Source organism: Prionailurus viverrinus, chromosome C2, assembly GCF_022837055.1.
Source record: "Prionailurus viverrinus isolate Anna chromosome C2, UM_Priviv_1.0, whole genome shotgun sequence".
Classification (NCBI taxonomy): Eukaryota; Metazoa; Chordata; class Mammalia; order Carnivora; family Felidae; genus Prionailurus; species Prionailurus viverrinus.
This window is the reverse complement of record NC_062569.1, coordinates 48,785,732-48,929,910: the sequence shown is the minus strand read 5'-3', so window position 1 is coordinate 48,929,910 and position 144,179 is coordinate 48,785,732. Positions and strand designations below refer to the sequence as shown.

The following is a 144,179-nucleotide window of genomic DNA, read 5'->3' as shown; positions in this document are numbered from 1 at the left end:
CGGCTGTCCTGATGTGTGTGCAGTGTTCCTCTAACTGGTGATCTGGAGGCCCTGGCTTTTTCTTCTGTGTGATTTTTCTATCTTCTGCATGCAGTGTTCAGTGTCACAGCACTTGGTTGTATCAAATCAGTCAAAGGAAAAAGATCATGAAGAATGTCATGAGAAAGTTTCTAAGGGCAAGGTCCAGAAGTGGCATGTATCACTTCTACTCACACGTCATCGGCAAGAACCCAGTCATATGCTCACACCCAATTGCTAAGATAGACTAGGAAATGTAGTCAAGCTGGTGCCCAGGAGGGAGAAATGGTTTTGGTGACTAGTTAGTCTCTGTCACAGATAATTTCTCTTAACTTATTGTTTTATTATTCCTGGAAGCAATGCATTTTAACTACTAGTCACCACAGTTACCCCTGGCCTGGATGATAGTAATATATGTGTGTAATATCCCCAGATGTCAGCTGGGGCCCCTCCAGCACATTAAAACCTGATGATAATGGTAATACATGTACATATATATTGAGATGTCAGCTAAGAATCCTCTGCCCACTGAGTTCCAGATAAAATTTGCCCAGATCCCTAGTTTCATGTCCCAGAGAGGTCTGCAAATTCCCAGAGTTCTCATATTCTCATAGCCTTCTCCATGTCTAACTTCTGCTTTCACTCATACTGTTGCGATTCCTCACTGCTCTGATCCAGATATGAAATCCAAATCTTTCATCGATTTCCACCCAAAAATAATCATTTAAACACACACGCACAGGTATGGAAGACTTTCCTGAAGATTTGAGAATGCCAGAGGAGGTTTAAATTATAGCAGGAGGAATAGTTTCAAACCATACACTAAGCAACCTCCTGTCCTTTAGTACCAACTAAAATTTCTGAGGCTCTTCTCATCATTTGGTTTCCTTCTTCACATCATGTCGCCATCCCTTTCTCCCCAGAGTCTCTTTACCTCCCAAGAGGAAAATCAATCCCCTTTACTTATCATGCCAGAACAACTTAACCATTTTTATTAGTTGTTTCTTAAGTTCCTACTGACATCAGTGTTCTGGGAGTCTTATTTGCCATCCCAAGGGACTCTAAATGTACTCTAAGAGAAATCCATGTGCTGGTTGTTAAAGCTAAAATGTTTACATTATTTCATATAAAGTCAAAATTGACTTGATTACTGACTCTACTAAGAGTTCTACCAGATCAGCTTTCCCAGCGTGTGTTCTATAGTGCACCTGTCCTATGAGATAATCTGCAGACTAAATGCATACATAAATAAGCGAGATCTACAATCAAGTAATTTTAAGAAACTCTGCATACTATACTCCCCTTCTTGGAAATTCATAATGCACATTCAACATATTGACAGCTGGGAAAAGTCATGTACCTGTTTAGCTGTGATAGTAGCTAACTTACTTGATGACATAACCTTTTTTTGCACAAAATGCCTTCTACTGTACAGAATATACAGAATGTAGAAAGTCCTTTCTAGCTACAATGTTCTGAAACACTATAATTCTTACACACCTATATGACTAATGACAAAACAACCATAAAAAAAAAATGAGCCCAATAGCCTGGCCAGATGGGAACTGTCACACACTTTTTTTTACTGCAGGAGCCCTCTCCCTCTCTGGTGACCACTATGTCCACCCAGAGTTTAAGTCATCTGGTTATTCTAAGAGAGTGAGGCAGAGACTTTCAGACACTAATCAGAAATCACCAGGAAAAAAGAAAGCAAATTTCCCAGCTGGTGCTAAAAGTTCCCATCTCTCCACTTTGATCTTCACCAAGGCTACTTGAGGCAGGGCTTTGACTGACTAACAAATGTCCCCTCCCTCTTTCCTATTTGTATTTCCTGTGTTGTCTTGAGACAAGCTGCTTCTGCTCCCTGACTCCTCCCCAATATTTAACTTTTCACCAATCCTGGACTTTTGATCCTTTGGTTAAAAATATGATTGTTTGTAATGTAATCAAATTTTATAGCAAGTCAGCAGTCTAGACAGTAGGTGACTTTTATTGGCCTTTCTAACCTTGACACTATGAAGTAGTTTGACTTTTCCTCTAGTAGAACATATTGACTAGCAAACTTATAAATTCATCTTAAGTGAGAAATACTATTGGGTAGCACAATTCACTGCAATGCTGTCACCAAGTCACAGGCCCATGTTTTTATCACTTTGAAAGTGTATTGAAAAACACAAAGTGTGATATAAATACAGTAAATCATTAGTATTTCCTGTCACTTTCTTTGGGAAAATATTTATTTCTCCTTTGGGTACTTTAGACTCTGAAATAAATGTATTGAAGTCTTCTTTCAGATAAATTAATTAACTTTTTTTAAACAAGGTAGAAGTCTTTATATTAACCGACTGTAAGTTCTTTGCCTGATACATGTGTTGCAATTGTTATTACCCAGTCTAATGGCTTGCCTCTCATTTTCTTAAGGGTGTCTTTTAAATAGCAGAATTAAAAATTTTTTAAGTTTGATTTATCCATTTTCCTCCAGAATATTTATAGTTTTAGTTTTTATGTTTAAGTCTGTAATCCACAAATGTTTGTGAATGATATGAGCTAGAGATCAAGATTAATTATTTTTCATGTAGTTACCTGGATGTTACAGCACCATTTGTTTAAAAAATTTCCTTTCTCCATTGAAACTCTTAGTGCCTTCATTAAGATCTATTGACCATGAATGGTGGATCTGTTTCTGAGCTCTATTCTGTCCCATTGGTTTATTTTTCTACCCTTATTCTAATATCAGAGACTTAATTACTGTAAGTGTAGAGTAAGTCTTGAAATCAAGTAGTGTAAGTCCTCCAATCTTGTTCTTTTTCAAGATTGTTTTGTTTATTCTAGGGTTTTTTATACCAAAATTAATTTTAGAATCACTTGATTTATATTTAAAAATACATACATAAATACAGGCCTATTGCTGTTTTAAGTGGGATTGCATTAAATTTCTGTCAATTTGAGAAATTCATATCTTAAAAATATTAGATAATGTCATCCATAAAAATGGTATAATCCTCCATTTGTTTAGGTTTTTAAAATTTCTCTTTGAAACATTTTTCATTTACTGTATAGAAATTATGCACACTTTAAATTTATTCATAAATATAAAATGTGTTTTTTTGAGAGACAGAATGAGTAGGGGAGGGGCAGAGAGAAAGAGAGAGAAAATCTCAAGCAGGCCCCAATGTGGAGCCTGACGTGCGCTCCATCTCACAACCTTGAGATCATGACCCTGAGATCACAACCTGAGCAGAAACCAAGAGTCCGATGCTTCACCGACTGCACCACCCAGGAGTCTCTCTAAAATGTTTTTAATGCTGTTATAAAGCATGCTATTTTAAAGTTCCCTTTTCCAAATGTTTGTTCCTAATATATGGAAACACTAATATCTCCACTGTCCCAGATTTACCACATGAAAACAATTCTTTAATTAAAAAGTAAATCAGTAAGTTAAACTATGAGAAATATAAACCAAGTGCAGTTTACTTGCTGATAAGACTGACTGTTCAGAATTTATTTCCCAATAATATCTTCATAAATTGATTGGCTCTTTATCCATGATAAAACTGTTAAGGAGAATGTGAGAGATGGCATCAGAAATAAAAACTTTTAAAGAATTTAATTAAATGCCTCAGTTTCTATGTTCTCTGCCCTTGGCCCATGAACAAAGTTTTAATGTAGTAAGCTTTAATTTAAACTAATCTTTTTTTTTTAATTTTTTTTAACGTTTATTTATTTTTGAGACAGAGAGAGACAGAGCATGAACAGGGGAGGGTCAGAGAGAGAGGGAGACACAGAATCTGAAACAGGCTCCAGGCTCTGAGCAGTCAGCACAGAGCCCGACGCGGGGCTCGAACCCACAAGCTGTGAGATCATGACCTGAGCCGAAGTCAGACGCTTAACCGACTGAGCCACCCAGGCGCCCCCTTAAACTAATCTTTTAATCAGGCTCTGTGCTGACACTCAGAGCCTGGAGCCTGCTTCAGATTCTGTGTCTCCCTCTCTCTGCCCCTCCCCTGCTCATGCTCTTTCTCTCTCTGTCTCAAAAATAAATATAAAACATTAAAAAAAACTAGTAGTTAATCCATGCTCAAATTCAATTAGAATTTTATAAAAGTCGTTTTAAGCCAGTCTAGAAAATATATTTGTAAGGCGCAAAACCTGATTAATAAATCCAGTATCTATGTTATAAAATGTATACATTGCCACCTCCAAATCTTTTAAATCCTGTAACTATCTTCTCTTCCTTCCCAAACCCCTAAAGTCCTTATTCTCATACCTTTTCTTTTTTCTCCCTAATCTTTATTATTCTTAATGTCTTACCTTACAGTGATTATCTTACTTCTATTTTCTTTCTCCAAAATTTTGTTAAATTCAAGTTAGTTAACATAGTGTTGTATTGGTTTCAGGACTAGAATTTAGTGATTCACCACTTACATATAACACCTAGTACTCATCCCAAAAAGTGCCCTCCTTAATGCCCATCACCCATTTAGCCCATCCCCTCACCCACCTCCCCTCCAGCAACCCTCAGTTTACTCTCTATTGTTAAGACTCTCTTATGGTTTGCCTCTCTGTTATATCTTATTTAATTTTTCCTTCCCTTTACCTATGTTCATGTTTTGTTTCTTAAATTCCACATATGAGTGAAATCATATGGTATTTGTCTTTCTCTGACTGACTTATTTCACTTAGCATAACACACTCCAGCTACATCCACATCATTGCAGATGGCGAGATTTCAATTCTTCTTGACGGCTGAGAAATATTCCATTATATATATCTCACATCTTCTTTATCCATTCATCAGTCGATGGACGTTTGGGCTCTTTCCATTGTGCTGCTATAAACATTCAGGTGCATGTGCCCCTTCAAAACAGCATTCCTGTATCCTTTGGATAAATACCTAGTAGTGCAATTGCTGGGTCAGAGGGTAGTTCTATCTTTAATTTTATGAGGAACCTCCACACTATTTTCCAGAGTGGCTGCACCAGTTTGCATTCCCACCAGCAGTGTATGAAGGTTCCCCTTTCTCTACATCCTCATCAATATCTTTTGTTTCCTAAGTTGTTAATTTTAGTCATTCTGAGAGGTATGAGGTGATATCTCATTGTGGTTTTGATTTGTATTTCCCTGGTGATGAATGAAGTTGAACATTTTTTCATGTGTCTGTTAGCCATCTGGATGTCTTCTTTGGAGAAGTGTCTCTTCATGTCTTCTGACCATTTCTTAACTGGATTATTTATTGTTTGGGTCTTGAGTTTGATAAATTCTTTATAGATTTTTTGGATACTAGCCCTTTACTCAATATGTCATTTGCAAATATCTTTTCCCATTCCATAAGTTGCCTTTTACTTTTGTTGATTGCTTCCTTTGCTGTGCAGAAAGAAGCTTTTTATATTAATAAAGTCCCAATAGTTAATTCTTATTTTTATTTACCTTGCTTCCAGTGACATGTCTAGTAAGAAGTTGTTGTGGCCTAGGTCAGGTAGGTTGCTGCCTGTTTTCTCCTTTAGGATTTTGATGGTTTCCAGTCTCACGTTTACATCTTTCATGCATTTTTTATTTATTTTTGTGTATTTTCATTCTTCTGCATATTGCTGTCCAGTTTTCCCAACACCATTTGCTGAAGAGACTGTCTTCTTTCCATTGGCTACTCTTTCCTGTTTTGTCGATTAATTGACCATACAATTGTGGGTCCATTTCTGGGTCCTCTATTCTGTTCCATTGATCTATGTGTTTGTTTTTGTGCCAGCAGAATACTGTCTTGATAATTACAGCTTTGTAATACAACTTGAAATCTAGAATTATGATGCCTCCTGCTTTATTTTTCTCTTTCAACATTACCTTGGCTATTTGGGGTCTTTTAGGGTTCCATACAAATTTTAGAATTGTTTATTCTGTTAAAAATGCTGGCGTTATTTTGATTGGGATTGCATTGACTATATAGATTCCTTTGGGTAGTATGGACATTTTAACAATGTTTGTTATTCCAGTCCATGAGATGGAATACTTTTCCATTTCTTTATGTCTTCTTCAATTTCCTTCATAAGTGTTCTATAGTTTTCAGAATACAGATCTTTTACCTCTTTGGATAGGTTTATTCCTATGGGTCTTACGGGTTTTGGTGCAATTATAAATGAGATTAATTCCTTGATTTCTCTCTCTGATGCTTCTTTATTGGTGTACAGAAATGAAATAGATTTCAGTACATTGATTTTATATCCTGCAACTTTGCTGAATTCACATATCAGTTCTAATAATTTTTTGGTGGAGTCTTTTGGGGTTTCCACATAGAATATCATATCATTTGCAAAGAGTGGAAGTTTGACTTCCTCCTTGCTGATTTGGATGCCTTTTATATCTTTTTGTTCTCTTATTGTTGAAGCTAGGACTTCCAATATTATGTTGAACAACAGTAGTAAGAGTGGACATCACTGTCATGTTCTTGACGTTATGGGAAAATCTCTCAGTTTTTCCCCATTGAGGATGATATTAGCTGTGGGTCTTTCACATACAGCCTTTATGATATTGAGGTATGTTCCTTCTATCCATACTTTCTTGAGGGTTTTTATCAAGAAAGGATGTTATATTTTTTGTCAAATGCTTTTCTGTGTCTATTGAGAGAATCATAAGGTTTTTATCCTTTCTTTTATTAATGCAGCATATCGCGTTGATTGATTTGTGGATACTGAACCACCTCTGCAGCTCAGGAATCAATCCCACTTGATTGTGGTGAATAATTCTTTTAATGTACTGCAGGATTAGATTTGCTAGTATCTTGTTGAGTTTTGTGCATCCATGTCCATCAGGAATATTGGTCTTTAATTCTCCTTTTTAGTGGGGTCTTTCTCTGGTTTTGGAAGCAAAGTAATGCTGGCTTCAAAAAATAAGTTTGGAAGGATTCCTTCCACTTCTATTTTTTGGAACAGTTTCAGAAGAATAGGTATTAATTCATCTCTGAGTGTTTGGTATAATTTACCTGGGAAGCCATCTGACCCTGAACTCTTGTTTGTTGGGAGATTTTTGATTACTGATTCAATTTCTTTACTGGTTATATGTCTGTTCAAAATTTCTATTTCTTCCTTTTCAGTTTTGGTAGTCTATATGCTTCTAGGAATTTATCCTTTTCTTCCATGTTGCCCAATGTGTTGGCATATTATTGCTCATAATTTCTCTTATAATTGTTTGTTATTTCTGCAGTGTTGGTTGTGATCTCTCCTCTTTCATTTGTGATTTTATTTATTTATTTATTTATTTATTTATTTATTTATTTATTTTGATAAGTCTGGCTAGTGGTTTATCAATTTTGCTAATTCTTTCAAAAAACCAGTTCCTAGTTTCATTTATCTGTTCTACTGTTTTTCTTATTTCTATATAATTTATTTCTGTGCTAACCTTTATTATTTCCCTTTTTCTGCTGGTTTAGGGCTTTATCTGCTGTTCTTTTTCCAGCTCTTCTATGTGTAAGGTTAGGTTGTGTATTTAAGACTTTTTTTCCTTCTGGAGAAAGGCCTGAATTGCTATATACTTCCCTCTTATGACTGTCTTTGTTGCATCCCAAAGGTTTTGGACTTTTATGTTTTCATTTTCATTGGCTTCCCTGTAGGTTTTTAGTTTTTCTTTAAATTCCTTGTTAACCCATTCATTCTTTAACAAGAATGTATTGGTGATCTTTCAAATTTTTTTCTTGTGGTTGACTTCAAGTTTCAGAGCGTTGTGGTTGGAAAATATGCATGGTATGATCTCAATCTTTTTGTACTGGTAGAAGCCTGAATTGTGACCCAGTATGTGATATTTCCTAGAGAATGTTCCATGTGCACTCAAAAGAATGTATATTCTGCTGCTTTAGGATGAAATGCTCTGAATATATATATATATATATATATATATATATATATATATATATATATCTGTTAAGTCTATCTGGTCTAAGTGTCATTCAAAGCCATTGTGTCCTTGTTTATCTTATGCTTAGATGATCTGTCCATTGCTATAAGTGGGGTGTTAAAGTCTCCTCCTATTATTGTATTATTATCAATGAGTTTCTTTATATCTGAACTTCTATTTTAAAGGTAACTAGATTTTTCTTTTCTTGAATAAATCTTCATAAAAGAGGCCTGTCTGGCTCCCATCATGTTTTTCTCTTGAATATCCCCCTGTCTTCATCAGGTACCCACTAAACAAACTTCCCATGTCAGCACATGCCCAGAACATAAAAGGGATTTGGATAAATATTTTAAATATGTAAATGAGTAAACTAATAGATGTATAAATTAAATGAATCTGGATTATATTATCAACTTTCCCTAAATTCTCTAACATTAGTAATTCAATAATGATTTTCCAATCCTAACCCCTGCTGAACATTTTTGTTGCACTTGGTACCACTGACACCTTCCTCCTTCATAACTTTGTCTTGTGTTTGCTTTAATTTCTTCTTTCTTATAACATTATGTTTCTATCACATTATTTTGTTCCTTATCTTCCTCCCACTCACTTCTATTGGCCTTCTAGTTCTTTTCCTCTACATGTGTTTCTTAAGAGTTCATCCAATTTCCAGTTTAAATTGATTTTATGGATCAGATATGCTACCACCTCATAGAGTGCCCCTATGAATGCAAAAAAGGCAGACTTTCTGGGCAGACACAGCTCTGTAGATGCACAGATTGTGAATATAAGCCACTTTTGTACAAATCTGAAAAATACGCATCTTCCTTGGACTCAGCCAGATACACCATAAAAGAAGTCCTGTGAATGGTTCCCAAATCTAAATTTCTAGACAAACTGTCAAACCTGCATTACCTGTAAAGGGTTCATAGGAATACTCTTAGGTAATATGGGATTAGGTAAAAAAATCAAAATTAGTTCCTTTCATCTAAATGTACTATATTTCTAAATCCAAGATTGCATTACTTTATCAATGATCAAGCCATTCTGATGTGTACTTAACGTTTTTCCCCCAGTTTTGCTAAGAAATAGTTGACATTGGGGCACCTGGGTGGCTCAGTCGGTTAAGCATCTGACTTCTGACTGCAGCTCAGGTCATGATCTCGCAGCCAGTGAGTTCAGGTCCCACATTAGGCTCTGTGCTGACAGCTCAGAGCCTGGAGCCTGCTTCAGATTCTGTGTCTCCCTCTCTCTCTGCTCCTCCCCCACTCATGCTCTCTCTCTCTCTCTCTGTCTCTCAAAGATGAATAAATGTTTAAAAAATTTTAAAAAAAAGAAATAGTTGACACAGATTACTCTACAAATTTAAGGTGTTACTGCATAATGGTTCAATTTACATATATTGTCAAATGATTACTACAATAGGTTCAGCTAACATCCATCTTGTCATATAGATAAAATAAAAAGCAAGAGAAAAAAAGAAAAAAAATTCTCCTTGTGATGAGAACTCAGAGGATTTACTTGTTTTAACAACTTTCCTATATATCATACAGCATCATTAGCTTTAGACATCATATTGTACATTACATACCTAGTACTTATTTATCTTATATCTGGAAGTTTGCACCTTTTGACCACAATTTTCCCTCCCCCTACCTTCCACGTAACCACAAGTGTGATCTCTTTTTCTAGGAGGTTTTGTTGTTGTTGTTGTTGTTGTTGTTGTTGTTGCTGCTGTTGTTTTCTGTGTGTATTTTTTTTAATCATACAGTACTTGTCTTTCTCCATTAGACTTATTTCACTTAGCATAGTGCCTTCAAGGTCTATCCACGTTGTGACAAATGGTAAGAGATACTCATTTTTTACAGCTGAATAACATTCCATTGTGTGTGTGTGTGTGTGTGTGTGTGTGTGTGTGTGTGTGTATCACAACTTCTTTAACCATTCATCCATCAACAAACACTTAGGTCGTTTCCATGTCTCGGTTACTATAAATAATGCTGTTACAAAGTGGGGTGCAGATATCTTCTTGGGGTAGTGTTTTCACTTCCTTTGAAACATACAGTGGAATATTATTAAGCCATAAAAAAGAATGAGATCTTGCCATTTGTGACAACACTGATGGACCTAGAGGAGTTTATGCTAAGTGAAATAGGTCAGTCATAGAAAGATAAATACCACATGATTTCACTTATGCAAGGAATCTAAAAAAGCAAAGAAAAACAAACAAAAAACAAAAGAGACTCATAAATACAGAGAACAAACTGGTGGTTGTCAGAAGGAGAGGGTGGGACCATGGGCAAAATAGGTGAGGGAATTAAGAGGTACAAATTTTCCAGTTATAAAATAAATAAGTGATGGAGATGAAAAGTGCAGCATAAGGAACATAGTCAATAATATTACAATAACATTGTATGGTGACAGATGGTAAGTACAGTTGTGGTGAGCATTATGTAGAATTGTCCAATCACTATGTTGTGTATCTGAAACTAATATAACATTGTATATCAACTATACCTAAATAATAAAAAAAATTAAAGAATAAAACCAAAACAATAAAGAGAACAAAATATACATGTTCTTACTTTCTTACCTTAATCTTTGAAAGAGACTTATGGCAATTATTAAGTTATCACTCATCAACCAATTCTCTTCAAATTAAATACAGCTAAATTCTTACATAATTTTAATTTAAAAGAACACAAATATATACTCTAAAAATGTTTTCTTCTGGACTTCCAAATCTCTTCATAGCCCGCTTCTTAATTTCCATAAAGTAAGACATATATATAATTTAGAGTCAAATAGTTTTATAAGGCCTGTGGGTGGGGGAGTGGGATTATCTTTCTTCTACCCCATTTCTTGCCTCACATAAGTAGGTATTTTTAACTCTCCATGATGATTCTACTGCCATATATCAAGCATATTTTTGTCTTTCTATTTTAGGTATTTTTCTGTTGATTTATAAATAATTGATTGACAATTGTACAACTCTGAAGAAAGGTTTTACCTAACATAGTAACTAGAATGTAAGTTTTCTATTAGAAATTTTCACAAATGTTCCCATTGTACAATTGAGTGATATGGTGTAATTTAATAATTTTATATCCATTGGATATTTATTTCCAGCTCAGAGTAGAGATGGAACTATATAAAGTAGGAATTAAAATATAATCAATATAATCCAAATTTAGGAAGCCAGGCAGAAAGAGGGCATTAACTCTCTCACAGAAGGATTTTCAACCCTGGAGTGATAATTCCTTTTGGGGTCTTGCAACATGGACATTTGCTTCAACAACAGGGTTCCATAGAGCTGGAATATTTACTAATGTGTCCTTAAGAACTAATACCCAGAGTGCCAGCTGACTGGGAAATGTGACTCCTGGTGTCTTGCTGGGAAAAAAAGCAAAAATAACTAAAAATATAATCCACTGTTTTTAATATATCCGATTCAAAATGCTTATGAAATTTAAGGTTTGGGGGTGCCCGGGTGGATTAGTTGGTTAAGTGTCCAACTTCTCAGGTCATGATCTCATGGTTCATGGGTTTGAGCCCCACATTGGGTTCTATGCTGACAGATCAGAGCCTGCTTCAGATTCTCTCTCTCTCTCTCTCTCTCTCTCTCTCTCTCTGCCTCTCTCTGTCCCTACCCCATTCATGCCCTGTCTCTCTCTCTCTCAACAACAAATAAATAGGCATTTAAAAAAAAGAAATTTAAGGTTTGTGTCAGAAGGAAGACTGTAGAAGGTGATGAGTCATTTCAAAGATGACAATTCCTCTTCATTGAGAACAGAATGAAAGCCATCCTAACATAGCCAGGCAGCTACCCTGCCTTGACATCCAAAACATGAATGGCTTGCAGGAGAAAGAGATGTTATGATGAAGATAACAAACACTGACATCACAAGGCTTGTTAAAGGTCAGAAAAGTCAGCCATTAGGTGGCAGATTCTGAATTCAATCATTTTTAAAATTTAAAAAAATTTTTTAGTGATGAGGATGTTTTGTTTCTCAAATTTTTAAGAAATAGAAATTTTTAAGAAATATAACTCCTATCACTATTGCTATCTAAAACCATTTTTCACCTTATTAATTAGAAGTTAAAATACATGGGGCACGTGGGTGGCTCAGTTGGTTAAGCATCCGACATCAGTTCAAGTCATGATCTCAAGGTACATGAGTTCAAGAAGCCTCCTTCAGACCCTTCACCCCTGCTCTCTCTGCCCCTGTCCCACTCATTCTCATTCTCTTTCTCTCTCAAAAATAAAAATAAATAACTTTTTAACAAAAGTTAAAATACACAAATGTCATAAGTGATAACAGTAGTGGCATTAAACAAGGACCATGAAAACACTTTTCCCAGAGTAAATACGTGAGTCATCGTAAGCCTCTGTGCTTTGCATATTCAGTTTTGTCTACCTAGATCCCTCTTCCTACCCCCACATCTCCCTACTTTGTCAGTGGCCAGTGAAGTGCTTACCATTTAAGAACTAGGCCCCAATAGTCTCCTCCCTCATGGGTTTGCTAGCAGCTAATTCTCTGCTCAGCTGGCACAATCTGTTCTACACCTCCTTCGGGCCAGGTAGTGTGCATGCTGCCCATGCACTTGCCTGTGCGTCCTTTCCCCAGCTGTTCTTGCTCACCCTTGTCCCAAGATCATTGTCCTAATCTTAACAAGTTCTTCCTACATCTCTGTGAATTTCTCTGAGAACCTCTTGACTTGTAGCCAGAGAGGATGTAACCCAGAGACCTGATACAGCAGACTCAGTGGGATATTCCTGTTATACTCTGAGCTCAGAGAACTACCAAAGGTGATGTCATCCACTTCACCGCAAGAACTACTTAGAAGTGTCTAGTTCAAAGGCTATGTCCTAACACTGACCAGGACTCTACCCTCAGCACAAGACTTTTTTTTTTTTTAATTTTTTTTTTCAACGTTTATTTATTTTTGGGACAGAGAGAGGCAGAGCATGAGCGGGGGAGGGGCAGAGAGAGAGGGAGACACAGAATCGGAAACAGGCTCCAGACCCTGAGCCATCAGCCCAGAGCCCGACGCGGGGCTCGAACTCACGGACTGCGAGATCGTGACCTGGCTGAAGTCGGACGCTTAACCGACTGCGCCACCCAGGCGCCCCAACACAAGACTTTTTAAGGAGAAAAAGATTATTCCCATTACCTAACCTCCACCACCCCCACATTAGTAGAAATGGAGCGGGGCTCCTTCCCCATTCTCTTCCTAAAGCAAAGGAAGAGGAGTCCAAGAGCATCACTAATAATATTAACTAGAAATAGAGGGTAAATTTTTATTTTCTTAATTTGAATTCTCCTAGAAAGAAAACCTTGAGATAAGAACACATATGCAGAAGTCATTTATTTGAGAAGTGCAAGAAGTATTGGTAAGGGAGAAGGGAAGAAAGAAAAGGAAGGAACGGTAACAGGAGGTTAATCCTTCTAGGGAAATTTGGAGTCAGAGTCAAACACATGCCTGAGAATTTTCCCTGAGGGGGAAGGGAGCTGGGGTATGTATACACCAACTCCAGTCAGGAATTTGTTGAAGGCTACTTTGGGAAGGGGTGGTGGTGTTATTATACTGACATTGTAATCCTTCCTCGGGAGACACAGAAATGGCAAAGTGGACTCCATAGCAAGAGAGAAGGCCTTTGGGTGGTTGACTAGAGGCTTACTAAGGGTGTTACCCAGTAACTTAACAGGAGTCCAAGTCTCCTATATTCTAGCAGTGCTTCAACTGCACCAACTAAGCACTTTAACTTTTCAATATCCATAGATTTATTTGACTTCACCTCCTTCTACATATGGAGTAACATTTTAGTCAGACAGGAAACTGAACCATATACTCATGAGTTTTTGAAGGAGTCAGAGGTAGTGGCAGCTTAACTCAATATCCAAGACTCCTAAATCCCAAATCAGTTCTCTTTACAACTGTAAACCTCCTGGACCCTTCCTTGACTTTTAAACTTTAAAACTGTTCAGAGCCCCTGTTCGGACAGCTCAGAGCCTGGAGCCTGCTTTGGATTCTGTGTCTCCCTCTCTCTCTGTCCCTCCCCCCACATTATTCCCATTACCTAACCTCCACCATCCCATATTAGTAGAAATGGAGCGGGGGCTCCTTCCCCATTCTCTTCCTATCTCTCTCCCTCTCTCAAAAATAAACATTAAAAAAATTTTTTTAAACTGTTCACAGCCCATGGGCATTCCAACAACATTAGTATCAATATATTGCTATTGCCTTGAATATGATGATATTGATTCTTTTGTCAAACTGATGTCCACTTGATAGCTCTACTGAAACAATATACCTGTATAATCTCAGACGTGTTAGGATGAACTGGAGGGTCCACTTACTTAGATGAGTTGTGTATTAAGTTTCTTCAAAGAATGCAGTACTGACAAGTTACATTACACTTTCAGAGTGGTTTTTAGAGCCCTCTTTGGAAATATAAAAGGTAATAAACTTTTTATTTTCTATGTTCTCAGATATTCCAATAGTGGGAAGAAATACCATCGTGAAATAGGTGGAAAAACACTTAAGCACACCAGATGAGCTTCCTCCTGATCAGACATTTTCCTATCATCCTGAAAGGGGGAATTCAGGGATGTGGAAAATGGAGGGAGAGGCCCAGAACAACATAACCCTGCTATAGTCAGTAAAAATTTCCTTATGAGTAAGTTGTTGTTGTTGGTGGTGGTGGTGGTGTTTTCAAAAGAGCCAGCATAGAAGCTTTGAATGAATGGTTTCTCATTTCTTCCCCCTCTAGCGTCTTGAGTTTTATTTTTTTTACTTTTGGCTTTTTGGAGTTTTTTCACCTGTAAACATCTGATTTTTTTTTTTTGGTATCTTTTTTCCAGTTTTTGCCAGTAAACATCTGATTTATTTTTGGTATTCCACTTAAACCAATATAATTATGATTGACAGTTTTTAGTAAGAATAGGACTTAAGAGAATGACTGATGGACAGCTATGTATTTTCAAGAGCTTCAGTCATTATGCATCTGAAGGAAAGACAACAATACCACAGAGAGCTATCAGGCATACATATTAATGCATAAAGATTCTGCTTAATATCTAGAAAGGTAATAAAACAAATTTGGGAGGAGATGGTTATTACAACTATCAAATATTTTCTTAAAACATTAAAACAGAATTTGAACCTCTACATAACAATGGGAAGAATGTGAGTGTTCCTATCCTTCAAAGTTGAAGCTGTTTTTTGTGGTTTGACTCAGAATAGTCTCCTAACCAAAACTGCCTGGATAGCTCACCATTATGGCTATAGAGCATGAGTTTTTTGGGAACAGCATGTTAAACCATTCATCCAACAAATATTGTTGAGAGGCACAAGAGATATAAAAGTAAAAATTTCATAGTCTTTGTTCTCCTGGAGCTGAGTTCACATGTGGAAATCAGTTAACTGAATAGGCAAAAATAATGAAAAGTAAGTACAAATTAGGGTACTGTAGGAATATAGGAGGCACGGTCAACCCAGTCTTTGGGATTCAGGGAAGCTAGCAGTTGGTGTTGGGAGACACGGAGAAGCTAAAAGTATACTCCAGGCAAAAACACTGCTGTGGAGGCGAAGGAAAGTAGAGCACCCTTGGGAGACCCTGGCTAGTTCTGGTGAACTGCACAGTAATAAGCAAGGACTATAAACTGGTGACAAATGGGGCTGGAAAGGCAAAGGCCTTAGAAGTCATGTGAAAGAGTTGGAAATTTATCTAAATATAGTAATAATTAATTAAGAAGGCTCAAAGAAGAAAGTATCATAGTTTTGTATACTTTGGAACAATTGCTCTGGCTGTACCATGGAGACTCTTCTTAGAAAATGTAAGACCTGTAAGACAGGAAAAGTCCTAAGGATTCTCTAACAATAATTCAGACAAAGGCAGTGGTAGCCTGAATTATAATAGTGATGATAAGTATAGTGAGAAATAAATAGATTTGAGAGATATTTAAGAAGAAGACCGTGTAGGCCCTGGTGATTGTTTAGATGCCAGTAAGAAAGGACAAGAAACAATCACAACTTCCGGGCTGGACAACTGAACAGGTGCTGTGCCACTTCCCAAAGACTAAAAACTGAGGAAGAGATGCAGTTTTTATGTGCATAAGGCACTCCCTGGAAATTGGGATTTTCCTAATAACATTTATAATTGTTTCAAATTACCTCAAGGTCTTTTACTGTGCCACAGATCACAATACAATACACATTTTACAGGGGAAAAATTCCAGGTTTAAAGAAATTACATGGCTTGCCCATGATCACACAGATGATAAATGGCAACACCAGGATTGGAGCACGATCTTAAGGTTTCTAACACCATTGCTTGTTGCACTCTGCCTCTATTCCCTGGAAGCTGCATTAGCTCTTAAGAACCACAGGGATAATATCTTTTGCAGTATTATCAGTGATTACTTAATGATGTTCTGATGACCTGAAAGAGATGATATTGCCTTCCAAGCTATTCAATCCACTCATCCAGCAAGGCTATTTCAGTCCCCCAGAGCTTGGTGTCTTTACAGGGATCTTATTTTTAAAAAGAACCTTGAAATAGTTTTTCTACCTTTCCCTTAAAAGTGTACCACAACGACATTAAAAATAGCTAGTTGTTTCAAAATGAGTAAACATTCAGAAGTAGGTCTTCATCAGATAATAAAATCATCATATTCTTACGATTTTTGCATGACAAAAATGTCATGGAGTCTATTTTCTGACTATTGGTCGATTATTTACCATGTCAGTTTTAATGTGTTATTTTATTTTCTACCACTATTTTCCCTGTATTACTATCTTAGCTTTCTAGAGGTTTCTGAGACCAGTATCCACTATCAACAGCTGCTCTGCTGATACAAATAAAGTATAATCCAATTTTCTGAAGTTTTAAAAGTACTACTCCTATTAAGTAATGGAGACAATCTTCTCAATCTTCTTCCATACATGTTTGTTAAAATTTGGTACCTACTACAAATTATCAATACCAAAATCTAGTGTAAGAGGAGTCTGGAAGGATAGAGACAGCAACAAGCCTTGAATCCCAACATAAAAACAGACAGAAAAACCACAGTAACTAAGCCATGGAAAACATGAGGTGACAGATTACCCTCATGAACCTCAAAATACAAAGCAGATGAAGACAAACTATAGCCCCAAGACTTGATGGCATTAGCACTTGAGCAAGAGAAAGCAGAGGAAAGAAGTAGGGAATCTGATGGATCTAAGAATAAATAAAAACCCAAAAGAGCCAACAGCTAATCACTGGAAAGTACATCAAGCTGATTAGGAAACAGGAGTTAAAATCAGAAGTTCTGCCCAATTCAGTATTGGATGAATAAGAGGATTGCATGAGGGGAACTAAAAGGATTGAGAAGTTTAGCCCTTAGAGCCTGTGTACTCTTGAAACCAACTTGCCATGGCCTTTTTTTTTTTTTTTTTTTTTTTTTTTTTTTTTTGGCTAGAGCCCACACTGAGGAGAAATTGCTGGAAGTAGAATCAAAATCAAGCAGGGTATGTAACAGAGATGAAGGAAATAGAAGGTCTAGATAAAAGTAGGGAAGGGGAAGAGAGCCAGGGAATCTCAGAAAGTAAGTTGCTATCTTCTCAGAAAGTAAGTTGCCATGTTTTGGAACACAATGCTAAAACAAGAGATAAGAGAGTACTGTGAAAGGAAAAAAGCTATTTGAGCAAAGCCCCTTTCAAAAACAAATTTCACACAAAAATGTGAATGTTGAACCTAGAAAGCTTATCCAATCACACAGTGAAGAAGCTATCAAAAACTTCAAAGCTCATGACAAAAGGATTCAGGACCCCACTTGATCACTGAGCATCTTCTAACATCACAAAAAAGATACAAGCAGACATTACATGCCTTCTGATGAAGGAATACACCAGGCCCTAGAGTGTTGCCAAAGGGATACAATCTGAGTTCAATCAATGGATTAAACTCCAGGTACACAGTGGCGCCTGGGTGGCTCAGTCAGTTAAGTGGCGAACTTCAGCTCAGGTCATGATCTCATGGTTCGTGGGTTCCAGCCCCGCATCGGGCTCTGTGCTGACAGCTCAGAGCCTGGAGCCTGCTTCGGATTCTATGTCTTCCTTCCTCTCTGCCCCTACCCCCCAATAAAAAATAAATAAATATAAAAAGTTTTAAAAATAAAAAATAAAAAAAATAAAATAAACTCCAGGTACCAGTTACCGATTTACAAGGACAGAGGTACATGATGACGTTGACCATGAAAATGCATTTAACCAAATCTAGACAGTGGGAAATTTACTAGTCAAGTGTCCTGAGTCTTTCACCACAAACAATGTAAGTGGGAGCTGGGGGGGTACATAAAATAAAAAAAAAAAACTACCAATTAAAAGAGACTTTAAAAATATTTCAAACAAAATTTTTAAAGAGGCAAGACTAAACTATACTTTGTAGGAATTCACACTTGGGTAAGAATACTTTAAAGAAAAGAAGAGAGTGATTACTTTAGGAATTGGCATAAATTTTTTTTTAACATTTATTTATTTTTGAGAGAGCACAAGCTGGGGAGGGACAGAGAAAGGGAGACACAGAATCCGAAGCAGGTTCCAGGCTCTCAGCTGTCAGCACAGAGACTGACTTGAACTCACGAACTGCAAAAACATGACCTGAGTCAAAGTCAGACTCTTAACAAACTGAGCCACCCCGGCATCCCTGGAATAAATGTTTTTAAAGTATTTTTTTAATTTGCAGTTTTTTCACTACATGTTCCACTCTCCGACCCACCCACACACACACACACACACACACCAACTCCCACTTATGTTGTAATATACTGAAAGAAAGACTCAGGACTTTTAACAGGAAAGTTATGTTAACTTTCAGGGAGGGATTCTGGGGAAGCTGACAAAGTTCTATTTCTTGATTACATGGTGCTCGCCTCAAATACATCAATAAACTATCCATCTGTTTGTGAAGAGTTTCTGTATCTGTGTTTTACTTTGAAATAAAATGGTTTTGTAAAAATCCAGTATAATGGGTTACTGATATAGGAGAAAATACCATATTTTGTTATTTTAAATACTTAAATAACTTTTATAACAAAACCATGATTCATATGACTCACAGAGACCTCTGTGATTCTATTTTTGAGATAATTCATTATCTGACATTTGAGAATCACTTTAATGAGCAAGAACTTTCCCCATTGGTAATATCCTGCTTCATGTTGATGTTCCTACAGTCTGGTGTATAGTAAATAGTCAATAATATTCACTGAAATAATAATGGCTGCTTTTCAAATAGCATATTTGGTCTTGAATTTTAAATCATCTTGAAATACACACTTGTTCATTTGCCAGCCTCCATAAGAAAACACAACTATGACTTCAGAAACCCACCTCATTCTTTATAATCTCACATTAATCTGGGGAGAATTCTATCATTTGAAAAATAAATATTAATATTATTTTTACATGAAAATTTTCACAGAAAAACAACATTAATTTATTTTAAGATTTTAATCTCTTTAAAAATATAAATAAGTAACTAAAGGAATAGTAGGTAACATTGTATAAATACAATGCCCATGATACGAGACATTTTTTTAATGTTTTTTTAATTGGAGAATAGGGAGTAAAATAGGAGCAATCTTCCATTTATCACCAGAAAACATGCACATCAAGATTTTACAAAGTAGAAAAATGATAACCAATATGGAGCTTGCAGGAAAAATGATGTGTACTTATGATTATTTAGTTTGATATTAAAACCTTAAAATCTATTTCAGGTATAGATTCATTTTTAGTTATGACCTGAGATCATCCTAGGAACTTTCATCATGGTTATTAAAGTATTTTCTACACTTTTCTTCTCTACTTTGTTCTTTCTCTTAAGAACTCTGATTTCATTTTTAAAAGTGCAAAATCCATCTCTACTTCCTGAAGATGACAATTACATTTAAATCTTTTTTAAAGGAGAGCTATTTTGAGCTGTTGCATTTACTTTTCAAAATCATTACTTTTGTCATGGACAGGGTAACTTCAGAATAGCCAAAGTCTCTAAAAAGTAATTATCCTTGATTTTTTTTTTCCTTGAGAATTCAAAGCCATTTTTATCCTATGCCCTAGATAGTGTCTCCTGATCAATTCTATTTTGCTCTTTATGGCATTATTTGTTTCCTAGATTTGACAAATTTATACCATCCCTCCTAGAAATAACTTGGCAAATTCCAAAACTAAAAAGATATTTTAAAGTTTAAGTTTGTAATCACAAGATTTTCTCGTCCTGAGTGCTAATTTTGCCAGGCAAGACCATTTTTTTGTATCTCTATATTTGTGACCACAGAATATCATCCCAGGAGAACTCAGTAAATAGTGGTCAATTCTGAATAGGCAATAAATTTACTAAATTATTAGCATTATAATTAAAGTTATTAATTGTACTCAACCATGAAAACTTTAGGTAATTCTGGAACTTAGAAACACACAAATGGCATACATAGATAATATATTTACTTTGTTTTAATACTTGGTATCATATAAACACAGGTGATGGAAGAGAGTCAATTCTGTACAGCATTAGAACATATCCAATGTAAAAAATAACTCAGAAGTCCTACTTTCCCAATACAAATGTATACAGTGGTCAGAGGGTCAGAAGCTTGTAGTAGCCAATATTCACTTAGGAGAGCATTTAGTACAATGGTGCTGCTAACAATGACAGAGAGAGAGCATTTTAAAGATCCCAAGACCCAGTGCTGCTTTTTGGGGTGCTGCACAAACGTTTGATCAAAGAGGTAAAGCTAAAATCCATCCCATGCTCTACTTGCCAAGCCCCACACCCTAGGGGGAGGGGTGCCAAGTGGCAGCATTCACAGAGGGGTGTCTTTTCCTATCATCACAAAGGTAATGTACTTCCGCCCTAGAACTGCTGAATTAAAATATATAGGGGTGGGTCCCCAACAATTTTTATTTTTAAAATCTCTTTACGATTCCTAAGGACTTCCCATAGCTAAGAGTAACTTTAGAAACAGCACTACTTCTCATACCATATCCTTTCAATACACTGGAATTAGTGGAGGGGGGTTACATGAATGAATGAATGAATGAATGAATGAATATGTTCAGCTGCACCAGAAGTCTTACATTAAACTGTTTTATCATCATAACACATGAGTTAAATCTAGGCAGCACAAAATCATCCCAATGACAGTTTAAAAATCTGGTCACTCTACAACATGCTAGATATACGTAGTATTAAACAAATAATTTGATTTTCCCTCCATGGATTACATAACAAATTGGCCATTCTGACATTGTGTAGGAACAATCTGAATCACAATTTACCGAAATTATAACACTGAGAATAATGTAATGTAAAAGGGAAAAGGGAAGACACATAAATTTTGAATACTTTTAAGTAGAGGGACTTAGGGGAACATTCTATTTACATAGTCTCAAAACAGATCGCTGGCTCAAGGAAGATAGACAAGAAAGAAAAGGAAAGGAAAGGAAAATTAAGGGTCACTAATTTAAAAAACTGTGGCAAAATTAAGATTCATGTTTCGGTATTATTTAAGAACATGAATAAACTTCTCCAGGGAACCATCAGCAGTGACCATAGTTAGGCTTGGGTATAAGTCTATCCTACAAATGGTGGTGAAATAAGAGTCCTGAACAAGGTAACAGCATTAGAAAATCAAGGGTTTACAGTCAGATACTTTTTTAAATTCCAGTTCCATCAGGTATACCTGTGTTACATTAATCTTGTTAATTTCCTTCTTCAAGCTTCAGCTTATTCAACTATATTGTTATAGGATTATGTGTAAGAGACACACAAAAAGTACCTAATGGTACAGAGTACACAGTAAATGCAAAGGATATATTCTCAGCCACTCTTTTACTAATTTGCAAGATTGCTACTCCATAACAGCATGAGTCTAAGGAATACTGAGAGGGAAGCCAACTTCCTCTCTTCAGGAAAAAAAAAAAATCAGAGGCAGAGAAGATAATGCCAGTGTGCCTTGAGGGTTAGGCATGGAAACTTCAGAAAGGGAGAGTCAAGAAAAGAGCGATTGATTTCAATGTCAAAATTACAGTTGTAAGCTTATAAACCTCCCTAAAATATTCACTTGCTTCTCACTCCCTTAAACCATAATTTCTATTAGTGTATTTAAGAACATTCTTTTCATTCTCTCTCTCTAATCTATCTCTTCTCTCTCCAGTTTATTTACTGCAGTGTTCCTTACTCTACAGATTCATCCACCTCATGGAAACCTCGTATCTACTGATCTTACCACTGACCATAACTCCTTTGTGTTCTCACTTCCCTCTTTACCCAGCTGGGTATTGGGAATTCATCTCTGGTATCACTTTTATGTAGATCATTAATTTCCTTGTTCATCTCTCCCTTAACCTTTCTCTTTTGAAAAAATCCTAATTCTGTTTAGTTCGACTCTTTACTCAGTTTGCAGTGCTGGGAGAGAGTCTTTCTCCTGCTCCATGCAGTTGAACAGAGCAGGAGAAAGACACGTGATTCTCTCCCTTTAAATTCGAAAATACGAGTGGGCATTCAGCACTGCCCTGCATTCTCCTAAGAAATTAACTTTCTTCTTCTTGTGGAAAACTAATTCACACCTTCTTTCCTATACTCAAATTTCCATTATCTCCTCCCTCCTTTCCCACTCTCCTGATGACCTTGACATCTGTAGCACTCAGAAAATTAGAAGCAACAGCAAAAAAAACTCCAGTACCAACTCTGCTCAACTCCCTGCTTCTGTATCCATATACTCTGCCTTCCCTTCTGTTGCAATAGCATTCTTAACTTTGTGTGTGTGTGTGTGTGTGTGTGTGTGTGTGTGTGTACCATGAGATCCTTTAGAAGTCTGGTGAAACCTATGGATTCTTTTCAGAGTAATGTTCTCAAATGCATAAAACAATGCTTAGGAATACAAAGGAAACCAATTATATTAAAAATCAGCTATCAAAATGTTTAAAAACTTATAGTACAGTAATACATGTGTTTCCTTTTTTAATGTGTATTTATTTTTGAAAGAGAGAGAGAGAGAGCACAGGAGAGGGGCAGAGAGAGAGAGGGAGACAGAGGATCTGAAGCAGGCACCACATTATCAGTGCAGAGTCAGAAGCAGGGCTCGAACTCATCAACCATGAGACTATGACTGAGCTATAGTCCGACGCTAAACTGACTGAGCCACCCAGCTGCCTCCATGTGTTTCTTTATCAATGCATTATACAATGATCTAGCAGGTATTCTAGTAACTAACACATTTTAATATAGTAAGGAGAAACAATATTTACGATATTTCCAATAGTTGCTATGTGATTTGAAAATATCTATGTTGGTAGCCAATTCTGATTTATTGATTCACTATTGAAGAAAACATTAAATTTCACTTAGAGATCGATAAAAATAAAGATGTAGTTTTTTGCCCATTCAAGTTCACAAACTTCCTGAATTCTTATCTGTGGGCTTCTTGGAAGTCAATGGATATCAGATTTTAAATCCCAGATAAAGCCAACTACTGCACTCAACAAAAGTTGACCATATACTGGGTGTAAAAGCAAATTTCAAGGGATTAAAATCTGATCTTATTGAAGCTAAACCATAGAAATCAATAATAGAAAGACAACTAGCAAATATCTCTATATTTGGAAATTAAGAAATATAAATAACCTATGTGTCAAATAATGAATTAAAGTAAAAGTTAGGAAAGTTTTTAATCTAAATTATAATAAAATAACAAATGATTAAGTATCCAAATTTTTGTGATATATATGAAGAAGTGTTAAAGGATATTTATAGCCTTTAAAATTAAATACATAAATCAGAAAGCAAGGGTTGAAAATTGAGCCAAGCATGTATCTCAGGAAGAAAAAGAAAAGCAAAATAAACTCAAAGAAAATGATAAGAGCATTCATGGAAGAATGATAAGAGCAGAAACTAATGAAATAAACAAACACATTAGTGGGAATCAACAAAGCCACAGGCTGATTCTTTGAAAAGACTAGTATGTTGATAAAATTCTTGGAAGAATAATCAAAAAAAACAAGAGACAACACATATCAACCAAAGAACATCACTATAGATCCTACAGACATTGAAAATATATATGAGCATGTAATCAGCAACTTCATACCAATAAAATATTGAAAATTTAAGTGGTATGGACACAATTCTAATAAAGAACATATACCAATATGAACTAAGAAGATAGAAAAATGTGAATAGTCCTGTGATTATTAAAGAAATTAAAACCATAATGAAAAACTTCTTAAAGAAAACTACAGGCCAAGATGGCTTCCCTAGTGAACTTTTCCAAGCATTTAAGAAACAGTTGTCCTCAAACTTACAAAAACCCCTAGAATATAAAGGGGGAAGTGAAAATTATTTAACTTGTTCTGTGAAGCTACCATAATTTTCATATCAAAATCTGGCATGGAAACCACAAGGAAAGAAAATTAAGCTCAATACCACCCATGTACATAGACCCCAAAACCCTAAACAAGATGTTAGTTAATCATATTCAAAAAATATAAAATAAATAAAATATAATAAAGATGATAATAATGAAAGTTGTTTTAACACTTAAAAATTAGCATAATTCACATTAACAAAATGAAGATTAAAAAAAGTGATTTCAGCAGATGCAGAAATAAAGTTGCATAAGATTTAACATTTTCATAATTTAAAATAGCAAACTAGAAGCTTCCTTAATATGATTTTTAAATGATAACAAAAATATTTACAAAATATAAAATTTATCTACGTTAATGAACAGAAGATACACATACAATAACTTTTTTCAGAACACCAGCAGCAACAATTTGGAAAATAACCCTTATAAAATTGTATCACTCAAAATAACATAAAAAAATATCAAATAGGTATTTTGTTCCCATTTCCTGGGTGAGGGGAAGCCTAAGCACACAAGGAGAAATGAGTAGGAGCAGATAGAGGTGGAGGAGAGATGGCATTTAAGGCAGTGGTGCAAGGAAGGTTAGAGCTGTTTGATAAGAACGTGCCACAGACTCTCTAACCCAACATGCAAATAGCAGGTGCTACAAAGATGGTGGCAGCTATGGCAGTGCTTCTACTGATATTTTATGTTATATTTCCAGCACTTGAAATAAAAATGAATCCAAGTTTAGGAAGTCACTTTTCAGGATCAGAATTATACACAGCTGCATGTTCTACAGAACCTCCCAGATCAAAAGAAGCAGTTTTCAAAATAAGTGTCAGGTTTATTGAGCTACAACATAGATACAATAGAATTAATTCCTTCTTTTGTATATGAGTTTTGACAAACATATTCAGCCACGTGTCCAGGATAGAGACTATGGCCGTCACTCCCAAAAGTACTCTTGTGCCACTTTGTGGTCAATATTCTCCCCTCCTCCCTAGCCTTTGCCAAGGATTATTGATATGTTTCATGTTCTTGTAGTTTTGTCTTTTACAGAGTGTCACATGCCTCCTTGCTTCCAGAAATATCTTTTTTTTTTTTTTTTTTTTTTCAACATTTATTTATTTTTTGGGACAGAGAGAGACAGAGCATGAACGGGGGAGGGGCAGAGAGAGAGGGAGACACAGAATCAGAAGCAGGTTCCAGGCTCTGAGCCATCAGCCCAGAGCCCGACGCGGGGCTCGAACTCACAGACCGCGAGATCGTGACCTGGCTGAAGTCGGACGCTTAACCGACTGCGCCACCCAGGCGCCCCTCCAGAAATATCTTTTAAAAGGATATAGGTATTTCTAAAACACTTTGAAATTTCCTCACTACAATAGAATTTTACTATAGGACTTTCTGATAACTTCATATTTTAAGTGAAATTCTAAGTAAAAATCCAATGCACAGTATAATCATGTGTATTGAAAAGGACAAAATATTAAATACAGATGAAAATACAGTAGTCCCCCCTTATTTGTAGAGAATATGTTCCAAGAACCCCAGTGGATACCTGAAATTGCAGATAGTACCGACCCTATATACTATGTTTTTTTCCTATGCACACATGCCTATGATAAGGTTTAACTTATGAATTAGGCATAGTGGGAGATGAATAATAACTAATGATAAAGTAGAACAGAAATAACATGGTATAATAAACATTATGTGAATATGCTCGCTCTCTCTCTCTCTCTCTCTTTCTCTCTCTCTCTCTCAGAATATCTCATTGTATTGTACTCACCCATCTTGTGATGATGTGAGATGACAAAATGCCCATGAAACGAGATGAAGTGGGGTGAATGATGCAGGCAGCGTGACGTAGCGTTAGGCTGCTACTGACCTGCTGACCATTTGTCAGAAGGAGGATCATCTGTTTCCAGACTGTGGTTGATCACAGATAACTGAAACTGTGGAAAGCAAAACCGCAGATAAGTGGGACTACTTTATATGAAAATAAGTTTAAGAGCATTTACATAGTCTTTTCTACGTGCCAGCTACATTTCATCCCCAACTATTATGAGTAATTTTGCACATAATAACTCATTTAATCTTACAACACTGTAAGGAAGCTATTATAGTCCAAGTTTTATGGATGAGGAAATTGAAGCTCAGACAAAGACGTCTGCCCAAGGTCACATGGATGGTAGGTGGCAGAACCACTTGGCAAACAAGCTGGTTCTGTATCTATTCTTTAAAGAAGAAGAAGGAAAAGGAAGGGAAGGGGAAGAAGAAGAGGAAGAAGGAGAAAGAGGAGAGGGAGGGGGAGGGAGGGGGGAGGAGAAGAAGGCAAGAGAATATAAAGTTCAGCCAAAATAGATTGGATCATAGCACCCTGGAGATTAAGGATGACCTAGCCATGCATCTATGTATATACACTAGCAAATTAGATTAATCAAATCAGCACACTGTATATGGAAAGGAACTTGCTTTCCTTCCCTTTATCACGGAGGAAACTAAGGTCCAGAAAAACAAAAATTTGTGCAGTATTACTAGGCTAATTTATGGATTACTTGGCAGTGAAATAAAGGCATTCTCTTCAATACTGTTTCAAAATATCTTTAATCACTTTGAAGTAGATACTGCAGGCAAGTTGCCTGTCATATACAGAGCCCTATTCTGAAAACCCTCAAATGTCTTGATTCTCACAGACCCTTTCCGAACAGATAGATGAGATGTGTTACATATAGGTGATTATGCCTTATTTCATATGACTTTGCTAGTCCAGGATCATTGTGTGACCAAAGGGTATGTATTTCAAGAGCTGTGCCCTACAGGGTTACTCTCTACTGAGGAGTGACTGAAATATCTCAGGGGGACTTTAAAGGAAAGAGACATAGTTGACAGGTACAAATGCGGAGGGAAACAAAAAGCAAAAGCAGAAGTCTTGAGGCACTAGATTCTCTTGAGTAAGCCAAGGACTTGAGATAAAAATAAGGATTGGTGTCAGAATAAAATGAAACAGGAATACGGAGGCAAAGTTGAAGGAACAAGTCACTAGTCCTAGACTGCCCTAAGGTCAACATAGTGGCTTTAATATTACTAGGTTAGGGTACTTAAAGTGCAGACCTGCTCTAGCAACATCAGAAACACTTGGGAAATGGTTAGGAGTGCAAATTCTCAGGGCCCGTGCAGATTTACTCAATCTAAAATGAGGTGGGGGTGGGGGCCAGCAGACTGTGTTTTCAATAAGCACCCCAGATGATTCTGATGTGTTATAAAGTTCAAGAACCACAGCACTAGGTCAGTGCTGTATCCTGAATCACAGTCTGAATGACATTCCATTTCCTTACTTTCTTACTCACTCTCCCTAAGTCCTTTAAAATAAAATCCTGCGTCCTGGAGTAACCCGACAGTTTCTGTTCCTTGCAGCAGTCTAATTAACACTCAGCTTCAAGTGTTGGAGAACTGTACATAATCAATTTTAATGAATTGTTTGAGCTTTAATTATTCAACTGATACTACTCTTTTGCATATTAAATTCTTCATTCATTAATTCAGTAAATATTTATTAATTGCTTGCCATGTGCTGGACAGTACATAGCAGTGAACTTGCAAAAAGTTCTGCTTTCATAGGACTAGATTATGGTAAGAAGAAACAGAAAATAAACAAATAAATAAAGCAGATATATCGGATAAGGGCTATGGGAAAAAATGAAGCAGCAGGGAAGGTGATAGGGTGTGTAGAGCAGTTTTTGTGATTTTAAAAAGGGTAGACAGGAAGGCATCTCTAAGGTGACATTTAAGCAAATACCTGAAGGCTATTTGAGGCAAGGCTTGGTGATACTTGGGGGAAGGGAGCTTGTAGAGGCTTGTAGGAACAGCAAGGAGGTCAGCCTGGCTGGAGCTAAAGGAGTGAGGAGAGGCGCGGTAGGCAAAAATCCAGAGACACTAACAAGAGGCTAGATGGTTTAAGAGTTTACAAGGAATTGTAAAGACTTTGGGGTTCGTTTGTTATTTTTGTAAGGTGTGGGCATTTCATTTCCCCAGTAACATAAACCTCTGGGTTCTTTATTTAATAGGAATAAACTGCCTAGCTTGTTAACCAACATGCACAGTGTATTTGTGCCATTTGGGAATGCCAGATTGACCTAGCAGCTTTTCAATCATAATTCCTGGCTGGCCCTGAAGAGAGAGATACCAGAAGAGGGGTCTAAGCTGTTCTAAAAGGGAGAATCAAAAAATAGATCTCTTCTGTCTGGAGATAGATGAATTCTGTTCAGCATTTTAAATCAAGTGACCTTTTCTGAGGTGAAAGTGACTCCACAGAGAAAACAATTCTCTTTGGGATAGTTTCTCTTTAGGTTGGGAGGATGCATGTGTTGCTTTCTGAAACCATTTATTGCCAACTACACAGAAAGTTATATGAAAATGTTCGTTTGACTCAGCTCTAAGACCTAAATCCATTTGAACAGATGTATCTAGACAGGAGTGACTGTAAATAGCACATTCCCTCATTGTACACTGTTCCACACATTTGCGGGTCAGCAACGAACATAGAACACAGCAGTCCCAGCCACGTGGAACTCACACTACAGAACAGGGAGGCAAACACACACACACACACACACACACACACACACACACACACACACACAACAAGTAGGCAAAGAGACAAGAGTGGTATGAAAAGGGAAGTAGACAAAGAGCGACTTGTAGAAGTTGTGAATTTCTACTTTAGATTAACTGGTCATCTCTCTGAAGAGATGACATTTAAGTTAAAACCTAAAGGATGAGAAGCCAGCCTTGCAAAGATCTGGGGGCCAACAACAGTTTGAATAGTTCATGATCCACAATAATCCTTAACACTGATATTGTAATCTGTGGCTTTCACTTCTGTTTCACCTACATTGATTTGATTTTTGTTATCCTCACAATAATACTGTAGAGGATGTACAGTTGGTGTTATTTGGCCTATTTTGCAGGTGAGAAACTAGGCTTAAGAGAGGTCTAAGAGCTTGCCAAAGACAGGTTTCAGTAGATGGGCCTTGGCAATCATTTCTTCCTGACCCAGTTTGTTGCTACTGTGATTCCAAAGAAAATGAATATTCTCAAGTCAAGTAACACCAATGTCATAGAGAGGACAGAAAGAGGAACAAAATTACCTTTAGGTTTCAGTTATTTGTAAAAGATAAAGACAAATAATTCACCTGTAAATTTTTGACTATAGTTTTTAATTTAAAAGTTTTATTTTTGGTCATCTAGATTTGAGGGGTGATAATGCTCTTTTAAACTGCCTTTAAAATTTGCATTTTCCTTCTAATTTAAACAATAGACACTTAAATATTATTTACTGGATGCTGAAAGATTTAATAAGACTTTTTTAAAAGAGACGAAACCTACACAAATTTCTGCTACATTTTGACCTTACATATTCCTTATATGCATTGATTTTCAAAATAAATCCATGCATAATTTCTAAATCTAGGGCTACCAGGACAAGAATATATTTGATCAGAGAGATCATTAAAGTTAAAAAAAATTTACAACTACAAATACAAATACAAACTATTATACTCTATTGATATTAGTAGTAAGATTTGTGCAATGGCAAGTTTCTCTTCAATTCCTAGAGGCCTGTATTATAGGAAAGACTATAGTTTTCCAAGGATTCTTTTGTTCCCTGGCCTTCTAATATCAACAGTATAAATAATAAGAAAATTTTTTTCCTAGCTTTTCTAGAAATGTGCAGCTCTCTTTTTCATTTAACAATGATATATTTCAGGGAACAAATTTAAGAAATATTCCTGTTATCTTTTAATGGGATGAGAAACTCTTTCTTTGTCTCATGGATTTTAGAGGACCACAATTGTAAGTTCAGCTGCCACACATGATGAGAAATATTTCTAAAACTTACAGAAACATAATCTTTTGAAATTATAGGATACAATGTTATCTTGTTTAACGTTAAAGCTGATTTTACCACAGTGATCTATATTTAGTACATAATCTAGTACACAATAATAGACTGTTTGAAAGTCATCACACATGGCAGGAAAACAGAGGGATAATGACAAACATTGGTAGTGCTAAAATCAACAGTAGATGCAAGTTGTGATAATAACAGTATTACAGTAAAAGACAGTCTGTGCCTTCAGTTACAGCATACCAGGTACCAGGCTAAGCACTCTGCTTACATTATCTTATTTAATCCTAAAATCAATTCTATAACATGGGGACTTACAGTATTATTGTATCAATTTTACATGTGCAGAAACTGACTTGCAAAAGATTAAGCAACTTGCCCAAGGTCATATTTTTACGGAGTAGTAGAGCCAGCATATCATTCTGGCTCTGAAGCTGCCCTCTGTTGCAATTGTATAGTAATTCTGTTAAGGATATATGGCATCTTTATATACTAGTGCAGCAGTGTTCAAATGGTATCCCACAAAATACTAGTGAAGGTATATGGTATTTCATATCAAAAAGATTCCATGATCAAATAATCTTAAGAAACCCGGCATGTTAAAAATCTCTTCTTGCAGATTCACAATGCACATTATATATGGAGGCCCAAAGAATTCCTGCAGTAAAGAATTCTGTCTAACCAGCATGTCCCAAATGTGTGTGTGAGTGTGTGTGTGTGTGTGTGTGTGTGTGTGTGTGTGTGTGTGTGTATGTGTATTATAACACTTCATGAATTACTAATGCAACATAGTCTGGGAAACACAACACTCTTAGATTTTTTGCCAATATCCCAGTATCTCTGATAGATGCAGAATAAATATTAAAATCCAATTAAAAACTTGCCACTAAAAAAAAAAAAAACAACTATAGGGGCACCTGGGTGGTTCAGGTGATTAAGCATCCAACTTTGGCTCAGGTTGTGATCTCATGGTTCATGGGTTTGAGCCCCACATCAGGCTCTGTGCTGACAGCTCAGAGCCTGGAGCCTGCTTCGGATTCTGTGTCTCCTTCCCTCTGCCCCTCCTCCACTCACGTTCTGTTTCTTTCTCTGTGTCTCTCAAAAATGAATAAATGTTTAAAAATTTTTTAAAAACACAGAAAATTTCCAACTGTTTTTCACCTATAGCTATTGTCCCTACATCACCCATTTCCCACTTAGCAGCACGCCAGACAATGAATGCGTAATATTCTATAGGACGTCTGCAAAATTAGGAAACATAGGACAAACTTAGTGTTAAACAATGTTAGTTTGATTTTCAAATGTCATGCTTATTATATTTTCAGATGGCATACTTCTGAAATTAAAGATATGAGAATAACTGTTCTTCTAATATTTCTAGACTTTTGGATGCCCTGTTACTATTGTGTATCAGATTACTCTAACCTGAGAATTACTGCTAATTAAGAAAACACGGAAAAACAAATAGCTTTACCAAAGCAAACCTCCCTCCAGTATGTAAAATGAATTGCTGTTTATATTAGAGAGCTACCCACTGGAGGAAGTAGTCAAAAAAATGTTGACCCTCCTTATTAGGCATGATATACATATATATGTTCTTCATCTCCCCATACCTAACCTCAGAGCACACCTTTGTGCCTCATTCCCTTTCTCTCCAAAGCATGCACTCTACATCTGCCAGAAGGGTCTTCATAGAATATCATTTCAATTATAGACTTTCAGGCTATGTGTTACCAAATCAACATCTCCCAAAGTGAACTCCATAGAGTATAAGCTCCTCAAAATGCACTTCCTAATTCAACAAAGAAAAATATTCCTGTCAAGAAAGTTAGAATTATCCTGGATTAAACAAAGTGAAACTGGTTTCTTTACTGTAAAATCTGTGTATTAAGAATCTATAAAAGGAGGACATATTGTACTGAGGTTCTGAAAATATTCTGACCATGAAGACCTGTTTTCAAAGAGCATTTCATAGTCTCAGAATTTCTTAGAAGTCATTTGGAGAATTGCTGACCTTAAATAAGAAAAGCAAGTTCTTGTGTCTGGTTTCAAGGTCATCCTTGTTGTGCTGCATCCTATTATGTTCAACCTTATTTCCCACCACTCTTGTTTCACAACCTTATTTCCCAATAACCACTCAGATGTTATTGAACATCTATTATATACTGTGCACTATGAAACACAACCCCTGCCTTCCAATGAGATAGACCAAGAGGCAGGAATTGTACATAAAGATGAGTGCTCTGACAGAGAGGAATATTGGGTCCAATGGTAAGCATAGGCAAAAATCTAGCCCAGCCTTGAGAAAGCTTCTCAGAAGACGTATCATAAGGAATGAAGAAAGATGAGTGAGTCAGCAATGCAAGGATAACTAATGTTATCCTGAAATGTTATCCTGAAATTTCAGGCAAAATGTATATGCAGAGAAATGAAATAGACCATGTAGGTTCGGGTACCATCAAATTGATCATATGGCAGTAATCTACTCTAAAGGGGCAGATTGCAGAGAAATAGGTTGGACAGTTATACCGAAGGCAAATTTTGTTGGTCCTAGCATACATTCCTAAAGAATTTAGGGGTGCCTGGGTGGCTCAGGTGGTTGAGTGTCCGACTTCAGCTCCGGTTATGATCTCATGGTTGATGATTTCCAGCCCCACATCGGGCTCTGTGCTGACACTCAGAGCCTGGAGCCTGCTTCAGATTCTGTATCTCCCTCTCTCTCTCTGCCCCTCCCCTGTTCATGTTCTGTCTCTCTCTGACTCAAAAATAAATATAAACATTATATTTAAATGTTTAATTTTTAAAAAATGTTTATTTTTTATTTAAAAATATTATTAAATGTTTATTAAATATTTAAATATTTAAAAAAATAATTTAGATTTTATCCTATTGTATACTCAAGAGATTGGCAAAACCTTTTCTGTAAAGTATAAGAGTAAAAATTTTAGGCTTCGTGGGCCATATGGTCTCTGCCACAACTATTTAATGCCACCACTGTTGTGTAAAAACAGTCATAGACAATAGGCAAACGAATCAATGTACCTGTGTTCCAATAAAACTTTATTAAAAAACAGGTGGTAGGCTAGACTTGGTCTGTGAGCTGTAGTTTGCCCTACCCCCACTCCCAGTATAGAATTTTGTTTCTCAAAGTTCCATTTGGAGTCCAGCAGCAGCAGCAGAAAACTTGTTAGAAATGCAGAATCGGGGCACCTGGGTGGCTCAGTCGGTTAAGCGGCCGACTTCAGCTCAGGTCATGATCTGGTGGTCCGTGAGTTCAAGCCCCGCGTCGGGCTCTGTGCTGACAGCTCAGAGCCTGGAGCCTGTTTCAGATTCTGTGTCTCCCTCTCTCTGACCCTCCCCCGTTCATGCTCTGTCTCTCTCTGTCTCAAAAAATAAATAAATGTTAAAAAAATTTAAAAAAAAAAGAAATGCAGAATCTCAGGCTGCCTTGCAGACCCACTGAATCTGAATTGTTTAATTGTATGTGCACATTCAAGTTCAAGAAGCACAACTGGTAAACACTGGATGGTTTTAAGCATAAAAATTATATAATCAGCTTTCTTGCAGCTGCAATGTGAATCTTTCTGAATATTCCCCATCCAATATTTACCATATCTGCAAACCCTCAATACTGTTCAAGCCCCAGCTTTATCTAGCCATATCCCATCCATAAAACCATTTGCCCCCAACCTGAAATGATCACTTCCTTCTCTGATATCTTAGAGCACAAAAACATGATTCTTCACTTTTCTGTGAATTTTCATGGGTCATGATATGCTCAAGAGTAAGAGCTATATCCATACATTTGTAATTCCCACAAAGCCTAACAATGAAATACATGGAAGAAAAAATGTATTCCAAAAAAATGTGCCAGTTTAGTAACTGGTGTTGATAATTTAGACTGGAGCTACAGAGCTATTAACTATGGTACTGGTACTGCCTTAGGGGACATGGTTTCATATTCCACAGAAGACAGCTATCGTTGGGCTGGGAAGTTCTCTAAAAAGTGTACCTCTAAGCTAGATGCAAGAGGGCTGGGTCGGAGGAAATGTATGATACAGAACAAACTCATTAAAAAATTTTTTTTGGGTCGGGGGGGCATCATCTCTAGATATTTCCTTAACTCTTAAAAGTCTGATCTTCAGAAATACCCACCAAACTTTGTTTCACCATATCAGGAGGTCTGTGTAGTTCCAAATCAAAGCCCTAAAGTATGGTTGGGTTCACTTGAGGCATTTATGGAATTTGTTATAATCTTGCTACCATCAATCAAAGGTATCTAGTATTCCAGGGTCATCTCATTTTCCCCTGGTTGGTAAAGGAGGTTCGTCGCTAAAGTTGACCCTGAAGGCCTCATTCACACAACCTTGGGCCACTCTACATAAGTTATTCAAGACAATATGTATGCTGGAATACTCAAGACTTAGGATGCTTGCTAACTCTGTCTCTGGGCAGGCAAGAATACCCTCTGGGATAATTTACCAAAACCAAGTTTCTGGGGACCAGGGCTAGGAATGGAGAAGAATGGTGGTCCATGGGCTGTAGAACGTAGCACCTAAGAGGAAGAACTGAAAGAGAGACTATCTAAGGGTAAATCAGAATCAGAATGCCTCTTTTGTCCAGTACAAAAAATCTGCATAGTTATAGAAGAACCTGGAACAATATAGCAGAGCAATCACATGACTAAGGGAAAGTGGAAGGCAGAGCCAGGAGTATTTCCCAGAGGTATGGGAATATAACTACAGGACTTTACGGGGTGCCAGAAACCTTTCCTATGGAAGAGAAACTGCTACAAATATGCATAATTTTGGAACAACAGGAGTTGGTCTAAGTTGAATATAATTCACTTAGTTCCATAGAGCAGAAGATGAAGAGGATAAATGTCAGTCTTTACCCCACAGTTTCCTCTATATAATGAATATCACAATATTTTAAAAAACTTTTGCATGAATGGTTTTGGGGAGATTTATATCCATTAATTTTTAAAAGGAAACAGTTTTAAAGTCCCTTCTCTGGCCAACTAAACCCTTCCTCATGCTCATCTAGAATGAGGATTGGCACTAAAGCATAGAGAAATCCCAACAGAATTGTGATCTGGCAGCCACAGTTCAATTTAATGACTAAATATTATCAGGTTTTCTTCAAAGAAATGCCATTAGGGAGGCATTAGAAAAGCAATGGTTTAGCATTTCAGAAACTGTCTATGAAGATGGTACCATAAATCACAGTAATGGAATAAAAGTTAACTTTGAGCACTTACAATATACTAACCCTCAGCATTCTATAAAGATGATCTCATTGTTTTCTCACAAAACCCTTTTAAGTGACAATGTACTCCCCATTTTGTAACTGAGGAAACTTAAATACCAAGCAGCAGGTTCACACAGAGCCATTCTGACCCTCTGCTTTTAGCCAACACAGAATGGAGCCCCACCATGCTGTGTGCCCAACAGCCAACAGAATCCTGTCTTTTTTTTTTTTTTTTAATTTTTTTTTCAACACTTATTTTTTTGGGGACAGAGAGAGACAGAGCATGAACGGGGGAGGGGCAGAGAGAGAGGGAGACACAGAATCGGAAGCAGGCTCCAGGCTCCGAGCCATCAGCCCAGAGCCTGACGCGGGGCTCGAACTCACGGACTGCGAGATCGTGACCTGGCTGAAGTCGGACACTTAACCGACTGCGCCACCCAGGCGCCCCCAGAATCCTGTCTTCTTAAGTGATCACTTGTCTAATGTAACACAACATCATCAACAGTACAAAAGATTGTTTGAGAAATTCCCATTTTATGAACAGTTTCACTGAAATAAAATACTTTTAACTAAATTTACAAACTTCCAAATTATCAATGAGATTTTTTCTCACAAAATCAGCCTTAGTGCTCTGACTTATAAGCTGGTTTGTTTTGGTGTTTATAATGGAGATAGGCCTAAATGCTTCTCTAAATATAACATATTTCCATCAATTATCTTTAGATTTCTTCCTGTAAAAAAGGAACTAAAAGATTCCAATAATACTGAATTTAATTAGCATGCCAATGATTTATTGAACATTTCAGCATTTTAGCCCACAGTTTCGATGTGAATGTTTAAGACTGGACTATAACAAACCTCAATGAAAAATAAAGATAAATTTACTGAAAATATAGCAACTAATTGATGTAAACATGGTAAATATTAACTATTAACTAAAGAAGCTCATTTTTAACAGAATTTATCTATCTATCTATCTATCTATCTATCTATTTATTTATTTATTTTGAGAGAGAGAGAGAGAGAGAGAGTGCACATGAGTGCCACTGAGGGAGAGAATCTTAAGCAGGCCCCACACTGAGCACAGAGCCCAATGTGGGGCTCGATCTCACAACCGTGAAATCATGACCACTGAATGAGCCGCCCACACACCCCAGAATGAAAATTTTTTATTCCCTATAAAAATCCACAGGGAAAATTGTCAAGAAATGTTATTTATTAACAAAAGTGACTATTTTTAACAATAGATGTATATTTACTTAAATTATCCTTAAGAAACATAGAAACTACAAAATTCTGTGTACCTATACTGATTTACAAATCTTGCTTGCTTTTAAAAAAAAACTACTTTGGGGCGCCTGGGTGGCGCAGTCGGTTAAGCATCCAACTTCAGCCAGGTCACGATCTCGCGGTCCGTGAGTTCGAGCCCCGCGTCAGGCTCTGGGCTGATGGCTCAGAGCCTGGAGCCTGTTTCCGATTCTGTGTCTCCCTCTCTCTCTGCCCCTCCCCCGTTCATGCTCTGTCTCTCTCTGTCCCAAAGATAAATAAACGTTGAAAAAAATTTTTTAATAAAAAAATAAAAAAAAACTACTTTAAAACAGCTGTCTTATTGCTTTCAAATCAAACTCTCCTTAATTGTATAATCCATCTTTTATAAGTTATTTTATTTCTATAAGCTCTGAATGTAAGAGAAATATGGATCATATAATAAAGATGTTTACTGTTAAGTATGTGTACAAAGTCCCTGGGATATTTTAATGAGCTTTCAAGATGAATAAACTAAGTTACTGAGTATAAATTATGTCACTTGTATTTGTTCTTTTACATACATTATCAAAGAAACTGTATGATACATATTGTTACGTCCATTGTATAGAGAGAAAGCTAACTGACCTACTTACCTAAAGTCACACAGCTAGTAAATAAAACTCAAATTACCATTTGGTTATTTTGCTTCATATTGCAAATATTTCTGCATTCTTACTGACCTCAAGAAGAAATTTCTATATCAAATAGGTCTACAAGAATCTAGAGTAAAATGACAATGAAGTCAGAAGAAATGATAATGATGTTGATGCTATTTAAAAGCTTATTATGTGGCAGTCATTATGTTAAGCATTTTATATGCATCATTTCATTTAATCTTAAGACTATCATATGAAATAAGTAGTTTGACTATCTCCATCTTATAAATAACAGACAAAAAAGTTAAAAAACTGTCTCACTTCAAAATTAAATATCTTAATCTCCCCAGAATGAGACATGAAAGTGTACCAGGGAGATTTGTCAAATTAATTTTATATTGTACATTATAAACCCATTAAATTTATGGTTATGAAGCCTACATAATAATGGGAAATACTTGTGATAAGGTAAAGTTCAAAGTAGGGTATACATATCTAAATGTGCTACATTATTACAACTATATAAAAACAGGCTTAATGAAAACCTAGAAGAAACATATATGGTTGGAAGAACTCCAGAATGATCTTTAATGACCTATGCCCTTGATGAAACTATGAATAGGATAGAATTCCACTCCTATGATTATATGACAAAAGGGTTTTTATAAATGTAATTAAGGCTTCTAATCAGTTGAGTTCATCAAAAGGAAGACTATTGAAATTCATTATAATCAGATAAGCTGAGTCTAGAGACAGAAGATATTCTCCTGATGGCCCAGTAGAAAGCAAACATCTGTGTTGTGAACTATCTGTGGAAACCATGTGGCAGGGAACTGTGGGCACCCTCCAGTAGCTGAGAATGGTTGCTGGATGACAGCTAGTAAGAAAATGGGACTCTTCATCATATAGCCACAGAGAACTGAATTCTGACAACAACCTTAAAGAGTTTGGAAGAGGACCTTGAACTCAAGATTAGAACTGTAGCCTGGGACAAAACCTTGATTATAGCCTTCTGAGACATGAACAGAGGGGCAGTTAAGCTGTGTCCAGGCCCAAAACTAACTTCAGTTTTTTTCATCTGTAAATGGGGTTTAAAAGAGTGTCTACCTCATAAGGTTGTAAGGATTAATTAATTGATTCATGTGAATTGCCTGAAACAATGGGTTTGAATTATATATTGTTAAGTAGGAAAACACTCCAAAATTTAGTAGCTTAAAGCAACAACTATTGGTCATCTCATACTTTCTGGGTGAGGAATCCATATGTAGTTATCTAGGTCCTTTAGTTTAGGGTCACTTCTAAGGCTGCAATCAGGATGTTGGCCAGAACTTCAGTAAAGGCTTGACTGGGGAAGAATCAGCTGCCAAATTCACTCATGTGGTTGTTGGCAAGATTCAGTTCCTCTCAGATTGTTGAACTGAGAAATTTACTGGCTATTGGCTACAGGTCACCCTTAGCTCCCTGTCACGTGAGACTTTCCACAGAGCAGCTAACAAATGACATCTTGCTTCATCAAGGAGATCAAACAACAGAATGTGAACACAATGGAACTCATGTTCTCTTTGTAACCTAATCTCAGAAGTGAGAGCTAGATACATTTGCTATATTCTATTCATTAGAAGCACAGTACAAAGTCCAACCCATAGTTAAAGCGGGGCATTATACATGGACATGAATACCAGCAGGCAGGAATCGTTAAAAGGCATCTTAAAAGCCTGATGCCTGAAACAGTAGTTCTCAGTAAGTGTTAGTTATTATTGATATTATAAAGTGCTTGTAAGAATAAGCTAAGCACAGGGGTGCCTGGGTGGCTCAGTTGGTTAAGCATTCAACTTTAGCTCAGGTCCTGATATCACAATTAATGAGTTCAAGCCCCACATCAGGCTCTCTGCTGTCAGCACACAGCCTAATTTGGATCCTCTATCTTCTTCTCTCTGCCCCTTGCACTCACTCTCTCTTTCTCAAAAATAAATAAATGTTGAAAAAAAAGAATAAGCTAAGCACAACAAAAGAATTGCAAGATGGCCTTAATGAATGTTTATTGAATACTGTGTGCTAGATACTATTTTAAAAAGTAAGATCCAAAGATGAATGAGGCATGGATACTTATCTTTCAGGGAGTTCATAGTCTTAATGAAGCAGAAAAACTCCTATTTGATGTGATGGAATAGGTATAAGATTCAGTGGGGTTACAAAGAAAAGAGTAAATGGTCACCTTAAGGAATGAGGTGATGCTTGACCTAATTCATGAGCAATAAGCAGTGTTAACAAAATTTGGAAAGAGCAATCCAGGCAAGAGAAAGGTATGGATAAAGATAAGAAGGGGCAAAAAAAAAAAAAACATGCTACATTTGGGGAACTAATGCTTGGCCAATATGACTGGAGAGTAACAATAAGTAAGTCTATAAGGAAAGCATAGATTTCCAGATGACAATTCTTTCCGGATCAAATAATTATAGTTTAGCTTTGAATGTGAAATATGAAGATTTAGAGGTGATAAGTCTAGATGTAGTAGCTGAGGGGGCAGTCACAGGTATCTAGCTGAGGGGGAATACATCTGAGCTGGAGAGGTAGATTTCAGCATCATCAGAAATCAGATGTTAATTGGAATCCTGGGAATAGATTAAGTCATCTGGAGAAAGTATAGAGAATAATTAAAGAGTAAGCCTGTCCTAGGAAACTTAGGAAAACAAAATTTAAAATGCAGGATAAAAGCACAAAAAAAGACAAAAGAATAATCAGAGGGATAGAGAACAATCAGGAAAGCGTGATGTCTTAGACGTTAAGAAAGTCAGGATGCTCAAGAAACGGAAAGTGGTCAATGATGTCAAATGACACAGAGAGATCAAGAGTGAAATGTGGATGGTCAAAAGAAATCCACTTACCACACAAGAAAAAGGTCAATTATCAATTCATACCAAAATTCTTATATCCATGAACTCTCTGTAATCACTATTAATCATTCTTCATTTCCAAATGCACACACTGAACTAGGTAACACAGCTAGTGGGTGGTGGAGCCAATACTTGATTCCACAGTTTTCAGATCCCAACGCCCAGTTTTGAACTCTAAACATAAAGTTTGGGTAAAGTTATTACAGTAGGTTAAATGGTTCCTCCCCAAATATGTCTACATCCTCACCTCTGGGACCTATAATTATTACCTTACTTAGAAAAAAGCATCTTTGCGGATGTAATTAAAAATCTCAAAATGAGAACATCCTGAATTATCCAGGTTGGCATCAAATCCAATGGCAACTGTCCTTAAAAGAAACACAAAGAGGAGAGACACACAGAGAGAAGAGGCGACCATGTGAAGACAAAGACAGAAGTTGGAGTGATGCAGTGACAAGCCAAGGAATGCTTGGGGACACCAGCATCTGGAAGAGGCAAGGAAAAATTCTCTCCCAGAAATTTTAGCAGGGAGCACGGCCCAGCCCACATTTTGATTTCCTATTTCTAGCCTCCAGAATTATGAGAATAAATTTCTGTTGTTTTAAACCACCAAGCTTATGGAAATTTGCTATGGCAGCCTTGGGAAATTAATGTACTTGGTATCTTAGCTTGGGGTGCTATTAAAAACATCATAGCTAGGGGCGCCCGGGTGGCTCAGTTGGTTAAGCGTCCAACTTTGGCTCAGGTCATGATCTTGTGGTTTGTGAGTTTGAGCCCGGCGTCAGGCTCTGTGCTGACAGCTCAGAGCCTGGAGCCTGCTTCTGATTTTGTGTCTCCCTCTCTGCCTGCCCCTCCCCTGTTCACGCTCTGTCTCTTAATAATAAATAAACGTTAAAAAAAATTTTTTAAATACCATAAACTGGATGGCTTATCAACAACAGAAACTGATTTTCTCACAGTTCTGAAGGATAGAAGTCTAAGAACCTGGTATCATCATGATCAGGTTCTGGTGAGAGCCCTTTTTGAGTCTGTAGACAGCTAAGGTCACCTTCTATCCTCACATAGAAACAGTGAAGAGCTCTTTGAGGACTGTTTTTTACAGGGGCACAAGGGGCCCCTGGGGGGCGCAGTCAGTTAAGCCTCCGACTCTTGATCTCAGCTCAGGTCATGATCTCGCAGTTCCTGAGTTTGAGCCCCCCATTGTGCTCTATGCCACCTTGGGTTTCTGTCTCTCCTTCTCTCTGACCCATCCCAGCTTGTGTGCATGTGTTCTCTCTCTCTAAGTAAATAAATAAACTTAAAAAAAATTTTTTTAACAAAAAAAAAAAAAAAAAAAAAAAACAAGGGCACTAATCCCATTCATCCACTCTCTAACCTCATGACCTTATCACTTCCCAAAGACCCTACCTCCTAATACTATCACACTTGGCGGTAAGTGTTCAACATACGTATTTTGTGAAGACACGTTCAGTTCAAAACAATTGGTAATGGTGTTTTTTGTTTGTTTTTTGTATTTGTTTTATTTGGGGGGGCATATTTTAGAAGAATCATTCTAAGGAAAAAGGAATTTGATTAATCAAGTGAACCATTTTAAAATAAAAATTTCTTGATTATTGCTATTTAAAGGGCCATTGCCATGCACATTTGTTAGAGAAGCAAGGTGCTCTTACCATTAGAACTTAATGTCTATCACTGGTGTAGCAAAACCTCATAATAAGCCACCAAAACAATGGCTTTCAATTAAAGCTTTTGATTATAATAAATAACAAATGCTTCCAGAAAAGCAGAATATTTTTTAAAAATATTTCAGTACTTTACAGGAATAATCAGCTGCATCCTTTTAAATCAGATTTAACCAAAATGTTTCCAAAAAAAGTATTTTATTCAACAATATTGAGATGTTCTAGCATTATGCAAAACTGACTTAGTTTGACTATTAGAAAGTATGTTGGTGATCCAAACTAAGAAGTAGTTAAGTGGTGATCACCAACCAAAATTTTCCCAATGTCTCAAACTCAAGAGTTCTAGCATTTAATTTTTCAAGTTTATCATAACTTCTTTTTCCTGTGTCAATGTGTTTTCAGAGATGGGACACCAAAGATAATATATTATCTTCTCCAAAGGTATTTTAGAGACCTCATTAGTACTCTTTTCACCAGATTCATAAAAGATAAATGATTCTGCATTGTATATGTGGCTTCATTCCCTTTTACTATTTGACATTATGACAGATCTGGATTTTAAGCATCATAACTCACTCAACCTAATTATGCCCTATTTTATAGTTTGCTACATTATATTTGAAAAGCACATTATTCATTGTAGTCTGAAAACTTTCATGGGATAAATGTGAATGTATTAATTTAGTTAACAATGCTTCAAGCAAAGTAAAGATTAAAATTGACATTTTCTCTGACTGCTAGAACACACATTATGGCAAACAAATGAAATTACTTATTTTGAAGTCATGTTATACTAATTTTATTAGTATACTATACTAATTAATATACTATACTATATTAATATACTATAGTATACTATATATATACTATATAATATAGTATAGTATACTATTAATATACTATATAGTTTATTAATTACTATACTATATTAATATACTATAATATACTATATACTATACTATAGTATAGTATATACAATAATATACTATATACTATAGTATAGTATAGTATATACTATACTATATAATATACTATATACTATATACTATAGTATATTAGTATAATACTATATACTAATATACTATAGTATATTAGTATGCATTAATATACTATAGTATATTAGTATACATTAATATACTATAGTATATTAGTATACATTTTTATTCTTATATATACTAATTTTATTTAGTAATTTCCGAATATCCAACAAGTAGTTAGATAAATATCAGAAATTATATTTTGTTTTAATGCAACATAAAGTAAAAAGGAATACGAGATGGGATTAATCATGAAAAATAAATACATTTTTACCCTCTTAAGGCAATTTCAAGACAGTGTAGTGTTAATAGACTATGAACCTTTTATTCAGGCAAATATGATTTTCAATCTCCGCTCCACCACTAACTAGCTGAGTGATACATCATATAGCAATTAACCGCTCTCGGACTTTATTCTCATCTGCATAATGAAAGAGTACCTACTACCTTCTGGGCCACTCTGAAAATTAAATGCAGTAAGTGAGTAAGGTATTAATAGCGACTGACAGATAGTAAACAATCACTACCTGATTGATATTGTTATTGTTGTTGTTGAATCTACCTTTATCATGTGAAGTGTTAAAAGGGCAACCACATGATTTGTGAATCTTCCTAGATAGGATATCATTCCTTTTCTTATCTCTTCTCAGATTCTGCTACCATTTCTTTCTATATTCATTTCATTGCTTATATGTTCTATTACAAAGAAATAATCACAACTTTGAGATGTCTGGTAAAACTGACTGTGTCATTATCATGTGGCTTCTTAATGTTTTTAGGCAATCAAGCTCACTTGGGAAATATGGAGTCCATAATGAATGAAGAATGACAAACTTAGGAAATGCTTCCTCAGACATTTTCCTTTTGTCTGATGTGAGGCAATGATCAGTTTTTTGTCTCTCTTCATGTACAATAAAGTATGCAAATACAATTCGAAGTCTCAACTGCAGATTTATTCAGATTATGTTTTTAAAAGCAGTCTTTATTTTTGAGAGTTACATACTGAAATATTTATAGTGTCTTGCAAATCAGAGTTGCCCAATAAATAGTGGTTATTATAATTATATGTTTGACCAGGGAAACATCCCAAATTAGTACTGCTGAAAAAACAAAGTAGAATCTTCTTGGAAATGTGGTAAATTAAGATTATACCAGAAGCATCATTGCTGCACACAACAGAGAAATAATTCCCCAAAGGGAAAATTGGGGTGTTTCACCACAGGTAAGAGAATGAATGCTGGGTAGCAAAAAAACAAGTATCTACCATATTAAGAAAATAGGAAACTTTTTTTTTAGTTTATTGAGAGAGAGAGAGAGAGCGTGTGCATGCACATGAATGTAAGAAGGGCAGAGAGAGAGAGGGAGAGACAGAATCCCAAGTAGGCTCCATGCTGTCAGCACAGAACCCAACACAGGGCTTGATCCCACAAACCATGAGATCATGGCCTGAGCTGAAATCAAGAGTTGGACACTCAACCAACTGAGCCACCCAGGCACCCCAGAAACTTTTGTTTTAAACCTTGTGTGTAGTTTTATATAAACTAAGGATACATATAAAAAGATAGAGTAATGTTGGCTTTTAAAACTTTCAGTTACACCCTAAATCAAAACTAAATTTCTACCCATGACTTACTCTTCTGCACAGCAGAGCAAAGCATTAAACAGACACTGTGAGTGTTCATACTTTGCCTGTCCATCCATCCCCTGTATGCACATGGGTGTGATTGGGTTAAGAGTGTAAAGTTTACCCCAAAAAGAACATTGAATCAAGTAGTATCTTTGGGATTTTACACTAAGCTTGGGCATAAGAATTAGTTATGTACTGACAGAAAGGAACATATTGAGACAACAATTTGATCAAAATATGATCCATGTATTTAAGAAGACAGAAATGTATCATTGCATCACAAATTAACTTAAATATTAGTTTATTTAATGATCCTGAAGTATAGGAACTGAGATTTAGACTGACTCTGTGGCAGCTTAACAGCAAAAAAAAAAAAAAAAAAAAAATGGATAATGGCCACCATTTTGTTCTTGGCTTATTTTCTTGAGATTATTATAGTCAAAAGTGTCACTTGGATTCAGATCTTGACAAAGGGCCTTCTTCACTCTCATTCTCCTTGAAATACAATTCAGAAGACCAATAACCTATCTTTCTGGATGGTTATTATTATTATTCAACAGTACAGAGGATGCAACAAAGATCTAGTAAATAGTCACCTCTCACTTTTTTTTTAATGTTTATTTATTTTTGAGAGAGAGAGAGAGCGCGAGAGACAGAGAGAGAGGGGGGGGGGGAGGAGCAGAGAGAGAGGGAGACAGAATTCGAAGCAGACTTCAGGACCTGAGCTGTCAGCACAGAGCCCGACACGGGGCTTGAACTCATGAACCTTAAGATCATGACCTGAGCTGAAGTTGGACACTCAACCGACTGAGCCACCCAGGCGCCCCGTTACCGCTCTCTTAAGTGTTGAATAAGTCCCTTTTAGGGGTAGTTGAAAAGTTTATAATGAGAAAACAAAACAGCTTTATTATTTTTTTTTTTATGTGTCAGAATCACTTTGAGAACTTGTTATAAATATAGATGCCTGTGCTCCTTCTCCAAGAGATTCTGATATGTTGTGTTTGGTGTGGGACAGCTTATGAATTATTATAAAGGTCTCTAGTTGATTTTGATACACATAAAGTTGGAAAATCACTTGAATAAAATATAAATCAACATGCAAAAAAACCCTTAAATTTCTACTCAAAGATTTAGATTATATGTAATTGTGGTTAACTCTAGTCAGAGCTCACAACAATTTAGAGTTTTAAGTTGAGATTTAAAAAATACACATCATTGGGGCCCCTGGGTGGCTCAGTTGGTTAAGCATCCAACTCTTGATCTTGGCTCAGGTCATGATCTCATGAGTTTGTGAGTTTGAGCCCTGCTATGCACTGTCAGTGCAGAGCCTTCTTGGGATTTTCTCTCTCCCTCTCTTTCTGTCCCTTCCCTGATTGTGCTCTCTGTCTCTCTCTCTCTCAGAATAAATAAATTAACTTTAAAAATTTTTTAATAAAAATATACACATCATTAGCTTCTTCCTCATGTCAATTTGAGAATGTGTCAATTTCTCACAATTTATATACAATTTATGTAAAATTTCACTGCCAAAGTTAGAGGATGTTTTAAATGGTATGCTTTTTTTTTTAAGTTTGTTTATCTGATAGAGACAGAGTGAAAAGAGGAGGGGCAGAGATGGAGGGAAATTGAATCCCAAACAGGCTCCTTCTGCACTGATAGCACAGAGCACAACATGGGGTTTGAACTCACAAAACTGTGAGATCATGACCTGAACTAAAATGGAGAGTTGGACGCTTAACCGACTGAGCCACCCAGGCACCCCTGAATGGTATGCTTAGTATCATAAATACATCCCATTACTGAAAGACCACAATTCACTCCACTATGCACACACAAAGTGTATCTGACTATAATGAAGAGAATCAAAACCTAAATATTTTAAATTATGTTCATATAGTGACTTACAACATCCAGTTCTGGAAAACATGTCAACTTTTTTAGATGTTAAGATTTAAAAAGCTCTTAATTTCTTTAAGAAAGCAGTCTGTATCCAAAAATCATTACAGGGGCACCTGGCTGGCTGAGTAGGAGGAGCATGCAGCTCTTGATCTTGAGGTGGTGAGTTGGAGCCCCATATTGGGTGTAGAGATTACTAAAAATAAATAAACTTAAAAAAAAAACATCACTACAGTGATAATTACATTAGCAATGATCATGTCTAAGTTTCTGTTTGCTGAAATCCTCACTAAAGAATTGTTCAATGGGGCACCTGGGTGGCTCAGTTGGTTAAGTGTCCTACTTCGGCTCAGGTCATGATCTCACGGTTTGTGGGTTCGAGCCCTGCGTCGGCTATGTGCTAACAGCTCAGAGCCCGGAGCCTGCTTCAGATTCTGTCTCCCTCTCTCTCTGCCCCTCCCCTGCTCACACTCTGTCTCTCTCAAAAATAAATAAACATTAAATGCCTGCTTGGCATTCTCTCATTCTCTCTCTCTCTCTCTCTCTCTCTGACCACCTCCCAAAATAAGTAAATAAGCTTTAAGAAAAGGGGGGAGGTGATAGAGTATGGAAAAGTGGTTAAGCCAGTGGTTCCTTTTTTAAAAATTTTTTTGGATGTTTATTTATTTTTGAGATGGGGGAGGGGCAGAGAGAGGGAGACAGAATCCAAAGCAGGCTCTAGGCTCTGAGCTGTCAGCACAGAGCCGGACATGGGACTCGAACACACGTACCACAAGATCATGTCCTGAGCCAAAGTCGGACACACAACGGATTGAGCCACCCAGGTGCTCCAAGCCAGGGGTTCTTAAAGCAGAGTACCCAGGAAGAAAGCATAAGCATCTCCTGGGAACTTTGTAGAAATATAAATTCTCTGACCTCACTCCAGACCTTCTAAATCAGAAACTCTGGATATAGGGCCCAACAATCTATGTTTAATAGGCCCTCTAGGGGATTCTGATGCATGCTAAAATTTGAAATGCACTTAAAGCTATTGGTTCCCAAACACAGCTGCACACTGAAATTGCCCGGGAAGCTTAGAAAAAGAAAATTCCCACCCCAGAGATTCTGGTTTAATTGGGCCAGACTCTGACCCAAATACCAGGATTTTTAAAAGTTCCCCTCAGGTGATATCAATGAGTGTCCAATTATGATAGACTGTTGGTTCTGGTTGGGGAGACTCAGTGGATAGTGATGATACTTATCAAAGAAAAGGGGAAGCTTTAAAAGAAAATCTGTTGCCATTTTCCTGGCCTGTTTTCTGTTGAATCCCAAAATAAGCACACCAGATTTTATCTAAAAATCTTTCTGTAGTTTACTATAGGCAAACAGACAAAAAAAAAATAACATAAATATCAAAATATGGACACATTACAATTGCATCAAATCTTTAAAAGTTCTCATAGCACCCTTTTCATTCTCTGAATTATTTCTTAAACTAATTTCCAGAAGCTCTAATGTCCTTCTGTTCTCCTCCCCTTTTTATTACTAAACACGGAATTCATCAGTGCTCCCTCTTCATTTAGTCCACATCCTTAACATAGTGGCTAGGCACAAAGGTTAGCTGGGTGCAAATCCTAAATTTCACTACTTAGTAGCTCTGTGGGTTTAGGCAATTTTCTTAACTTCTCTGTGCCTGTTTCTTCATCTTTAAGTGGGAATAACAATAGAACCTACCTCTTAGGGTTGACTGAAGATGGAATGAATTACCAATTGTAAAGTTCTTAGAATAGTGCCCGGCACATGGTTAAGTGTTGTGTATTTGTTAAATAAAAATTTTAAAGCTTGGTTTGGAACATTTGATGTGAATCATAAGGCATTCAAGGGCTTCCTGGTATGAGGGAGGTGATTTGCATCAAGTAAGCCTCACCTGTGCTCCAGGAAACACAACATTATTATAACTCCTGTAACTAGACTGCCAAGTCTTTGAAGACATGTGCTATGGATTATCCATTTTTGTATCTCCGCTTCCTAGCACGATGTCAGGCCCACAGGAATTGCTCGATAAATATTTGTTAAATAAATGAACTAATGATGGATTATTCATTTCATTCATTGATTTTTACTCTTTATAGAAAATAAGATTTCAAATGATATCTTCTAAGAGGAAATAAACAGTTTTGAGATGGTGGTTTAAGCCAAAGTGTCCCTAGCTGGAGGCAAAAGATAAACAGGACTACATTACACATCCTCCCTCATTAATATCTAGCCATAAATCAGGTGGGTCTGGATGTGCAGAAAAATCTATCAGAGATATGCTGGGAGGGAGAGAGGCAGGGAAATGAGGCTGGACAGACCTCGTCTTCTTCTTCCTGGAAGAAGAGGAAGAAAAAAAAAGGCTTAGAGCACCAGAAAGTCATGTCTGAAGCAGTTTCCACAGGCCTATCAGAATCAGGAAAGTTCATATTCTTAAAATTGCTGCCAAAGAAATTAAAGCATTATTTAATTCTTGATGGACATGGAATCAGGGCCAGCTCTCCATTAGCTCGCTCCTGACCTTGAGTGAGTCACTTAGCCTCTCTGAGCCTCAGTTTCCAACTCTCCAAAATAAGGCGTTGACTAATGATCCAAAGGTCCTTTACAGCTGTGCAGTCCTTTGATTCTAACAGCAGATTGAGACTTTAAGCTCTTCCAAGGAAAAATAAAAATACTTTCCTTTAAAATACATGGGGCTATTTCAGGGACCCTGTATCTTTTGTCTGCGTTTAATAATATTGACTACTCTTAAAATTCGTCCTGTGCTTTAAACTTTTATTTATAATGACATGGACTGACACTCAGTTTAGGATAATTACCAAAATACAGAGCTTAATGCACTAGACCACATTTATTTTTAACTTTGAGTCACCCATCACAACTAGGTAATAGCAAAATGCTATGAAATTCCTAACAGTCTGTAGAGTCTTTGTAAAAACTAGCTTGAAAATATCACAATACTGATTTAGTTCTTAAACAATTTATTAGTAAAATTTAAAAAGCTGTACTCATCATCTGGATTATAGTTGCTCTCTAGACTTACAAAAAAAATCAATCACTAACTCTGGAGTAGGTAGGTAAGAAGAATGAGTCATGATTCTGTGACTTTTATGCTTAGATGCAAATTGCACATAACACATCTAGGGATTTGTGTCAAACTCAGGTTTAAATGGTGGAAACTGATTTATCTATTTACTTGAATTACAAAGTCTCAGTGCCTGTAGGCAATCAATCTTACTCTTTGCAGAAAGACATCAGATATTTGAGATTTTTACCACAAAGCCTACTATGCCCTCAATGTGCTATCTCTGATTATTCTTACATGAAATCTCAGTTGGGAAAAGTTCACCATACTAGCCATCTTGATAGCTTCAGAGAAACACTTCATTAGATTCTAAAGCACTCAAGCCATTCCTCCAAAGCACAGACAAACCTCCAGAGTCTCCTTCAAAAATTACTCACAACCCAACTACTATTGGGGCCATAAAATGCACAGCCTCAGAACCACAGAGTTAAGGCAGAAACAAGTTCTTTATTCTGCTAATTCCATAAGGAATATTTTTCCATGTTATCAAAGTCTCTAAAGCCCCATAAAATATTATGTTCCTGTCAACACTGACTTCAGATAAACACTCCAAACATGAAAGCAGTTCCCAGAAACTGAAAGTCAGTTCTTTCTTTGACACATAGCTGGGGCTTGTCATTCCCAATCCAACATTCATCCATTCATCATGTTGAGTATTTCTAAGCATCTAAAAAGTTCATGCCATGTATTAATTTATCACTAGTTTTGCCAATTTGTGCATGACAAGTCTTTTGTGTAAGAGTGAGACATTTAGCTGGTGAGTAAATCTAGCATCTCAAACTCCACAAATTTTGTTGCAATCTATTTGTAATCACAGAAACATTGTTCTTTATTTAAAGTGTTCTCTGAAACAGAGTCAAATGTTCAAGATGGTGACTAAAATGCAGAGAATTAGGAGCTTCCCAAAAAGAGATAGTTCTTGACCAGAAAAAAAAATTATATGAGGGAAATTATATGCCATCGTAATTCCTTGTACACACTGAAATAGTCTGAAATGTAGCTATTGTAAATGTTAAAGGTCTGTTAGCATATGCAAAAGGCAAGTGATAATGAATGCTGGCAAATATTTGTGAATTCAACTATACTTTATTGAGAGTAAAGATGATCACAACATGGGTGAAATTTCTTAGTTAACTGTAAGTCACTTTACAAATAAAAATATTAAAAGTAATATAGAAAAAAAGTACTGATGCATCCTCATTTTAAGGATGCTGGAGTGTAATAAAGGATAAAGAGTCCATTTCTGTAGTTCTCAGAAGAATTAGTTCTAATTATATTTTATATAATTTATATAATTTATATAATTTATATATTAGTTCTAATTATATTTAGAACAAAAAGTTCTAATTATATTTTGCCTCCATACCATTTCTGTTTCCACAAGTTCCTAAAAGAAAATTCTGTGTCTGGAAGAACTACGTAAGAAACAAGAAGAGAGACACACAAACAGGGACTGAGAGAAGGGGAGGGAAGGAGAGAGGGAAAAATCTGAAATCTCTAAAGAACTAGATTTATATATTACATGTATTTAATGGTAGGTAAGTGGCACTACCAAAAGAATATTTTATAGTCTCATAGCACGCTTGTCATCTTCAATACAGTGATGGGAATTGTATGTTGGTTATCGGCTAGGTTAACAGTAAAAACTCTCTTATAGGGCTATGTTTTAGAGAGATGAGTGTATTTTATTGGTTTTATTAATCAAATACAAACTGGCCTGCAACTTACAACTTTAATGTCTGTCCTAAAATATTGTAGGACAAGTTTAAATTTACTAATAACTTCCACATCTCAATACTGAAAGCCTGCATTTTTGTTTCTAAAAATGATTAATTTCTTTAAAAAGATCCAAGAAATGGATCCTAGAATCATGGATTTTTCAGAATGGAGAGAGGCTTTCAATGTCACTCAGCCTAACTGCCAATTGGAATTATGAATTATCTTGAAAACGTCCCGGGCCAGTGAGAACCTGCATGTTCTTTGGACACTTCCCATGATAGGGAATCTCACTACTCTGGGAGATCTTCATTTCCACTTCAAAGAGTCCTGGTGGTTTAAAATTTATCTATTCACTTTAAATTTGCCTCTTTCTAATTTGCACAGTATGGTCCTAATTTCTTCAGATGGAGAATCAAAGAACATATCTAATCTCACTTCCATGTGAAAACCCCATAAATGTTCAGCAGTGGCTGTACGGAAAGCATTTGGAAGAGACCCTTGCATGTAATGACCACTCAATAAATGCAAGCTATTATTACTTTTACCATCAAAACCCTAAAAACGCTTTTTCCTCAGACTTTTCCATACCTAGTTTCTTCAAGAGCCCCTTATTTAGAATGCTTTAAAAACTCCTCTCAGTCTCAACATGGTCAAGACACCCAAATTTTTTTCAGAGATTGAGAACCTGACCTAAAATGATAGGATGCTATGATTCTAGCTACATCTTTATTTCTTCGCCATTTTCTTGTTTGTTTGTTTACAAAGGCAGTTTAGTTCAACTCAATAAAACAAATATTGGGTGCTCGTGTGACACAATACAATCTGAAATCTTCCTAGCAGGGGACTCTGAAAGAAGAGAAAATCATTATGCAGGTTTTCCTTTGCTCTTTCATAATTATTATTTATCTATTTACCTACTACTGATATATATTAAGATCTTTTCTTATCCTTACTATTAATCAGTTCTGTTACCAACTGGTAGTGTTCATTGGCTTTGTTTAAGAAAGTTGACTATAGGATTTATATTAATTTTATATTATAAATATTTATAAAATGCAAATTTTAGGTTTTTTAATTGGCTGAATCCCATTATAACCAAACTCTATTAATATATATATACATATATATATTATTATTATTATTATTATATATACATCAGGTTTTGTTCTAACAATCCCCTAAGATTCTAAGAATCTGAGAATCTTCAGTACAATAAAATGTCAGTATAAAGAGAGAACTGGAGGAGTCCTGGGAAGTATTTTGAAGGATGTTTACTGTCAAACATGAGTACAGCATAGGCTCTCTGCTTTCACTTGAAGCAAATGAATTCTTGAGCTCTAGATATTTAACTTGGGCTTCATTATCATTATCATTATCATTATTATTTTCAAACTGTATTTATTAGGGGGATTTCCAATGAAAGATAATAGTGAAAAGGTTTTTCTACTCAACTGTCCTCTATAAAACTAACTACTCCTGGGTACCTGGGTGACTCTATCGGTTGAGTGGCCCACTTGGGCTGGGTCATGATCTCACTGTTTGTGAGTTTGAGCCTTCAGATCCTCTGCCCCCCACCTCTCTCTGCCCCTCCCCCACTCTCTCTCTCTCTCAAAAATAAACAAACACTAAAAAAACAAAAACTAACCACTCCTGCCCTAAAAGAGAACAATGAAAAACAGAGAATAAAACTCCACCTTTAATGAAGCTGTCCAAACAAGTAAATTTTGTACAGAAGGTGGTGAGAGGATGACAAGAACAATCCTATGTCTCCATGGCTAACTTAAACGAGGAGGCCATTAGATGGAGGTGACTCTAATGCCATGGTGGCCTACATAAACAAACCAAAATCTAAACCTACAAATGCCTCCAAGTTTGGAAATGGAAATGTAAGGACAACCAACTGCAAAATAGCCAACTAGGTTTTAAGCTATAGTCAATCAATCATTTCCTTTCTTTGCTTCCATACCTTCCCACTATAAGTAGTTCTGCTAGCTCCTCTCAGAGAAGCACTTCTAACTACTTCTGGTTCGGGCCACCCAATTCAAATCGATTTTTGCTAAAATAAATTATTAAAATTTTTAATATGCCTCAGTTTATCTTTTAACACTGTAGTCCAGAGTAGAGTTGTATGAAAGTCTGTGAAATGCTGTACCTTGAAATAGAGAATATAGCTTCTTTTTAAATACCTATGGATTTTCAAAAAAATGAATTAAATCTTGGGGCGCCTGGGTGGCGCAGTCGGTTAAGCGTCCAACTTCAGCCAGGTCACGATCTCGCGGTCCGTGAGTTCGAGCCCCGCGTCGGGCTCTGGGCTGATGGCTCAGAGCCTGGAGCCTGTTTCCGATTCTGTGTCTCCCTCTCTCTCTGACCCTCCCCCGTTCATGCTCTGTCTCTCTCTGTCCCAAAAATAAATAAACGTTGAAAAAAAAAATTAAAAAAAAAATGAATTAAATCTTATATGACCACAAAAACCTAAATTCATTCCAAAATTTATTTATTTTTTTCAATATATGAAGTTTATTGTCATATTGGTTTCCATACAACACCCAGTCCTCATCCCAAAAGGTGCCCTCCTCAATACCCATCACCCACCCCCCCCTCCCTCCCACCCCCCATCAGCCCTCAGTTTGTTCTCAGTTTTTAAGAGTCTCTTATGCTTTGGCTCTCTTCCACTCTAACCTCTTTTTTTTTTTTTTCCTTCCCCTCCCCCATAGGTTTCTGTTAAGTTTCTCAGGATCCACATAAGAGTGAAAACATATGGTATCTGTCTTTCTCTGTATGGCTTATTTCACTTAGCATCACACTCTCCAGTTCCATCCATGTTGCTACAAAGGGCCATATTTCATTCTTTCTCATTGCCACGTAGTACTCCATTGTGTATATAAATCACAATTTCCTTATCCATTCATCAGCTGATGGACATTTAGGCTCTTTCCATAATTTGGCTATTGTTGAGAGTGCTGCTATGAACATTGGGGTACAAGTGCCCCTATGCATCAGTACTCCTGTATCCCTTGGGTAAATTCCTAGCAGTCATTCCAAAATTTATAAATAGTGTGGTCATTTTCTCTCATTCAGTATAATACTACTAGAAGTATGGAGAAAATGTTTTTTTAATCCTCCCACCTGGCAATTAAAATGAAAACCTTTCAAATAACTTTGGATCCAAATGAAAAACAGCCAAATTGCATATAAATTTTTAAATGATGATAATGAAAGTAATATGAACCCTTACATTCTCCTTCATCTCCCCTCCTGTGTTGCTCATACCATGTAAATCTGCCAGTTCTTCGAGGAGGCATCAGAGAAGACTCTAGTATCCACCATAGCCAGGGAACACCCAAGGAAACAAAACCCAAAACAGAAAGTTATTCATTTTCAAGCAACAGATAAATCCTATTGTGATTAGTAGGGTTTGCCACTGAAATTGGAATAAGGGTTTAATGTGATGTTCATTCAATGAAATAAACATATCCAAACAGTTGGAAATGAAGAAACAAGATTAATTTGAGCTCAAAAGAGAAGATGCTACTTTACTCCAGAATTATTCTCCATACACAGCAGTATATTCACAATGGGAAAATACCATCTGGTTCCAGCACATAACAGACTAATACTTCCGTTCTCACTTCAAATCAGAATCTATGCGATTTAGCTATTTAGCTGTAACAAAGTATAGATTTTAAAAAATAATTGTATATATTAATATATACATTGTATATATATTTTCAAGCATTCACATTGTGAAGCAAAAACAAATGGAATTAATAATTATGTAATCCAAGAAGTTAAAAATAATAATAGTGGTTTCTTACTTTTTTTTTAATATTTATTTTTGAGAGAGAGACAGACAGAATGCAAGCAGGCGCAGAGCAGAGAGAGGGAGACACAGAATCCAAAGCAGGCTCCAGGCTCTGAGCTGTCAGCACAGAGCCTGACACGGGGCTTGAGCCCACGGACCGCGAGACTGTGACCTGAGCTTAAGTTGGAAGCTTAACCGACTGAGCCACCCAGGCACCCCCAAAATAGTTTTTAAATTTAATGAGTTAAAAGAAGAAAAACAGTGGATTAGAAAATAAATTCAGAAGCTGGTGCTTTATATAAAGCAATAAAATAGATCATCCACTACAATCTAATCAAGCAAGTAGAGTGCCAAAATAAAAAATATATATTCAAAATGGAACTTAGAAGGAGAGAAATAGCTAAGATCCGGGAAAATCATAAAAAAATATTGGAGAATGATTTGCTCAACTCTATGCAAATATATTTGAAAACCCAAATGAAATAATTTTTTTTCCTTTTATTTCTATACCCTGATCCTATTTCCCTTACCCCTTAGGGATCCAATGTATTATTGTGTTTACTATTTACATTTTTGTTTCAGTGTCTCCTTATAAAATGTGACTCAATGTTTTATGTGCACTTATTTCCAACAAATGTAAATAGTATCGTACCTACATTTCCCTACTGGCTTTTTTTAAACACCGAAGTTTCTAAGACTCATTCCTATTGTTCTGTGTGTGACTCACCAGTATTTTTCACAGCGGCCTATGTTCATCAACCACATTTGGCTATTCTCTCTTCCAGTTATGGGCACTATAACCTCAACTCACCACTCACACAGCCGAGACTATGACAAACACACTGGTACATGTCCACTTATGTATATGTATGAAACCTTCATATAAATACCAGGTTATAGATTTGAATTTCCTTAATCTCCCCAGAAAAGTGCTTTCTCAGAAAGACTGCATCACGCCATAACTGTAACCAACAATGCAGAAAGTTTCTATATTTCCATATCCCTGCTAAACTTTGGCATCATTCAGCTTTTTTATTTTTGTCAATTCAATAGGTGCGAAATATTTGATCATTGCTTTAATTTGCATTTCTCTATTTTTTATATTTCTTCATATGTTTCTTGGCTTTTAGGATTTCCTTTTCAATAAACTGTCTGTTCATACCATTTTCCAGTTTTTACATTGGGATGGTTGTCCTCTGAATGTTTATTTAGAGCTATTTCTTTTCTTTTCTTTTTTTTTCTCTTCTCTTCTCTTCTTTTATTGTTGTAAGAACACTTAACATGAGATCTACTCTCTTAATTTGTTCAAGTGTCCTATACAGTACTATCAGTCATTTTGAAGAGATATTTGCACGTCTTTGTTCATTGAAGCCCTATTCGTGACAGCTAAGATGTGGAAACAACCTAAATGTGCATTTGTAGATGAGTAGATAAAGAAAATGTGATCTATACATAAAAGAGGACATTATTCAGCCTTTACAAAAGAAGGAAATTCTCCAATATGTGACAATACAAATGAATCTTAAGGATATTATGCTAAGTGAAATAAGCCAGTTACAGATGAAGCTATTATTTTTTTTTTTTAATTTTTATTTTAGAAAGAGAGAGCAAGCAAGGTAGAGGCGCAGAGGGAGAGGCAGGGGGAGAGAGAGAGACAGAAAGAGGATCTTTTTTTTTTTTTTGAAGTTTATTTATTTATTTTGAGAGACAGAGCACATGTGAGTGGGGGAGAGGGACAGAGGAAGAAAGAGAGAATCTTCAGCAGTCTCCGTGCTCAGAGCTCAGAGCAAGGCTTGATGTGGGGCTCAATTTCACAATTCCTGAGATCGTGACCTGAGCCAAAATGAAGAGTCAGACCATAACCGACTGAGCCACCCAGGTGCCCTGACAGAGAGAGACAGAGAGACAGAAAGACAGAAACATGGGGATCCATCCCACAACCCTGAGATCATGACCTGAACCGAAACCAAGAGTTAGACACTCAATTGGCTGAGCCAGCTATCCAGGAACCCTGAAGCTATTACGTTTGATAGACATTAATCATCTTTTGTTTTTCTTTGGTTTTAGCAATCATAAAAATATTCTTTCCTTTTGTAATCTCTCTACCAGCCTTGTCCACGGTATTTGGTTTTTAGCAGAAATATTTAATTCTTAATTTTGGTGTAAAAAGCTTCATCAATATTTTTCCTTTTTGATTTGTATGTTTTCAGTTTTAATTAGTAGACCTTCACTTCTTTGGATTACAAAAGATCTTAATAGTTTGCCTTTTACATTTAAGTCTCTCATTCATCCAAAATCACCTTCATACATGGTACATGGTTAGGGTCCATTTTTATTTTTCTCCATAAAGGAAGCCATCACCTACTCTATAGCTTCATGGTGATATGTTTGTAATATATGTTGTCAGAAATGCACAGGCCTGTCTCTGAACTCACTGTTCTGTTGCATTGTTAGTTCATGTGTTCTTGTACTAATATCATGCCACCTTTAGAACAAGGGCTTCATTGCATGTATTATTTTGCTCTTATAACACTAATTTGGCTATTAATGAACTTCTATTCTTCCAAATAAATTTTAAGTTGTTCATTGAGTTCTTCAAAAAAACTTCAACTAGATTTTTGATTGGAAATGCTTTGAATATGCTGATAAATTTAGAAAGAATTCCTATCACTGTAATACTAAGTCACATTATCCAGAATCATGGAATATCTTTTCATTTATTTAAGTCATCTTCTTAGACCTTTTGTTAAAGTTTTAAGGTTTTTCCCAAGTAGGGCTTGAGTGTTCATGGTTAAATTAATTCTTCAGACATTTCATGATTTTTACTGCTTCAAGGGCTGAAATTATGAAAATAAGTATTTTATTACATTTTCTAGTTGGTTATTGCTGCTACTGATTTTTAAAAATTGATCTTTTGCCCAACAAATTCTCTTTTTAGTTGTAATAATTTGTCTGTAAGTTCTTTTGTTTCCTAGGTTTATGATCATTATCGTTTGCATATAATGCTAGTTTTCTTCCTCAACTTTCATCCCTTTCAAAATCGTTTGTATTTTTTTCCTCATAACATTGGTTAGGACCCCCATCGATATGTGCAACAGTAATGGTAATAGTGGGTATACTTGTTCTGTTCTTACTGGGAGATAATTATCCATGCATATCTCATGTTTCTACATGTCTTACAAACAGAGAACTGACTGTCTTTCTAGATTCTCTTTTCAGTGATGTGTTTCCAAAGTAAAAGGCAGGTTTGCTTACAGCCTTGGAAGAAAAAATAGTGTCTCCCTCAAGAGTGAAGGGCAGGTATGCTTACTGCTCATGATAAACTATTTGTATTCCCTAAGCTAGTTAAGGGTTTCTCTCCTGCAAACCAATCTCCACTGTGTGTACAGGTGGTCATCTGGCCTTCTGCGTGTTACCCAGAGGATAGTTGGGCTTGGGAAATTGGCACAAGAAAATACCGATATTCTATTGCTATTGCTGTAGTAAAATTCTTTATTCCTGAACCAGAAATCCCCTGTATTTTGTCATGAAACTGCAGCAAGCGAACTTATTAGCTTGCAAGTAGGGTAAAATCTACAAGCATTTGCTTGTAATAACTCTGAACTGACAACAACACAAATGTCCATCTCTGGTGGAATTGATAAACTGTGGGATATTCATAAATTTGGAATTTATATACCAAAGAGAAAGAAATACTATATTAAAAAACATGGATGAATCTCACAAACATCATGCTGAGCAAATGAAGGTAGACACACAAGAGTGCATACTTTACATTTCCAAGGAAAACTAGTTTATAATTACAGACGAAAAGTCAGGACATTGGTTACTCTTGGGGTTGGGGCGAATGGTAAATGGAAGGGGCACAGAGGGCTTCTGACATTTTGGTAAAGTATTTCTTCACCTAAGTACTATTTACACAGGTGAGCTCACTTTGTGAAAATTTATTGATTTGTACATTTATCACTTGCACATTTTTCTTTTTTTTTTCTTTTTTTAATTTTTTTTTCAACGTTTATTTATTTTTGGGACAGAGAGAGACAGAGCATGAACAGGGGAGGGGAAGAGAGAGAGGGAGACACAGAATCAGAAACAGGCTCCAGGCTCCGAGCCATCAGCCCAGAGCCTGACGCGGGGCTTGAACTCATGGACCTCGAGATCGTGACCTGGCTGAAGTCGGACGCTTAACCGACTGCGCCACCCAGGTGCCCCACTTGCACATTTTTCTTATGCATATTATAGTCCAACGGAATTTATGTAAAAATATTATTTCATTGGAAAGAAATCAACAGAAAATAATCTGTGAATGGAGAATTAGAAATAGGCATTATTTCAATGGGAAACTATTATACCTATATGCTAAAGGTGCCATATCAAATCAGTTGTGAAAAGATAGGTTATATAAAATATGTTGGAGCAACTGGATAGATACCTGGGAAATAAAAACCAAGCAAAATCCTTTTCTAAATTCTCTTCTAAATTCTCATACCAAATATATTCAACAAGTAAAAATGTAAATGCAAAAAGTGCTTCCATATTAGTACAAATGACAGAATTTACTGTATGCTTTTGATGTGAAGTATTTTGTGTGACACAAATGAAAATATTAATAATTTGCCTTAAAAGTAAAAACTTCTTGGGGTGCTTGAGTGGCTCAGTCAGTTGAGTGTCTGACTTTGGCTCAGGTCATGATCTCGTGGTTTGTGGGATGGAGCCCTGTGTCGGACTCTGTGCTGACAGCGTGGAGTCTGCTTGGGATTCTTTCCCTCCCTCTCTCTCTCTCTCTCTCCTTTTGCCTGTTCATACTGTGTCTCTCTCAAAAATAAACAAACATTTAAAAAAAAGTAAAAACTTCTTTAAAAAAAAAAAAACATAAGTAGATTAACAAGTTCCCTTGAGATACTATTTCTTAGATCCTGCTTGTCCCCACTCATGAAGATTTTGATGATCTCGAAGTTGTTCAGTGACCAAATTTATTTTGAACAAAAGGGGAGTATGACTACGTTGAACTTTATCTGAGCCATTGGCTCCAAGAGAACAGTAATGGTTGAGAGATTCCCACCCTTTATGTTCTGGAAATCACTAAATACAAAGGACAACCACGTTCTGGCATTTTTCCAGATAAGACCCCTCTCCAACTCTATCGGTAGTTCCTTTGTTCACTTGCCTCTATACAACCCAGGCCCCCATTTATCTTTGAGTGGTTTCCCATTAATGAATGCTCTTTCAAGTGCAATAGCCTAAATAAAATATAATCTTTTTAAAAAATAAAAATTAATCATAAACAAGATCAAAATGTAACTGACAAATTCAGAATAAATATCTGAACATATAAACTTTTTCCCTTCACACACAACAGGCACTTATAAATCCATATTTTTTTAACCTGGTAGACTGATGAAAAATTAAAATTTTTCAAAATGTTCAGTACTCGTGAAAATGTGAGAAAAACAGGCAGTCTTAATAAACTCTAACAGTTTGAGTTTATGCTATTGCTATTGGTGCAACTTGTTGGTAGGCACATAGTCAAATCTGTCAAAATTTAAAGTGACTGGCTCAGCAATTCTAATATATGGAATTTACCTTGGATATGTACTTATAAAAAATGCTTTGATATATGTACAAGGATGCTCATTCAATATTACTTTTCACAGCAAAACAATCAGAAAAAAAACCCTTACAACTTTTTTTAAATTTTTTAAAATGTTTATTTATTTTTGAGAGAGAGAGAGAAACAGAGTGCAAGTGGGGGTAGGGCAGAGAGAGAGGGAGACGCAGAATCCAAAACAGGCTCCAGGCTCTGAGCTGCCAGCAGAGAGTGCAACTCAAGGCTTGAACTGAGCCTAAGTCAGACGTTTAACCAAGTGAGCCACCCAGGTGCCCCTTACAACTTTTTTTTTTAAGTAACTAATTAAATAAAGTATAATTCATTCACATAGTCAAATACAAAACAGCTATATAATAGGAATGAAATGCTGATATGAAGTGATCTCCATTGTAGTCTGATCCATAAAAAAACACAAAAGATGTAAGTATGATCACATATGTATATAGATTCCATTTGTATGTACACATGAAACTGATAATAGGAATTAACTTCTGCATAGTGAGAGCATTGTTTTGTTTTATTTGGGGGTTTTGTTGTCATCACTTTGTATCTATATTTAACCCATTTTCGAGTCTCACTTAATGGCTTTCATCTCAAATCCTTTCTGGAACAGGAGCAGCTAGGTGGCTCAGTCAATTAAGCATCTGACTTTGGCTCAGGTCATGCTCTTGCGATTCGTGAGTTTGACCCACGCTAGGCTCTGTGCTGACAGTGCAGAGCCTGCTTTGGATTCTCTGCCTTCCTTCCCTGCTCACATTCTCTCTCTCAAAAATAAATTAACATTAAAAAAAAATCCTTCCTGGACAAATCAATTTTAAAATATACAATCTGTGTTTATCAGTTTGTATCTCTTACCCCTGACCTTGCTAGGCGGGCCATATTCCTCCAACCCCAATACCTACCACCACCAGTACCAAAATGTATCAGCCTAGATACCACAGGTCTACTATAATTCTCCCCCCACACACTCCTCTTCTCTTCCTCCTTTTCATTGCACATTTTAATTTGAGCGTCAAATGAGAAATGGCATAATGTGTGCAGTGACTTTGTGGTTCTGATTATGTATTGGACATGGAAGGAAAGGAAGGAGATAACTGTTTCCTCATCATAACTGTTTCCCCTTTATTATTATCTACCAGAGAACCCAGGCTGATGATGTTTTGAAGATAACTGTCAGTTATGAAGATAAGCATACCAGAAACTCACCATTATTTATTCTAAGCTGTTATGATGCTTTTCATCTGAGCTCTTAAAGTTCTTCAGGATAGATATTATTATCCTGTCTATGAAGATAGAGGAGCTGAGCTATAGAAAAGATTAAGTGGCTTGTTGAAGGATTCAAAGCAAGCCTGATGAGCGTTAGAAATCACATCCAGGTGGAGCACCTGGGTGGCTCAGTCGGTTGAGCAGTTGAGCCTCTGACTTTGGCTCAGGTCATGATCTCACAGTTAGTGAGCTTGAGCCCTGGGCTGGCCTCTGGCTCACGCGGATCTGGCTTCAGATCCTCTATCCCCCTCTCTCTAGACCCCTTCCCTGCTGGTGCTCTCTATCTCAAAAATAAATAAACATGAAAGAAAGAAAGAAAGAAAGAAAGAAAGAAAGAAAGAAAGAAAGAAAGAAAGAAAGAAAGGAAGGAAGGAAGGAAAGAAAGAAAGAAAGAAAGAAAGAAAGGAAGAAAGAAAGAGAAAGGAAGGAAGGAAGGAAGGAAGGAAAAAAGGAAGAGAGAGAAATCACATCTAGGTTTTTGGATTCCAGCTTCTCTACCACAGTGACCAGAGAATTGGTATCACTTTCACCATTATAGGACTACTAGTTCTAAGCCATTACCATGTCTTTCTTTCATTCAAGATTTTATAATTTCCTCATAAATAAATAAAATTGCCATTCAAACACAACCCAAAACCTGGGGTATTTCTCAGAACAAAATCCAGACACCTTTGCCCTTGTGAATAAGTAACAAATGAGGAAAAGAAGGAAGGTCCATTTTTACCTTAGTCACTGAATCATAGTATCATCTTGAGCATGTGATTTTGCTTGCATGCTCTAACTTGTCAGCTGTAGAGTTTGGATAAAGCTTCGCTACTCCTTGGGGAAGTAAGAGCTACTGAGATAATGTCTTTAAAACCCTTGGAGTTCAATGATACTAAATGAAAAGAAACAATGGGTGGCCATCTGCATCATTCTATTTACTGAGTTAGGACCTCAGAAATGTGTGTTGCCTCAGGACATTCTCTTCCCCAGCAATCCCTCTGATTTATTGAAGTTCACAGGATGTTTGCAAAGGCAAGAAATCTAGAGAATAGGGCAGAAAAATAAAGCACATACAATCTGCCTCTTCTATAAGCCAGGGTTCTGTCTCTGGATTACATGGGTTCAAAAACGAATCCCTTCACTTAACAGCAGTGTGACTTTAGATGGGTTATTTATTCTTGTGCCTCAGTTCCTTTGTCTGGAAAATGGGGCTAAAACTAATATTTACATCATAGAATTGTGAAATTAGTTAATACATGTAAATAACTTTGAAGACTGTCCAGCACATTATAAGAACTAAAATAAATGTTAGACATTGTTATTGATGTTATTGACATTATTATTAATTACATATAAATGTATTTACATATTAATATAAAATTAATTATATAATACATATTCTTATATATGTTAGAATACATAAGATGTGGATGTGCTGACTCTCACAAATGACCCAAACATTTTATCAATTTGAGATCACTGTGCATTAACATGCTCCTCTTTTAGATAACCCAAGGCTCAACAATTTTTTTTAAAGGCCAGATAATAAGTATTTTTGGCTTTGTTGATTGCACAGTCTCTGCCACAATTACTCAGGGTTCAACTCTGTTGTTGTAGCTTGAAAGTAACCATAAAGAGACTTAAATGAGTGGGTGTTGCTATGTTCCCTTAAAAGTGTACTTATAAAGACAGACCATAGTTTGCCAACCTCTAAAATAAACCAAGAAATATTTCTAAGTCATTCCCTTTACTTAATGAAGTAAGGGACCTCAATAAGTACACTTCCTGCCAAAAGACAGGAGATAAAACATATTTCCTATTACCATGCCCCAGATATCACCTCAAGGCAAGATGATGATGCTCCTATAGGGCAGACTGCTCGGGTAAGAAAGCAAAGCCAGAGCACTGAACACAGAGAAGCCATTCCTAGGGAAATGAGTGGCATTTATCTCACAAAGGACTGGAAAGAGAAACCATCTTTAAGAACATGGTCGATGAAGTTTGGGTACTTAAAGCAAACCTTTAGCATTTATAGATGTAAAGTTTCTGAAAACACTAAGAAAGGCTTTACTTAAGGAAGCAATGTCCCAGCACACGTGGATGTGGAACAGGAATGATGGTGGCAGGGAGGGGAAGGGGCGGTCACATAATAATTGAGGACTAGCATACCAGGGACTATGCAAGATGAAAAGAAATCTGGACCAGACTAGAACCAAGAACTAATCTCATAGCTACTTATGAATTTTCATCAGGTCCCTACTGAAAAGAAACTAAAAATTAGTATCAGAATTCCTTTGTATATCACTTATAGTGATAGTACTTAGCTCAGGATATTGTTCTATCCTTGAAATACTAAAATTGAAACTACTTGTAGTTTAAATGGACCTTGGGAAAATAAGCTACAGGGGTCCCCCTGCATTACCTCATTTCTAATGTAAGACTTGTTCAATTTGTTGTGCAGAAGGACATTCTAATCCTAAGCATCAAATATTTATTGTATTGAATCCCCTGGATGAAAGGTTAATCAGAGGGGACTTTAAGAGAGAAGATAGTATGAAAAATGACTGGATCATAAGCTTCACAAGGACAGAAAACATAATGTTCTGTTTACCACTAATGCACACTGTCTGACTGACCTTCAGACATTCAAATAGATGTGGAATAAATGAACGAAAGTTTATAGTTTACCATTGTGTTTAGAGTAGTCAAATATTATTTATATTTTTATCTACAGAATGCACTGTTATTTTCAATCCATTCAATAGCTTCACACAGTTTTACATAAAAACTCTCCTCCAGATACCATCTTTATTATATAGCTAGGTGGACCTTACATAACTATCCTAGTCAAGGTCCTTGCCCAAAATGAGTAAAAACTGAGTAAGCAGTGACCCATAATGACAAATCTTATTTCTTTCTGTAGCTAATCTACATTAACGTATTACATATATTAACTGTATATATACATACTTCCAAATTTTGTCTCATCCAGGGAATAGATTTTAAAAAATAATGGAATCTCCCATTTGAGAGACCTTTGAAACAACCCCCCAAAATATAGAGGGGCATTTTTGGGTTGACAGGATATTTAGCAGGTTGCTAAAGATTAAATTCATGAACTTAGTCTTTGACTTTGAGCCATGTTAAATTATGCCCTTATTCATAATTATTAGACCATATTAAACATTGTAGGTTTCTGATAAGATATTGAAAAAGAAGAAAATAAATCACAGCATTAGGGCTCTCCTATGATGCCAAATTGCTAGTCACTTTTTTGGAAAACCATCAGCTAAAGTAGAGTATGCATGTATTTTATATACTTTTTATATAATTATATATATACATAATAAATTTATATATTTATTACATTTATATAATTTAGATTTTATTTGTATATTATATGTATTGTACATATGCTGGATAATTTATGAGGTCTTTCGTTTGAGTTTTGATAATAAGTTAGTAAGAGTTTTAAGCTGGGCCAGTCCTCTAAAATATTTTGCCTGCATAACACTATATTTCTAGAAACAAAAAAAAAATATTATACCTTCACGATTAACTTTATGACGCTTTTTTTTAATTATCATAAAACAAAGCTAAATGTTTCCATTTGGTCCCGTGGTTACTTTTTTATTGCTAAAGCCCTATATAGCAAAGGATGTTACTTTGCCTTATTCAACAAGAATTTTTTATGCTGTTTTCTACTCTTTCAGGATTTTCAGATATAAATAATACAGACTTTTACAGAAATGAATTGCCTTCAGTGCTTTGCAAAGGTATCATTACATCAAGGACTTCATAAACTAAAAACCTAATGAAATTACTGCCATGTAATTCTCTGCAGGTTGTTTCCTAGGCTGTAATGCTATATTCAGTATACGTTTTAAAGTAACCAAAGCAGCAGTGGACTACTGCTTCACTTCAGCTGGTCTGATATAATCATAATTTCTATGTAAATCAATATAAATTTATATTATTAAATGATTTGAAGACTGGATTTTAAATAATTGAAGACATAAGGTTTTATTGTGAGACAGAGGAACGAGGCTCACTCACAGGAACTGAGTAAATTTTTTTAAGGCACAAAGAGGTCTCTTGGAAATCTTTCTTCCTAGTCTACTAAAAGTTATACTGGTTATTTGAAAAGCATTTAGAGTGATTTATTTTTTTTTTAAGATCAAGAGGATATTGTAAAGAAAATGAGATTATGGCTCAGATTATGGCTAATTACTACTTTCAAGAAACTCATATATAAAATATATGTGTATAGATATGTAACATATCCATATATATAATATATGTATTATAAAACATATACCTTGGTAAAAGGTTGTTTATAAATTAACATTTTGAAAAATGTTTTTGAAATATAAAACATTGTGGAAAATAAAACATTTCAAACATTCTTTCTGAGAAACAAATTTATGATAATCAACATCCATTGGAAGTGTTCCCAAGCATGAGGTGCTAAGAGGAAATAATTGGAAAATATATGTCGGTTGTGATTCAGAATGCAGAGCCAGATTATGATTTTTAAAACTGGCTCTACCACTTACTGACTGTGTGGGGGCAATGGTATACCTAACCATATTAGGATGAGCTAGGTTACCACCCAGTAAAACTCAACACCAAAAATGAGTGACTTACAAAATAAATTTTACTTCCCATCCATACAAAGCTTATGTAGGTTCACTCAGATCTCCAGGGCAGCCAGGATCCTTCAGTAGGTGCAATATTCCAGGCTGCTTGAATTTTATAGAATCTTCATACTGATAAGGGCCTCCATCCCATCACAGCAGGGTCAGAGCAAGCATGGAGAACCCAAGCATCAGGTCTTACAGGCTTTCCCTTTTCTATTATGACAATATTGATTATTGTGAAGTAGGCATAGAATTATGATAAAGTTAACCTGATTTTAAAATTGTATCATCTCATTTTAGAACTTGAAAGGGCCTAAAAATACTCCAGACAAGCCCCCTTATTTTACAGATTTGGAAACAGACACAGAAACAGAAGAGAAAGTATAACAATTTTTGCCCAAGATTACACAGCCAGCAATAGCAGAGTCTGAAGTTCAAATACAGATATCCCTTCTAGCTCCCTAATGGCTGCAATTCTACCACAACCTATGGAAGTGTTCCAACCTTCTTGCCTCTTCTGTCATATCCTAAAGACCAGGGCAACAAGGTGCTTAGGTGTCTCTTTTCTAAATTTACATTGAATGGAAAACCCAAAAATGATGTTAATGATAGAGGAAATGTCTCCAGGCCTCCAATGGTATTGCCACAGCTACTCTCAATTTCTACTCTTTGTATTTTAACAGTGTGATACTTATCATCCAACTCAAATGAAAATCCAGGATTAAATTCCATATTGAAAAATAATATTTTTGCTTAGAGGAGGAAAGAATAGGTCTGAGAAAAGAGACAGAAAAGCATACCGCAGAACTTTGAAAATGATTTTAAAAAGAAAGTCGTGTTTATCATGTTGTGCTTTCTGAAGCTACACTATTTGAAAATGAATTTATCCTCAGACTCTTCTTTACCCACGCTGTGCTGCAAGGTCTATTACTATTGGTAAGGAGAAATGGAGTGCTGAGCTATAGCTGTAACAGGTGGGTTTTGTTTCCATTTGCTGAGTGAAGGGGAAATAAAACAACATGTCATAAGCAAAGTGCCTACTGTGTTTACTGAAGGGTATGGATGGCAATGACTAACACAATCACTTTCCACATGAGCAGATTCATGTTCAAAATATAGCTTCAGTTACCATGAAAATGAAAGGAATGATCAGAGTTCTATTACCATTTCCATTCACTTAGTTCATTATCATGTAACTTTCTACTTTCTCTTCCCTGCTTTCATTCAGACCCCAGCACTGTGAGGAAAGGCACCCTCAGCTCATGAGGCTGAGTTGAGGAGGAATGCTACCCTCAAGCATCCTGGGAAATGCCTGACCAGAAGTGAGACAGTTAGAGACCATGGGAACAAGCCTTAAGTGAAAAACATTATTCACTTGGGGCACTTTCTATTGGCTGTTATTGTTAAACTGCTTCTTTTACAAGAGCAAAACTGGGATGCAGTGCCATATACAAGCCAGACTTAAAACAGAGGACCTGGGCTCCAAAAAGCACCCATGGACTGACTGCCTGAGTTGCCTGCCAATATCAACCAATCAAGGTGAGTCTCCTCCAACTGAACAGGACCAAGCCTTTCTTCTTTCCCTTTTTCCTCTTAGCATACTGGACTGGTGGGAACTGGAACGGGAACTTTATATAAGCAGGGCCTCTCCCATGTTGGGAGGCCAGCCTTAACTATTCTCTGCTGGTGATGTGTCACCCTTCAGCTGAAGCTGTAGCCCCAATAAGGCCTTGTTTGTGCCTCTGATTTGTGGGTCTGGTCGTTTCAGTTGTCAGGCTTAATTAAGTACTCGACTCTGGTAACAGAACTACTGTTGCCAGTTACTTCTTTGCTGAGCCACTCATCTTGCAAAGCTGACGATTTTTTAAATGAATTCAGAGGTGCAATTATTGTATGTGACACCCTCAATACACCCGTTAAGAATGTTTTTGTGGGGGTAATCTCCTTTTAGACCCTATATAATATTATCTGACTTTAACAACTAGAGAACATTATTTATTCAAATGGCAGCTTGCTTACTGGATGACATTGACAGAAAATAGTTACATGCCTGAAGCCCAAAGATTCTGCAAAATTTTGTTTAGTGTAATGAAGACCATAATGACATTCTTATTATTAAGCACAATATATATTTAAAAAACAAAAGCTGGCACATCCTATTCTTTTAAAATGGCATTGAGACTATTCTTTCTCTAAAGCATTATGTATCAGAGAGGTCTAGATAAGAATAGAAGCAATCCTTTAGTGGAGTAGCTTAGACCTCTCAAAGATGATATTTGTCATTCATATCAAGCCTGAGCGAGTATTTTGGCTAGTTTTATATGTCAGAACCAAAACTGAAGGCTTAGCAAGGACACCGTTTCTTGCTTTGAATGAGGCAGGCTAAGAAGATGTACATCATTTTGCTCACACACTGAACTCCCCTCCCTTTTGTTCCTGCTTCTCTCCTGCTTGGAGTTGACTCCTCCTTCCTGCAGCTCTGAGGATCACAGGCTGATTGAAGAACACAGCGGTTCGACGGGGAGCTGTGCTCAGTGTCTGTCTCTCTCTTATTTTCCTTCTCTCTCTCTCTCTCTCTCTCTCTCTCTCTCCCTCCCTCTCCTTCCCCCACCCCCCACCATCCCCCCTCCCCCGCTCTGTTTTGCTTGTGTCTCTCTCTGAACCTGCAAAGCTGACACCTACCTGATAATCTCTCTGCCTTTGAATGCAGCTCTGGAACCAAATGCATCGCTTTACTGCTCTTAAAAAGTGAATAGAGTTTGATTACCTCAAGCTACAAGCTGCTTTGCTCCCTAAGAAGGACACAAAAGGAGCCAGACATCATTGTTTTTCAATCTACCTGAGAAGCTTTTTGCATTTATGCCAGAAACTTGATGGTTTCAGGAGGAAGTTTGGGGTTTGTTTTTAATTGGAATGTTGAAAAGTTTTTTACTGATGCTCTTAAATGGAACTCAATTTTTAAATATGGGTTGAGTCAGATCTAAAGGAGACATGCCTGATCATTTTCTGCTGGACTGACGGGGAACTTCTAGAGGGAAACTTGGGAGGAGAAAATGAGATCTGATTTGCAACTAACAATCATGCTTTATTTTGAGAATATTTACAGACTCACTGAAAGGGAAATTAAATATTGACCAAAGACAATGTCTGGATTTTCCAGTAACTTATCAACAAATGACTCTACCCTGTGGAAAGAAAATCATAATTCGACGGACCTTTTAAATCTGCCAGGAACTCTGAATATCTATCTGTTTTGCCTGACATGCTTAATGACTGTTGCAGCCCTGGCAGGCAGCATTTATTCACTAGTTTCCCTGCTGAAAACGCACAACAGAACCGTTGTGTCCATGCTTGTGGCTTCCTGGTCTGGGGATGATCTCATGAGTGTCCTGTCGGTGACCATCTTCATGTTTTTGCAGTGGCCAAACCAGGTCCCTGATTACTTCCAGGCTCTGTGCACCACCTCTGCCTTACTATATTTATGCCAGGGCCTCTCGAGCAACTTAAAGGCGACTCTCCTAGTCTCCTACAACTTTTACTCGATGCACAGGGCTGTGGGGAGCCAGGCAGCCTCCAGAAGATCCGGCCAGGTGCTCGGCGTGGTGCTGACCGTGTGGGCAGCCAGTTTGCTGCTCTCGGCGCTCCCGCTGTGCGGCTGGGGCACCTTCGTGCGCACGCCGTGGGGCTGTCTGGCGGACTGCTCCAGTTCCTACGTGCTGCTCCTCTTCGCTGTGTACTCTTCGGCCTTCGGACTCCTCGCCGGCCTCTCTGTCCCGCTCACTCACCAGTTGCTGTGTTCGGAGGAGCCGCCGAGGCTCCACGCCAACTACCAGGAGATTTCCCGCGGAGCTTCCACTCCTGGGACCCCTCCAAGTCGGGGGGGAGTGCTTTCCTTGTCTCCAGATGATGCTCCCGGCCCTGCGCTGCGCTGTTCTGGGGGATGCTCCCCCAGCTCCGACACTGTGTTTGGACCGGGTCCACCAGCGAGGGCACAGCTGGGGCAGGGGCCGGGACACGAGGCTGCCGCTGTGGTTGGAGCCTGCAGGCGTGAGAACCGGGGGACTCTCTATGGCACCAGGAGCTTCACCGTGAGCGTAGCGCAGAAGCGCTTCTCTTTGATCCTAGCGCTGACGAAAGTCATCCTTTGGCTGCCCATGATGGTAAAAGTGCAGTTTCTCACGTGCGCGGGTGTGTGTACCAGACAGTATGAGTGCGTGTTGGGAATAGCGTCCCCGGTTGAGAGAGTCCCCAAGAGACGCACAGTTAAGTCCGCTTCCAAATGTATCTGCTGGGTTTAGACTCTCACTTGGGGGAAGGCAGCTCACCGGTAGAGCTTGTAGACTTCGAAGCCTTTGCTACTAAGTGCTTCTCCTTTCAAAATTGGGGAGGGGGACAGGGAGCACTTTTGGGCGCGGGGGACAGTTTTCCTAGATCTAACGTGGCCAAGGGTGTTGTTCTCTTCTCCTGTAGCAATATCTGGGAATATTCAGAAAAGAAGGGAGGTAGTAAAAGGGTTTTCTTTCCAGCCAACCCTCTGCCATCCCTTTCTCTCCAATCCATTTCTGCCTAGTAAGGACACCGCCCATCCTCAGCAGGGAGAGAGAGATCGGAGAGTTGCAATCAGAAGTAGAGAGGGAAGAGAGCGGACCAAATAGGCTTTTTTTTTTTAATATGAAATTTATTGTCAAATTGGTTTCCATACAACACCCAGTGCTCATCCCAACAGGTGCCCTCCTCAATGCCCATCACCCACTTTCCCCTCCCTCCCATCCCCCATCAACCCTCAGTTTATTCTTAGTTTTTAAGAGTCTCTTATGGAGGAGGCAAACAGGCTTTTTTGTTCAAGCCTTCAGGAAGGAACCCAGTTTTGACCCAGGAAGGTGGTGTCCTGCTGTGACAAGCAGGCTGGGGAGTGGGGTGAAGTGAGGGCCCAGGGATGTGACAAAGGCCATCTGGAGTACCAGATGCAGGTTTTCAGGATGCCTGCCTGTTTTCCCAGTAGCGTCCCCACTATTGTAAATTGTGCTTCTCTGGAGGAGACCTGAGGTGGCAGGGGCACAGACCAGGCACCCAGGAGTGGAAACCACCCAAAGCCCTGTGGTCTAAATCAGGGGGCCTCATTCATCCCAAGAGATCCCAGTGGTCCATCACCAAAATTGAGCTTCTGACTCTCAGGCAGGAAAGGAGCCTGGAGAAGGGTGCTGGGGCAGCATGCTTGGGGGAAAGGCCTGGCAAAGTGGAAAATTGTATCCTGGGATAGGTCTGAAGCTCTTTGCCTTTGCAGATCCACATGATGGTCCAGCACGTGGTAGGGTTTCAGAGCCCTCCCTTCGAGACACTCAGCTTTCTACTAACCCTGCTGGCCACCACTGTAACCCCAGTGTTTGTCTTGTCCAAACGCTGGACCCATCTGCCCTGTGGCTGCATCATCAACTGTAAGCAGAACGCATATACAGTGGCATCTGATGGGGAAAAAAGTAAGTCCTTGACAGTGTGGGGTTGGGGCCAATAAGCATACAAACACAGAAAAGTGGTCTATTGAGAAGTTGCCTGAGTAGGGAATGATGAATCCAAGCATAAATGTAAATAAAGAGAGGAAATTATAATGTGAAACAATTCTTAGCACAGTGTTGGGATAAGTTTTAAAGGAGCCAGGTTTAAAACAACTCTGTGACGTGTTTGTACATTGAATAATTATTTTAGGGAAGAAAGGAACAGACAGAATTCATTCAACACAGCATGAAGTCTAAAAGGCCCTTAGATGTTATATCCACTGTAGTTCTTAGACCAGAGTAGAAAATAAATTCCCTTCCCAAGTCTACATATGAGAAACCTGTATCTGAAAAGAGATTAACTCTTTGAAGAGTTTAAAAACACATTATATTATAGTCCATTATTATGTAATGGAACAGGAAAGAAAAGTATTTTTATTATTTTGCTTCTTGTATTCATTCTTATGGGGTTTTAAGAAGTTTTCAGAGTAGCGTGCCTGAAAACAAAATTTAAGGGGCTCCTGTCTGGTTCAGTCAGGAGAGCATGTGACTCTTGAAATCAGTTTTGAGATTGAGCCCCACATGGGGTGTAGAGATTACTTAAAAATAAAATCTTAAAAAAAAACCCACAAATTTGAAGTATATGCCACTGTTTTCAGAAAACACAAAAAACTCTCAGGTCAAGAAGGGACAAGGGTGGCAGAGTTTGTCTGTGTAGAAAAAACTTTAACGGAAAAAAAAGTAAGTAAAAATAGTTCATCTCAGACTATTTCAGAGGTAAAAAAAAAAACTGGAGAATATTAAAATATATTCTACAATCAATTCTACAACAGTATTATTTTATAAACATTAATTAATCATGAACTGGTCATTTTCCCTGTATTGATGACATTTAAAATTTATTATGTCTAGGTATTTTTCAAATGATGAGAGGATTTCTTTACTTTTAAGGATGCCATAAAGTTTTATTGTTAATAGATGCCAAATTTATCTATGTTTTTAAAACAAAATAACCATGCAACTTCTATAACAATTCTGTGCTTCCGGAGATTACTATCCAGAGCAACAGTGATTAATAACAGAAAATTAATAATAAATACTCTGAGCCACCAAGAACATATATAAAATTCATTTATAAGACTGGAAGTTCTAGCATTCTATCAAATGTTAACCTTTTGCCACTAAATTAATGAGTCAGCATTGTTTTATAGTATTTAAGGTTATGAGAGAGATAATAAAAGTTGAATGCCAGAGAAAATGAAAAGTCTTAGTAAAGTGATGTAGGGCCGTCATCTTTAAGAAGTAAAGGACACCCATATCAGAGCTGAAAACAAAGCAATGCAACAGACCTATCACTGCAAATGGTCTAGGAAGTATTCTCTCTTGTACTGTATAAGATTACAAGAGACTATGGCAGGCTGGAAGAATCAATAATCACATTAATTTCTCATGCTGGAAATTAAAACCACACTTTTCAAGATCAAAATAATATTTTTCCTCTAAAATTACCATCGTTTTTCTTTGTATTTAAATTTTCAGGGAAAAACTCCCTGAAATATTGTAGGCTTATAAAAAGAGGCATGACTTCAAAAATCAAACACTGTGAGAAACATTAGTTTCAAATGCTTGTAGTCCAAATGGCTCCATTCTCTTTATGATCCCAGATTCTGCTGTAGGGAAACTCTGAGAACAAGAATGATGTAATTTCATTGTCTGAGAACCCATCATATACTTTCCTGTTGCTAGGATGACACAAGAACAGAATTTTCAAACCCCAAAGATACTCTTCCTCAGGTAGGCAAGTGCCTAATCAAGTGCCTTGATTCTTTGGGAGTATGGCTCCAGTTTTACATTTAGGCTTTTTCTCCTTAACAAACTAAGATTCCCCTTTTTACATTCTTCATCAGTGAACTCAAAAAGCAAGGACGCTTCCTAACTCATATTGACTATAAGTTCATTTTGCAGATGTAAACATCATTTTCTATCTCAGCCTTCATGAATGCAAGTGGAGAGACATGCAATCAAAAAATGAATGTCAGTAATGGGAAATAATTTGCAGATTAACAATTCTCTCTTGTTTCCAACATTAACCTGTATTACTAGTGTCTCAAAACAAAAGTGTTAAAAAAAACAAAGATGATTTTAACAAAGAGGTCTCAGGTGGCAGACATATGGACTGGATATGGCTTTCAGACTCATTTTCTTTGCATGAGATGATGTTTTCTTTTTTAATTAAATAAACAGTTAAAATATTTTCTATAAAATCAGATTTTCAACTTTTATTGTAAGCAAAATCAAAATATCTGCTAAGTGCCATATTACTCTGGAGAATTATTTATTTTTATAAGCTGATATAATTAACTAATAATGTTTGAAATTGCAATTAGCAAGGTGTGACTAAAGGCAAAAGACTAAAGCTAATTCATGTTTCATCCAGGGCTTAGCTTTTCAGAACAAATACAACATTATACACACACACACACACACACACACACACACACACACACACACACTTTTTTGTAAGTATAGAGAGCATAAACTTCAAAAGATCCTGACTGTATTCTGATGATCTTTAAGTTTCTGTTATTAAACTGTTGTCGACTGTTCTATTGTTATAACCTATTATCTCCATTCATTACCTCAGTCAGAATTTACCTTAGGTTCTCTCATGGGTCTAATTAGCAGTAAAGCAATTTCACATAAAGGTTAGTAATTCAAATTCTGGAATCAGCTGACTTTAAATTCAAATCTCTTTACCAGGTAGGTAGGTCTTAGGTAGGTCTCCTCTACCAGCCTCAGTTTTTTCAACTGTAAAATAGAACTCATAAGCCTTTTATTATGCAGTGTTGTTGCTGTGTTAAATGACATGACCTGTGGGCATAAATTAGCCCTGGAGTTCTCTGTTTCTCCATGGTGTAAATCACAATCATTCTTCCTTCTCATAGCCTACCTCAGACTGCCTCTTCATGACCTGGAGGCAGATTCTCCATTGACAGTCTGCACACTCCTTCAAAAACATTACTCATTTTTTCTCTACACATTTCATAATTATAATATACAGCTAATCAGATATATAGCCACAGACACCAGTTTTATTGTGTTATATGATAAAATGGGATTTATGAGTTTTTGTTTGCTTACTGTCCTGGAGTTCACAATTTGTCACTTTGTATCTTTTTTGAGAGAAAATGGAAACCCATCAATAATTAAAATATCCTTTTAGTTCCTCCACTTTCACACTGTTGAACTAAGTTAAAAATCCTAATTTAATTTCACTGAACTATATTACTAGAAAAAAGTAAGTAGAACTATACATAAGACAGGATATAAAATACTAATATATGTTTCTACTTTGTATTTTCTTTGGATAGAAATTCTTGTTTGTGTTCTGGCTCAAACAATGAATGTTTTGTCTCAAATAATGAATGATACCTATAAATTCTATTTTCAGTCAGCAGAATAGCCTTGTAAATCTTCAGTTATGGGAAAAATTTTGGTAATAGAATCAGCATATGAATGGCACTAGGATTTATTGTAAAATGAATCAAATTTTATTTGTTGTTCCCACAGAAAATTTATAACTTCATAGACCTTACCACCAAGGATAGCTAAATGTCTGGTATATGATACAGGATTATCCAAGTAGAAGAAATACTTTGAAATGAGCCATGTTTTGAAAGATGAATACCAAAACATTAAATTGCATTTTGTCTACTATCCTGATGTAACTTGATTCTTAATACATAAAGTAATGATCTAGTATTTAATGACATTCACACATAAAAATTGTATCACTTTCTGCCACATTCTCACTTTTCTACTAAGATTTCATACCATATCCACCAACCAGTAGTACTATATTAAGATACTCTTAACATTTCTCTTGGTTTAAACCATAAAATTTTATGCATTCCTACTAAATGCATTTTGTAATTAACCAGGTTTAGAGACACGTTGCAAAGTGCTTTAGATCACAAAAATATGAATCTATTCACTATTTTTTATAATTCATTCCAAATTTATTTGTATCAGAAATATATGTTCATTTAAAAAGTTTAAAAACTGTATTGCAGCATTTCCTAATTTTTAATGTATGCATATATAAACATATAAATGTCAGGAATGGAATACATGAAAATATTTAATGCAGTCATATCTGTTGCTGATGTTGTCAGATGAATAACTCATGTAATATTAAGGCCCTCTTAATAATTTCTAGCAAAATAAAATTTAGAAATGATATCTTTTATCCCCATATAAAGTAATGTATGGATAACTAATAGATTAAAAAAGCTAAAACTAAAACTGCATATATGTGAGAGTTTTCGAATTTATGGTTAGATTTTTGTTCATTAAACTGCTTTAAAGACTGCAGTGTTCTTGGAATTGTATGTACTTTAAACCAGCCTCTCATTGTACAAGTGAGAAAAGTTAGGCCCAGAGTAATTAGATACCTTGAATTTATAAGGTGTAATTACTTTCATACATAATTGACAGGTAATGAAGATAGTTTTTAAAATCATAATAATTTGAATGCACTTTCCTACTTTTATTCCCTATGTATATCCAATTGTTTATACCTACCTTCTTAACCATGGAACTTTGTTTTTGTTTTTACTTAGCCAAGAGGAGAGGCTTTGAATTCAATCTGTCATTCCAAAGGAGTTATGGGATTTACAAAATAGCACGTGAAGATTACTATGATGATGATGAAAATTCTACATCCTATCACAATCTCATGAATTCTGAATGCAAAACTACAAAAGACTCTCAGAGAGACACTCATAATATCTTTAATGCCATAAAAGTGGAAATCAGCACCACACCCTCTCGGGACAGTTCTGTACTAAAAGGGATCAACAAATGCACAAATACTGATATTATGGAGGCTAAACAGGATTGCCACAGTGGAAAGGGTGTTGATCCACTGATTTCTGAAGAAACAGGAGGTGATACAAACTATGAAGAAACCACCTTTTTGGAAGGGCCAGAAAGAAGACTTTCTCATGAGGAGAGTCAGAAGCCAGACCTTTCAGACTGGGAATGGTGTAGGAGTAAATCAGAAAGAACCCCTCGTCAGGTACAGTAAAGGTTGTTCTTTCTGTGAAATAAAAAGTGAGGCGAAATATGATAGGCATGGGGATAAAAAAAAGATCAGCTGCTTATTTCATTCAATTTCACTTGCTTTGATTAATTTCCATAATATTAAATTTTATTTCAAGGTGTTCTTTTGAGGGCTTTAAAATTTTAAGTTATACATTTTATTCAAAATCTGTGTGTTTTGGCATTGACAGAGCTAAACAGGCTCTTTGAGAAGGGTAGAGCTTTATAGTTTAACCTCAAGTAATCTGTCTAAATTCAGACTAGACTCTCAGAACTTGTTTCAAATTAGTTAACCTGGAAGTTTTCCTTTTCCCTCTCCCCCACAAAAAGTGCTCAAGGTCAGTTTTCTTTTTGACATAAAGGCAAATATTTACACAGCTAGTGGTGAGGAGGGCAGTCCTGCTGCAAGTAAACTAGACAGTTTGCCTATTCTTCTTGCCAGAACTAGTCCCTCTAATACCCAGTAGGGAAAAAAGATCTATTCCAGAATATACTGAAGGGAGCCTTTGCCAACTCTGCTAAATGTTCCATCCCTTTAAGGATAGAAGAATGGCTTTATAATGTTTTATAAACCAAAAGAATTTGCACCTTAATTTTATTCCATTTTATCCTAGGTTCTAGCCTGCCTAGAATGATGAGGGATACTTCTTACTTTATTGAAACTATAGTCTAATGTTGGTATGAGATTGTTCTTTATTCCAAACTTTCATATCTGCTAATTAAAGCTGCCCGTGCTTTCCACACTACTGATTTACTGGAAAGAAGAGCCTTTTCTACAAGATTTAATGGAAATCAAATTCCACTTGTCAAAACAAAAACATAATTCCAGAAATATGTATAAGGATAATGCATTCATTGATCAAAATATGACCATATAACACCAAATATGAACATGGATAGAATAATCTGAGATTTCCTTTATTCTCAGTGATAATTAAAACTGCTAGTCTTATTCTAATATCACTGTTTAAAAAGTAAGTTATATAATAAAACAAAATATACAAAATATATTATTAAAATAATTATTCCTATTATTTAGTAATTAAGTATTTCAAAAAAAATCGCTAAATGTTTGCCACAAATTAAAAATAACAGTGAAAAGTATACTATTGACAGGCCACAGGGACACAATGCTTAGTATTTTTAGAAGAAAATGGTACCCCAGCTAAGAGGAAAATCCCTACAGTTTCATCATCAATTTGTTCCCGAATAATCTAAATCTCTTGGTTTTCTTGTACTTAAAAATTGTTAAGTAATATCATGATGAAGTGTCTGTATGTGTGTGTGTGTGTGCCTGTGTGTATGTGTGTTTGCATCCCAGTAACTTGCAAATACCTTGGTGTGTTACTCCTTTATTCCATCCCCATGCTTACCTCTTAGGAGTTACAGCTATCCTGAATCATCATTGTTTGTTTTATCATTTTATCACAAATGAGTGCATTTCTAACATAATATATTATTTAGTTTTGCTTATTTTGAGCTTTCTAAGGATGGTGTCATACTGTACCTAATTTTCTGGGACTTGTTTTTTTCCCACTCAACGTTACTTTAAATGACTCCATTTTCTTATGTATTTTGCCAAAAACATTGGGAATTATCATCTAAAGTATCACAACTTATAACCCTCATTAAAAAGTCTTGATTATAGTCTGGAGAGTATAATCAATTACCCTAGAATCTTATGAAAGGATCAGACACTGTTTACACATAATATACTGCCCTATGAGAAAAATGAAACACAGTTTATCCACAAGCCTCTATAAATCATAAATAAAATGATATATAGAAAGCACAAAACTTGGATCAGTCCAGATCAAATACCAATCAATACCTTTCAACTATAAGGATTTGCTTAAGTATTAATATTTTAACATCTCTGAGGAGCAAGTAGTTAAAAAAAAACTGATCTAAAATGATGGTTGTGAAAAAAATGATTAGTGATAAAATAAGGGAACACTCAGGAAAGATAAAATTTATATTTTCAGAGACTAATTGAAATTAAATGAAATACTATCATAAATTTTCAAACAACAGTAAGAAATCCTTGGATTATAGGCTGATGTTATTGATAGGCCTCGCCTTTTAGCAAATTTGCCTCTGAACTTTAAGGTTGACATGTAACCAAAATATATTTAGGGACGAAATGCTTATGAAAACACTTCCATGACCAAAGACAGGTTTTTACTCTTAACCTATTCTTCACCACAGATATTTCATGGGAGTAGATGATGACTTAGAAAGCACTTTCATTTTATCCTTTTCTTCCAAATACCTTCTTTGCTCTGAAAGCAATGTTAACTTATGTATCTTAAAGTGATACATTAAACTGCAGTAGACACTGCAATACGTCTATAAAAACACTATCTCTTCTGATTTTCTGTGGTTGTACTTTCACATTTTTAGTCCGAATCTATTAGTTCATGTTTAATGGTTCTACATTGAATGGTGTGTCTTCTTTATTCTTAAGCTTAAAAAAAACCCCACAGGTTTGATTTAAAATATATTTAGTGAGCCCTACTTTATTTTGACAATACATGCTGCTTAATTTTTTATTAGAGTTTAAGTTAGTAAACGAATTCCCAGTGTATTTTGTTTGAAATCCTGGCAGGAGTGAAAGCATCAGATCAACGTTAAGGTGTAAAGAAGATGGTAGTAGAATGCCTTCGGGAGTTTAAATGTGATCCAATAAAAGTTATCGGAGTTGAAAGAGCTAGTAAGACTGAAATTCAGTGTTAACCACATTACCACTCCTTTTCGGATCCCTAATAGGTAGAATCCTAAGAAGTCCACTGTTAAAATATTCAGATAAAAATTAGAAATGTCAGAGCTCTGGGGCACCTGGGTGGCTCAGTCAGTTAAGCATCTGACTTCAACTCAGGTCATGATCTCATGGTTGGTGAGTTTGAGCCCCACGTCAGGCTCTGTGCTGACAGCTCAGAGCCTGGAGCCTGCTTCGGATTCTGTGTCTCCCTCTCTCTCTGCCCTTCCCCTGCTCATGCTCTGTCTCTCTCTCTCTCTCAAAAATAAATAAACATTAAAAAATTAAAAAAAAAAAAAGAAATGTTGGAGCTCTTCAGTTACAAAGTTTTAATATGGTGTGACTGTTCTTCAAATGCAATAATGATTTTCAGAACCTAAGAGTTTTGCCATCTATGAATAAATAAAATTGGACTTATAAAATAATTTGGTGGCTTGTGGGTGTTAACTCTAATTTTCTCTTTTAATACCTCTTTTAAGGTTCATCAATAAATTCCATTTTCTTTTAATGTGTTGTCTTAAAGCTCTAGAAACTCATATGTTTATTATAATCAATCAGAAACAAAGATATGTTGTAACTATATTACTTAATTCCTCTTGTAATCCTAGCATCATAGCATCTGAAAGGTGAAAGGTCCTCCATTAAGCCAGCAGAATATAGAAAAACAGATTCTGAAACAATTCTTCTCAAATGAGAGACCAAGCAGGGAGAAGTGATTACATTTGAATGAGCTACACAAATCATTTAGCAGAAGGATGTATACACAAACAAGAACTAACTTTAAAGTCATCTGAGCATTAAAAAAGTTTCATTCTCATTTTAAGTGAAATGTTTTAACTATCTAAAAATAGTTTTAAAATCCAAGTTGTGTCTGCTGACAGAGTGAAGTGGCAACAATGGTTTCTATAACTTTTTAATATTATTGTTTCTTTAAATAATTTTCATAAAAAACTGTGGAAACCAGAAATCAAACTAGATTATTTGGGGTTCTTTAAATTAGAGCTTCTCATTCTTTTAATGTAAATTCAAGTTAGTTAACATACAGTGTAGTCTTGGATTCCGCAGTAGAACTCAATCATTCATCTCTTACATATGACACCCAGTGCTCATCCTGAAAAGTGCCCTCCTTAATGCCTGTCACCCACTGAACCCATCCTCCTACCACCTGCCCTCCAGCAACCTTCAGTTTGTTCTCTGTATTTAAGAGTTTCTTACTGTTTCTCTCTCTCTGTTTTTATCTTACTTCTCTTTCCCTTCCCCTATGTTCATCTGTTGTGTTAAACTCCACATATGAGTTTCTCATATTTTAATGTGCAAATAAGTCAAATGGATGTCTTGTTAAAATGTAGATTGTGGGGGTGCCTGGGTGGCTCATTTGGTTGAGTGTCCGACTTCTGCTCAGGTCATGATCTCACAGTTCATGGGTTTGAGGCTTGTGTTGGGCTCTGTGCTGACAGCTCAGAGCCTGGAGCCTGCTTCAGATTCTGTGTCTCCCTCTCTCTCTCTGCCCCTCCCCTGCTTGCTCTCTCTCTCTGTCTCTGTCTCTGTCTCTCTCTCTCTCTTAAAAATAAATAAACATAAACAATTTTTTTAATGTAGATTGTGACTAGTAAATCTGAGGTGGGCTCCAAGATTCTGCATTTCTGACAAACCCCTAGCTGACTGGAGTGCAAAATAAAAGCCCATCCCAGACCTATACAATCAGAATCTCCCAGCTCATTCAAATGCACATTAAAATTTAAGAAGTACCACATTAGCATCTAATCACTGGGAGATAAATACTAGTTTAAAAAACAGGGCAAAATTAATCCTTTCCGCTTAATATATGCCTCATAAAGTAAAATAAGACTAGAAGAAAATACTCCAATACAGTAGTGTCCCATTATCTGTGGGGGATATGTTCCCAAACTCCCCGTGGATGCCTGAAATGTAAATAGCACTGAACCCTACATATACTATTTTTTTTTTCTATATAAACATACCTGTGATGCAGCTTAATTTCTAAGTTAGGCACAGAAAGAGATTAATAATAATAACAAAAAATAGAACAATTACATTAACATACTGTAATAAAAGTTATGGGAATGTGGTCACTCAATTTCAAAATATCTTATTGTACTGTACTCACCCTTCTTCATGTGATGATATGAGATGATAAAATGCTACATGATGAAATGAAGTGAAGTGAGTGACAGGCATTGTGATGTAGCATTAGGCTACCATTGACCTTCCGATGATATATCAGCAAGATCATCTGCTTCTAGACCACAGTGGACTATGGGTAACTGAAAACCACAGAAAGTGAGGCCTGGATAAGTGAGGGGGCTACCTGTATGCATATCTCTTACCTCTCCCCAAAAAGAGTGTATCTTCTCTTTTCATTTTAAAAAATAAACTATTATCGCTTCTCGGCCTTTTGGCTAAGATCAAGTGTAAAAAATAAACTATTAAAAAATTAAATCAGGCATAAAATAGTGTTTCCCATGACATTGTTAACTTAATATTGGCAAATGCTTAAACCTATTCTCTGAGTAATTTGTGACATTTTTCACTGAAGTGACTGTAGGAGAAAAAATCATTTGTCACTTATTTGTAGCCTCAAGACAGTCATCTTACAGCAAATAACTGTCTGGAGTATAGATATTTTATATTTAGCTACATCCATTTGTTACAGTGTTTAGTTCATCACTCACTGTTCAGATACCTAAAAAAAACTGTTACACTGCTTTTTAAATATATATTTTTTAATGTTTATTTATTTTGAGACAGAAAGTGTGAGCGGGATAGGGGCAGAGAGACAGGGAGATAAGAGAATCCAAAGCAGGCCCTGCATGGTCAGTGCAAAGTCCAACATGGGGCTCACACCCACAAACGGGGGGGGGGGGATCATGACCTGAGCTGATGTGGGACACTCAACTGACTGAGCCACCCAGGCACCTCTACTGCTTTATTTTTTCAAAAGTGTTTGTAACTTTTATTGTTTTATCATTGTAAAGTAATATAATTATTGTAGAAAATTTAGAAATTACTGATAAGCAAAGAAAAAATACCCAATTCCAACCACCCAAAGTTAACCACTGTTTACATTTTATCACATAAAACTTCAGGCTCTTTCCCATGCATATACTTTTACTTTTGAAAAAAAACAGGATCACATTGCATGTGCTCTTTTGGAATCTGATTTTCTCTGCATAAGAGTAGAATTAATTTCTTCCTGCTTTAAATTGTTTAAGCACTTTTTTGAGATTATCTGGGACAGTTTAGAATGGCTATTTGGAGTGTGGCTGAAAACTCATCCATGAATGCAAATTTGTTCTCAAGCATTCAAAGTACTGAAAGTTGAAGCTAAGGGAATTTCATCGTAAAGTAATTCAAATATGTCATAAAATTTTTGTAATCCTCACAGCGTGTATCATTTGCTAAAATGAAGTGAAACTGAGCTGTTTAACTGTTCACTTTCTACAAACTCAGGGGGATTATCATCAGATCCAAGCTCGTGTGGACTCCTATAACTCACCTTTTAAGCTAATTTTGTTAACATTCTTAAAAACACCTTGTGATTTAAGGAGACCTTAAAAGGCTATGTACTAGAACTGCCGAGTATGGCTTGAGTCTCTTCTACAACCTCCTATTGAGTGGTTATCCCTCACTTGAACTCAAACGGCTGGAAATTCATTACATTTTTTTAAACTTTTTATTGTGAACTAATTTTAGACTTACAAAACAGTTTAAAAATAGTACAGAGAGTTCTATATCCTTCATCCAGCTTCCACTAATGTTAATATGTTACGTGACAGTAACGTAATTATCAGAAAACTCACAATTAATTTATAGACCTTATTTCAATTTTGCCAGTCATCCTGCTTATGTTGTCTTTTTGGTCCAGAATCTAATCCCAGATCCCATACCACATCTGTTGCTATGACTACTCAGTCTCTTCCAATCTACAGCTTCCAATACAGTTATTCAGTCTTTCCTTGTCTTATACAACTTTGACATGTGTGAACTACTGGACAGTTTGTTTTGTTTCTGGAATGTCCTTCAATTGTGTTATGTTTTCCATTGATTAAGTTGAAGTTACGCATTTTTGACGAGAATACTACAGAAGTGATGTTTGCTCTTCCCAGTGCATCAGATCAAGAAGTACATAGTGTTGATACGTCTTGTGATGGCAATTTCATATAGGTGATGCATTCCAGATTTCTCCATGTAAAATTACTATTTTCCCTTGGTAATCTATATGTAACTTATTTGTAATTTATAATATCTTATGAGGAGATATTTTGAGACCATGCAAATATTGTTTCATGTCATACTATTGCCCACTAATTTCAGCATTAATTGATGAATCTTGCCTGCAACAATTATATGAAGGTAATTTTCTATTTCTATCATTCCTTCTATATTTATTATTGGAACTGTCCTGAAAGAAAAAGCTATCTCTTCTCCTTCATTTGCTTATTTATTTATATCAGTATGGGCTCAAAGATTCTGTTTTAATCTGTAGGTTATAAGCCATACTACTATTCTTTACTTTGCTACTCCAGTTGTCCTATATTTGGCCATTGGAAGCTCTTTCAGGTTGGTGCCTTATAGCCATCCAGCATGCTATCCTCATCTTTTTAATACTTCCTTATTTTCTAGCAGCACAAGAAATTCCAGCCTCATCTTCTGTTATCCCTGATGCATCCTTAGAATCAAGCATTTTTCCAAGGAGTTCTGGTTCCTTTTATTGGACAATGGTATTTAGAAACCAACATCTGGGTGCTACATATGCTCATTGCTGCTGGGGTGTCTTGCTTCTAGACCCTATCATTGGACAGATCTAGGAAATGGATATATGTATACTCATGTACACATCAATATTTCTGTAACAGTTTCTCTGTATAAATCCTTTAAAACCATGCACTTATACTGATACCTCCAAGTCCAATCAAATACCATAGATTCATTAATGCCTTTCCCTTTTCTTGTTACTTCTTTTTCTAACAGTGAGAAAACTGACTTTCATTCTCCAGAAACAGATTTACTTATTTGCTCAATTGCACACCTATACTCTTGTGGGGAAAGAAAAGTATTGACTAGAATATAATGGTTGTATACACTTCTTTTCATCTTTAATCTTACAGTTTATAGTCAAAATACAATCTTCCCCATTGACTTAGGTTATTTTCATTTTCATTCCTTTCATTTTATATTATGAGTTCCTCCCACTTTATTTTTGATTTTGATTATTTATGTTTGAGTATGTGAAACATTACTATGATTCCAAGAATCAGAACTACATAAAATATGTGCTTTCCTCCCTCATTCCCTCATTCCTTCTTCCCTATTCTCATTTTCCCATTCTTTCCACCCTGTACCTACCTATCCCCTGTAAGTAATCAATCTCATAGTTTCTGGTTTAACTACCCTGTATTTCTTTTTGCACAAATAAGCAGATACATGCATACCTTCTTATATCTCCTTCTTCCTTACATATAACTCTTTTGTACTTTACTTTTTTCACTTAACAATATATCATAGAAGTTACTCCATACCAGTTTATAGAGATTTCACTTTTTATATCTTCATAATTATCCAGAGTGTGGCTATACCACAGTTAATTCAATCACTCTCTTACATGGGCCTTATGATGTTTCTAATATTTTGCAATTAAAAAATATAGCAGTAAACAACATTATGCACATGTATTTTCATATTTTTGGAGGCGTATCTTCAGAATAAATTCCTAGAATTAGGATTTGGGGGTCAAAAATATAGTTTTGTTAGGAATTGCCAAATTCTCTTCCAGAAGGGTCATACCAGTCTGCATTCCCATCAGAGGCCTCTTTTCCTCACAATCTCGGTAATAATATATTATTATGCTTTTTAAATTTTTGCCAGTCTGGCATTGTACGTAAGTGATGAACCACTAAGTTCTACTCTTGAAATTAATTTTACACTATATGTTAACTAACTAGAATTTAAATAAAAACTGGAAACATTAAAAAAAAATTTAAATTAAAAATAAATAAATTTTTGCCAGTCTGATAGGATACAATCTCAGAGTTGTTTTAAATTATATTTATGTAATTATAAATGTGTTTGAATACTTTTCACACATTTAAGAGCCATTTTGTCTTTTTATATTTTGTAAATTGTCTGTTCTTATCCTTTCCTTATGTTTCTATCAGGTTTTTGTCCCTTTATCCTTTGATTTTTAAGAGTTCTTTTTTTTAATGTTTATTTTTGAGAGACACAGAGAGAGAGACAGCATGCGAGCAGGGGAGGGACAGAGAGGGAGTGAGATACAGAATCCGAAGCAAGCTCCAGGCTCTGAGCTGTCAGAAAAGAGCCCGATGCCAGGCTCAAACTCACGAACCGTGAGATCATGGCCTAAGCCAAAGTCAGACACTTGACTGAGCCACCCAGGTGCCCCTAATTGCCTCTGGATTTTTTTGAGTCAGATAAACAATTTAAAATGGAATTCACCTTTGTTTTCTTCTAGTACTTGTACGGTTTCAACTTTTATATTTAGATCTCAGATCCATTTGGAATTTATTTTTGTATTTGGTGTCAAGATATTAATAGAATTTTGTTTTTTGTCTTTTTTTTTAGATGTTTATTTACTTTGAAAGAGAGAGGGAGCATGAGTACATGAGCTGGGGAGGGGCAGAGAGAGAGAGAGAGAGAGAGAGAGAGAGAGAATCCCAAGTAGGCCCTACCCTGTCAGTGCAGAGCCTGAGGCAGGGCTTGATCCCAGGAACCCTGAGATCATGACCTGAGCTGAAATCAAGAGTTGATGCTTAACCAACTGAGCCACCCAGGGACCCCAATTTTGTCTTTTTTTCTAAATAGTTACCCACCATTTATTTTTCAAAAATATTTATTTATTTTTGAGAGAGAGAATGTAACTGAGTGGGGGAGGGGCAGAGAGAAAGGGGGACAGAGGATCTGAAGCTGGCTCTGTGCTGACAGCAGAGAGCCCCATGGGAGGCTCAACCGTCTAAGCCATCCAGGTGCCCCTTCCCATAATTTATTAAAAAGCATAATTTGGGGTGCCTGGGCGGCTCAATCAGTTGAGCATCCAATTTCAGCTCAGGTCATGATCTCATAGTTCATGGGTTCAAGCCCAATGGGCTTGTGCTGACAGCTCAGATTGCTTGGCTTGCTTTGGATTCCGTGTCTCCTCCTCTGCCTCTCCCTTGCTCATGTGCTCACTCTCACTCTCTCTCTCTCTCTCTCTCTCAAAAATAAATAAATATTTTTTTAAATTAAAGAAAAAAAAAGACTTGCCTTAAAAAAAAGCATAATTTATTTAAAAGTGCACCATTACCCACAGTGTTTTGAAATATCATCTTTATCTTATACTATATTTTCATACCTACTTGGGTCTATTTCTGGGCTTTCCATTCTATTCCACTATCTATTCATACACCAGTATCTCACTGTCTTAATTAGAGAGACTATTATAGCAAGTTTTTTTTTTAATATATGAAATTTATTGTCAAATTAGTTTCCATACAACACCCAGTGCTCATCCCAAAAGATGCCCTCTTCAATGCCCATCACCTCCCCTCCCCTTCCTCCCACCCCCCATATTATAGCAAGTTTTAATGTCTGGGAGGGCTGATTTCCCCCCACCCCCACCTGGCCGGTATTTTTTTTTTTCAGTATTTTTCTTGCTATTCTTGAATGTTTGCTTTTTCATATCAAATTTACTTTCAACTTGTCTAACTCCATAAAAAAGCTTCATCAGGATTGTGTTAAATTTATAAATTAGTTCAGAGAGAACTGACATCTTTATAATATTTAGCTGTCTTATCTGAGAACAGGGAATGTCTTTCCATTTTTTCTAATCTACTCTTGTTATCTTTCTCCTGAAAGACTTTAAAGCTTTCTTCCTACAAATGTTATATCTTTTTGCTAAGTTTATTCCAAAGTACTCAATCTTATTTTCACTGTAAATGAGGTTCTTCTACCATTATGTCCTCTAACTGGTTACTATTTGTATATATTAAGGATATTGATTTCTGCCTGTTAATATTATCTCTGCTAAACTACTGAATTATTTTATTGTTTCAGGAAAATCATTGATTATCATTATTTAAGGTTTTCTAGGCATGCTGTCATATCATCATCAAATAGAGATAGTTTTACTTTTTTATCAATTCTTATACCTCACTTTTAAATGTTTTTAAATTTTTTGTTTATTTTTGAGACACACAGAAAAACAAAGTACAAGCAGGGGAGGGGCAGAGAGAGGGAGACACAGAATCTGAAGCAGGCTCCAGGCTCGAAGCTATCAGCAGAGAGCTCAACCCCAGAGCCCAACACGGGCCCCACAAACCTCAAGATCATGATCTGAGCCAAAGTCAAACACTTAACCAACTAAGCCACCCAGGCTCCCCTCTTATACCTCTCCTTAATTTCTCTTGTCTGGTTGTATTAGCCAATAATTCTCGAACAATTTTGCATAGTGGAGGAGACAGGGCATCCTTACCTAATTACTGATCTTAGTGAAAGCTTTCTGATGCTTTCTTATTAAAGAAGATACTGGCTCTCGCTACTTTATAAAGCAGGTAATTTAATCTTTGATGATGATGATTATGATGATAATGAGAATGGTGATGATAACTAATACTTATTGAGCACGTGCTATGTGTCACACACAGTTTTAAGCACTTTACATATAATTGCTTATTTAGTATTCACAAAGACTATTTGGTAGGCATTATTATCCAATTTAACAGATGGGAAAACTGAAGCACAGAAAAGTTTATCGGAGCCTGAGAGTAAACTCAGGCCATCTGACTCCAGAGATAGTCCACATATGCAACTATCCTAACTGCTTTAGAGTGATAATTTTGATAGTTAGAAAATCATTTCTCATACCAAATCCTATCCATTCCCCTCACACAGGAAGATTAATATCACCTGGAGATACTTTAAAAATACCCCAATCCCACCCACAGAAATTCTGATTTAATTGGTCTACAGCAAGATTTGGGTATCAATGCTTTTAAAAACTGTGTGTAGATATTTGCAAAATATATCCTCAACAAAAAACTTGCATTTAGAATATATAATTTATAAAGAACACCAATAAGTGAGTGAGAAGTAACAGACAACCCAATCATATATGACCAAAGATTTAAACTCATACTTCACATAAGAGGAAATGAAAATAACCATACAGATATATAAAGGTATGCCACATCATTAATAATCTGGAAATCTCAATTAAAATAGCAATGAGACACCACTGTACACCCACAAAAATAGCCAAAAGTAGTCTGACAATGCAAAGGTTGATGAGAAACAGGTAGATGCCTCATATCCCAGCAATTCCACTCAGGCATAAGGTAGATGCCTCATATCCCAGCAATTCCACTCAGGCATACACTCTAGAATTGCGCTGTCCAATACAGTAGCCTCTAGTCATATGTATCTATTTAAATCTAAATTATTTAATTTTTTATTTAGAAGTCAATTCCTCAGTTGCACTATTCACAGTTCTAGAGCTTAATATCCAAATATGGCTAGTGGCTACTGTATCAGACAACACAAATATAAACCATTTCCATCACTGCAGTTCTATTGGACAGTGCTACACTAGAACATGTTTACGTTTCCGGAAGCTCTGTTTGCAATAGCCTCAACATTTAGGAATAGACCAAAAGTCCATCAATGTTATAATGGGTAAATAAGTTGTTGAATATTTCTACAAAGAATACCATGTGCAGAAGTGTATATTACATTAATCCAAAGAAACTTGCCTGATCGCTTCCAAGTCTCGGAGGGGCTCTAGCAATGTGTTAATATGGACATATGTTTTTATAAAATTAGTAAAAATCATATTTGTGTATTCCTTTCCTTAAAGAAGAAGACAAGTAATATAAGCTTCAAGGCTCTTGATATCTAGTCCAAGCCCTAATCAAAAAAACAACGAAATTAAAAAAAAAAAACAAAAAAACTAAAGCTACATAAAATGTGAATGAGTTTTGCAAGTATATCAAAGAAACGTAACCAAATACACTCTATGACTGTATTTAATAAAGCTTAAAATCAGACACAACTGAATTAAATGATTCAGGGACAATACAAAATGGTAAAACTGTAAAGAAGAACCAGAAGGTAATTATCACAGAAGTCTAAGTAGTGTTTGTCTTTAGAAAGAAATTATGCAAGAAAGTACACATGTGGTCCCCTGGAGTGCTGGAAATGTTCTATTTCTCATCTTAGGGAGTGATTATAGTTTCTTAACTGCATAGTTATTCTTAATGGTGTCTTGAATGTGTGTTATGTTTCACAATTTTAAAGAAGTTAAAAATAGTTTGCCCAGATCATTTCTGATGAGCATCCATTGCCCAAGGCCTTTCACCACATCTTGCTTCTGCCTCTTGAATCCCTCCTGAATCATTCTCTTACCTCTTTCCCTTGCTGTTAAGCTAATGGAATATGCTTATCCAATTTTTCATGTTTCTGTCTTTTCTCATTATGCTAACTAAATATTGTTACTTACTTCAACCGTTCTTATCATAAATTCATTTAGAATAGCCTATAGTCCTTTAAATATGCAAAACCCAGAATCAAACAGAATATTCAAGTTGTCTCTCCTCCTTTACACTATGACCTAAACAGTTGACCCTTAAACAATACAAGGATTAGGGAAGCCAAACTAACCCAGAATTGAAAATCCATGTATAACTTTTGAATCCCCAAAAACTTAACTAACAGCCTACTATGGACCAGAAGCCTTACCAATAACATAAACAGTCCATTAACACAAATTTTGTATATGTATTATATATTATACTCTTAAAATACAGTAAGCTAGAGAAAATAAAATACTATTAAGAAAATCATTAGGAAGAGAAAATACATTTACAGTGCTGTGCTATATTTATTTTTAAAAATCTGCATATAAGTAAGACCTGTGTGATTCAAACCCATATTGTTCAAGGGTCAACTGTACTTCTCTTAATGCATCTTAAGATCAAATTCACTCATTTAGCAGTCATATTGTGCTGCTGTTGTGTTTAATATCAGCTAACACTTTTATGCCCTTTTTGCTCATGCTGCCACTTAGCCATTTGGTACATTTGCAGTCTATTGCTTGGACCCAGTTATATCGTCTCTCTGTTCAATTTCATCTTGTTCTACTTAGCCCACTCTTCCGTTACTTTTGGTAGCCTTTTCTAGTGCTATCAAAAAATGCTTTCAGATGATTCTAAGACCTGAATCTACACTATCATTCCACAATTTGAATCACCCACGGATTTAACAGGTCACCCTTCATACTTTTATTCAAACTGTTGATTAAAAATGCAGAGCAAGACAGGGCAAAAGAGAGAGGTCTGCTGCACACTGTATACAAGTCCCCTTGTTCATTTTGGTTTATTTAGAAACACCTTCAGTGTTCAGTCTTTGGAGTCTGACAGATCTTTTCCTGGATGTGTTCCCTCCCATTTTACATGGCTAAATCCTGCTTGTCCTTCAGGTCTCCATTTAAATATTTTATACTCTGGGAAGCCTTTCCTACGTTTCCAGTTACACACTCATATTATACCCTCTACTTATTAAATACTCATTTATTTAACTTTCCTGTGTTAGGAATTAACTTTGTGATGACAGGGTGGGTATTCATTTTCTTAATTATTTCATCTATCATCAGCACCAAGCATAATGCCTGAAAGCTACTGTGTATTCAATAAATAGTTGCTGAATGAATGAATGAAATGAAATAATAGTATCAAATATGGTGTGTTTATTATGCACCAAATATAGTGTTTATTATTATGGTGTTCATTATTATGGTGTTTATTTATTATTATGGCATATTATACAGTGAAATAAGTATTTGATATATATTATCTAATCTTCACAATATCAGTTTTATAATTTCCCTATATTATAGAACAGGATACAGGGGTACAGAGGTAGAGGCAATACTGAATTCTGGTCTGCCTGTTTCCAAAGCCCATGCTCCATCTGCCACATTCCATAAGAGACCAGTCACTACTAGAGTGAAAATACATTATAATCCATGATTAAAACAAAGGGCATTGCATATCATTTTGTTTAGAATAATATTTGTTCCAAAATGAATGGTTGTCAGTGAAAGCAACTATGTTTCAAGCCGAAGTGTGGAGGTGACTGAGGTGTTGGTAATGGTCGGTAATGCTGCTCTCTAGTAAAGAGAACTCAGTCTGTCAAAGAACAAGGACTTTTTACAATTAGTGCCATAGAGATACTTCAGCCCATGCTTTCAAATACTTCTAACAGTCTTACCTGGGCAAGTGGACCATATATCTTTGGGACAGAGGAAAGCTGCCAACAACCCTGAAAACAATTATAGGAATTTTGATTCCAACATGGAGAGTTAGGTTCCAGGAGAGACTGGGGTTCAAGATAGGATCCAGAATGAGATCCTATCCAGAATGAGAAAGGAGTCCAAGACTAGTCTAAGGATAAAGGTGATATTTATTACATTAAATGATTGTGTCACTTTAAAAACCTTTGTGTGAATAATATTAAAATAGATACTACTCTTTATTGTAAATTCCACATAGACCCCTATAGTTGCAAATGAGAGATACAGTTCTGATATGAAGGTTGGCTATAACTCTCATACATTAATGAGTAAGATGAAATTGAAACAACAAATACATATGTTATCTTTTGTAGTCAATGATATGTGACTTTTATTGAATCAGTTTTCTATTTTCTGTGTTCTTCACAATGTAACATGTAATGTGCAATGTAATATGCAAGATACACTTTTAATTCTAAATATTTATTGGATATTAGATTTGATATTAGATTACATATTGCTGACTTCTATGGTATAAATACTCTCACCATGGTTATTTGCATAGGATAACACTGATAAGATCATTGAATGCAGAGTTAGGGAGAAATGTGCAGCAGCACATTATACAGTATTGCCAATATATAAAACAGGCACAGACAATTTCAAGAGCAGGTATAATTTTAAAAAATGTAATAAATAGGCGGTGGTGAATTTTGGGTATTAGTAATCTTCCTTTTTAATATAGTTTATTGTAGGTTTATATAGTTTACTTTTTAACAACTGGATCTCAAGATTGCTGAAATTTTTAGAGTCAGTAAAAGCCAGTTCCAGTATACCAATGACATACTCCATTCAACATAAACCACATGCAGTAACACCCAGTGTCTGATCACATGAGCCCTAGTCTCTCCAAGCCTGCTGTCCTAGATTCTTTCTTACCAGACTGCTTTCTTGGCATGAGTGTTTCTAACTCTATCTCTTCTTAGAATTTCATTATTTCTCTGTTTTACCATTTATGAATCTATCCTTTACCAGGCACTTCACCCCAGAATTGATGTAGGTGTTTAGTCTTCCTAGCTTGACTCTCAACGTTCCGAAAAAACAGGGATTGAATTTGCTTCCATTTCAAATGCAATGTCTGAATCATAAACACTTATTTCTCCACCTCCCCCCACCATTCCCAATGGACATACAGAACAGTGGGAAAGATACAAACACCTAAGTTACATGGCTAGTATTATAAGGTAAAACTCAAGGCTGTATCTTCTGGTTCAATGTTTAGTGATCCTTAAACACACACACACACACACACACACACACACACACACACACACACACACACATATATATATACATACATATTCTTTGAAATAAGAAGTAACTGATAGAAGAATTCATTCTCTCTCTCTCTTTTTTTTTTAACCTGTCTCCTTCCCTACACCAGCCTGGTGGAAATAATTGATGAAGACCTAAAGGGTTAAAAAGCAAGGGGAAGAAAGAAAGGATCTCTATCCCCTACAAAGTCCTTACACACATAATGAAAATCTGATCTTAATATTTATATTCCTAAAATATTTTATTAGTATCAAGCTTTATTTGAAATTATGTTTATAAAATCATGATATTTTATTCACCTTCAGACATAATTTAGATTTTTAAACCATCTGAATATAACATCCTATCAAATTACATAATGTTCAATTTAGATAGTTATTTCCTATACTGAGTTGAAATAAGTTTTAGATTTAGGGAGCCTTTCAAGTAAGAGGAGTATGAAAATCAACTCATTATAGACAGCAATTCTTTTCAGCCTCCCATCATAGTAAAAGTCACAAAAGAATATATATATATATAGATAGATAGATACATATATATACATGTATATATATATATGTATATATGTATATATACATATATATATGTATATATACATATATATACATATATATATACATATATACATATATATATACATATATATACATATATACATATGTATATATGTATATATATATATATACATGTATATATATGTATCTATATATATGTATATATATGTATCTATATATATGTATGTATATACATACACACAGAATATATATGTGCATATATATATAATTAAGAATACTGTTTCTTTATATCTTGAAAATATAAATTCCTTAATATATAAACCAATAATATGTGACCTCTACTATTCCTTGACAATTAGCTGCTTGACTTTATTTCTTAGTGTCTAAGTTAACTCACTTATAAAATGGCAATAGTTATATTGATCTCACACTAAACAAATATTCCCAAATAAAAAATGGAGGTTAAGGACACCTGGGTGGCTCAGTTGGTTAAGTGTCCAACTCTTGGTCTTGATTTCAGTTCAGATCATGATCTCACGGTTTGTGAGATGGAGCCCTGTGTTGGGCTCTGCAGTGACAGTGTAGAGCCTGCTTGGGATTCTCTCTCCCCCTCTCTCTCTCTGCCCCTCCCTCACTCACATCCATGCATGCACGCGTACTCTCTCTCAAAATAAATAAACACCACTTCAGCACTATGTAGATTTAGGTTCAGAACTACACACACACATTAGCATATTTATAATTTTTGATAGTTCCTGCCCCTATCTGAGCCTAAGGAATCAGGGAAATTATAGTCAAGAAATATACAACTTTCAAATATTAAATAAGTATTCTGGCTGTGTTTTTCCTACCAATAAATTACTTTTAAATGATTTCCTATTCTTCCACATCTGGTTTTTGTTGTTGTTGTTGTTGTTGTTGTTTTCCTTTGGTCTGTATACATAAATGTTTAAAAAAACATTACCTTTAATTGACAGAGTATATGACTTTTTAGGCATGGATGGTTTGGGTCTTGGTCTATAAATTACTAAACAACCTGATTAAAAAGATATTTCCAGAAATCTACCTTCTTACCTTTCTGTTTACATCCTAAGAATTAAGTCAGTTCTTAAGAGTATTATTTATTTGCTTTTTTAGGTCAGTATCTTCAGGCCTATCTTAGCTTCCTATCAGGTGTGTATCCCAGCACTCACTTTTCCTTCTAAAATATTCCAGTTTTTATAGTTTCTTCCTCATTATAGTTTTCCACATATAAGAATTACAGACCTGCTGATCTGAATTTCAGAATTGGGATCTATGAGAAAGCAATTACTCTTTTTACAAAGCAAGAAGGGAGGATTCAGTTTGAATGATAATTGGTAGACAGAATCTAATCATTGGGGAGTTGGAATACTAGTTAGAAGACAATTATCTTAACGCCTCTGACAGCTGACTGGTTAATGCTAGTCAATGCATTCCAATATATAATTGGAATGTTTAAAACATTTAGATTTGAGCTTAAGCTTTATAGTATCCAAAACTTTCTTCCAAATGCATTTTAAGATAACTCATACTTGTTAACCTACTATTGGCTATTCCATCTAGGTTTTCTGAGACCAGGTCTCCTATGCTATAAAGACGCACTGTACAGTAAAGTAGCCACTAGCCATATATGGCCAAACTTAAATTTAAATTAAAATTAAATAAGATTTAAAAATGATTCCACCCAAAATGTGGCTAGTGGCTTGTGTCCAGTGGCTACTTCATGGAGTGTGAAGTCATAGAACATTTCTGTCTTTGCAAAACATTCTATTGGATGGAGCTGTTCTAAAGCTTCTTTAAATAGCTGAAATGCATGTTTTATCCTTGCATCCATTACTGCCAAAATCAGGTTATTATAAAGAAGGGATCAAAGAGACTCGGGACTCACATCTATCCTACCCACTCCCAATCCAAGATTAGTGTCAAGCCAAACCTGAGAGGCTTTAGTCTGCACTAAAACATCTACAAAACATTTGTTTTTCTATATAATGATCCCAGCAGACCTACTGTTTCCCTTGTTAGAAGGGAAAACTCATAGGAGATAAGGTCATTTTCAAAATGAGTTGGACCATTTCCCGGGTAACTTCAGCAAGTCAGGATGTACTCTACCCCTGGCATAGGTTACTCTTCTTTCTTTCCTCTGTGCCTTTTTAAATACCCCTCTCTACTCTGTCTTTAATCATGTGTTTTTGTAATTATGTATTTGCCATATTTACTAGATTATGATTAAATATTTGTGTCTCTGGTATGAGTCTGGTATGGTACCAGCTGTGAACTTAGTATTCCATAATGATGAATAAATGAATACATGATCTGGGGCTCAACCACTTTCTCCCAGATTTTTCTACAAGTGGTTACCTTTTCTTGGAATTCTGAGGAAACCATTTGTTATTTTTCCTCTCCTGTGTTAACTCTCACTCTCACTCACCAGGTAGTGCCCTGGTAAAGACAAATGGTTCTATTATTTTATTTAAATACATGTTTATATTTTTAAAGTATTTAGCTTAATAGTGATTCTATCCTGCTTTTCCAGACAGTGGTCAATTCATCAGGAAGAATTCTGCACCCCCTCCATCTGTGCCATGAATGATATAGTTCTGTGCTAGTATAGTCAACCTCCAGGTCACATGGATTGAAGTCAAGGTCAGGTCAACAGAGTTGGGTGAAAGAATAAGGGATGGTAAGTAAGAGATGATGGCCCGCCTGACCCTGTTCTTGACTGTTAACTCTACAGTCCTTGCTGGGGAGGGGACAATAGCTATGTTTTCTGAATGTTGCTTCCAAGGTCGGCCAGAAAGTCATTCCTAAGTGAGTCCTCAGGTACAAGCATAGTTGGAGATCCAAGTATTTAGAAACCCAGAAAATTCAGAAATAAGAATTGTAGTGTGGGGGTGCCTGAGTGGCTCAGTCAGTTAAGCGTCCGACTTCGGCTCAGGTCATGATCTCACAGTTTGTGAGTTCGAGCCCCGCGTCGGGTTCTGGGCTGACAGCTCAGAGCCTGGAGCCCGCTTCAGATTCTGTGCCTCTCTCTGTCTGCCCCTCCGCTGCTTGCACTCTGTCTCTCACATTGTCTCAAAAATAAATAAACATTAAAAAAAAAAAAAAGAATTGTAGTGCAATAGAAACTGGAAAGAGACAGAGAAGTTGTTTGAAATTCTCCTGATATAATCAGGAAAAACAAAAGGAAAATTAGATTCCAAATTAGTATATTTCCCACAAGTTATAATCAATAAGAGTATACACATTTTGGAATGTTGCCCTTTACTCAGCAGTTCACAATTAAATTTTCCAGAATTAATTTTAATAGATGAGAAAAATTAAATGCAAATGTGCTTTAAATGTAAGGTACCAGAGAATCATTGGGATTTTCCAAATAAGTGATTAACTGAAATATGATTTTTCAAAAGAATCTGAAAAAGCAGTGGTATTTTTAATGGATTTTATTAGACACTGTGTATACTGTGTATGGTTTACAGTTCACATATCAGTGTGCTTTTCTCCAACTCGAAGTAGGCAACAAATTATTATTTATTTTAAATATCTCTGCACACCTTGAAGCAAGTTACAAAAATCAGTGGTCCTCCAAAAAAAAAAAACCCCAAAACTCCTCTGGCTTATTTTTTTCACATTTGTCTTATCCTTTGCTTCATTTTTCTAGAGTCATACCATAGGGGTTCACAGGATGTGTACTGCTTAATAATAGAAAACAGTGCTCGCAGAATGAAAATGTTTCCAGGTTGTTTTTTCTTCTCAGGGTAGATTTTTCAGCGCTCAGGATAGCTTGCTTGATGTGATGATAATAATGTACTCTCTAATAAGAAACCTGGTTCTTCAGATGTGGTCTTATTTATTTTCCACTAATCCCATGAGGTAGGGGAAGGTACAGCTTTTTGAAGCTTAATAAGACACCCAGAGATAGTGGATGATTGAACTGGAAAAATAATTTAGACTCACTGACTCCTACTCTACCAAAATTAAAGGAGATGTGAGATCTGACCTATGCTTGGGTCCAGTCAGGTTTGAGTTCATGTCAGGTCACTGCATCTCAACGTTAGGTAGTGTGGGGAGAATGTGAGGGTACCTCTGACTGTGCCTACATCATTGACTCAAACAAACATTCACTGAGCCCAGGGCTTAGGTACTAATATTCAAAGACAATAAGACAGAACCCTGGCTTTCAAATTATTTAGAGATCAGGAAGGGCAGGAGGGTACAGATAATAACAATATTTCAAAAAATTGATTACTGCAGCTTGTCCAAAAGTGCTATAGGCACAGCTAATTCTGCCAAAGGGAGAGTGGAAATCATCACAACTTTCACTGTGAGCCTTGAAAGGAATAATAGTCCACCCTGCAGAAGGGGTGGAGGAAGAGAGTACATTCCAACATACAGAGGCATGAGAAGTCCAGGAACTTTCCACATTACATTTTGGTATAAAATTTCTGTTTGAAAATTGCAGTGATAGGTATATATATACAGTTACACATTTTAAAACTTAACATGTGGATAGCATAATCCTGAGATTGTCTTGGATATTTCTTTTAAAGGAAAAAAAGAGAAAAATACACTTCAACTCCTTCTTCCAAGAGAGAAAAGCTGAATTTTTCCCAGATGAATAACAGGGAAATCCATAATTATAATATTTTTAAGATCCTGACTCTCTTGTTCAAACATCCCCAGCTTTATTAATTGGAAATGCCTCTGCAGGAAAAATTACAAATTAATGTTTTTTAAATAACTAAATCTTAGTGCCATGTCAATGAGGATTAAATTGGCAGTGGCCATGTTTCTTTTTTGTCCCTAATCCTGTGTTTTATTCAGCAACATCTTTCACAGGGATATCTTGCCCATCTAGAATGCAGTGTCTCTCTAAGGCAAGCCCCAGTTGGAATCAGAGAGGTGGTCTCCCATAAGGAATGACGCACATTGCCTTAAGGAATTGGTTTACACTACAAAAGGCTTCTTGTGTAGTCGGAGAGATGAGTATAGGCTCCACTGTGGAACTCTAATGTCTTAACACATCTATACAAATAGCCCCTTCCTATGATTATGGAGTTGCACCATGAGACTGCACCATCCTCCTCTCACAGTAGAGTATTCCTTTGAGGTTAGATATGAATCATTTTGGTGGGAATTTGTCATGCTTAGCCTATAAGGTTGCAAGCAAAGATAAACAGGTATCCCTGCATCTTCAGGAATGACATCTAGCTCTTTGTAGTTGTGTAAGTTACAATGTGGATCTCTGGAGTCAGAGCCATGTACTTCAAAACTGGTACTTTCTAGTTCTGATCCATAACTATTGTTCAACCTCTTTTGGACCCTAAATACTCTCAACTGAAAAGGGGGATAAAAATACTTACAGCCATAGGTATTGAGGTGAAACAAGCTAAAAGTATGAAGCATCTTTCAAATACTAGGTGTTTGTTGTTAATTAAATATGTATGTATTCATGAATTCATTCAACTAATATTTGTTATGAGCCATTAGTCATTCTGCTTATATGCACCAGAGTCAGAGTTACAGAAATTGTGACAGATATTGCCTTGGAGATGCACTGGAGGTCTTTAGATTTATGCTTGTCTCTCAACCAGTTCCTAAGGGGAGAATGTATATACTAGATTTGATGGTAATCAGACAAACAAAACAAAAGCTCCCTCCAAATCATGCAGCTGATAAAAAGCCTAGTCAATACTCTACCCAGAATGTCAGATTCTAGGACTCACTTTTACCTTTCTTCTTGCCCTACTCACTCCCCCTACTATCTGTGAGAGGACAAGGAAGTAATTCACAAAAAGGACACTGACTGGTTTACTGAAACTTTATAAATAATTTCCTGCCTATGTAAGAGTTCCTCTTCTGAGTTTTAAGCTTCTTACTACTCAGCACCAGTATGAAAAATATGAATGTCTACTCTGGATTTTCTTTTTTTTTTAATTTTTTTTTTTAATTTTTTTTTTTTCTCAACGTTTATTTATTTTTGGGACAGAGAGAGACAGAGCATGAACAGGGGAGGGGCAGAGAGAGAGGGAAACACAGAATCGGAAACAGGCTCCAGGCTCTGAGCCATCAGCCCAGAGCCTGATGCGGGGCTCGAACTCCCGGACCGCGAGATCGTGACCTGGCTGAAGTCGGACGCTTAACCGACTGCGCCACCCAGGCGCCCCTGGATTTTCTATCTCCAAAGGGTTCCCAGGGAGTGGTTATAATAACCAAGTGAAATAGCCTTCAGATTCATCATCCTTTCCCCTGCCATATTGCAAGTTTCTTTTCAGCAAACACCAGTCCCCAGACACAGAATGACCCCTACATAACCCATAGCTCAGATATGCACTGCACACTTATATCCTTTAAGAAACAGCATTTTTCAGGGGTGCCTGGGTGGCTCAGTTGGTTAATGTTCGACTTAAGCTCAGGTCATGGTCTTGTGGTTCATGGGTTTGAGCCCCTCATCGGGCACTGTGCTGACAGCTCAGGGCCTGCAGCTTGCTTCAGATTCTGTGTCTCCTTCTCACTCTGCCCCTCCCTCGCTCACACTCTGTCTCTCTCTCTAGTTCTCTCTCTCTCAAAAATAAATAAACATTAAAAAAAAGAAACAGTATTTTTCAAAACACAAGCACACAAGCATGCATACAACCACACTCATAAAACAGATAATATGTATTCAAAACTGTAGTCTATTTACATGTCCATTTGGGGGAAGTTCACAGAAGCTGGCAGGAGAAAAGGTGAAAAGGAGTCAGTAATAGCTCATATTTCACCATTTTCTGTCTATGAGAAGAACTAATAATTATTTCATAATTATTCTATAGCCCAAAAAAGTCATCATCCTGATGATGCAATTCCAACCATGGAATCTATCTTATCTTAGCTCTACCATGAGAGTAATCATACATAAAAGCACATAAGCCCAGAACCTTGGATAGATTTCTTATTGCTTGGCAGAATTTGGTTTCTAGCTCTGGTTCTGGGATGATTATGTGACTTTGGGCAGGCTCTTTGCCCTTGTTTTCTTATCTGAAATATGAGACATTTGAGAAAAAACTTAAGATTGGAACTCAGGTAACCTCAGTATTTTCCAGCCCTAAAATGCTATAGTCTATAATTCTTTCATATATTGCAGAGTCCCCAGATCTCACTTCAAAAAATTCTCTCCAGAGTAGTAGGGTTTTCCCTATTCTAGTTATGTAAGTACAACTTTTGGGCTTCCACAGCAACTATGTAATGGTCTCAGTTGGTATTTCTTATTGAAGTGGTCTATATCTACTACAAAGCTATGCACCCTAAGGCAGTATTGAGGAGGCAAACAGATTTTGGCTTTGAATAATTATTTTTATGTTTGAGGTGTTACTGATTGTTCTATGTAATTAGAGCCTAGAAATGTTTCTACATGAGAAAATGGCTACACCTTTACTTTACTAGTAGTAGTGATTGATAACTCTGCTTCTTTCAAGTGTAGTTTATAGAAATAAAATCTCACCTGGGGTGCCTGGATGGCTCAGTTGGTTAAACATTCAACTTTGGCTCAGATCATGATCTCATAATTCATGGCTTCAAGCCCCATGTCTGGCTCTGTGCTGACAGCTCAGAGCCTGGAGACTGCTTCAGATTCTGTGTCTCCTTTCTCTGTCCCTCCTCTGCTTGCTCTCTCTCTCTCTCTGTCTCTGTCTCTCTCTCTCAAAAATAAATAAATGTTTAAACAAAATTAAATTAAATTTTAAAAAAAAGAAATAAAATCTCACGTAAGGCTTTAGGGAAGTGCCTGGAGCTTTTTAATCTTCAAGAATTTCTAAACCTCCTCTGAATTTTCAGCAAAGTACAGAGGCCATGGTAACTTCATTTCCTCCTTAAAGGTCAAAGCCTAACTGTAGCACCTCTGTTTCTCAAGCATATGCCTGTGGAATATGGGATTCTGAGCACCAGAGAATTTGGCATACAAAGCATAAATCAGAACTTTGTCATGGGAAAGCATCAAATCACTTGACAAGAGTTTTCAAGAGTCCACAAATTACTGTATCAACAAGCTTTTTTTTTTTTTTTTTTAACCTACTTTAGTGTGCCTGGCACTGTGCTCCATATTCACTGCCAGGGACTGAAACAAAATAAGAACTGAAAATACTGCTTCCTTTCAGGGAAAGAAATCTGTATAGAAGCAGGTTCTTCAGCCAAGAGTACTTGCATTATCTCCGATCTTGGGACAGCCCATGAGTTAGAGGAAGCAGAGATGATAGTGTGCAGTCTGAGATGGTGTAAATGTGGCCTACTCAGTGGAATTTCTCAGCCCCAGGCCTGTTTTCTGAGCTTCCACCTTCCCCTGCTCTCTCACAGCTGGGTCAACTCATTTCATCTTCTGCAAATCCAGCCTCACTATTTTCAGAGCAATCTGGGTTTTAGTAGGCTATAAATGCCTCCATTCATCCAGGCTTATTATAGTATCCCTTTTCCTGCAGGCTGGTCCCAGACACAGGGCATGGGCACTGTGTCCTGAGTTACCCTCGCTACAATCGAAACTAGAGTCATTTTCTACTCTTTCCAGATCTTGATACCCGTATTTCAGCCCTAATCCTACCTCTCAATTCCAGCTCACGTAGGAGACAGAGCGACTTGCCAAAAATCAATTCCCTGAAGAAGCAATTTTCTGAATGGCTAATTCACTGAATTTAATAAATTTATCAATATATCAACAATTTGTTTTAAGGAACATTCTTTTTGAATATATTAAATGAATTTGGAGATATTCATATTGAGACTATATTCAAGAAAATGTCTTACTCAAATACGATCAAGAATATATTCTTCTTGAATACATTAAGTATGAATATTCTACTTATGAAACTGTTCTTTAAGAACATACTCATAAGAAAACTTAATGACCCATATGACCCTCAGCATCTAATAAATTAAACATTATTTAAAATATAGAGTAAAATTTATTAATTGAATATATTCAAGAGAACTATTTCTTAGTATAAGAATTTGATAATTGATAAATTTCATGAAACTGTCATTTGAAAAATTGATCTTTTAATAAATTGGCTTTCTGCAACATGATTTTTGGCAAAGGGATATAGAGCTCTCTGGGTGCTGTGTCTGTGCTTCCATAGACAGGCTTCCTATACCAATTGTCAGTCTTCCTGGATTTCAGAGTATTTTCTTCTCTACCCACCCCTGGCTAAGCTCTGCTACATATGGCCACTGGTGCTGACTGGACACTGCCACTTCCTGAAGTTAGCTGGGTCTTACCTATGACTGAAATGCCATTGTTGACTGTCTTATCTTACCCAAATTGACCCATATATTAGAGACTCAACTCTTCCCACTCTCTCTTGCTCAGCTTTAATGACAAATCTCAAGATACAAAAGAGCCAGAAGCTTGTCTTCTTTTTCTTTCCAACACCCCATTCTTAAATGTTTCCTTGTCTCTCATAATAATACCAGAATTATAAGAAACCTTGAAAATCCACAGGGAAATATATTAACTCCTTATGTTAAAAAAATATCTTACTACCTTTTAGCAGAGTAACCCCTGTTAGAAGATTTCTTATTGTTTGGAGTATGATAGAAGTAGCTGGGCAGCAAAATAGGCAATTTTAACATCAATTTGATTCATTTAGGTTGAAAACAGTATTTCCCCTTCCTCCCTTGTAAGACAAATGTACATTTCTAAAAGGTTTGTGCTAGGAAATAATCACATCTTAAAAAAAAAAGTGTAACTATCTGGAATTCAAATAAAAACTTAAAAAATAAAAACAAAAATAAATAAGAATAGTAACTCTCTTACCAGAAAAAAAGAGTATCATGAAATCCAATTTTGAGTGTTATGACTTAACATATGACTTCACTGCTCTTGCATAAGTGGACTTCAAATCACTATCTTATTTTCTCCAATTCCACACACCTTAGAGTCTGTTTTATCTTGCTCCTCACCCCTGCTACCACCAAATATAATGACTTTATATTCAATATCTTAAAGCAACTAGACATTTCTGGTATGGTAGGGAACATTTCAAAATAATTATTAGTTATAAGAAAAACTAAATCCTAAGTATTTGGAAACCAACAGAACTGAATTAACTTGAAAATATAGCAATTCAAATAGTAAAAACTTATTTTGTTGACATTCAAGAAAAATACTAGCTGAAAAATTCAATTTCTCAAATCTAAACGATACAGTGGTTGCTGATCTGAAAAGTCATGTGAAAAGCAAGTATATGATGATCATGGCAATGTGAATGGAACAGATAAGGTCACATGAATGGCAAAAGGTACTGAGGTCCAGTGAATGCACCTTGATTATGTAATAACCTTCTCCCAAGGAAACCCATATTGTATTCACTATATTTTAATCCATTAAAAAAAAATCTCACTTGCATCAGTCAAGATACACACTTAGCTGCCTTTCTGAGGTTTTATTTAGAGCAATGGTCCTTAAACCTGACTGTTCATTAGAATTACCTAATGATCAAAATCTAACAATCAAAATTTCTAATAATTACCTAATAATCAAAATTTCTCAGTGTGGAATCCTGGTATTTGTGTTTTAAAAGTTTTCCTGAAGTTGGGGCGCCTGGGTGGCGCAGTCGGTTAAGCGTCCGACTTCAGCCAGGTCACGATCTCGCGGTCCTTGAGTTCGAGCCCCGCGTCGGGCTCTGGGCTGATGGCTCAGAGCCTGGAGCCTGTTTCCGATTCTGTGTCTCCCTCTCTCTCTGCCCCTCCCCCGTTCATGCTCTGTCTCCCTCTGTCCCAAAAATAAATAAACGTTGAAAAAAAAAAATTAAAAAAAAAAAAAAAAGTTTTCCTGAAGAGATTCTGATGAATATCTAGACTTGGAAAACACTGGTTTAGAGCAAAGTATCTGCCAGACCCAAAAAATACAACTGTAGGAATTTTCTTCCCACTTTTTCTGCCCCAGAGGTTAGTCATTGGCTTTAATGTTCCTGCTTTTAAAATCCTGTATCTGACATTGACTTAGCTCAGAAGATTTTGGGTTTAGGTTTGCTTGGGACTTATTTGGATACAAAGACTAATAGCAGGTGGTTAAGCTAATGGGCTTAAAAAAAAAACTCTACATGAATGATCTAACACTTAAATTCTATTACAGAATTGGATGTTAGCAGTTTGGATTTATACTTAGGTACAACAATTTTGACCTTGAAATAATTAATTTATGTAATTAGTAATTCAGAATATTAAAATCAAAACATGTTCATTTCTAAAAGAAGGATAGGAAGAAGAGAAATTGATCTGGGGAGGCATTAAAGGGATATTTGCAGAATAGAAGAGCCTATTTGCTGAAACACACGATGAAAGAGTGACCTCTATTTTTCTCAGCCATAGTAGGACCTGCATGATTCTCATCAGTATAAATGTTTATTTCTATTTTAATCTTTAATGAGCTATTATCTCCAATTTTAGTTAAAGTACAAAGACAATCACAAAGTGCCTCAAGAAGATTGAGCAAATAGATTTGTCTCGGTTCTTTGAACAAATCTGATAATAATGAAGACAGCCGTCTAGATAATAAAATCACTACCTTTTTGAGTTATCTTGCTATTCATGCCTTAATATTTCCATATTATAAGAGAAGCACTATGTTTATATTTGATCTCTTATCAGTAAGCTAACCACGGCATACTGAATGTATATACTGGTGTGAGAGGCAGGAGGAGAGCATAATAATTAAGTCAAAGAATGTATCATAATCTTTTAATAATTTTTTATGTAAAAGCGAGTTTTAATGGAGACTTAGATGAAATAATATTGGTTTTGTTTTTGTTTTATTAACATACAGTGTTATATTAGTTTCAGCTATACAATATAATTTAATTCTATACATTTCTCAGTGTTCCAAATATAATGACTTTATATCTTTTTCACCTATTCTCTCACTCACCTCCTCTCTGGTAACCACCAGTTTGTTCTCTGTGTTTAAGAGTCTATTTTCTCTTTCATCTCTTTTTTTCTTTATTTGTTTTTTAAATTCCACATCTGAGTAAAATCATATGGTTATCAACATCTCTTTCTCTGACTGACTTATTTCAGGTAGCATTATACTCTCCAGGTCCATCCATGTTGTTGCAAATGGAAAGGTTTTAGTCATTTTTATGGCTGAGTAATATTCCATTGTGTGTGTGTGTGTGTGTGTGTGTGTGTGTGTGTGTGTATCTATTTCTTTATCTATTCATCTATGGATAGACAATTGGGTTGCTTTCATATCTTGGCTATTATAAATAACACTGCAACAGACTTAGGATGTACATATCTTTTTAATATATGGTTTTATCAATATCAATATTATTTAATTGTATTCATTAACATTAATATTGCTTTATTTCTATAAATCACATAAATAGGTAATTTAATGTAATCACATAAATGTAGGAATAAATAGTATAAAAGCAGTTCCCTTGCAAAAAGGACATTTCCTGTTTACTTAACCTAATTTTCTTTTGTTCCTTATTTGCATTAAATGACTATGACAACAGAAGGGTTTTGGGGAAATGGGCATCTGTTCAAACAGTAGAAATATCTTTCCACCAAAAAATAATTTTGCAATTAATTAATTACACGGTTTCTGAAGCACAATATAATGCATGCAGTTAACTCCCTGGAAGTAGACTGAATAAAAGTTCAGTTCCCCAGAAACTGCACACCATTAATGCTTACAAGTTTCATGAATAGGAAAACACATACACTTACTCAGAGATGTTAGTAAAAAAGAGCTAACTAATGTCAACTATATAAATGTCAAACAAAAACATGCATATTCATTTACCATTTGTGCCTAACCTTTATTTTCTAGAAAACAGAGGAGGGTTGAGGAGTGTTTTATTTTTGTCTTTTTTTGTTGTTGCTGTTTTTCTACCAAAAACTAAACAGAAAACACACACATACGCGCGCGCGCGCGCGCACCCACACCCCCCCAGAATTGATTTTGTGTTAAATCTTATACTTTTTTAATGTAAACAATGCTATAAATAGCAGCACAAAAGGAAGAACAACAAAGTTGGAGGTCTTGCACTACCTGATTTCAAAACTTACTATAAAGACACAATATTTAAATGGTTTGGTGCTGACATAGTGAGAGTAGAAAAATGAAACAGAATTGAGAGTCCAGGAAAAAAATTACATTAGTGAGCAATTGATTTTTGACAAGGAGACCAAACAATTCCATAGGTAAAAGATACAGAATTTTCAAAAAATGGTGCTCATAATTAGATATCGATATGCAAAAAAAAAAAAGAGGAAGAAGGAGAGATTAGACCTTACTTCAGATCATACATAAAAGTTAACTCAAATAGATCAAAGTTATAAAGGCAACAACTAACGCCACAAAACTTCAGAAGAAACCTCAACAAAAAAATATTTATGACCTTGGGTTAAACAAAGAGTTCTTAGATGTTACACCAAAGTAGAATTCATAAAAGAATAAATTGATAAAAGTGAACATCAAAGTAAATAAATAAATAGCTTTGATTTAAAAAGTAGATTCATAAATAACTGTTGTGCTCCAAAAGATGCTATTAAGAAAATTTATAAATGAGCCACAGATTGGGAAAAAATATTTGCAAATCATACTTCTGATAAAGGATTTGTATCCATAATATGTAAAGAATACTTACAAACAATTACAAGAAGAAAACCAACCCAATTTTTAAAAGAAGCATAACATTTGAATAGACAGTTAACCAAAGAAGATAGAGAATAGTTAATAAGCACATGAAAAAATCCTCAAGAGAACTGGAAAAACACAAATTAAAACCATAATGAGATACCACAACACATGCACTAGAATAGCTACACTTAAAAAGACAGACAGTAATAAGAGTTGACAAGGATACAAAGAAATTTCAACATTCATACACTGCTAGTGCCAATGCAAAATTATATGCCCACTTTGGAAAAAACTTTGGTGATTTCCAAAAAAGTTAAACATAAGCTTATATAGCACAGCAATTTCACTCCTAGTATTATACACAAGAAAATGAAAACACACATTCATACAAAGACATGTACATGAATGTTTACAGCAGCACTATTCATAACAGCCAAAAACTACAAGCAATCCAAATGTCTCCGAGTAGAGAATGGATAAAAGACATGGTATACCCATACAACAGGATTCTATTCAGCAATAAAATGAGTGAACTACCATACTACCAATACATACTACCATATGAAAAAACTTTAAAAACATTATGCAAAGTGAGAGAAGCCAGACTCAAAACACTACATACATATTCTGTCCTTCCACATGGAATGTCCATAAGATTTAAATCTATATAGACAGAAAGTAGAATAATGGTTTCCAGGGGCTGGAAGCCAAAACAAGGATTAACTACAAATGGGCATGAGGAAACTTTTTGTCAGGGGGGTGATGGAAATGTTCTGAGACAGGATTGTGGTGACGGTTGCATAATTCTATAAATTGACTAGAAATCATTACATTGTATATTTACAGTGAGTGAATTTAGCAGTATGTAAATTATACCTTAATAAAACTGTTTGTAAAAATAAAAATAATTGCAGAGCACAGCATGAAGATATTCCAGCCCAGAGAATACTGCTCATGCTGGCTTACAGATACGCTTTATAAATTTAAAGCCAAAACATGCTTTACCTAAAATCTCTTTTCTTTTAATACTTTATTCCTGTTCACGGGCCCTACTATCAAATATTAAGTAAGTAATGATACAATGCATTTTTTCCCACTCACTTTAAATATGTTCCATTGCCAACTCACAACTTTTTACTTTCTAAATACCTGCCACAATTTATCACCCCCAATTACCCTATGTATTTTACTGATTGTTATCTTCTGATGTCTTTTTTTTAATGCAGGACTACCAATGCTTAGAGCTTCCAATAATGTTTCTTGAAACATACACTCTTCTGAATATGCATCTGTTTTATTTACTTCTTGCTTTATTTCATGTAATTCTCAAAATAACCCTATAAAACAGACATTATTGTTATCCCTATATTATGTTAAAGGAAACTGAGGCAAGGATAAATTGCCCAAGGTTACCTATATCTATGTGGTAGAGCTAAGATATTATTTCTAATGTTTATTTATTTTTGAGAGAGAGAGACAGAGCACAAGCAGGAAAGGGGCAGAGAGAGAGAGGGAGAGACAGAGCACAAGCGGGCAAGGGGCAGAGAGAGAGGGAGATACAGAATCCAAAGCAGGCTCCAGGCTCTGAACTGTCAGTACAGAGCCCAATGCGGGGCTCACACCCATGAACTGTGAGATCATGACCTGAGCCAAAGGCAGATGCTTAACCGACTGAGCCACCCAGGCACCCCTGGTTTCTAAGCTCAACTTTTAACCACTGATCTGAACAGTTTCTCAGAAGCACTGCAAGAGAGAGAGAGTGTTTTGCATATTATCTTCCATTTTTAGTACTGGAGTCTGTTGCCTTGTATATTTTTAGATATACCTATTTTATGTGTAATTTCTTACTGATGTGATTTTATTTTTTTATGTTTTTTTTTAAATTTAAATTCAAGTTAGCTAACATATAATGTAGTGTTGGTTTCAGAAGTAGAATTCACTGATTAACACCCAGTGCTCATCCCAACAAGTGCCTTCTTTAATGCCCATCACCCATTTAACCCATCTCTTCCACCATCCTCCTCCCCTCCAGTAGCCCTCAGTTTGTTCTCTATATTTAAGAGTCTCCTAGGTTTGCCTCCCTCTCTGTTTTTATCTTATTTTATTTTTCCTTCCTTCCCCTATGTTCATCTGTTTTGTTTTTAAAATCCACATATGAGTGAAATATATTTATCTTTCTCTGATTGACTTATTTTGCTGAGCATAGTATACTCTAGTTTCATCCACAGTGTTGCAAATGGCAAGATTTCATTCTTTTTGATCACCCAGTAATATTCCATCACACACACACACACACACACACACACACACACACACACACACCCCACATCTTCTTTATCCATTCATCAGTTGATGGACATTTGGGCTCTCTCCATAATTTGGCTATTGTTGATAGTGCTACCATAAACATTGAGGTGCATGTGCCCCTTCAAATCAATGTTTCTATATCCTTTGGATAAAATGCCAGTAGTGCAATTCCTGGATCGTAGAGTAGTTCTACTTTTAACTTTTTGAGGAAACTCCATACTGTTTTCCAGAGTGGCTGCACTATTTTGCATTCTCACCCATAGTATAAAAGAGTTCCCCTTTCTCCGCATCCTCACCATCTGTTGTTTCCTGAGTTGTTCATTTTAGTCATTCTGACAGGTGTGAGGTGGTATCTCATTGTGGTTTTGATTTGTATTTCCCTGATGATGAGTGATGTTGAGCATCTTTTCATGTGTCTGTTAGCTATTTGGATGTCTTCTTTGCAAAAGTGTCTATTCATGTCTTCTGACCATTTCTAAACTGAATTATTTGTTTTTTGGGTGTTGAGTTTGAGAACTTCTTTATAGTTTTTGGATACTAATCCTTTATTCGATATGTCATTTGCAAATATCTTCTCCCATTTTGTTAGTTGCCTTTTAGTTTTGTTTCCTTCCCTGTGAAGAAGCTTTTTAAAGTGATGAGGTTCCAGTAGTTCATTTTTGCTTGTTTCCTTTGCCTCTAGAGACATGTCTAATAAGAAACTGTAAGAGGTTGCTCACTATTTTTTCCTCTAGGATTTTAATTAGCTGTCTTATATTTAGGTCTTTTATCCATATTGTATTTATTTTTGTGTAAGGTAGACAAAAATGGTCCAGTTTCATTCTTCTGCACATTGCTGTCCAGGTTTCCAACACCATTTGTTGAAGAGACTGTCTTTTTTCCATTGGATATTCTTTCCTGCCTTGTCGAAGACTAGTTCGCCATACATTTGTGGATCCATTTCCATGCACATGGATTGGAAGAACAAATATTGTTAAAATGTCTATACTACCCAAAGCAATCTACACATTTAATGCAATCTCTATCAAAATAGCACCAGCATTTTTCACAAAGCTAGAACAAACAATTCTAAAATTTGTTTGGAACCAGAAAAGACTCCAAATAGCCAAAGTAATGTTGAAAAAGAAAACCAAAGGTCGAGGCATCACAACTCAGGACTTCAAGGTGTATTACAAAACTGTAATCATCAAGGCAGTATGGTACTGGCACAGACATAGACACAGAGATCAATGTAACAGAATAGAGAACCCAAAAATGCACCCACTAATCTTTGACAAAGTAGATATAGTTGTTTAAAACAGGAATGCCCTGTTTGGTGTATACTACTCCTTCCCTCCAGCTTCCCTAAGACAAACCATGAAATATGTAGAGACATTATATGAATTTGATATCCATTTCTCCAACATAATGTTTGTTTGGTGTTAGTAATTGGGAAAAGTTATTAAAAACACACATAGACAAAATGAATAAGAAGACACAGACATACACATACTTAAAAAGTGTTTATTTTACTTCCTGGTAGAACTTTGAATTTTACCCCAATAACTAATTTCTTTATACACATTGCTTCATTCTGACATGTATAATATATATAAGGAGGAACAATTTGAACAGAGAGATGCATTTTTAGAAACTTTGTAACAGGAAATGAGTCTCTAAGAAAACTGAAGCCCTGACTATATAACTTCTTTAAAAACAATGAGAATACCAGTAAGGGTTTATAAGAAATGCTTCTTCCAGCAACTAAAAGCTGAATTAATTAAAGAGCAAAAGATAAAAACAGTCATGGGGGCGCCTGGGCGGCGCAGTCGGTTAAGCGTCCCATTTCAGCCAGGTCACGATCTCGCGGTCCGTGAGTTCGAGCCCCGCGTCAGGCTCTGGGCTGATGGCTCAGAGCCTGGAGCCTGTTTCCGATTCTGTGTCTCCCTCTCTCTCTGCCCCTCCCCCGTTCATGCTCTGTCTCTCTCTGTCCCAAAAATAAATAAATGCTTAGAAAAAAAAAAAAGTCATGTTTTATACTTAACATAGTCAGATATATGAATATACACCAAATTCATCATAGCTCATTTTTACAATTTTTGTTTAATCTGACTGCCCGTATGTGAGAAAAATGTGATTTGATTCACGTTAAGTTTTGGATTAAGATCTGTTTAGCATTTTATTTTTTAAATATATTTTTAATTTAAATTCAAATTACTTAACATACAGTATAGTCCTAGCTTCAGGAGCAGAACCCAGTGATTCATCTCTTAACATATGACACTCAGTGCTCATCCCCAAAACTTCTTTCCTTAATGTGCATCACCCATTTAAAAATGCTGAACAGATCTTGATCCATGTTAACTTTTGGATTAAGATCTGTTCAGCATTTTAAAAATTAACGTTCTGGCACATCTAGTCCTCTGGTGAAAATAACATCCTAGTTTCAAGTTGACAAAATAGCCTAAAGGTATTTTGCACAGGAATTTATGCAGATTTAATACTAACAAAGATGTCCCGTAGTGAGTCTTGATGATAGCACTGAATAGAGTTCAGTGGGGAGGAAAAACTTTTAAAAAGATGAAAGTCATTTGAAAAAATACAATATTTACACAATGCCATATTTTGGCCTGGAACTATTGAGGACAAAATGTTCTCAAATCATTTAAGTTTTTTTAAGGTAATGTTTCCTACTTAACACAAATAAAATTGCATATTAACACATAATGTACTCCTACTAGGAAAAGGACAGGAAGCAAGCAATATTAAAATGTGACTCTTGGGTGGACATTTGGATTAAAATTTCATATTGAATATTTCCTAAGGAGCACAGGATATTAGAATTTCTAGAAACAAACCACTATCAAAAGCTGCTATACAGCTAGTTCTAAAAATTTATCTTCAAACTGTATCACATCTCATGTAGCCTTGGAAGGCTAGCCAGAGAGAACAAGGCTATTAAGTGTCTCTGCAATAGCATTCTGTTAGAAAGGATGGGTGGGTTATTGCAAGTGCCAGTAAGTTTGCTCAGCTCATTCCAAGAGTTTGTCTGAGGATTTAAACCTGTATCTCTAATGATGGTATCACAAAAGCAAGAAACCAACCAACAGCCAACTGCTTTTCAATCTTTCCTTAGATTTTCCAAGAATAGTTTTTTACCAAAACATGCCCCTGAGCTATATACACTAATTCAAACAAATTCGATATGTCTGTGTTCCTCTCCTGTGATATTTGACCAAACCTGGTTTGAGTTGGGAACACCCCTCTATTTCTGAGTATTGTGAGGGACTAAAGTCCTTGCCCCCAACACTTGCCATTTGAGGACTCTTGGAGAAAGTTAAGACTTGTGTGAGCTACTTTAGATATGTGGTCAAGCTCTCAAAGAGCTCATAGTATTTTTAAATTGATCAGGCAAAAACTCTAATTAGGACAGTTTCTATAGCATTTTTTTTCTTTTTTTTTTCCTCACTCTTTTATTAGACATAAAGATTAAAACTGCTTCCTCCATTTTCTTTTTATTCATTCATTTGATAAATAATTATTTATGGCCCACTAAAGGGCAGGCAGTGTCTTAGGTGCTGAGACTGTAGCAATGAATAGACATTTACCTCTTTTCATGGCATATTATTGTTACCTAAAATCCCACATATCATATTGGTTCAGAAGAGCGGAAGATGCCTGAAAAAAGGAGTCCTGAGGGAAGCAGGAAAGGATACGGAATTCTGGAAAAAAGCCATGTATGTTCTCTTTAAGCCTTTGGTATACAAGAAGAGAAGAGGCAGGATGAACTGTTATCTCTGTTCTTGTCATATCTATTTCTAAAATATACCGTGACCATGTTTCCTTGAACAGTAACAAAAAATTTGATTGCCACTTCTGACAAAAATAAAAATGTACAACAAGAAAAGATTTTTCAAACTGAAACTGTCAGATAAAACCCATGCTATTTGATCAAAACATTTGGCAATCAGTGTTAAAGGTTCATGGGCTTCTTTCAAAATTTCCCAAGGGCTTTTTTTTTTTTTCAATGTGGGTTTCATCCGCCACCGTCCTTGTATTGGGCCCTGAGAGGAAAGGGCTTATATGTGTGTCTTTGCACTGATTCCATTTGTAATGGCTTGATTCTCCATTTTGTATTCCCTACCTTTTCAGGCATCAGTGAACTTTTCAGTCCTTATCCCATCTGACAGCTTAGTAACATCTGACACTGTTGTATCTCTCTTCTACTCTTTCCTTGATTTTGATTACATTTTACATTTCTGATTATTCTCCTACCACTGTGGCTCACTCCCTGGACTCCTTTATGATCTCCTCTATCTCTGCCCATTCCTTAAATGTTCATGCTTCCCTGGATGCTCTTGTCATTTCACACACTCTTGATTCAATTTCATCTCAAATATATACTCAAATATATATTCCAGGTCAAATCTCTCCTGAGCCCCAGGCCCCAATATGCAACCTCCTGCTGAGTTTCTCTAGATGGACACATCAGAAACACCTCAATTTCAGCTTTGCAACACTGTACTTCTGATCTCCTGACCCCATTCCCCATCCCCATCCCTCCAAACTTGCTTCTCTTCTTTGTGCCCTCTCTCTGGAAATAACACCATCACCCATCCAGTTGCCCAAGTCAGACACTTGGCCAATATCCTTGATTCCCTTTCTGTGTCACAACTCATATCAAATCATTCACCAAATCCTACATCCTAAATATGTCTTGCTATTCCCATGTCTCACCATAGCTATTGTCTCTTTCCTAATTTAAATCATCACTCTCTCTTAATGGCCTCTTTACTGGTCCTCCTGACTCTGGGTTTGGACCCTTCCAATCTGTTTAACTGACCATAGTCCAGAATAAATATGCAAAAATGTAATTTGCATCATGTCAAATCCCTCTTAGAACACTCTGGTGATTCCTTTCTCATTCAGATCAGGGTTGAAAATCCTTAATGTGGCTTAAGTGTTTGGTTCCTGTGGCTTCATTTCTCTTCAACCTCATCTTGAAGTCTTTGCTCAAGTCATTCTAAGTATTAATAATTTTACTTCCTTGTTTATGCCATGCTGTTTTTTTTCCCACCACAAAGAGCGCAAATCCCTCTTAGAGGATTATTCAATGATTATCCAGTAATTTGTGTTATTGAGTGATCTCACATCTAATGTTTCTCCAATGGCATGTCTCTAAATAAGCCTTATAATTCCTGCTGTGATTTCTTTGTATTTATTTTATTTTAAAGTTTATTTATTTGAGAGAGAGAGAGAACACAAGAAAGAGGAGAGAGAGAATCCCAAGCAGGCTCCACAGAGACTGATGGGCGGCTGGAACTCATGAACCTTGAGATCATGACCTGAGCCAAAAACCAAGAGTCAGGGGCTTAAACAACTGAGCCACCCAGGTACCTCTCTCTTTTTTTTTTAATGTCTAATTTTGAGAGAGAGAGAGAGAGAGAGAGAGAGTGCAGGGGAGAGACAGAGACAGAAGGCGACACAAAATCTGAAGCAGGCTCCAGGCTCTGAGCTGTCAGCACAGAGCCCTACATGGGGCTCAAACTCATGAGCCTAGAGATCATGACCAGAGCTGAAGTCAGATGCTTAACCACTTAACCGAGCCACCTAGGTCCCTGCTGTGATTTCTTAATACTGACCCTTGAGACAGTCATTCATACAGGTTATGTGGGGCTTGGATATTATCTTTTGGAAGACACATCTTTTTTTTAAAAAGTAGACAAATAATGAATATAAAATTAGGTATTAAAACGAATATTTATTTAGAACAAGAAAAGAAATCACAACAAGAAAAGAAATGTACTGGTGCCCTGGAGATTAAGGTACCTTTCTTCTGATAGTTCTTTAGGTCATTTCCCATATGCACTTACCTAAGAAATGACTTCTGATTGCAGCTTGGCTTCCCCGCCCTTCTCACAACACTACAACTTCCAATAATAATCAGCACTCAGGTTAGCCCATGCTTGTGAATGGCTCTGGAATGTTAGCTTCATGATGAATTTGTGTTCTCCTATCTCCTGTTTTGATATTTGTAAATAGTCTTTAGGTGCTCCAACTAACATAAATTCCCATTTGGTTTTTTAGTAATATTTAGGATATCGGAGAATATAGGCATGTAGCGAGTATTTCTTAATGTCCTTCTCTGAGGTGTTGAGTAAATTAACCAAGAAACTGCTTACTCTGTGTAACATCACAGCTCAATATTCATTTTCTAGTATCTTCCTAAGTCAATGGTTCTTAAAGATGGCTATATAGAAGAATCAACTGGAGAGCCCTTAACAAATATAAATTCTTGGTTCCAGTTCTAAATTTTCTCAGTTAGAATCTCCCAGAGCAAAGCCAAAAATCTGTGTTTTTAACAAGTTCTACTGGTGATTCTTATGTGGTCAGTGGAGTGGCATTTGGGAACAGTTGGTCTAAAGAACTGAACAAACCAGGTTGTAGGTCTGACTCACTGAAGTACAAATAGTCTCAATCCCTGGATTTAATTTTCTTCAAACAATTTTATGATACAAGGAATCACTGGATCTAAATATCTGGGCAGCCTATTGCAGATTCCCAGGACTCCCATATTAGGATAGCAAACTTACTCTGAAATGTTAGTAATTATTGAGAGGGAAGAGGAAGAAAAACACTATTCACTGCCCCAAATTAAAAGAAAGAAAGAAAGAAAGAAAGAAAGAAAGAAAGAAAGAAAGAAAGAGAAAGAAAAAGACTAGAGGGTGCCTGGGTGACTCAGTCAAGTTAAGCATCTGACTTTGGCTCAGGTCATGATATCACCGTCGGTGAGTTCAAGTCCCGTGTCGGGCTCCTTGCCAACAGCTCAGAGCCTGGAGCCTGCTTCGGATTCTGTGTCTCCTTCTCTCTCTGCCCCTCCCCTACTTGCACATGCTCTCTCTCTGTCTCACTCTCTCTCTCTCTCTCAAAAGTAAAATAAAATTTTTTTAATTTAAAAAAAGATTGGAGCATCACCACTTTTCACCCTGTGAAATTAAAACAGGTGTTTGTGCATATGTTTGTCCCATCTACTACACAAGTAATATAATTAAAACCAAAATAAAAAAATTAAATGTAAATATCTTAGTAATTCCAGCAGTTAAAAAAACACTATTGTGCATGTTACAAACATGTAAATTTTATTAGGACAAGGATTTTTATCTATTCCTGATGTTGCTATATATATGTATATTACTCTCTCCCCAGGAACAAGAAAGAGTAGTCAGATATGTATGCCATTTTCACTTTCACAGGACTTATTTTCTCTGAAGGCAAGTGGTTAATTTCCAGAGTGTGCAAATGTGTGATGTTCTATGCATAAATGCATCATTACTATTCTCCTTTTTGGAGACCTAATGATATCACTAAGGTTTTTAGTTAACTTTTTCTAAAGAATCTTTGTAACAATGTTTTCAAAAAGAATTGCTTAGTATTAGCTGTGTGGGATGGAAAGATTTTGGAGACCTTGCCTTCTAAATCAGTCTTAGAAAACATTTCCACATGTCATGTTCTATTGCTTTGTAAGTAGTGAGAAGAAAGAAAATTTAAGTGTGAGAAGAAAGAATGGGGCAGTCTTTTTATACTTCTTTAAGTTTAAGATTTGAAACTTTGTATTTCTTCAAAAGAGCAATGAGTTGCATTAGGTTCTGTCTTAAGAATAATGACTCTATCGTTTTTGTAAAAATAACTTGCTCACTATTTTTCAAACGCAAGCAAGTACAGAAAAAAAGAGAGAGGCAACTAATCAAGATCAGATACTACCCAGAAAGAACCATAGCTCTCTATGCACATAAATGGAGAGAACAAGGATGAATGGATGGATGGATAGATGGAAGGGAGGGAGGGAGGGAGGGAGGGAGGGAGGAAGGAAGGAAGGAAGGAAGGAAGGAAGGAAGGAAGGGGAGAAGAGAGGGAGGGAGGGAGGAAAATCATTTTATATCCCTAGTCCCTGGAATACTTTCTGGCTCATAAAAGGTACTCAGTAAAAAAATATAGTGAATGAATGAATTGGATTGTATATTTTTTTTCTAGAGTCACACTGCCCAGATTAGACTTTCATTTTTACTATTTAGTATCTGTTTGACCTTGATAAAAGGTACTAAACATCTTTGCGCTTCAGTTAACTCATCTATAAAGTGAGGATAGTAATAACACTAACCTTCACCAAGGACAATCTTAAGTGAAAGTGGAAAATGTGTGTGTGTGTGTGTGTGTGTGTGTGTGTATGCACACATGCACATGCGGCAAGCAAACATAGAATGCCTACTAGTAGATTTTGATACCACTGCCTTGATTCATGTTAAAGGACCAACAGTTTTACCCATCCTTGCTTTTGCACCATTAGTGAACATGTCAGCACACTGAAAACGCCAAATAAAGCTTTAGTATTACAATGAAAATCATTTTAACTATTTTCTGAGAACCTCTGCTTCAAACCACCTCTTGCAAATAGAATGCATAGCCAAAATTATCAGGATATTTTCAAGTCACCTTCTTTCTGTACAGCTGCTTATAGAAATGGGTAACCATTTGTTTCTTTTTGTGATCACTACGTTCAGAAGCTTACACATGAGGCTGAGTCTCTTATTTGGTTGCTGCTTTAATCCATGGCTATGCTTTTTTTCTTCACTTGATTACTGGATGAGAGAGATTCTGTGTTTGTACTAAATTCAACCACCTTTATCCATAAGTGTACTGGGGTTTTATAATTAATTAAAAATCACCGCATTTTTTCTTTTACTATTAAGTTTGAGATTCTCTTCCATTGAACAGGACTTTGCATCAGGGTTTCGCCAAGGGAGCAGAAGCACTATGAGTGTTACAGGGTAAGAGACTTATTTAGAATTGTGGGAAAAGCTGGAAGTAAAGGTCTGGGTGAGAAGTTGGAGGGTCAGAGATGGAGTTACCAATCAGTCATATGTGTCCAGCCACCAATGTAGGAATATGAAGGGGGAATTTATGTAGAGGTCTATGAAAAACTATTACCTATAATAAACCACAACCTCAGTGAGTCCACAGCCAAGCATCTGGGGGTGGATCTGTGGCCACTGTTGGTCAACAATGCCAGTAGTCAGGAAGAAAAAGTAGATGTGGAGCAGGAGAGGGAAGCAACAAGCCGGCACCTGCCAAGTACCTCTTCTTTCTATCTCTGTATCTGCTTGTGAAAGAGCTCCAGATGGTTATGGTAACTGCCTTGTCTCTACCTTCCAAATACTGGACAAGTTCCTATCTTGGCCAATTCTAACTTGAAAGCATACAAGAAGGGGATTTTGGAAAATGTAATTCTCAGCTTACCTACCTCACAGAGCACAAACTGCCAGAGTCTAAGGGCATATACTGTCTTTTTTTAAGGTATAAATATTAGCCTTATCAAATGATCTTCTATGTAAAAAGCATAAAAAAAACTTTATACAGAATTTTGCCCCCATTTTTCAAAAAAAAATTGCAAAAACTAAAAGAAAATCCCTTTAATTTAGATAAATTATAATAGGCTATACAAAGTTGAATGATTATTTTTTTCAAAAGGATTAAAATTCACAAAATTATAATCACATGGAAGTCATCCTTCATTTGCTATAACCCAGGGACTGCTTGGTGCATATTCTTCAGATACAATTTTAATTGCAAAAATTAAGCTATAATGTATCATTTTTATCATCAGAAAAAACTATAAGTTATACACACATACAATACAGACATACATACACAATATACACATGGGTCTCCTACCAATGTCTAGTGTTCAATAACTATTTCCTATGATTTAAGATTTAAGTCAGAACTATATATAAACATCATTAAACCCTCCTTATAGGTTTCTTTCTAAACATTGGCATATAAACGGCTTCATTTGCTTTCTTGTTATTTTATCTCCCCACAACAGACATTTTCATTGTACACAGTACATTGTGACTTAGATTTCATGTATTTTGAAAGCACAGAAAATGTTCCATCAGCAATAGTACCTCATTGATTTAAAAAGGGAGGGCCTTTTAAGGGGCTTGGATCTATAATTTCTTTTGGCAAGCTTTCAAAGTAAATTTTGTGATTTTAATGTCTTTCAGAAGAACATCCCCACTTAGATATTTTTCAAGGAACAAAGTGCTTTCTTTGAGGTTAACTTTGCCAAAATAGAGTCAGATAATATTGAAATATGAAGAGACAAGAGGTACTTGGGTGTTGATCTGCCCAACTCCCTCTTTATATAGATAATGAAATGAATGCCTATAGTGAGTATACTATCTGTCTAGGGTCACACAGCTATTTATTTGGTAGCAGAACAAGTGCTGTATTTCAGCGTGTCCTGAATATCAGTCACTCTTTAAAAAAAAAAAAAAAGCTTTATCGAGGGATATTTATCATTCTCCCATTTCAAGTGTATAATTGAACGGTCTCTAGTAAATTTACCAAGCTGTGCAATCATCATCAATCAGTTTTAGAATACTTTCATCACATCAATTAGATCCCACATGCCCAATTACACATAATCTATCACCACTCCCTGTCCCAGGATACCTCTAATCTGTCTCCACAGATTTTTTTTTGGTTTGATATTTTTACTATACTATGCTGATAAAAACATTTTTGTCTTCTATACTTTTTACAAATGTCATCAACATGGATCTCAACACAGTTTCTAGAGTATAGGAATCTCACCAAAAACACTGCATTTAAACTATCTTAAAAATGAAAATATAGGGGCACATGGTGGCTCAGTCAGTTAAGTGTGCGACTCTTGATTCTGGCTCAGGTCATGGTCTCATGGTGTTTTGGTTTGAGCCGCGCATCAGGCTCTGTGCTGACAGTGTGCAGCCTGCTTAGAATTTTCTCTCTCCCTGTCTCTCTGCCACTCCCCCAGCTCATGCTGTCTCTGTCTCTCTCAAAAATAAATAAACTTAAAAAAATGAAAATATGTATCTTCTTTCCTGACCTAATTCTAGTCAATGAGTTTTGAGAAAATTTTTTTCATGCAATCATTAAATTTCTTCTGACACTTCTGACACAGCACCCAGTTGAATGAATGCATATCATTAAGACAAGAAAAACTATTTCATTTCATAGGATTCATTTATTCCTGACAAAATATTATTTCTTTTCTAAATAGAATCAGTGTGTGCTTCCTTTCAAGCTATATTCTTTATTTTGTTAGAAAAACAGAAAGAATTGAAAACACTGGAAATAAATTTGGACATATCACATCAGAGATGAAATGTCTTTAATAGAGATAAGAGATTCAGTTTTTAGGCCAAAGAATAGAAAAACTTACCCAATAATCCCAAGAGCAGCAACACATTTAAATTCAAAATTCGCACAGGATTTCTCGTAGCCTGTGATGGTTGTGCTCATGAACTCAGATAAAGCCGAAAAGTATGAATTGAAAATATGAGAATACCAATTTTCAGAAAGAAAGAAAGAAAGAAAGAAAGAAAGAAAGAAAGAAAGAAAGTTATTTAAATGTAATGATATATTCATTTCAGAAGCTTACATTTTGGCCATAAGATTAATGTAAAATGAAGTTTGGTGCTAAAACTTTATCGTTTTTCATCATAATGGCTCACTCATTAATACAAGTGCCATTTGATTAAAGCATTAGAATATATTAAAGGCATTCAAAAGGATAAGATTTTGTTTTTTCATCCAATTCAGCTACAAAGTTGGCTTCGTGGGAGGGGTGGTTTGTTATTCCTTTAACTGAAATTGAATTCTCTCCTCAAATTCTCTAAACTGCTAACATGATAAAATAACAAAATCTATTTACTGATGAAGTCATGTAATTTTAGAATTGTAAGGAACCTTACAGGTTGTATGTCTTTTGCTACTCAAAAAGTGTAGTCCATGGACCAGCAGCCTCAGCATCATCTGAGAGCTTTCAGTAAGTGCAGAATCACAGACCACCACAGACCTGCTGAATCTGAATCTGCATTTGCACAGAAAAAAAGTTTTAAATTTTGATCAAGTCTAATTTATCAATTTTTCTTTTATGAATCATGCTTTTGGTACCAAGTCTAAGAACTCTTTGCTTAGCCTTAGGTCTCAAAGATTTTCTCCTACGTTTTTAATAAAAGTTTTATAGTTTTGTTTTGTTTTGTTTTTAGAGATGGTGTGTGAGAGTGGGGGAGATGGGCCAAAAGAAGAGAGAGAAAGAGAGAGTCTTAAGCAGGCTCCATGTTCAGCATGAAGCCCCACACAGGGCTCGATCCCATGACCATGGGATCATGACTGTGGGATCACGACCTGAGCAGAAATCAAGCCAGATGCTCAACTTACTGAGCCATTCAGGCACCACAAAAGTTTTATAGTTTTACATTAAGACTATGATCCATTTTAAGTTTTTACTTAAGTATGAAATTTTGTTCTAGGTTTTTTGTTTGTCTATGGATGTCCAATTGCTCCAGCATTTGCTATCTTTCCTCTGTTGAATTGCTTTTACACGTTTGTCTAAAAGCAGTTGGGCGTATTTGTGTGGGTCTTATACTTCTGAGTTCTCTCATTGATCTATATGTTTATTGCTCCACCAACAGTATAGTCTTGATTATTGTAGCTGTATTTGCCTTTCCATATTTTTTAATAATCATGTCTCGAGCTGCAAAAAAAATCTTGATGGGATTTTAATAGGAATTACATTAAACCTATACATCAATTTGGGGAGAACTGACATGTTTATTATGTCAAGTATTCTAGTCCATGTACACAAGACATCTCTCCACTTATTTAGATCTTTGATTTCTTTCATGAATCATGTAGTTATAGACACATAAGTCTCATACAGGTTTTGCTAGACTAACACCTAAATATTTCACTTTTTTTGAGCAACTGTAAATGGTATTGTATTTTTTTTTGATGTCCATATGATCACTGCTACTATAGTGAAATACAAATGATTTTGTGTGTTCAATTTTTTTAAAATCTGTATTCATTTTCGAGAAAGAGAGGGAGACAGAGTGCAAGCAGGGGACGGACAGAGAGAGAGGGAGACACAGAATCCAAAGCAGGCTCCAGGCTTTAAGATGTCAGGACAGAGCCTGATGCAGGGCTTGAACTCATGAAAGGCAAGATCATGACCTGAGTAGAAGTTGGACACTTAACCAGCTGAGCCACCCAGATGCCCCCTAATTTTGTATGTTTAACTTGCAGGTAACCTTGATTATCTCACTTGTTAGTTCTAGGAGTTTTTGTAGATTCTTTGAGAATTTCTAAATAGGCCAATCATATCATCTGCAGTTTTAGTTCTTCCTTTCTGGTCTACTTTTGATTTCTTTTTCTTGACTACTGCACTGGCTAGAAATTCCAGCACTATGTTGAATAGGAGTGGTAAGAACTGACATCCTAGCCTTGTTCCTGATCTTTAGGTGAAAGCAGTCTCTCAGCATTAAATATAATGTTAGTTGTAGGGTTTTTATAGATGCTCTTTATCAAAGTGAGAAATTTACTCTCTATTCTTATTTTGTCATGAATAATGTTGAATTTTGTCAAGGTGCCTTTCCATATCAATTTATATATGTGATTTTCCTTCTCTAGCCTATTAATATGGTGGATCACATCACCTTATTTTTGAATACTGAAATTAACCTTGCAGTTCTATAATAAATCCCACTTAATCATGAACTACAATTCTTATTGACTGAATTCCATTTCCTAATATTTGTTAAGGATATTTACATCTATACTATGCATATATCTAGGTCCATACTGTGAGTAATACAGACCTGTAGCTTTTTGTTTTGTTTTGTTTTGTTTGTTTGTACTGTCTAGTTTTAGTAACAGGGCAAAACTAGCTTCACAAAATGAATTGAGAAGTGTTCCTTCTTTTATTTTCGAGAAGATATTTTGTAGAATTTATATTAATCATCTTTAGATGTTTGGCAGATTTCTCCAGTGAAACCATCTGGGCCTGGTGATTTCGTTTTGGGAGTTTTAAAATTATTACCCTAATTACCCTAATGGTTATAGAGCTATTCAAATTATCTATTTCATATTGGGTCCATTGTTGTAGTTTGTCTTTTACAAGGAATGGGTCCATTTCTTCTAAGTTGTCAAATTTAAGTGTACAAAGTTGTTTGTAGTATTCCCTTAACCCCTGCATAGTCTGTGGTGATGTCCCATTTTATTCTTAATATTGATAATTTGTGTCTTCTTTTATTCTTTGTCAGTGTTGCTAGAGGTTTGTCAATATTATTGAACTGTTGAAAAAACCAATTCTTTATTTCATGATTTTCTCTATTGTTTTGTTTCAATTTCATTGACTTCTGCTCTTATCTTTATGATTCCTTCCCTTATTCTTGCTTGGATTTTATTTTGTTCTTCTTTTTCTAGATTCAATTTTTTTCTCATGTGTATTTATTTATTTAACTTTTTTAATGTTTATTTATTTTTGAGGGGGGGAGGGGAAGAGAGAGAGGGAGACACAGAATCTGAAGCAGGCTCCAGGCTCTGAGCTGTCAGCACAGAGCCCAACGTGGGGCCCAAACAAATGAAGAATGAGATCATGACCTGAGCCAAAGTCAGACACAAAACCGACTGAGCCATCTTCTTCTAGATTATAGAGGTGGGAGCTTAAATTACGGACTTGAGACTGTTCCTCTTATCTAATGTATGCATTCAGTGCCTTAAATTTCCCTTTCAGCATGGCTTTAGATACATCTCCCAAATTTTTATATGTTGTATTTTCATTTTTCTTCAGCTCAATGTATTTTTTTTATAATTTCCTTTATGACTTCTCTCTGACTCTTGGATTATTGAGAAGTGTTTTTAGTTACCAGAAGTCTGGAGATTTTCCTGTTATCTTTCTATTATTTATTTCTATCTTGAATCCATTGTGGCTGGAGAATACAATTTTAATTCTTTCAAATTTATTGAGGCTTATTTTATGTCCCAGATATGACCAATTTTGGTATATGTTCCACAGGCACTTGAAAATAATAGGTATTCTGCTCTCATTGGACAATTTTCTATAAATAAAAGATTTTTCTATAACAATTTCTATAAATGTTGATTAGATCATGTTATAGTTGATGGTATTCTTTTATATGCTTGCTGAATTTCTGCTTAGTTGCTCTGTTTGTTATTGAGAGAAGGGTAGTGAAGTCTCCAGCTGTAATTGTGAACTTAACTATCTTTCCTTTCAGTTCTATCAGTTTGCTTAACATATTTTCAACTCCTGTTGTTTGGTGTATACAGAGTTAGGATTTCTGTGTCTTCTCGGTAGACTGATCTTTTTATCATAACCCTCTGTCTCTAGTAACTTTCCGTTACTCTAACATCTATTTATATGATATTAATACACCCAGTTTTTCTTTGATTGATATTTGCATGTTGTATCTTTTTCTATCTTTCAACTTTTAACCTTCCTATAGTATTATATTGGAAGTGATTTTTTTGTAGACAGTATATAATTGTCATATTTTTAATCCATCATGGTAATCTCTGGCTTTTATTTGGTATATTTAGACCATGAGAATAAAATACTGCAGAGGAATACACTGTCTGATTAGGAGATAAAGATTGCAAAAGTAGCATTAAATTATGTACATCTTCCTAAGCTCCTTATCTCAATTACTGGTACTAGACACTAGGACTAGAAATCTCAAAAACGTCATGCATCCTTTTCTTACCTCCCAATAATACCTAATAGCTAACACTTACGGAGCATGTACTTTGTGTGAGACACTCAACTAAACATTTTACATCCATTAATTTATTTATTCTTAATATTTTGGAAATGAGCAACTGAGGCTTAGAGAGGTAAGGATCACAGCAATAGTTACTCAACTGAGTTCTACAGCAGGTGTATGTGACTCCACAGCAGTAATTCACCATGACCCTCAAGGTTTGCCTCTGTAATTCCACCAGAGTCCATCCCACATTTGCCATTTCTACTATCAGTACAGAAGCTCAGATTCCCTTTCCTTTTGCACATAATGATTTCAAAAATCTGCTAACTGATCTCCCTGACACCATGCTGTCCTTCCTTCAATCCATCTTTTATAGGGTCCCCCATTATCTTCTTATAACCTTAAGTGGCATAGTGGAAAACATTTGGAATCTGAGCTGAGTTTAGATCACAGCTCAAAACTTAACTTTGTATATGATGTAAGCAAGTTGGTTAACTCTCTACACCTCAATTTACTTACCTGTAAAATGGAAATAATTTTACCTCCCTTATAGATTATTGTATTAAATTACATTTCACATGTAAAATACCAAGTGTGCTGCCTGCATATAGTAGACATTCCATATATCTTAATTTCTTTCCTTTCCTTAAATGTGAAAACAAAAATCAGTGGTTCCCCCCTACCCCTTGCTTCTGGGATACAGTCAAAACTCATTATTGTGGTGTACAGGGCTCTTCGGCCTGGGCCCAACCTCTGTTTCCAGTCTCATTTCCCTGTACATTATGTCATTCCCCTCAAATTCCATTTGCCTTTGCTCTCGCTATTCCCTTATCCTGGAATACATTTTTCCAGCATTTGTGCCTACTGGAAATATCTTTGGGAACCCTATTTAGAAACCATTTTCTCAAGTATCTTTTCTAAATATTCCCTTCACTTCCTAATGTGTGTGAATTAATCCCACCTCTCCCTTGTTCCCACAGGACATGGTGGGGTCTAGCTGAATTAGGAGAATGAGGTATTATTCATATTTTATCACAAACATTATGCTTTGAAGTAGCAGAATGACTAAGAGCAGAGTGTTTGAGACAGATAATCCTGGATTTGGATTTGACTATGACATTTACTTTTATCCCCATGACTCAGTTATATTACCTATAAAATTGGGATAGTAGTGTCTCTGTTTTACAAGGTTAATATGCAAATCAAGTAAGAAAATGTATATCAAGTGCTTAGTAAGAAGTCTAACATATATGGCTTGCGTTTAGCAATATCAGTAAATATTTGTTATGATGAATATTAATTTTAAATTTGTTACTCAGTTGTGATAAAAATCATTTTAAAAAAGCTAAATTTATAGATTGAAGGTTTGTGAGGATTAAATGGGAAATGTGTTCAAATACCTAGCACTATGAAACATAGTGCCCTTTATGAAGGCCCTTACTTTCTTGCCCTTACTCTCTTTGCCTTGAGTAATTCATGTGTCTTCCTTATTCTGGTTTACAAAACATTTAAATGAAGGTGGCAAGATGACACAAGGAATATTATAGAAATTGAATATACGAAAGTATTGCGGTCACACAGTTTTAAATAAAATTCCAAAAGTAAATTATTAAAACTTTAGTTTATTGTTTTTCTCACAAAGTTCTCACTCACTCTATTTTTGGTTTTAGTGTCTTTACCTCTTCTCCCTCAACCCATCTTAGATGGTCTGAGTGACTTACTTCCTCAAATATCTGTACTTTTAGACCCCTAAAAGTCACCTAAATAATCTAAAAGTCATCCATATGATTTTAATTTACATTAAAATTGTCAGTCACTGGGATTATTCATGAGTTAGTGATAGAAGTCTAGCTTCCAGGGCAGAAAACCCATGATCTATCTCTGCCTAAAGCAGATTTCTTTTCAAGTGACAACATGGTACATTGGAAAGAACACTTAACTAGGCATTAAAACACCTGAGTCCTGGTGCCAGTCCCACTACTATTACTTGCATGACCCTGGGAAAGTGGCTTCCCCTGCTGTCAATTCTCAATTATAAAATGAGAAGTCAGAACTCCGTGGTTTCGGGTAAGTGAAATGATTTTACATGTTATGTCTTTCTTAAGTTCAGTGACTCAGACAATCAACACAATACTTCACCTTGTGAGGAGAGAAATTTGAAGTAACTCTTTCATATTGTAATTTCACCCTGAATTCACCTCCAGGCTTATAGTGAAGAAATAAAAACCTCAATATGCCCAAGGTCAGTAAGTCTGAATCAATTATCACAGCAGATTATTTGTGCTAATGTGTTTACATGGCATGCTCTCTCCTACTGAAGCATTTGTGAGGTTTAGAGACTGCTTTTCATTTTTAAATAAAAAGCTCCCAGCCACCTACGCTCAGGAGTACAGCAATAATGGATTATCATTATTCCTGACAGCATATGCTAATTCATAGACTTTGAAATGGAAAGAAAGCAGAGACTATGAAATGACTAGTTTTATGTTCCCTGAATCTATCATTATTTTTTATCATGCAGTAAACGTTCACATATAATTCAGTCCCATAATATTCTATTTTATTTTTATAAAAAAAATATGTTCGACTATGACCTTCTGATGCATTTGTAACTATCATCATTTGTTATATAGGGCTGTTAAATATAAAAAAAAATAAATTTTAAACACAATACTTTTAAAAGATGATCTTATTTTTTTCTGCTTTAGGAAGTTAAAATATGGAATCTAAAACCTACAAGGTCAATGTTGAAGGTTCATTCATTCATGCACACATTTATTCATTCAACAAATATTTTTTGAGGACCCACCATGTGTCAGACACTGGTATAGATAGTAGAGAAAATAAATATCAAGGAAATATTCCTTTCCCTGAAGGAGATTACATTCTATGTGGATTTGACAAAAATGCCATGCAGTTCCAGTCTCCAAAAGAAAATGGGCAGTTGTAGAATTTTACAAATGTTTCATTACATATGTATTTTTTACCTATTTGCATAAAACACTGTATTAATTTCCTAGGGCAACTGTAACAAATTACTTAAACTTAAGATAGTTTAAAACAACAGAAATCTATGGTCTCATATTTCCGGAGGCCAGAAGTTCAAAGTCAAGGGGTCAACAAGGCCATGTTCCTTTGAGGCTCTAGGGGAGTATTCCTTCTTGGTTTCTAATAGCAAAACTCTAAGTGCTGTCTTCTTCACATGGCCATCTTCCCTCTATGTGAGTCTGTGTCAAAATTTCTCTTCCTTAAAAGGACACCAGTCAATGGATTAGGGCCCACCCATATACATTATGACCTCATTTTAGTTTGATTAGGTTTGCAAAGACTCTATTTCCAAATAACATCATATTCACAGGGTGCAGGTGGATATGAATTTTGGAGGGGACACACTAGACAACCCAGTACAAAGATGAAGATAAATTAGACCAATAATAACAGGGTTTTTTTTGTTTTATCTCCTCACAATTAATGTTAATTTTCACTTAAGATTTAATGCTTTTTACTTTTAGTCTCATTTTGAAATTATTCTTGAACTTTCTGAATGGCTACAAATCCGTGGGTGACTTTGTGTTTTGTGATTCAAATTCTATACTATTTTCTTCTTCTGACAGAGGATTCATTATTTAAATGTTAAAGCTATTTAAAATGTTTACATTGACAGCTTATTGGACTCAAATTTTATAATAATTTTTACACTAAAATGAGTGAGGAGATTCTGATTCATTACAGACCATATTCACTTTATTTTGTCTGTGTAGGATCAGATGATCCAGTTCCTTTCTCATCATTTAAAATAGTTTTCTTTCACAAGTGCCATTTGCTACTCTTTAAAAAATGTGAATAGGGGCGTCTCGGTTGAGCGTCCGACTTCGGCTCAGGTCATGATCTCGCGGTCCGTGAGTTAGACCCCTGCGTCGGGCTCTGTGCTGACAGCACAGAGCCTGGAGCCTGTTTCAGATTCTGTGTCTCCCTCTCTCTGACCCTCCCCCATTCATGTTCTGTCTCTCTCTGTCTCAAATAAATAAACGTTTAAAAAAATTTTAAAAAAGAAGAAACATTTAAAAAGTAAATAAGAATAGAAAATAAACTATAACCCAATTAGGATTCTCATTCTAATCAATCAAACCATCAGGGCAAAATTTTGAGATAATGCCCTGCACCCACTTTGTCTTCTAATCTAAAAATAGCACAAACACCAAATCCAGAGTATTGATTCGTAAACCCCAAAGGCAGCACAAACAAACCTCCAATATAGCACAAACCCCAAATGTTATGTGAACTTCAAACTGACTACCAAACTGAACTCTGAGCTGACTACCATCATAGGCAACCCATACTCAGTACCCTACCCCTACATCCTGGATGCCCTTCTAGTAACATTTTGCATTCTCTACCTCCTCTATTACCTAATAAACTTCCATAAGCAAAGTTGTCGTCATCATCATCATCATCATCATCATCACCATCACCATCATCAAACAACTCAGGCATATAAAACATAAAAGTTGAAGCCCTTTCTCCATCCACTCTCAGAGGAAACATTTGTTTGGAATGTAGCCTTTCAGATCTTTTCTGTATGTAGAATATATACGTGGGCTTGTCTACATATCTTTTCCCATATATGTATAATTTGCTGAGTAGTTTTCTGGTAGGTGTTTTTCTACAAGAAAATGGGGTCATACTTTACATATTATTTTGCAACTTGCTATTATCACTCAAAATGTATTGAAATTATTTTACCCAGGGAGAACTTATAGCTTTACCTCATTCTTTCAAGACAGCTTTCTGATACATTTAAGTTATTTCTACTTGGGGGCTTACAACAGTGCTGAAATAAACAAAACTCTGTGTTGATATTTGGTGGTGGGACTGACTCACAGAAATAGGATTGCTGGTAAGTATATGCAGTTTTTATTTCATAATGAGATACAATTAAAAAGTACCCTAAAGATGGCATTTATCTTTTTATTTCTTCATCTTCTCTTTTTTTTTTTTTTGTGGTGGAGGGCAATCTGAGATGCTAAAGATGACCCATTGTTTTTATTTACTTTTTTTTGATAATTTGTGAAACTAAGAATATTTTCACATGTTTATTTTCCACTTGTACTTCTTCCTTCCATTGCTTTACCCATTTCCTTTTTCCCTTTTTCCTGCTGAGGTGTTTATCTTACTGATTTGGAAAAATTCTCTATATGATAACTATTAAACTTTACCTCCTATATGCTGCAAATATTTTCTCCTGGGATGCCATTTGCTTTCTACCTTTGTTTTCAGCATATATTTCTACATGGACATTTTCAATTTTTCTGCAATCATATCTGTCCCTCTTTTACTTTGTCATTTCTGTTTTTCATTCCAGATTTGTAAAAGTCTTCTTCACATGTCATTTTAAAAGAATCATTAAGACTCAAATTATTTTTGCATATAACATGAAAAGGAACCTAATTTAATTCTGCAATGGATAGTCAATTGAATCTTATTTTTAAATGCATCTTTGTGATAAACTATATTTGGTTTCTTGGCTGCTTAATTTATTATATCTTGCCATTAACAACTTGTATTAATTAATGTAGCTTCATATTATGTTTATAAATTCCAAAATTTCTAGGTTATACACATTTATTCTTGCAAATAAATCTTGCAAATAAATCTATTTATTTATTTATTATTTATTTATGTTCTAAAATAATATTCCATTGGTATTCCACTAAGATTTTTATTAAAATTATATTAAATCTGGGGCACCTAATGGCTCAGTCAGTTAAGCATCCAGCTCTTAATTACAGCTCAGGTCATGATCTCACATTCATCAAATCAAGCCCCATATCAGGCTCCATGCTGGGAGACTGCTTAAGATTCTCTCTCTCCCTCTCTCAAAAAAAAAAAAAAATGTATTAAATCAATAAGATAAAATAAATTTGCCATATTTACAATATAGAGTTTTCCCATGTGGAAATACTGTTTCTTTTCCCCTCTTTATTCAGGATTTCTTTCATTATAGTGTTTTTTCATATTATTTTCACACATTTTTATACTTTTGTTACTATTCTGAATGGCCCTTTTTAAATAATATCTTTTGATTGGTAACTCCTATTGATGTCTTAACATTTACCTACAATTCAGCAACCTTACTAAACTCCCATATTAGTTCTTTTTTTTAGAGTTTCTTCCTATGAATTTCTAAGTAGACAATATTTTCACCTGAAAATTATGATAATTTTCTCTTTCTTCTGAATATTTATATTTCATATTTCCTTTTCTTGACTGTTCTAGGACCTCTAGAACAATGCTATTAAAGGACAGCACTGATATCAAGTATTTCTTTTCATCTATAAAAATTGAGCCCTGCCCAGGTCTCCTTTTCCCTCACTCCATCTAGGTTAAGTACTCTTATTCCATATTCTTGTCATTCTGCAGCCAGGGTCTATTGTAGCATGAGTCACATGGAAATACAATCATTTATGAGCTAGGTATTTGTGTATTCTATGAGCTCTTAAGACATGACAGCCTCTTCATTCTTACAGACCTACCAGCTAACCCAGTACTAGTACATAATAGTGGTTCAGCTAGTCTGTTTTCTTGCTTCCCATTTCTCTCCATTTAGTTCTCACTCCATATTCTAAAAGAGGTGGAAATTCTATTGATTTTACTCAAATTCTGTTAGATCTCTTCCTGAATCTCTGCCCTTATTACTTCTCTCTTTATTCATGCTCCCATTTTCCCTCACCTGGAACAAGGTTTTTCTAACTTAAATAATAGATGAGTCTCTTTCAAAGAAAAAAATTCTATTAATCTTACTGTCAAATCAACTTTTTATGATTTTGCTTAAAAACATACAAACAATATTTGGTAAAATTCCTTACACTTATAGTTCTTATACAAATTTAAAGCCAAAACAAATTTATACATTAAATACTTTTATAATCAGTAAAATTAAAATTACTAAATTGGCTTAAAGTGACAGTACCGTTTTGCTGAAATTAACATGCCAATTTTGAATTAAAAATGTAAAGATGTATGGGGCACCTGGGTGGCTCAGTTGGTTAAGCATCTGATTTCAGCTCAGGTCATGATCTCATGGTTCGTGAGTTCAAGCCCTGCATTGGGCTCTGTGCTGACAGCTCAGAGCCTGGAGCCTGTTTCAGATTCTGTGTCCCTGCTTTCTCTGCCCCCTGCCTTTCAAAAATAAACAAACATTTTAAAAAATATTTTAAGTGTAAAGATGCACAGGTAAATCTACTTATATATAATCTATCTCTGTGTATTTACTTCTGTGACTCTCAAATGGAGACTATCCCTTAGAATAAGAAAGTTTCAGAGTGTAATTTTGATAACTCAAGGCTTTCTGTGCTATTTCAGAATACTCAGACTTCATACTTTAGCTGAACTCTGGCACTATGCAATTCCCAAATGTCAATTTTAATGAGATGTCATTTGATAACTCAGTAAGCCTTACTTCTTCATTTGAAGTAAAGTTAGCAGGGTGCCTGGGTGGTGCAGTCGGTTAAGCGTCCGACTTCAGCCAGGTCACGATCTCGCGGTCCGTGAGTTCGAGCCCCGCGTCGGGCTCTGGGCTGATGGCTCGGAGCCTGGAGCCTGTTTCCGATTCTGTGTCTCCCTCTCTCTCTGCCCCTTCCCCGTTCATGCTCTGTCTCTCTCTGTCCCAAAAATAAATAAACGTTGAAGTAAAGTTAGCATGGGACAGTTATTGAAATCTGCATTACAGGGATGTGTAAAATCAGATGCAAAAAAATTTCTTTATCACATTTACTTTTATATTAACTGCTCACCAGTGATGCAAGTTGGTACAATTAAGACCTGGCTATGCTTATTGATGCTCTAGTGAAGGTTCTTTTAAGGTAGATATGCCAATACTGCTGAGCCCTGTCTGATAACTCATTTTTCTCATCCCATTTTTCTTTTTGAAACTGGTATACTCCATAGGACTTTGTTTATTCGGTGTGCCATATCAAAGGAAAAGAATTTTTTAAGTACTGAGATGGAGCTGTTTTTTATTCTTGCAATAGAGTGTACTGTAAGGAAGTCCCCCTTCCATATTGACTAGCTCTCAGGATGAAGAAGGTTATATTTATAACATGAAATGACAGTCAAATTTTCTGGTTAAATCATATTTTGGTCAATTTTTATTTAAAAACAATAGAAGTTTCTGTCTTTGATAAAATTTTTTCTCAGAATAGTAAGTTTTTAGGTTGGTCCTTCCACTCATGACTTGCCACTCAGAATGCAAAACTTTTAAACCTGTAAATGTTTTCTTAATTCTTAAGATCAATTTCAAATGCCACCCCTGTATGAAATCTCTGTACCAAAAGTGGTCATTCCTTGGACACCACAGAGCTCAGTTCCTATCTCTACTTATACAGTTGGAACTAAAATTTTATTTTCTTCCTTACATGCCGTTGTCACCCAATTCTATCTGTCAGGTCTCTGAATGAAGAGACAGTATATCTGTATACCCAATGCAAGTTCAGAATCTGCAGTGTCCCCCCTTATCCATGGGGAATATATTCTAAGACCCCTAGTGGATACCTGAAATCATGGTTAGTGCCAAACCAGTGCATACTATGCTTTTTTTCTACACAAACATACGTATGATGATGTTTAATTTACAAATTAGGCAAAGTAAGAGGTGAATAGAAATAATGAAAAATAAAATGGAACTATTACACCAATGTATTGAAATAAAAGTTATGTGAATGTGTTCTGTCTCTCTCAATATCCTATTGCACTTTATTCATTCCCTTCTTGTAATGATGTGAGATGATAAAATGCCTACATGATAAGATAAAGTGAGGTGAATGACGTAAGCATTGTGACACAGTGTTAGGCTACACCTGACCTTCTGACCATCTTGTAGAAGGAGGATCATCTGCTTTCAGACTGCAGTTTACTGTAGGTAACTAAAATTATGAAAAGTGAAACTGTGATCAGAAGATTACTGAAATAGGTACTCAGCAAATGTCAATCTAATGAATGGATGAACAAAAAATAAATTAAGGCCATTGCCCCTTTGCCAAAAGTTGCTATCATTCAAATAATGCTTTGGTACAGTAATGAACCTAAGTATTGTCCTTCTGTTTCTCCTGCTTCAGCCACACATGTGAAGTTGAAGTTCTTTGCCTCAGCAGAAGGGTAAACTGCACTTTATAGTGTGAGTGTGCAAAGTTTTCAGCCCTTTAGGGTACAAGGCCCTAAAGTTAGGTTCCCAGGACCCTTAAAAAATAAAGAGAATTCAAGACTTCTCCACAGGGAGTAACTAGAAAAGACTGGTAACATGTCTCACATACCCTAGGCTATATTTTTCATTGTCCCTAAATTCAAAGAATTGGGCATGAAGGCACCTGAATGAAGCTCATGATACATTCTCCCTTAACAATTTCTCTTAGAAAAGAATGCAAATTTTAATCCTGGGCTTCCTCTAGCCACACTTAGGTCTGGATATAAAATGCCTATAGCAAACAGGATGACCAACTATTCTGGTTTTCCTGGAACTGAGAGGGTTCCTAAAATGCAAGAATTTCAGTGCTAAAACTGGCATAGTTGCAGGCAAATAGGAAAGTTGATCATCCTAAATTGGCAAAATACCATGAGCCTTCACGCCAATTCCCCAGTACAGACACATTTAAGCCAATCCAGTTAGTAACTCTAGGCTTTTTAGGTGGTCAGCACAAGTATAAAAGTGTCTGTTAACCATCTTCCTTCCCCCTTTTTTTCTGGACTGTAACATTTCTTTAGTTAGGGATCTCAAACCTTACCATGCAACAGAATCACCTAAAAGGCTGGTTAATTTCATAGATCTGAGGTAGGGCTCAAAAATTTGCATTTCTTACAAGTTATCAGGTAATAATGACACTGGTCTGGGGACCTAGCTTTGAGAACCATTGCTTTAGAAGTTTGGCATATTACTACCTTCTTCTGAGATTAACATGTAATCAAAAAAGAAAACAAGTCAATTGGAAGCATGAAGGCATGAATCAATAATATAAAATACAGACTATTTTGGGGCACCTGGGTGGCGCAGTCGGTTAAGCGTCCGACTTCAGCCAGGTCACGATCTCGCGGTCCGCGAGTTCGAGCCCCGCGTCAGGCTCTGGGCTGATGGCTCAGAGCCTGGAGCCTGTTTCCGATTCTGTGTGTCCCTCTCTCTCTGCCCCTCCCCTGTTCATGCTCTGTCTCTCTCTGTCCCAAAAATAAATAAACGTTGAAAAAAAAATTTAAAATACAGACTATTTTAAGATTTAGTCTTTTTTTTTTCATTTCTTAAGCACTTTTCAGTGGTGAGCACAAATTTTAAAAAATCTTAACATACAAAGTTTTAAATATAATATAAAAGGTTCTAACTTGCAGGAAAGTTTTTGCTGAGATGTGGGGGAGTTCTCTATTATTGGATATACTTTAATGACTGTGATTTCTCTATGGAAAAGTGAGCACAGGGTAGCACAGTTCTGGAGACATTTGGTTCCTCTTCTGTGTACTCAAAACTAACAGCTGAAATATACTTTATACTACCTCTGAATCATAGTTTCACAATTATCATTCTCTCTGACATACTAAACAGGAAAAACAAAAAGTACATTTTGAATATTACAGTCTACATTTCTTTCAACCTATGCAAACTTTTTAATGTAACAAAAAATACAAAAGCAATTCCAGATTGTAAATTTGCATTCAATTTTATGCCCAAATTCTGCTTTTGGAAACACCTACCACTGCCCCCATCAAAACACAAATTTTGCCTTAAACTGTGGAATTATGTTCTTTACCTTCAAACAAAGGTTCCTGGCTGTCCTCATTTAGGTGTTATATTTGACCTAGGAGAAACTAAACTATAGTGGTTTAATAGCAGAATTTAAATCCCATATCTATAAAGGTATCTAGGGAAATGGGTCTGAAACAGAAAAAACAAAAAACTTTACCATTTTGATGAATAAAGTAAATTTTTAAATGGCCTAATTTCAGAAACTAGGTTTCAATAGTAACAATTTTGTTTTTGTTCCCAGCGTTCTGGTGGTGCCCTTGCCATTCCCTTGTGTGCATTCCAGGGGACTGTGTCTCTCCAAGCACCTACAGGGAAAACCCTATCTCTTTCTACCTATGAGGTAAGTGCTGAAGGACAAAAGATAACCCCAGCCTCTAAGAAAATAGAAGTCTATCGATCCAAAAGTGTTGGCCATGAACCAAACTCAGAAGACTCTCCCTCCACATTTGCGGACACCAGTGTGAAAATACACTTGGAAGTTCTTGAAATTTGTGATAACGAAGAAGCCTTGGATACCGTGTCAATCATTAGCAACATCAGCCAGTCCTCTACACAGGTCAGATCTCCATCCCTACGCTACTCGAGGAAAGAAAACAGATTCGTTTCTTGTGATTTAGGGGAAACAGCCTCATACTCTCTCTTTTTACCTACAAGTAATCCTGATGGTGATATCAACATCTCCATTCCGGACACTGTTGAAGCACACAGGCAGAACAGTAAAAGGCAGCATCAAGAGAAGGAAGGCTACCAGGAGGAAATCCAGTTGTTAAATAAAGCTTACAGAAAAAGAGAGGAAGAAGGCAAGGGTAACTTGTGATCATTTGGTCTAATAAAGGCAAGAACGAATCTGCAAGTTCAAACTACTTAATGCTTTTGTTCTGAGGCTATTTGATTTCCTTTATAACCTGTTGGTTTACATAAGCATTACAGATTTAGTAGTTAATTGTTTTTAGGAGGAGCAGCTAGAATTAGTGTAAACACTTAAGTGCTTTTGATGTATTACCTGTAGATCACACACTGTGGTACTTAAAGGTTTGTTTCTTATCTGATTCCTAGGCTGTTTTCTAGATCAAATATCAGCCTCATATACTAACGTTTTTGCCTATTTGTCATCTTCAGAGTAAACAGAAAGTTGTATAAATTCAATAAATATATTATTCCCATTCTCATGTTTCAACACGTAATAGTAGACTTTACTGCAAAGGATAAAAAGATATTTTGGGAATGGAAGAAATGTAGCAAAATTCTGAGTTGTATTTGAAGAGACTTGCCTACATGTGCCTAGCAAAAGAAGCTCATTACAGTTAACTGCTTTAGCTTTACACTGATGTCTAGAAAATATATTCTCATGTAAAATGGCAAACTAGCTAGCTTCCATCTTTGAAACATGCATGTCCATAATCTGTAAATAGTTGTTTCCTTCATTTCCATAAAATATGAATTGCTTACTAAATGTTTTTCTTCCTTTCTAAAATGTATTTTCCTTTCATCTTTTTACTATGTCAAGACTGCCCTTGAAACAAAATGTTGTGTGTTATAAGCGGAATTAGTAGTCCATAACTAAAATATTATTGGAAAAGGTTGTATATGTACACATCATCATTTCTAGAATTGTTTTACTTTAATGGAAATTGGGGAAAAACACTGCCAGATTAAGTTCCATGAGGGATGCTCAACTAGATTAACAAATTTCCAGGTAAAGCAGAGGAAAATCCACTAAGTAAAAAGTAAAACTGTATGTTTCTAAAGCTGCAGATTTGGCAAACTTTCTTAGCTATTCTTAAAGTATAGAAAATTTTAGTACAAATATTGTCCTAAGTTTAGGTACTTTTTGTTTTTTTTCTCAAAGATGTGTATCTCAAGAAAATTCAATATATATTATTAAATGAGTGTAAGATATACATTTCAAGATTAATTTTAAAATGTGTTACATTGCAAAAATGTAGGAATCACCTTGTCCAATTATTAGTAATGTATATCTCAAAAACTATAGACTAATTTGTTTCTTAAAAATGGTTTATTCTGGGGGCGCCTGGGTGGCGCAGTCGGTTAAGCGTCCGACTTCAGCCAGGTCACGATCTCACGGTCCGTGAGTTCGAGCCCCGCGTCGGGCTCAGGGCTGATGGCTCAGAGCCTGAGGCCTGTTTCGGATTCTGTGTCTCCCTCTCTCTCTGCCCCTCCCCCGTTCATGCTCTGTCTCTCTCTGTCCCAAAAATAAATAAACGTTGAAGAAAAAAAAAATTAAAAAAAAAATGGTTTATTCTGATCTTTCTTCAAACATACATTAAATGTATTACTTCAGTGTTTATTTTCCAAAGTTATTGAGTTGACATTCTACATGGTATTTAACTGTGCAACACATCTTACATATCTTATTTACTACAGACTGAGTGAATTATTCTTTTAATGATTTATTTTGGTTTCTATTTTATATTGAATCAGAATTCTAAATTATTTGAAATGGACTTTCAGACATTTCATCTCCAGAAGACTTTTTTTTTTGGCCATCAAGAAGTCATTTTCAAAGTAATTCTCTCAGTGGACTTTATCTCTCATGTAATCTCTTAGTATCTCATCTTCTGAATTTGGGAACCAAATGTAATGCAACTAGTAATGTTTGTAAAACAAGCCTCAAATAATGTATAACACATAAATTCAAATTCAAATATATTATCATTACAAATATATTTTATTTATTTATTTATTTATTTATTTATTTATATAAATATATTTTATTTTAAGAGCCTTTTTATAACCTTAAAATTGAGGGCTATTTTACCATCATGACAAATGGCCAGATCAATCAAATATTATAAATTTATGGCATTAAATGCCTGTTATAAAAGTAAAGTTGAACTGAATATTCTAATAATGCTTTGTAAAAGGTAAGTTTTGATATATTAAATTTAGGTGTATAATTTTATGAAAAAGAAAGATGATTTTGTTGCTTTTGAGTACAATTTCTGTCAGAAAGGAAATTAGAAACAGAACCACAATAAAACTTAAAAAAATAATAAAGATTTAAATACAAATAAATCCTTTCTAGCTGGCACAGTTCTTTAATGCATAGGAGAAGACAATGGAAATCAATATTTAAAGAGCACCAGAACTGGATTGGAAAACAGTAATACTGTGCTTTCCTCCTGTGTTCTATTTTCTTTTCACTGGACTTGGGCCTATGCTAGGAGAACTAGCAAAACAAAACAACACAAACAAAAAAAACAAAAACAAAAACAAAAAACCTACAATATTCCCATTTAATTGCCCTTAGCTGCTGAATTAACTGTACACAGACGCATGTAAAAGTTGTGCTGTATTGACACCTTAGTTCAATTATTTAGCCCAAAACCTTAGTTTGAGAGGCTAATCAGCATCATTATACTATTCTGTAATACTTCAAACTCCAATCCAATTATAGTTGAAACCACAAGAAAAATCAACAGGGGCTGTGCCTATGCAGGAATATCTCCTCCCAAACCAAGAGCACACTGTATACACTGTATGTTAGCCAACTTGACTATAAATTATACTGTAAAAGAAAGAAAGAAAGAAAGAAAGAAAGAAAGAAAGAAAGAAAGAGTAAGGTTAAACTATATCAGTATAAACTCTACCTACTCTTTAAAACAATTATGATTGCATGGGGCGCCTGGGTGGCTCAGTTGGTTGGGCATCCGACTACAGCCCAGGCCATGATCTTGTGGCTCCTGAGCTCCAGCCCCAAGTCAGGTTCTGTGCTGACAGCTCAGAATCTGGAGCCTACTTTGGATTCTGTGTCTCCCTCTCTCTCTGCCCCTCCCCTGCTTGCACTGTGTCTTCCTCTCTCACAAAAATAAATAAACGTTAAAAAAAAATTTTAAGTGATTATGACTGCAAAAATGTATTTCTGGCATAGGAAATACCCTTTTAGATATCTTGTGCTATATTTAAATAGCTTACTCTGTTATACTGTTATTATTAATAAATTCAATATTTCATATAGTTTATTTCTTTTCTCTATAAATTCATGAATCTGAATTCAAAAACTACTTATTATCTAATAAAAATATCACCATCTGGTGGTGACTCCTACAAACTGTAAATACATAATCCCTAAGACTCCCAGTTAATATAAACCCACATATAATCCCAAAGAGTTCCAAGAGTTGTGACTGACAGAGGCAACCATTTTGAAGACAGTAACCATCACAGTATTACTCAGAATGTAATAAAAACCATTTGGTTATGCAGTGTTTCAAAGCTTTTCTCAACGTGGTTTTTAGTATTGGTTTTCATAAACAGATTTTCTCTTAGTTTCTTATTTATTCTATTAAGTTACTTTCATTCATTTATTGTAACATTATATCATTATAGCATATAGAATGCCTGCTATATGCTAGAAATTGTTCTAGGTACTTAGGACTATGACTGAACAAAAACAACGCACACATACACACTCACACATATATGTACATTTGTATGAGTTTGAACCAATTGCAAATTTAGAGAACACAGTCCACATAAGACTTCCCTCACTTCTGACTCCAAATGCAAATTTAGGGTATCCCAAAACCACTATCAGTTTCAACAATTAACTGCAACCCACAGAATTCACAGAAAGCTGTATTCTCACAGTTACAGTGCATTTCAGGGAAAGGATACAGATTAAAATCAGCCAAGAGAAGAATCACATATAGCAAAGTCCAGGAAAAGTCTAAATGTGAAGCTTCTGTTATCCTCTCCCCATGGAGTCATAGATAGCAATACTTTCAGCATCAGCATATGATAACATATAGGGAATACTGCCAACAAGGAAAGCTCATTTGAATCCTGGCATCCAGAGTCTTTACTGGGGCTCCATCATGGTAGGGGTAGGGTAAAGCATGGTTGACAGCTCACATGACTAATTTCCAGCTCCTCAGGAAGTCAAGCTGATTAGGAATGACCCAAAACCCCTACTCTAAATCATACTGTTACTATTTGGCTGCTCCAAGGCACCCAGACAAACAAGATAGATAGATAGATAGATCCATAGATAGATAGATAGATAGATAGATAGATAGATAGATAGATATAGATAGATATCAGGTAATGCTAAATGTATTGATAGAAAGTAGGTACCAGAGGTAAAAATGATGAGGAAAAAAATGAAAATAAAGGGACAGTGATGGAAGGAGTGTTTTTTCAAATACTTTAGTTAGGAAACACTTCACTGATAACATACTATTTCATCAGAGAGTTAAATAAAGTGATGAAACATGCTGTGTATCTAGGGAAATCATATTTCTATCCAAGGGAGCATCAAGTTTCCAGAAGTAGGAGTATGCCTTTGGTATTTGATGAAACCATCCAGGAGGTCAATGTGAATGCAGAAGAGTGAGAGAAAAAGTAGTTGGAAACAAAGACAAATAAAAGCACAGAGAGGCAGACCATTAATGCCTTGCAGACCAGGTATGGACTTTGAATCTTTTTCTAAATGAGGTGGGAAGTGATCGGAGGGTTCTGAGCAAAGAAATGACACATTTGATTACAAAATCACAAATGACCACTGTCAGTTGTTGTCAAGGGGAAAAGGCGATACAAGTACAAATATGATTACAGAACAAACAGGAGGTTATTTTAATAGTCTGGGTTAGAGATGATATTTGCTAGAATTAGGGTGGTAGCAATAGAGATGGTGATGGAATCGTATTCAATTGAATCGTATTCTGATTCAATAAATAGGAAGGATTTCCTTGGTAACTACCTAAGTTACACATTTCTTTAAAAAAAGTTTTTTTCATTTATTTATTTTAGAGAAAGAGTGCGCATGTGAGCTGGGGAGAGGGGCAGAGGGAGCAGAGAGAATCCCAAGCAAGCTCCATGCTGAGCTGATGCAGGGCTTGATACCACGACCCTAGGGTCATGACCTGAGCCAAAATCAAGAGTTGGACGCCCAACTGACTGAGCCACCCAGATTCCCCATTTACATTTCTTAAATGTTTTTCTATGGAGCCTGTAATTTGAGGTAAAAAATTACCTCTGGCATCTATTTTCTGTTAATACCTTGGAATATCCCAATATTTCTAATGTCCTCCACATATCGCAGAGGCTAGAAGCCTGAAAACTACATTTTCCCATTCTCTTTTGCTGGCAAGTTTCAGATTTAGTGTCTGCTAGAAAGAGGAATTTTCCCAAGATCTGGAAGACAGGGGAGCCTAGGAGGCTCAGTCAGTTCAGCATCCAACTTCAGCTCAGGTCATGATCTCACGGCTCGTGAGTTCGAGCCCCGCATCAGGTTCACTGCTGTCAGCATGGAGCATGTTTCAGAACTTCTGTCCCCCTCTCTCTCTGCTGCTCCCCCACTCATGCTCTCTCTCTCAAAAATGGATAAACATTAAAAAAAGAGAGAGACTTGAAAGAGTTGAAGAAAAGCAGCAGCAGTTAAAAGCTTTTAAAAGCAGTTAAAAGTAGTTGAGACTTTCTCTTCTAAGGTATGGTTCAGGGGTCTAGGCTCTTTCCATCTTGTAGTTCCACTCTTTCTTTTTTATTATCATTATCCTCATCCATATTAAGCTAGCATAAGGGCAAAGGGCAGAGAGGATCCAGCAAGGACTGTTCCAGGGATGGCCTGGAAAAACAGCACCTCAATCACTGCTGCTTCTGCTATGCTGGAGACCTCTGGGTATACAGACATTCCTAACATCAAAGGAGGTTAAGAAATAGACCTATCTGTGCAGAGGAAGAAGAAACCTAAATTTGGCAAACAGCTAGCTATCCAGTCTCTGACACATGCTATGACCCCACTAAGCACTAACACCACTAATACACCACACTCTATTAGAATGTAAATAGTGCCCCATCCCTGGTGTCACAAGATGCAGATGCATACCACAATCCAAGAATGGCACATCTTCCAGGGTTTGAGTTATCTGGTCTTGATTCTAGAACAGACTATACTGCTACAAACATAGATCAATTTGTGCATGTGATTTCTTCTCCAACTCAAGATACAAAAAAAAAAAAAAAAAAAACATATTTGTATGTCTTTCCTACAGTCTTGGGATTTCAACTTCAAAATCCACAAAGAACACATACACAAATACAAAATCACATGTTCTTCTTGAGAATGAGCAGGAACTTGCTGGCACTGGGCAATCAAAACCCAAATACAAAATGACCACAATGACAATCTTCTGCAATATTACATAGAATGATTTAGGTTCCTGGAGTCACATTATTTTGAAACAGTTTATTACAGAGGACAATCTGTACCTTTACATAAGCATAGTCTCACTGAGTAATTTTTCCAGAAAAAAAGAAAAAAAAACCTCAGGAGCAAATTTTAGTCTCCACCACTTAGCAGAAATGCAATCCCCAGAAGCTTTAAAATGTGAAGGTCAGGGGCGCCTGGGTGGCCCAGTCGGTTAAGCGTCCGACATCAGCCAGGTCACGATCTCGCGGTCCGCGAGTTCGAGCCCCGCGTCAGGCTCTGGGCTGATGGCTCGGAGCCTGGAGCCTGTTTCCGATTCTGTGTCTCCCTCTCTCTCTGCCCCTCCCCCCTTCATGCTCTGTCTCTCTCTGTCCCAAAAATAAATAAAAAACGTTGAAAAAAAAATTTAAAAAAAAATGTGAAGGTCAAAAAATATTAGGGTTTGGATAAATCCATGGTCAGCTGGTTACAGTAGTGAAGATACATAGCTACTTGCTTAAGTTTAAGAGTTCGTATTTCTATTATTTTTTATAGAGAAAAAAAGTATTAAAATTTGTTTTCTTAGTACTCATTCAAAACATTTTTCCCT

General features: G+C 36.1%; 1 protein-coding gene and 1 pseudogene across 1 annotated transcript; both read left to right on the top strand.

The window, feature by feature from the left end:
- The first annotated feature begins 69,754 nt into the window (after nt 1–69,754).
- GPR149 (G protein-coupled receptor 149) lies at nt 69,755–137,239 on the top strand. Its single transcript, XM_047874828.1, has 4 exons — nt 69,755–70,771; nt 71,896–72,088; nt 76,726–77,183; nt 136,664–137,239. Exons 1-4 carry the CDS (start codon nt 69,755–69,757, stop codon nt 137,237–137,239), a joined length of 2,244 nt encoding a protein of 747 aa, XP_047730784.1.
- Nucleotides 82,365–82,504, top strand: LOC125175924 (uncharacterized; annotated as a pseudogene).
- Nucleotides 137,240–144,179: the final 6,940 nt, after the last annotated feature.

What these genes read in the sequence shown, in the direction of transcription:
- GPR149 (XM_047874828.1), top strand. Translation starts at nt 69,755, where the DNA reads ATGTCTGGATTTTCCAGTAACTTATCAACAAATGACTCTACCCTGTGG. An exon ending in TCCTTTGGCTGCCCATGATG is followed by an intron (nt 70,772 to 71,895) that starts GTAAAAGTGCAG and finishes TTGCCTTTGCAG; the next exon opens with ATCCACATGATGGTCCAGCA. An exon ending in CAGAAAGAACCCCTCGTCAG is followed by an intron (nt 77,184 to 136,663) that starts GTACAGTAAAGG and finishes TTTTGTTCCCAG; the next exon opens with CGTTCTGGTGGTGCCCTTGC.